General features: G+C 39.9%; 5 protein-coding genes across 12 annotated transcripts; 2 read left to right on the plus strand and 3 right to left on the minus strand.

Annotated features, from left to right (window-relative positions):
* Window positions 1-2,948: 2,948 nt before the first annotated feature.
* nek1 (NIMA-related kinase 1) lies at window positions 2,949-29,024 on the minus strand. 4 transcript variants are annotated; one of them, XM_074636185.1, is made up of 36 exons: window positions 28,908-29,024; window positions 23,319-23,467; window positions 23,117-23,213; window positions 22,882-22,979; window positions 22,621-22,704; window positions 22,467-22,534; window positions 22,276-22,362; window positions 21,038-21,092; window positions 19,914-20,114; window positions 19,752-19,824; window positions 18,508-18,659; window positions 18,259-18,324; window positions 17,872-17,931; window positions 16,796-16,843; window positions 16,569-16,649; window positions 16,247-16,428; window positions 16,024-16,143; window positions 15,822-15,924; window positions 14,324-14,410; window positions 13,137-13,220; window positions 12,947-13,024; window positions 12,259-12,354; window positions 11,970-12,155; window positions 11,827-11,880; window positions 11,500-11,740; window positions 10,828-10,956; window positions 10,562-10,738; window positions 10,264-10,467; window positions 9,754-9,859; window positions 8,975-9,051; window positions 8,664-8,881; window positions 7,661-7,821; window positions 7,116-7,495; window positions 6,016-6,152; window positions 5,809-5,941; window positions 2,949-3,773 (listed from the first exon to the last, which is right to left on the minus strand). In XM_074636185.1, exons 2-36 carry the CDS (start codon window positions 23,433-23,435, stop codon window positions 3,760-3,762), a joined length of 4,254 nt encoding a protein of 1,417 aa, XP_074492286.1. In that variant the 5' UTR covers window positions 23,436-23,467; window positions 28,908-29,024; the 3' UTR covers window positions 2,949-3,759. The 4 variants fall into 4 exon arrangements, with proteins under 4 accessions (XP_074492286.1, XP_074492287.1, XP_074492288.1 ...); XM_074636186.1 differs by lacking the exon at window positions 18,259-18,324; XM_074636187.1 differs by lacking the exon at window positions 14,324-14,410.
* Window positions 29,025-32,226: 3,202 nt separating this feature from the next.
* On the plus strand, window positions 32,227-39,560 carry LOC141768430 (5-hydroxytryptamine receptor 3A). The gene is made up of 9 exons (XM_074636723.1): window positions 32,227-32,243; window positions 34,093-34,240; window positions 34,491-34,535; window positions 34,674-34,783; window positions 34,984-35,153; window positions 35,339-35,499; window positions 35,934-36,144; window positions 36,360-36,650; window positions 39,156-39,560. The coding sequence occupies exons 1-9, from the start codon at window positions 32,227-32,229 to the stop codon at window positions 39,368-39,370; spliced, it is 1,368 nt and encodes a 455-aa protein (XP_074492824.1). The 3' UTR covers window positions 39,371-39,560.
* A 1,851-nt stretch (window positions 39,561-41,411) lies between these two features.
* LOC141768432 (5-hydroxytryptamine receptor 3A-like) lies at window positions 41,412-48,008 on the plus strand. Its single transcript, XM_074636724.1, has 9 exons — window positions 41,412-41,466; window positions 42,569-42,729; window positions 42,857-42,901; window positions 43,352-43,458; window positions 43,812-43,981; window positions 44,529-44,689; window positions 45,379-45,589; window positions 47,182-47,391; window positions 47,692-48,008. Exons 1-9 carry the CDS (start codon window positions 41,412-41,414, stop codon window positions 48,006-48,008), a joined length of 1,437 nt encoding a protein of 478 aa, XP_074492825.1.
* Window positions 48,009-53,385: 5,377 nt separating this feature from the next.
* On the minus strand, window positions 53,386-82,586 carry rubcn (rubicon autophagy regulator). 4 transcript variants are annotated; one of them, XM_074636189.1, is made up of 22 exons: window positions 82,387-82,574; window positions 78,119-78,272; window positions 77,372-77,455; window positions 75,721-75,880; window positions 75,341-75,447; window positions 73,864-74,089; window positions 71,086-71,517; window positions 69,362-69,409; window positions 68,501-68,596; window positions 67,954-68,069; window positions 66,711-66,909; window positions 66,388-66,495; window positions 65,345-65,419; window positions 61,636-61,696; window positions 61,239-61,371; window positions 61,000-61,145; window positions 60,782-60,846; window positions 60,183-60,421; window positions 58,685-58,746; window positions 58,422-58,575; window positions 58,134-58,227; window positions 54,705-54,889 (listed from the first exon to the last, which is right to left on the minus strand). In XM_074636189.1, exons 1-22 carry the CDS (start codon window positions 82,422-82,424, stop codon window positions 54,753-54,755), a joined length of 2,934 nt encoding a protein of 977 aa, XP_074492290.1. In that variant the 5' UTR covers window positions 82,425-82,574; the 3' UTR covers window positions 54,705-54,752. The 4 variants fall into 4 exon arrangements, with proteins under 4 accessions (XP_074492291.1, XP_074492292.1, XP_074492293.1 ...); XM_074636190.1 differs by lacking the exon at window positions 69,362-69,409 and having other exon boundaries at window positions 53,386-54,889; XM_074636191.1 differs by lacking the exon at window positions 65,345-65,419 and having other exon boundaries at window positions 53,386-54,889.
* Window positions 82,587-92,762: 10,176 nt separating this feature from the next.
* On the minus strand, window positions 92,763-131,750 carry tsc22d2 (TSC22 domain family 2). Of its 2 annotated transcripts, XM_074636193.1 has the most exons (4): window positions 129,438-131,750; window positions 109,643-109,714; window positions 95,733-95,784; window positions 92,763-95,181 (listed from the first exon to the last, which is right to left on the minus strand). In XM_074636193.1, exons 1-4 carry the CDS (start codon window positions 131,039-131,041, stop codon window positions 94,861-94,863), a joined length of 2,049 nt encoding a protein of 682 aa, XP_074492294.1. In that variant the 5' UTR covers window positions 131,042-131,750; the 3' UTR covers window positions 92,763-94,860. The 2 variants fall into 2 exon arrangements, with proteins under 2 accessions (XP_074492294.1, XP_074492296.1); XM_074636195.1 differs by lacking the exon at window positions 109,643-109,714 and having other exon boundaries at window positions 129,438-131,747.
* Between the last annotated feature and the right edge of the window lie 12,429 nt (window positions 131,751-144,179).

The following is a 144,179-nucleotide window of genomic DNA, read 5'->3' on the forward strand; positions in this document are numbered from 1 at the left end:
CCTCTGAATGCTCTAGGTCTGTAGTCTGATCCATCCATCCTCTGAATGCTCTAGGTCTCTAGTCTGATCCATCCATCCTCTGAATGCTCTAGGTCTCTAGTCTGATCCATCCATCCTCTGAATGCTCTAGGTCTGTAGTCTGATCCATCCATTCATCCTCTGAATGCTCTAGGTCTCTAGTCTGATCCATCCATTCATCCTCTGAATGCTCTAGGTCTCTAGTCTGATCCATCCATTCATCCTCTGAATGCTCTAGGTCTCTAGTTTGTGGCTGCAAAGTTCCATGAGGCTGTGATTATCCTAGAGGTCACCACAGGTCATTTTATACAGAGGTCTCACTACATTGAAATGTCTCCTATGGGGACTAACATCATCACACATGAATACAGTTGGGCTCATTGGATCCACAAGAGTCTCAGCTTTACAGTGATACCCAGTTTATGTAATTCAAGACTGTTTAGGGACCCCAGTATGCAGAAATATTCAGATACACCATTTTAGTATAGGCGAGACCTAATGACCCACATGTATGGTGCTTATAGCGACCGATAACGTCTATTTAATGGCCTGATAACAGTCGTATCAGGTGGTCCAGAGGTGAGAACACAATAAAAATGTTAGTAATTAAAAAAAGAAGCAAGCAACAGTGGTGCTACAATATAACGTAAATCCAAACGGAGCCTGTAATGTAATTTCTTCATTAAATACTTCCACCTCATGTTTTTATCATTGTATGACAGTCTTCTACCTTCATGTTCTCTGTGTGACTCTTAACAAGTAAAATGCAAATCACCACTGGAGATGAAACTGCCACCCATGCATAATAGAAGCCACATAGCAGGACATAAAACAGGAATCTGAAATGGAACAACAAACGAACACAACGCCACCAACGCAGCATAAATATTGAATGAATTGCTCCGTTGTGTACGACATGTAACGGCTTTAAGTGCTGTTCCTCTCCGTCCTTTCACTCACAACATGAATAAAGTTACAGTGGAGAGCATGGAAGGCACTGCATGTTTACTGTGTGATGTTTATTAAAATATAATGTGAAACTGCCGTTGCATTTGCATATTCAATATGATGTACAGCGTGCAACCTGCAGCTTGAAAATGCATGCTGGGCGCTTACGTTTGACTTTAATGACGCCATAATTTCAGCACAGATGACAAAAAGTTTGCAGTTTAATTTTAATAATGGCAGATTCATGCTGGGGTTGGTGTTTGGTATCTGCCAGCGTCATCCATCAGAGCTAGTAGGCAACATCTAAATGGGTTAGAACAGGGTTGTCTTGTTCTGGGCTTTCATAGAATATAATTATAAATTCTTAAATTACTGCAGCATTAAAAGTCATAAAAGGCTGCAGAGCTCCATTATCAGAGCGGTTTGTTTATCCTTATTGGGGAAAATGCTACAGTCAATTAGTTGGTTGTGCTCCAGCTGAGAGGAAACACACCCTCTCCTCTCCTGTCACACTAAATCAGACATGGTGTCGGAGCACTGGAGGCTCCTGTTATATTATTCCACAGGGATTGAGACTACAAATAAATCCTGCTGGCTGACGGAAAAGGTTAGTGGTGTGTTGGAGGGATGTGGATGAAAATAGTCTCGTGTACGCACCAGTCTGATGATGACGACGTGTGAAAAAGCAGATTCACATTTTCAAACTGAGACTCTTAATAAAACGGCAAATGAGCAGCACTGATCTGTCTACTTTTAGCCATACCTTACTGCCATTGGTGGAGGTCGTATTAAAGTCTTTTACTTTTCACACTTGAAATGATGAAAGAACTTGCAAATGACAAGGTAGTACAAAATGTAGACCGTACTTTGGTGTTTAATTTTTTACCTCTTTACTTAATTTAATTTCTTTTTACAAAATGAACCAAAACACCGACAAAGTGGGAGATCTTGGGTAGATAATCTTGAGACTAAACATGGAACAAAATTTAAATCTCACCCCTCTAAAACCAAAATGAGAAATCAGGTTTGAATTGAAATCAAAAACTATTACGAAGCTTGTTTACCAGACATTTTTAGTCAACGCTGATCTATAGAGGAAAAACACATAAAGTGCATCTTTGGATGTATGTAAATATTATCAGCTAAAAGTAAAAGTATAAATGTGTCAGTAAATGTATTATATAACCAGAAGTGACACGAGAGGGTGGAGCTAAGTACAACCGAACGCAGAATAAGACATTTGTAGGTCACCAAAAATGTTAAAATTAACTTTGATGAAGTGAAAACACACTGTGAAAGGGTTTAAGTTGTAAGATGAAAAAGCGGACCGGACAACGCCATGGTAGCGACCTGTCAATCACAAGGTAGCCCCGCCCTAAAGCATCCCCTGCTTTATGGTCTATTTGACTCTAAATGGGACCATAATTTACTAAATGAACATCATGCTGTATTGAAGAAGACTTGAAACTAGCGATTGAGACCATAAACTCATGTTTACAATGTTTACTGAGGTAATAAATCAAGAGAGAAGTAGGCTCATTTTCTCATAGACTTCTATACAATCAGACTTCTCTTTGCAACCAGAGGAGTCGCCCCCTGCTGGCTGTTAGAAAGAATGCAAATTTAAGGCACTTCAGCATTGGCTTCACTTTTTGCCCACAGGTGCCAAGCGTGTAGGAGAACTATGGTGGCCGATGCAAAAACATGAAAGTCTCTCTTTAGAGTCAGTGTTTGGTTTGTCCGTTCTGGGCTACTGTAGAAACATGGCGACCAGCTCCCTATGTAGATATAAACGGCTCATTCTAAGGCAACAAAAACACAATGATTCTTATTTTCAGGTGATTATACACTAAAGAAAACATACTTATTAATATTATATTCCATTTTTGCCAATAGATCCCCCTAAATGTTACACACTGTTCCTTTAAGTAGGCTATTAGTACTTGAGTATATGTAAAAAAGAAAAGAAAACTCCTCAGGTTCTTAAAAAAAGTGTTTATTTCTTATAAAGATTTACAATATTTAATTTATACTCAAATATGAATTATTATTGTTATTATTATTATCTGTACCATTGCTTACATCATCTGTACAACTCTCTGAACATCAATCTGACCTGGTCCACTACATCACAATCTTGCTACATTACCATGGCAACAAACAGCAAACTCACACACATCTTTTGATTAAATTTGGGAAACAGTAAGAAAGGTGGAAAATGTATTAGATCATATTTAACTTCTTTGTTTGGTAAGAAAAAAAGGAGGTTGAACTGGTTCTGAGTAAACCACGGTACACTTGCTTTGAGGGCGACCTGGTTTTAAGATTTGAAGCTACGGTCGAGTATGTGACAGTTAGAAAGAGAGAGCACCTGAGAGGACCAGATCTTTACCCGCCAAAATAAAACGCCACAGGGGGATTCTAACTGAACCAACAACAAACTGAAACACAACCCAGTTTACATATTAACATGTGTTTCATTCGTTTACATGATAAAGACTTTCATAAACATCTGACAGAACTCTGAAGTTAACTTTGGTTAATAAGAACGTGTATTTGATAATGCACTTTTGAATGAACACTGGTTTAGAAAATAGTGTCTGATAGTCAAACATATGAAATACAGCCTGGAGTGTAACTAGTTATTCATCATGCAAGTGTGCCTGAAACACTGGTAGATGCGCGGCTGCGACCTTTCATGCATAGATCCTTCTGCCAGTGATGTGCGTCATGGGAAGACATCGGATAGCTAGCAGATTGTCGTAGCTGCCAGCGGCTCCACTGCATCGAACATTATTCATCATTATCTACCAGAGAGAGAGGAGAGAGAGAGAGAGAGGAGAGAGAGAGAGAGATAGAGAGAGAGGAGAGAGAGAGAGTCATGTTGGGACAGATCATTAATTAGAGAGGCAGAGGTCATCGGTTAGATCATGTCTCTTAATAAGAAAAGGACCAAAGAGAAGCAGATGACTCCAAATTGGTGCAGATATTCATGACTCCCAGATGATGCGTCCTCATGACTTTGGTGATCCCATTTAAAAGGGATAGTTCAGGTGTTTCTCGTGGGGTTGTGTGAGGAACTTCTCCATAGTCAGTGTATTACCTACAGTAGATGGAGTTAGTAGAAACAGACAGGAGTACCAGCACGGGAGCAAAGCAATGTACTGCTGTGGACGGGGGCCGCAGCTAAACACATTTTATACACCTAAAAAAAAGTCGATATCAGTTTAAGTGTACACTATATTTAGAATATTATCACCGCTTGACCTCGCTGTCAGACAGCCCTTTCTTAGGAGATCAGGCAGGCTAGCTCTGTTTTGTCTTTTAAAAACGCACTTTTTCAGAATTGCTTTATCTTCATTAAATATTCTATTATTCTACGTGTTGTTACTGTGTTTTAGTACTTCATACCTTGCTTGTCATTTTTACTGTATCAACTCTATTTTTATTTATTACTACCTGTTCATTTCTCTTGCTTTTTATGTTTTTGTAAAGCACTTTGTAACTTGTTTTGGAAAAGTGCAATATTAATAAAGTTATCATTACTATTACTACGGGGAACTGAAGCCTTTGTATTCAACTCTACTCTCTTCAAAGTCACCAGACTCCTTTGAAAAAACTTGTAATTTTACCTCTCAGACCACAGGAGTTAATGGTCTACCGCTGCCTCGGTCGGTCGGTTCGTTTGTGTTATTGTGTGACTTTGGTGTTTTAAAGGGTTAGTTCGAATTCACCAAAGACACACAATAACACAAACTAACTAACCAATAGAGGCAGCAGTAGACCAGCAACTCCCGTGTTTTGAGAAGTAAAATTAAAAAAAATTTCAATTTAGTCTGGCGGCTTTGAAGAGAGCATAGATAACCCGTTGGAAAAGGATGTCTCTACCAGCGAGGTAAAGCAGTGAAAATATTCTAAATATAGCGTACACTGATAGTTTTTTTAGGTGTCTAAAATGTGTTTAGCTGCTGCCCCCGTCCACAGCAGTACACTACTTTGCTTTCTGTTTCTCCAAACTCCATCTACTGTAGGTAATACACTGACTATGGAGAAGTACCTCATACAACCACACTGAGAAACACCAGAACTATCCCTTTAATAAGAAAATGACAAAAGAGATGTCTCCAAATTGATGCAGACATTCATGGCTCCCAGATGATGTGTCCTCATGACTTTGGTGAGCCCATTTAAAAGGGAACAACAGGCATCAGAAGTGACCTAAAACTCACAGCAAACAGCGTGGATGTAGTGGATAATTTGTGTGTGGAGCCAACAGATTATACTGCATCACCACAATACACAGATCTGTTCTCTGTTTGGTGCCTAAAAAAATGTTTCAAATATACACCCAGTGTTATTGCTGTATGGATGGGAGCCAGCAGATAACATCTTTCACAGATCTCCAGATAGATCCTCAAGGGAGATATTTGACATTTATCATGCATCCTCCTGTTCTTCTTCTACTGAAGACGGTAAAAATAGAAAAACAAAAGAATCGTCAAATAGAGATGTTCAGTGAGAGAATGCATCTGAAGACTGCTCCCATCCTGAGGGAGAGCTGTCAAACTCGAAAGAAATACTCAACACCCTCCCTCATCTCTGACAACTGACTTGGCACACGGCAAGAAACAGACAGAGTTGAGGGTGTGTTTCACATCTACTTAGTCGCTTCATGACTCTGCAGCAATGGGAGGAAAGAGGAGATGAGATTAAACACTCACTGTACTCTGACACGGCTCTGTGCTGACGGGGGGCGGGGGGTGGGGGGCCACTGAGGACAGTTGTGCTTTTCAGAGACGCAGTGTAAATGATGAAGAGATAAAAATATCTGCAGTCACTAACCTTCTTGGTATGCACCGTCTGCCATCACGAGATGAAGGATGTTGGGATACAGATGCTGGTGCTCAGTTCCCAAAATGCTCAGGACCAAACTGGAGCCCAGGTCAATATTCTCATCCTCGTCTTCATGCATAGCCTTAAATGCCAAAAGAATCTGTTTAATCAATCTTATCCTCCACGGTGTCAACGTTTAGAGAAACATGTTCATACCTTAATCTTATTGTAGGCCTCGATGAACTTCTCAAAGCCCATCTGCTGCTCCAGGTTGAAGCGAAGTTCTTCCAGACGACTGAAGATGCTGTCGTGATGCGCAGTCTCTCCGCCCTGGAGATCCTCGCCGCTGCCATCTACGGTGCAGCAGGATTTTATCAGTTCTCATAACACTGTTATCAATCTGATTTGCAATAACCTTTATATTACACAGCCACTTATTAAAAGGCATGAATCATCTGACATAAACTATTTAAAAGGGATAGTTCAGATGTTTCTCAGTGTGGTTGTATGAGGTACTTCTACATAGTCAGTGTATTACCTACAGTAGATGGAGTTTGGAGAAACAGACAGGCGTACCAGCACGGGAGAAAAGTACTGCTGTCACACGGAGGCAGCAGCTAAACGGATCAGTTTAATAGTATGCTATATGTAGAATATTTTCACCGCTTTACCTCACTGTCAGACAGCCCTTTCTGACGGGGAACTGAAGCTGTTAGATCGCTCTCTTCAAAGCCACCAGACTCCATTGACCAAAATAGTAATTTGAACTCCCTGAAACATGGGAGTTGCTGGTCTACCGCAGCATCAATCACTTAGTTTGTTTGTGCTATTGAGTGACTTTGGTGTTTTAAAGGTTTAGTTCGGATTCACCAAAGTCACACAATAACACAAACAAACTGACCGATTGAGGCAGCGGTGGACCAGCAACTCCTGTGTTCTGTGAGTTAAAATTACTGTTTGTTTTTTTAGGAAATACGCCGACTATGGATAAGTACCACCCCACTTCGAACCATCCCTTTAATTCAAGATGATTTTAAACCAGTAGTTTGCAAGCTTTCTCCACAATATCTGACAACCACGAGTATATGTATCATCATATCTGTCATCATATCATAAATATATAACAATTGTAATGTTGTGTGAATATTCATATTTATATTATTGTGCATTTGTGTTAATTATTTTGATGCTTTGGCAACATTGTTTTTTTAAACCTTTTAATTTAATTGAATATGTCAGCAAAAGTGGTAAATTAATGTTTGTTCTTACACTAGAATAACTAATATTAATAGTTTGATAAGCTTTTATTTTGGTACCTGAATGCCACTCCTCGTTGAGCTGGCTGTCATTACTGTGGTTCTCCTCTCCGACACCGTTGCTAAGCAGCTCCCCTGCTTCCTCATCACCAGGACTCCCGTTAGAGCATTCCTCATCCTCGTCCTCCTCATCCTCATCCTCCTGCTCCTCCTCGCCTTCTTCCTCCTCATCCTCCTCCTCTTCATCATCCTCATCATCATCCTCATCATCTACAGCCATCTGATTGTTGTCCTGGTTGATCTCAGCTGCTATCCTGTTGAAGAGCGTTTGGTCTTCTCCCTCTGGAGGGTTTCCATTAAAGTCTCCTGCACCGACCTCTTCTTGCAGCAGTCTCTCCATGGAGGCCCGGATGTCCCGCAGGTCTTCATCCTCGTATGCACTATTAGGGAACAGGGGATATTGTTATTACACACAGTACGCCATCAACTTGATGTATTTTTAGTTTCTCAGCTAAATGAAACTGAAAATGATTGACAGAATTGGGGTAAGGGAAGGAATCGGTGTATTAAATCTACCAGCCATTTTTCATGTGTGTTTTTCTTACTCTTCAGTCTCTGACTGGTCGTCGTCTTTAGCCGCCTCCTCCTCCAGGTCCTCGATCTCCAGGTTGTTGTCCGGGGCAACATGAGCATCACCCGTTGCTGCAGAGTCCTGCTGGGAGCTGAAGAGACGACTGAGGTCTGGTAGAGAGCAGGTCCGCAGCATCTGACAGCACAAACAGAGCAACATGTTCAACACTTTGATGGGTATCAGACAGGAGATAGATTTGTCTCAATATTATTTGTATGAACAGATCGACAATCCGTGTGTAAATGTGTAATCCGTAAATAAAAAACACCTTCCTCTAATACAAAACAATATTTGCAAACTCTTGATGTAACCACTTAAAAGATGAGTGAGTAGTAATTGCTATCTTCCGACATTTGTACTTTTTAAACACACAACACTGGAAATGAGACACAATATAGCCAACAGGAAGTAGGAAACTTTCAGGCAATCTCCAGCCAGCTGTCACCTTATTTAGGTTTTTGTTGTGAAATGAGGAGGTATCGTATAGATAACTCCTCATTTCAACTTCACCAATCAGCTTCACAATCTGTCCTTCCACTTCAAGCAGTGATTATACCATTTATAATAAGCTAAAGCCAAACCCTAAAAGTCAGCACACTGACAAAACCTACCACGTTCCTATTCTGTGCAGCTCTTTGTGTGACGAATGTTGGGCTGCAGATCCCAAATGTCCCTGATGAAGGTTATGAAAGATATAGGTTGATGGATGCTCTCTCTGTCCTATCAGACCCACTGCAGCTTCAGACTATGTGATTAATGTCTCTGGCTCTATTCCAGACCGCCTCATTAATAAAGAATATCTACCAACCTAAAAATACCGACGCAAGTCTCGACATCACACCAAGCTCAACAACTATTTCCTCAAATATAGATCCCATTCTATCATGTGATAACCTGTCTTCTTGAAGCTGTGTCATTTCCAGTAAAACAAAACAAAACTAAAGTGTGTTTTTAATTCAAGCTCAGCCGGTGATCACCTTGGGGTTGTTGGCGTCAAACATGCCCGTTGAGAGGCCAATGAGGAGGGCGTCGTGGTGTTTGGAGCGCAGAGGTGAGACAGAGCGTGAACGTGAGGCCAGAGAGGAGGAGGACTCGTCCATGGAGGACTGGGCCGAGAGGAGCGCCAGGGCAGCGGTGCGTCGGTGGGCTGGGGAGCACAACTTCATAAACAAGGGCTCCTCGCATGGTGCTAGACCTGGGAGAGGGAGATGGAGAGGGAGAGGGAGGGGAGATTTAATTAAGATTATAATCACACTGAGAAAAAAAACTCATTAAACATTAACCTCACCAGAAGATTCAGCTGGTTTCTCTGAACTCTTCTCAGCCTCCTTAGAGCCTGCAGGTCTTATAACGCCCTCTGGTGGCCTGTAAGGAAAATACACTTTAGCGCCACAAATATGGATGATGTCTTTAAATGTATTAAAGAAATTGTTCGCTCAAAAAAAGAAAAGAAGAATAATTAAATAATGTTAACTTAAATAAATAAGGTACATCAAGTTTTGATTCAGAGTAGTGGACGGAATCTGCCAAAATATAAATAAATAAATAAATTACTCAATAAATAAACATGCTATTAATTAACCAAAAATAATATTACAAAATAAATGCGGGAATTAATTCATTGATAAAATGTGACATAAATTAATATTTATGTTATTCATGAATAATAAATACATAAATAAATATTAACAATTTAATAATAAAAAATTAAATTTAAAAATAAATCTAAAACAAATAAAAAATAAATGCAAATATAAATAAAAAATAAAATAAAAGGGAAAATAAAAAATTAAATAGGAGAGTAGATGGGTGGGGAAGCATTACAAAGATAAATAAATAAAGAGACAAATTATAACAGAAATATGAATTTATATCACATGTTACCAATTAATTAATGCCTACATTCATTTTTAATATTTTTGGTTAATTTAATGGCATATTTGTACATTAATTAAGTTTATTTATTTATTTTTTATTTTGGTGGGTTCCATCCTCCATAATATTGGAGTGGGTAAACAATGGCTGACTTTCTTAGTATAAATAGAAAAAAAAAAGATGAACAGTCACATTGTCTGTCGGGCTTCCTGCTCCCACGCCGGCTGCACACCAGCTGGAGGATGTGAGGCCTGTTTAGGCGTCTCTTCTAAAACCACCAACTCCATGTCTGCTGGATCTGCAAGAATTCAGAAGAGATAGGACTGCATTATAGCCCCGATCCCAACGTCTCCCCCTAAGGCCGTTTTGTCTCTTTGCTTCTATACTCTGCTTCCCTGGTAATCTTGTGTTTAACATCACAAAGCTATGAATTGTGGGTAATTCCCTCAGGCAAAGTCTGCAGAAATATAGACTTATGGAAAGTGTTCATAAAGGGCTCAAATATCTGCAAGAGAGCCCTCAAGGACTTGACAATCTGACAGTGGGAAAGCCCTAAACCCTCACAGAATTTGCAGAAACGCGCCTTGAAGTCTGTGAGTCTGTGAGTCTGTGAGTCTGTGAGTGTGGAAACTGGGATTGGGTCATACTTTAAAATGAGGAGCTGAGATATCACATCAATGTGGGGTTGAGTGTCACACTAACCCTGAATCTCAGTGAGGTCGGGCGGCAGTGTCACTCTCTCTACGGCACCGGCCACAGACGTTTCCTGATGCGAGACCTCTGTTGGGTGTGATCTCTCCTCCTGGACCTCTGGGCTCTGAATCACAGCAGACGCTGTTGGCTTAGAGGGCAACACTTCTTTAGGTGTCTTCACAACTTCAGCTGCAGCTGTCTGTTGAGGCTTATCTGGGGAGAACATGGCCTCATCAGTAACCATTTAACAAGACTCCTTCATGTCCATATAATGACACAAATGAAGAAGACTTCAGCGAAGACTAACCAGGGCTGAAAAAGTCCTCCTCACAGAGGGTGACATTCTCCAGCTGCTGGGTGAGAGGCTGAAGCTCGGCCTCCTGAAGGACTCTCAGCACCAGAGAGTCTGGACTCGATCTCCACACCTTCCTAGGAGCTTCTTCCTGCAGCCCACCCATCTGTATGACTTCACCCGCTGTTTGCTCTGAGACATACATACACATAGAGAGAGAGATTTTATGTGCACACTGCAGACTGTTGTGATTTTTCTCACTCAGGGAGAAGGTGACTCACCAATGGTCCTGAAGATCGTCTCCTCTAGAGTTTGTTGGGCTACAGAGAGGACGAGAGGAACTCCTGCCTCCCACTTCTTCCTGTCTCCAGCAGAAGACGGTCGATCATCTGGAGACACTGAAGCGGGTGCTGAGAGAACGTTGGAAGAAAAGAGCTGAACAAAATTTCTTCCAAAACCTTTAAGTTGAAGCACTAATGTGTTTAAATTCCTTACAAGTTTATCACTAAATTTCCACAGCAGAACTGCTGGCATGTGGCATTATTATTACTTATTGACTATTTAAAACACTTCTACATAAGGAGACTCACGCCTGCTCAGACGCGCTACTCGTCCGCACCAGTCTGAAGTGTTTTAAATAATGAGGTTTTAGTGAAGATGCGTGTGTTTGGGAAGTAGTGAGCATATGAGCGGAAAAATGAGACTTAGATTATTCTGCACGAGTTGTGTGAGAGTTTGTAAACGGATGTTTTGATATAGTTTTGCTGTTATACCCCATTTACTCCGTTTTTTGTTTCTCCGTTCACCGTGGAGGCATGAGAGAAAAACTAAGTTTTCTTCAAGAACTCAAAGTAACACATGGTGAGTAATTGATGTACAAATGGTCATTTTATGGCCGAAGTAGTCCTTTAACTTTTGTTAAAACATGGGGCTCGAGAGTTGGCTCGACTTACAGGCTGTGGTGGTGCAGGTTTCCTCTAAGGTCTGCTGAGCCACAGGAAGTACAGGCAGTTCTGCTGCGTCCCACTTCTTCCGGTCTCCGTTGGAAGGGAGGCGTTTCTCCGTGTCGGACTGGTTCTGTTGCGGGGCAGGACTCGGTTCCGCAGGGGGTGGAAGCGACTCCACCAGCTCCTCCACTGGACTCTGGGCTTTTAGGTTCTGGTTGAGTCTGCGTAGAATCTGCTTTTTCTCACTCTGTTACACGAAAAGCATTAAGAAGTATTATCTCTCTAAATCAGAAACTGAATTCTGCTATTTTAGCACACATCTCATAAACTCACCTGGATGACCATGGCAGTCTCTGGCTCAGAGGACTTTTCTTTTAGTGGAGTAATCTGCCAAACACAAAATGCAATATTGATTTAGGAGAACATACTCAAACAATACTGTGAGGGTGTGATAGATTTTGTAAACGTATACTGACTGCTCCGACGTTCTTCAGGGCAGCGGTCATGGATATCGCTGCAGGCAGAGCTGGAGCTTTGGCAGCTGGTTCTGGCTGAGATGGACTGGGTTGAGGAAGAGGACTGTCAGAGATAGATGATGCTGCTACTGCCGCCTCTACGTTTCCTGGTGCCATGACGCCAACCTTCACCCCCCGAGCTGCAAGCTTCAAAATACACAATACCCAAGATTAGACTAAACTAATGCACTAGTATGTAATGGTATTTAATAAGGAATGTTAGAGTGGAGCAAAGAAAGAAAGAGCTTACATGGTCCTCCCAAACTCTCTTTTCTCTCTCATAAGCTTCTTTCCTCTTCTTCTCTAGTTGCTCTTTCAGTACAGCAGCACGGGCATTTGCTTGGGCCTGGTGAGTACAGATATACATACAAACGAAGAAGAATGAGGCTATGGCAGCACGGTGTGTGAATTCTCTCGGTTTATTTATCTTTAGGCAACTGAATACTGTTTTTTTAAAATGGTACTGCAGTCGTTTTTGAGCTGTATTGAATGTGCCGCCTGTGTTAAGGTGTGTATACTTGTTGTTTTGTTGTTATAGTAGTTTTATTGTTGTTGATTTTAGTGGTTTTTTTTGAGTATTCTTGTTTTTTGTTCCCTTTTTAACTTGTGGTCATTTGTTGTTATTATTGTCATTAGTAGTTTTATTGTTGTTTTGTTTTGGTTGAAGTTTGTTTGTTTTCTTTTTTTGCTTTGGAGTTTAATCACATAATTTTTTTTCATTGTGATGTAGTGTTTTTGTACCGTGGAAGTAACTAATGGGGTTTCCAGAAGGTAAATATATAAATAAAATTAAGCATGAAGGTACTACAACTGCAATAGATGAACCTTGAACCGTCATTTTATTATCTCTTCAATTCTGTCACTGTGTCACCAGTTTGTCTATGTCATCATCTAAATGTTGCATATTGTAAAATGTATTATTTCTGAGGCAGACTCACTTTCAAAGCCTCAATCTTCTTTCTCCTTTGCTCCGCTTCCTCGCTGGACTCCTGGCTGTCAGACCCATCACTGTCATACTGAAGAAAAAACACAGCAACAACAACAAGACGAAATTTCAGAGAAAAGTGAAATCACTCATTAAAGAGCTGCTCTGTGAGAATGTGAGAGAGGAGGAGGACGGTACGGTACCTTCTCTCCTCTGAGTCGGGCTTTGATCTGCTGACGTTCATTGAAGTTCTGCAAGCGAATCTGCCTCAGTCTTGACAAGTACTCCTGAGAACAAACACAGAAATGTTACACACTGTACGCTAGACACACGGAGAGAAGGTGGAATACGGCTTTGATACCTGTGGTCACAATCATACAAAAATTAAATTGCATACACAGAAAGCACTTATAAAAGGCACAACACAGTATGATGATAGCTATGGAGGACGGAACCTGCCAAAATAAAAAATAAATAAATGATGCGATAAATAAATATGCCATTAAATGAACCAAAAATAATATTAAAAATAAATGTAAATAAATTGATATTTGCTTCTTTCTTTCTTTATTTTTGTATTACTTCCCCTATCCATCTATTTCATTTTCTCTTTTATGTATTTATTTATTTATTTATTCACTTATTTATTTTTATCAACTTTTAAATGTATTTGTTTATTTTGGTATTTATGTATAATGTATTTATTCATTATTAAATTGTATGTATTTATTTAAGTGTTTACGCATGATCTTCCCCTTTAAATTTCCCCCTATTTATTTCCCCAAACTTATTTGTTTCTGTATTCTTTTCTTTATAAATTTATTGTAAGATTTTATCAATTAAGTAATGCATTGCATTTTTATTTTTGGTTCATTTAATGGCATATTTATTTGAGTAATTTATTTTTTTATTTTGGCAGGATTTGTCCTCCATAGAAGCTTCTGTACATTTACACGTCAGCCAGAAAAAAAATTACACATTTTTTTCAGTTAACAATAATATACATTATACATTTACGTGCTCCATTCAAAGCAAAAAAAAAAAAAGCTGCAATACACAACTCAAAACTGAGGTGGTTTGGTTATTTGAAATGGGACATTATACACAATAATGAAAAAAATAAAACAATAGTATTTATTGTTGTGAATAGCCATTATTGGGGAGGTAAAATAAATAATATAACAGCTCACTGGACAGTGGAACACCACAGGTTGGCTGTATAAAGGGGCGGGCATGGGTTTGAATTATTGGTTGGAGCTGCTGGGTTGAATTATGGGAGTGTCAAAGGGAGTTTTGTGCAGACAGACATGAATGACGACGAGCCAAGCCAGACGTGCTGTGATGAGTGAGGTGGAGTGTGAGGCTGGGCGTTCGGTTCCTGGGCTCCTACCTCCTCCTCTTTGTTGGCTTTGGGTCTCCTGAAACGAAGCGAACCAGCCCGGCTTCCATAGACGGCTGCCAGGTTTTGCCGAGTTCCCTGTTTACCGTTCAATTTAACCACATTTTTAAAAAAAAGGACATAGCCTCCCTAACACCTAACTGCCACAACAGTCATGAGCTGCTGGGGCCAGGAGGTAACGTTGAATTAAATCACTACATGTAAACTGAAAGGGGTCATTCATTATAATGAAACCACGGATAATTAATAGCACCAAACTCTGCAGCTCTACACATAGTACTTTAGCTTTCCTGCAGCATTTGACAGCTGGTTTCAAGCAATAAATCTGCCCGGCATCATAAAGATAAAGTTAAGATCTAGCTGGTGAAGAACGACAACCATCTGGTGAGCTGAAATCCAAGGAATGTTCCTCAGGGGTTGGTAAAGACTAAACCCGCCCAGTAAATACTGGACTATTGGATTGAATATGTTGCTCTATGTCTGCTGGATGTCAAAGTGACCAACTGTTTGCAACACACATTAGCTACAGCAACTCAATATGGCAAGAACATGTCAGGGATGCCTGTCTGTCAGCCTCCTCTGAGGTTCTTCTCCTCCAAGTTGTTGCTTTTAAATGTACCCCGTTTTTTTTTTTGACAAATCTGGGGAAATCTGCATTTTCCTACTATGCACCCTGGGCATGGAATAATTTACAAAAAAGATCTAAAATTAGAAACATTTATATCCATTGACAAATTCAAAAGCATCAGGGGTGATAAATGTTGTTGTTTTTCTTGAGAGGCCACCGAGTTAAACTACTGTTTTATGTGATTTAATGTATATCATGTTGTTGTATTTTATTGTGTTGTTATTTTGTATGGTTGATCTCAATGAGACTTCCTGGTCAAATAAAGGTAAATAAATAAATACATAAAAACAGAGAGACAGCAACAGAGGCTTTGATATACTCTAACTTTATCAGATTTATCTGATAATGAAGAGTGAAAAAGGATTATTTTTGGCCTCTCATATGTTCAACTTTCTTCACCAGCCACTCCATTACTTTGGCTCAATGCTATTTGTGCTTAACAGGTAACTTACAATAAGCTCTCATGGTTTTACAAACCAAAACAATGAGCTGAAAATCTGACTGATACTTAGTGGGTTTGACAGTACTAGCAACTCTTTCACGATACATGGAGCCATTTGATTTGATTTTGTTGTCTAAGTGACTAATAGGGACAACAATTGTTTGAAACTAGTCCAGTATTGAGGGAGAGCGCTGATGCTTAGTGGCACAAAACACATGGGAAAATAGGGTTCAGATTGAAAAGTTACCCTTTAAGATTCATAATATTCAAATACATCAGTCACTTTTCATCTCTGTGCATAGAAAATCATACCCAGTATGCGAGGGAATAAATAAAGTTGATGATAGAAAAGATTCTGTATTCAACACTCAATAGGTTATCCTTAAAATCACATGAGTCATATGAGTCACACTACGTACCAGCTGTCCCTCAGCACGAACTTTGTTGAGCATGGCTTCTCTCTTCCGCTGTAAAAACTCCTCAACCTGATAAGACCGTCCACCAGCCGCTTGACCACGCGCCCTTTAAACAGAATATGGTAATTAATACTCTGTGAAAAGAGCCAGGATGTGGAGTTTAAATCCAGATGTGTACAGTAGTGTCATTTGCTGCTCGACTGACCTGCTAACATGGACCGGTTTAGAGACGTACTGCAGCCTCTGCAGCTCTCTCTTGATTGCGTCACAGTTTAGGAGTCGGGCCGGGCCGTTGGGCAGCACTGGGCCAGCAGCAGCCGGTACACTTCTCACACACACACACACACACAGACAGAGAGGCGACGCCATTAAAACTATTATTCAACAAAAAACAAATCACCTTAAACACAGAGACAATCTGAACGTACCGAATGGGACTGCCTGGTCCTGCTGAGGATCCCTCTCTGCTGACGGCTTTAAGCTGTGGTTTTGCCATCTGGTCCAGAGCAGCGTGGTAGTGTTCATATGGGGTTTTACTCGGGAGACAGGCTGAAGGGTTAGGACCCTGACCGGAGCTTGGGACGGCCCTCTTTCCACCGCCTACAAAACACTGAGTTAAGGAGACAAAAGGTGGTTGTGAGCCTGGAGGAGGAGCTGTATGACACACGGAGAACTGTTATAACAATGCAATCATGAAATGTAGTTCTAGTAACACTTTGTATGATAAAAAAGGAAATGGTCATCCGGTACCTTCCTCTCTGGGCTGCTTCCTCCACTAGAACTCAAGACGTGCTTCCAGCCTTGTTCTCTGGCCTGGTTTATACGATTGATCTGTTATAGATACAGGTTCATCATTATTTCAGTTATAGATGGAGAAAAACAATACATTTAATGACCCTTTCCACTACTCCAGTAATGACTTGATACATAAAAGAAGAGTAATAACTATACCCACAAGAAACAAATTCAACACCTACCTTTTCCTTTTCATATCTCTTCATTTGCTCCGCTTTCAACAGGAACATCTGAGAGGGAACACAGCTGTTACTCGTTCAGTAGTTTCCTGATCGATCAGAAACTTTACAAATTTAAAAGGGATAGTGTAGAAGTTTCTCAGTGTGGTTGTATGCGGTACGTCTCCATAGTAAGTGTAGTTTTGCTGCTTTACCTTGTTGTCAGACAGCTCTTTCTGATGGGGAACTGAAGCAGTTATCTATGCTCTCTTCAAAGCCACCAGAATCCATTGAGAAAAACAGTATTTTTACCTCACAGAAGACAGGAGTTGCTGGTCTACCGCTGCCTCGATCTGTTGGTTTGTTTGTGTTATTGTGTGACTTTGGTGAATCCGAACTAAGGCTGCATTCACACGAGAACAAGCGGTCCAGCAAAAATTCAAGTTTTTCCATTAATTTTGAATGGGGGTAGTGTGCTTGGGCTGCGGCAGGAGGTACCGAAAATAAACACAGCGGCCTGAGGCAGAAAAGTAGAAACAGAATCAACTTTAGGAGAAAAACGCAACCCAACGTCACGCTGCGGTGGCCAATCACATAACCGGCGATCCAGAACTGTGCAACCCAGTCATGAGGGAACTAAAAGACGTTAATCAACACAGTTAATGGGTCATTAAAGTGACTCGTCCGGACCTCCGCACAACCATACAGTGAATAGCGGCAACGCCTGATCTTGTGTGAATGCAGCCTAACCCTTTAAAACACCAAAGTCACACAATAACACAAACAAACTAACCGATGGAGGCAGCGGTAGACCAGCAACTCCTGTGCTCTGAGAGGTAAAATTACAGTTTTTTTCAATGGAGTCTGGTGGCTTTGAAGACTTCAGTTCCCTGTCAGAAAGGGCTGTCTGACAGCGAGGTAAAGCGGTGAAAATATTCTACTGATATACATTTTTCCACAGCAGTGCTTTTCTCCCGTGCTGGTACTCCTGTCTGTTTCTACTAACTCCATCTACAGTAGTTAATACACTGACTATGGAGAAGTACCTCATACAACCCCACTGAGAAACACATGAACTATCCCTTTAACAATGCACCCACCTGCTCTCTATGGTTCCTTTCTTTCTCAATCAACTCCATCCTTTTCTTTCTCATTCCATCCTGCAGCGTGAAGCAAAGGCATCTCAATCACAAAAAGAGACATGCTAAAGAAACCCGCTTTGAGGCAAGAGGCAGCAGGACTGCTCTGTCACTGGGCAGGTAAAGTAGGTGAGGAGGGAAAGGTTGGTTAACAGAGAAACATCAGGCAGAAACACTCCGAATGGGCCGGGAGCAGAAAACAGGTGAATTATATGGATCAAGCGTAATGAGAGGGAAGAAAAACTAAAAATGCTGGTAGGAAGGGACCTCCATGTGTGAGTAAATGGGGAGAGAAAAAGAAGGGAAATCTAGTAGTAAATTCAAGTTATGAGGGGCTCTCAGCTGTACCTCATGTTTTTTCCTCTCTTGCTCCACTTGACTCACTCTTCTCTGGGGGGCTGCTGGGAGAGGGGCCTAAGCAACATATGACACTGTGGTTCAGAGGTAGCAACACACTATGATGTAAAAACACACACAGATGGGAGAGGCCTCCGACATGCCACACTAGGAGCTCAACATTAAATACACCTGGAGCAAATAAAAAAAGTTGAAAAAAGAATCTCAGCAACTTGTCATCAACATCAACAGTCTACTAACCGGTTTATGCTTGACAGCCGGTTTCCTCTCTGCAGGCTTTTTAGCTGCATCCAACACCTTCCTCGCAGTTAAAGGCACTCCGTATTTAGAAGCTGGTTTGGTAATCTTCTGGGCTGGGGAGAGTGGTGTGGAGCCAGGGGCAGGACGCTTGGCTAGTCACACAGGTAAAAAAAATATAAAAACATTTAGCTATGGAGTCGTAGGAGTGCCATAAAAATTAATAAATCTGTAAAAAAATAAGAAAAAAAGAAAAGAAATGTGGAAAAAAAAGAGGAATAAATAAAACCATAAATAAATGTGGAAATGTGAAGACAGATAACAAAATATAAAAGAATAATTATAAGCATTTTCATTTATTCTCACATTCATTTGTTCATTTATTCCTGTATATATTTATTTATATCATTTAAAGAATATATATATTTATTTATTTTTTGCATATAAAATACTTTAATTGTTTTTTTCTATTCTTTGAAGGGCCAAGCTGTCAATCAACTGGCTTTGGGCAGGCCTTTCTGCCCAGGCTGTGTAGTCAATTCTGCTCACATATACTCTATTTTAAATAAAAAATAAAGTAATTCATATGCAAAAAATAAATAAATATATATTTTTAAAATATATAAATAAATAAATATATATTTAAATATATAAATACATATTTACAGAAATAAAAAAAATAAAAAATGTGAAAATAAATTAACATACTTATTATTATTTTATTATTTGCTTTTTTATTTTCTTATTCTTTTACAGATTTATTCTTATTTATAGCTCACTCCTATGACTCCATATAGCAGTCAGTATTCAACAGCAAATACAATGCGCAAATGTGCAATACAAACAAATAAACAAAATATAAAAATGACTGTTTTCTAGCGGATCTACTCACTGGTCTCCACTGGATAATCATAAGTAAGGCAACATTTTATCGTGAAAGTGCAATTCAAAATGTAATTCAGACTATAGTTGAAATGCACTCGGTCTTTCAAACATCTGGCCTGCATTGCACCAACAAAGCATTAAATTAGGAGCAACAATTGAAGCAAACGACACAGTTTATTTCTCCCTCTAAATGTAGGCCTCAGCAACACTAATAAACTAAACAAGTTTACCTTACTGTGCAGAGGAAAAACACTTAACCTGTGCCAGCGTGGTTCCACTGCTTGGCATGGCTACTTCTACTTCTACTACTACTACTACTACTACTACTACTACTACTACTACCTCCCCCCCTATTAGCTTACCTGGTGGTCCCTGCACCACACCCACTTTAGGCTGCTTGTGAAGAAAAGTATGGCGGAATTCCTGAGCGATGATCTGGAATCAGTAGAGAGTATAAATGTTATTTAACTGAACACAGTGTGGTTTATGTAAATTCAGTCTGTATAACTCAGTGTGTGCTCTACCTGGGGTGTGAGGAACCTCTCTATCCTGCAGGTGAGGAAAGGTTTGTCCAGTATGGTGATGACTGAAGGCCTCTCTCGAGGGCTGCGTTTAAACAGCAGAGCCAAGAGAGAGCGCAGTTCTTGGGAGTAGTGAATGGACACGGGAGGGTACGAGCCGCGGATGATCTTCAGAACCAGGTTCTTCATGTTGCCGGCCTCAAACTGAGGAGAAATACACATTAATAACCACTGAGGGTAATCATACACAATCATATGCAATGATGGAACAAAGCAGGTATGGAGTCTTAGGAGTGCCATAATAAAGAAAATAAAAGGGATTTAAATAAATAAATTACATTATATAAAATATTAAAAAAAAAAAAATTTACAGAACAAATACAGTAATTTATATTTAAATAAATTATACATTTTTAAAATATAGATATAAAATAGGTATACAGAAATAAATGAACTAATAAATGTGAAAATAAATGAAAATGCTTATAATTATTTATTTATATTAGTCAGTATATTAATCAGTTATTTGTCCACAATTATTTATTTCTCTTTATATTTCCACATTTTGTATTTACTTATGTATTCTTTTATTTATTCCTCTTTACATTCCACATGTATTTATTCTTTTATTTCTCTTTATATTTCCACATTTCTTATATTTACTTATAAATTCCTTTATTTATTCCTCTTTATATTTCCACATGTATTTATTCTTTTATTTCTTTCTTTTTATATTTCCACATTTTTTAATTTACTTAAATAATCTTTTATTTATTCCTCTTTATATTTCCACATGTTTAAATGTATTTATATATTCTTTTATTTATTCTTCTTTATATTTCCACATGTATTGTCCTATTCTTTCACAGATTTATTCTTTATGATGCCACTCCTATGACTCCATAAGCAGGGGTTATTAAGGGAGTGGTTGAGAATATGAAGAGCTCCAGATTTGATTATGAGACTCTCAGGACAAAAATCATTCTTTGAAACTTGGTTTGTCAACCATTACACATACAGTACATACATGGAAGAGATCAATGCATGTGAGAGAGCATTGCAACGCTGCGTAAAACACATTACATCTACATAAATTAGTAATTAGCTCACACACACAGAATACTTACAGCATGCTTAAGAGTGCACATTTCATACAGGACACACCCTAGGGCCCAAATATCACTGCAGAGGGAGGGGACGGCAGGGAAAGGGAGAGGAGAGAGCACACAAATGGACAGGCAGGGATAAGTTCTGGGGTAGATTTACATTCATTCAATAAAGTATCAACAGTCATTTCCTTTCTTTATCATTAAGTGGAGAAATCGAAGAGTCTCTTTTAGGGGTGCAACAATTTATCGGCCGATATTCGCCTTGTTGACTGCCATCGACCTATCGGCAAATAAGATGACATTCGCCGATGGCAGTGGCCGATGTTTATCTGTTGTGTTGCATCAATTTTGCCCCGGCTAACTGTTGTGTTAGTTATTTGCGGTCGGTTTCTGACAACAGCTGCTGATTCAGAGAAGAAGCCACTGGCAGGACTTGACTCTGGCATGACGGCGGGTGCTTTGGTTTGTTCACAAATAAAAGTGAAAGAAAAAGTCAACTATGTCTCGGAGAAAGATCAGCAACAAGAACATTGTTCTGTATGAAAAACAACGAGTGAAAGATTGTCCCATTTATGATTCTAATTGCCTTTAAATTTCCATTTAATTACATTTAATTCATGTTTCACAAAACTAATATTTTTGTTGGACAGTGTAAGTACTCAAACATTCTTCTCATTTAATACGTAGTTTTATAGCAGCTAAAAAAGCAAAAATGATCTTTTCCATGTGAAAGAAGGTTAAATTAAAAGGTTGTTTCATAAATTTGTATGATTGAATTTGTGCTCAATCAAAACGGTGTAATGAAACGCTGAATAACTTAAAAAAAACTCAGTTCTTTTTATATATTGAAGATGTCTTTGTTTCCGTGGCACTAAAGGGGAACAAATAACAACAAACACATCGGTATCAGCATTGTAATCGGTGCATCCCGTCGTTTCTTTGTTGAGAAAACTCCACATGTGATGTTGAGATACTGATAAATTTACTTCATCGGTTGTAACTTTAAGTGGATTAGATTACATGCATACTTAAAATAGTTAAAGAGGAAATCAATACTGGCTTCCTGCTACAGCAACAGACAAGCAGGTTCACTCAATAAAGAGGAGACATGATACCTTTACATCGCCCAGAAGCCAACACCTCATCCTGCTTGACTCACTATTTGGTGGGACAGAACTTATCCCCGACAGGGATTACTATTAAATATTAATTTACACCACAAATGAGACAAAATCATCCCAACATGGAGTTAGTACCTTTTGTTGTTGTACGGTTTGTTTTCACAGATCTCTGGTGACAGGTAATATGGAGTGCCTATACAGGTTCTTGCCAGTTCAACAGTGCTGAAAATGAGAAGAGAATGGAAAATTAAATATTGTGCTTTTCTATTCTCAAATCGTGGCTTTATTAGAGTTCTGCAAATCTTTTCAGGTGACATTTCACATACCTGTTCAGCACTCTTGCAATCCCAAAGTCTCCAAGCTGCACCGTCCCATCTTTCGTCAGAAATATGTTCTACGCGGACATCATGAAAAGACACGTAAATAAGGAAATGCATGACAAATAAACAACTTATAATCACTGAGGGAGTGAATCAATACCTGGGATTTGATGTCCCTGTGGAGGATTTTCCGATCGTGCACGTGCTTCAGTGCCAGGCAAATCTGCACAAACCAATTCATGATCTAGGAAAGGGACAAGATGGTTAACACACATTATACAGTATCAACAAGTAATTCTGATGTCTGAACAACACGAGGGGGGGAAAAAAAGAACATTCAAAGAGTCTTCTTACAGTTCAAAGAAGAGGGCAAAGATACGATCAATTCAATCCACATGTTCTCAAAGATTTATTGGCTTACTTGCTCTTCTGAGAACAGCACTCCTTTCTGAGAGTTGATCTTCTTGAAGAGGTCTCCGCCCTCACAGTAATCCATCACAATATACAGGCAGCCCCCCTCTTAAAAAGAATTGTGCGAGACATTCAGAAAAGTCAGAATATAAACCTTATAGTGTGTCCATCAGGATATAATTGCACGAGATGAACTCTGTGGTTCTTTCAACTTAATGGCCAACATCTCTGGATTGAGTGAATACCTTCAAAAGACTCCTTATACTGGACGATGTTGGGATGACTCATGTTGGCCAGAACCGCAACCTCTTTCCGAGATTCCTGCCTCTCTTTACTCGACATCTGTCAACAGAGAATGAGATAGATGGAGTGAGGAAGCACAAGAGAGCTCACATTAATAGTGACATGTGAAGCTTGTGTAACATTACGCATAAGGACGGAGCTTACTGCAGATATGCCGATCTCCTTGATGACGTATTGGTGTCCATCCTCTTTGGATTGGACAAGGATGGCCTTTCCAAATGAACCTTCCCCAATTTTCTTCAACTTTTCGTACTTCTCCATGTTAGTGGAAGGACTGGCTCCTCATGCTGGATCTGCAAAGAGATCAAGGAACAATTTGCAAAGGGTTTAATGTCGGCAGTAGTAGTAGTAGTAGTAGTAGTAATTTATTTCAATCCTTATTAACAATTTTCCAAAAAGAATGCACATAAAAACAAAATAAAAATGGCCTGTTTGCCCCCTCAATAATTCAATTTCAAGGGAAAACAAAAAAATATAGACAGAAAAGGTGTAGGCTGAAGCTTATATTTATTATACCTACCCTTTACAGCATATTCTAATAGGCAACCCTTTCGCTACTAGGTTTAGGCTAAAAAAAACAAAACTAAAAAAAACAAAGATCCCAACATTTCATACACAATAATAATCATACCTAAGTTTTATATATGTTTACCACCTTATTTTCAACTTTTAAAAAAATATTTCCCAGATAAAATAAATCTATTCTTTTTTACTCACACTTGTTTTATTTATTTATTTATTTTAACAAAAAGTTTATTCATACTTATGTACATTTTAATTATACACAGCTGCTTTGTCAAGAAATTAAAAAAGAAAGAAGAACTATTAATTTGACAAACAAACAAAAAAATCTAAAAAATCTACAAACCATGGCATCATGTGCATCCATATAGAGAGTCTCCAAATAAATAAATAGATAAATAAATAAATAACACATGAATGAATGGATGAATGAATGAATAAATAAATAAACACAATAAAATAAAATAAAATAAAAGTACCTTAAAAGAAACAGATGCTAGTTTTGGCCAAATTCACAATTTAATCAGTACAGAATTTTATCACATTGGTAACCTAAAATAAGTAATTACACGAGGAGCCCATCAGTTTAAAAACATGTCTGTCTTTACATGGAGTTTTGCTGTTATAGCTTCCATTGAATACACTTTTATTAACCTGTCTTGCCCATAGAAATAGAATTAATTAATTAATACTCCTATTTTATGTTTATGGTCCTGTCATTGATGTAGGGTGGGTGGTTTGAGAAAAGATAGTTATTATTTTTGCCACAAAATAAAAAGATATGCAGCAAATAAGCCTTTCTCTTTTCCGTAGCTTCATCAGGGATTGTTCATGTTGTATAATACAATGGCTCTAGTGGTAAATTAATGCTCATAAAAATTATATCAGTACTACTCAGGTGTAATTCATACAGTGCAATATAATTTTCCACTCGTGCAATTTTGTTAATAGTCTGTTTATTGTCAATACTGTATATACTGCTCCTTCTTTTATACTTCCTTCTATTTAAATGGTTCATATTTTGTTAAGCTCTTTTTTTTTTTTTTACTGTGTTAGCTGATGCATCTTGTTTTTTGCACTATCCCCTTTGCTGCTGTACACTGCAAATTTCCTCACTGCGGGATTAATAAAGGAATATCTTATCTTAGCTTTGTACATTATTATCTGTGCAGGTTTAAGATCAAATAGATCATACAGTTTCAAAGCATGTAAATGAATAAAATAGTGCTTTGGTTGGTTCTTAATAATCCATTTGATTAACAATTCTTATAGCTCTCTGAAGCATGAACATGAGATTAACATTAGTGTTGATGCTTTGTACATTATTAGCTATGCAGTTCAATAAGATCAACCAGATCACACTAAATAAAATAAAATAGTGCTTTGTTTTTTAATAATCTGATTGAATAACAATTCTCATAGCTCTCCTCTGAAGCATGAACATGAGATTAGTGTTGGTGTTGTATGTGTATCCCTATATACCTCCATACAGTAGATAGTTGTGTACTAGTGTTAACTACAGTAATCCTCATTGTGTGTCCTCTGGTATACACACGGTATTGTTAATGTTAATGTTAGTATTGTTGATGTTAGTAATGAGGGTTCGGCCGATAGTCGAACCTCAGATCGAAGAGGAACAATGCGGATTCCGTCCTGGCCGTGGAACAACGGACCAGCTTTTCACTCTCGCAAGGATCCTGGAGGGGGCCTGGGAGTATGCCCATCCAGTCTACATGTGTTTTGTGGACTTGGAGAAGGCATATGACCGGGTCCCCCGGGAGATACTGTGGGGGGTGCTGCGGGAGTATGGGGTGAGGGGGGCACTTCTCAGGGCCATCCAATCCCTGTACGCCCAAAGCGAGAGCTGTGTTCGGATCCTCGGCAATAAGTCGGACTCGTTTCCGGTGGGGGTTGGCCTCCGCCAGGGCTGCGCTTTGTCACCAATCCTGTTCGTGATATTCATGGACAGGATATCGAGGCGTAGTCGGGTGGAGGAGGGTTTGCAGATCGGTGTGCTGAGGATCTCATCGCTGCTTTTTGCAGATGATGTGGTCCTGTTGGCATCATCGGTCTGCGACCTCCAGCACTCACTGGATCGGTTCGCAGCCGAGTGTGACGCAGTCGGGATGAGAATCAGCACCTCTAAATCTGAGGCCATGGTTCTCAGCAGGAAACCGGTGGTTTGCCTACTCCGGGTAGGGAATGAGTCCTTACCCCAAGTGAAGGAGTTTAAGTATCTCGGGGTCTTGTTCGCGAGTGAGGGGACGATGGAACGTGAGATTGGTCGGAGAATCGGAGCAGCAGGGGCGGTATTGCATTCGCTTTACCGCACCGTTGTGACGAAAAGAGAGCTGAGCCGGAAGGCAAAGCTCTCGATCTACCGTTCAATCTTCGTTCCTACTCTCACCTATGGTCATGAGGGTTGGGTCATGACCGAAAGAACGAGGTCGCGGGTGCAAGCGGCCGAAATGGGTTTCCTCAGGAGGGTGGCTGGCGTCTCCCTTAGAGATAGGGTAAGAAGCTCAGTCATCCGTGAGGGACTCGGAGTAGAGTCCTTGCTCCTTTGCGTCGAAAGGAGCCAGTTGAGGTGGTTCGGGCATCTAGCACGGATGCCTCCTGGGCGCCTCCCTTGGGAGGTGTTCCAGGCACGACCAGCTGGGAGGAGACCACGGGGAAGACCCAGGACTAGATGGAGAGATTATATCTCTACTCTGGCCTGGGAACGCCTCGGGATCCCCCAGTCAGAGCTGGTTAATGTGGCCCGGGAAAGGGAAGTTTGGGGTCCCCTGCTGGAGCTGTTGCCCCCGCGACCCGATCCCGGATAAGCGGTTGAAGATGGATGGATGGATGGATGTTAGTAATGTTAATGTTGATTTTAGTAATGTTAATGTTAGTATTGTTGATGTTAGTAATGTTAATGTTGATTTTAGTAATGTTAATGTTAGTATTGTTAATGTTAGTATTGTTGATGTTAGTAATGTTAATGTTGATTTTAGTAATGTTAATGTTAGTATTGTTGATGTTAGTAATGTTAATGTTGATTTTAGTAATGTTAATGTTAGTATTGTTAATGTTAGTATTGTTGATGTTAGTAATGTTAATGTTGATTTTAGTAATGTTAATGTTAGTAATGTTAATGTTAGTAATGTTAATGTTAGTATTGTTGATATTAGTAATGTTAATGTTAGTATTGTTGATTTTAGTAATGTTAATGTTAGTAATGTTAATGTTATTGTTAGTAATGTTAATGTTAGTAATGTTAATGTTAATGTTAGTATTGTTAATGTTAGTAATGTTAATGTTAGTAATGTTAATGTTGGTATTGTTAATGTTAGTAATGTTAATGTTAATGTTAATGTTAGTAATGTTAATGTTAGTAATGTTAATGTTAGTAATGTTGATGTTAATGTTAGTAATGTTAATGTTAATGTTAATGTTAGTAATGTTAATGTTAATGTTAGTATTGTTAATGTTAGTAATGTTAATGTTAGTATTGTTAATGTTAATGTTAGTAATGTTAATGTTAGTAATGTTAATGTAATGTTAGTTAGTAATGTTAATGTAATGTTAATGTTAATGTTAGTAATGTTAATGTTAATGTTAGTATTGTTAATGTTAGTAATGTTAATGTAGTATTGTTAATGTTAATGTTAGTAATGTTAATGTTAATGTGTTAGTAATGTTGGTAATGGTTATATGTTATGTTAATGTAATGTTAATGTTAATGTTAGTTGATGTTAAAATGTTAATGTTAGTAATGTTAATGTTAGTTATGTATATGTTAGTATTTTAATGTTAATGTTAGTAATGTTAATGTTAGTAATGTTAAATGTTGATGTTAGTAATGTTAATGTTTAATGTTAGTAATGTTAATGTTAATGTTAATGTTAGTTAATGTTAATGTTAGTAATGTTAATGTTATGTAATGTTATGTGTATGTTAGTAATGTTAATGTTAGTAATGTTAATGTTAATGTTAGTATGTTAATGTTGATGTTAGTAATGTAATGTTGATGTTAGTAATGTTAATGTTAGTAATGTTATGTTAGTAATGTTAATGTTAGTAATGTTAATGTTGATGTTGTAATGTTAATGTTGATGTTAGTAATGTTAATGTTGATGTTAGTAATGTTAATGTTAGTATTGTTAATGTTATAATGTTAGTAATGTTAATGTTGATGTTAGTATATGTTAATGTTAGTAATGTTAATGTTAGTAATGTTAATGATGATGTTTAGTAATGTTAATGTTGATGTTAGTAATGTTAATGTTGATGTTAGTAATGTTAATGTTAGTATTGTTCAATGTTATTGTTAGTAATGTTAATGTTGTTTATGTTAGTATGTTATGTCTAATGTTAATGTTAGTAAATGTTAGTAATGTTAATGTTAGTAATGTTAATGTTAGTAATGTTAATGTTAGTACCTGTTAATGTGATGTTAGTAATGTTAGGATTGTTAGTAATGTTAATGTTAGTAATTGTTGATGTTAGTAATGTTAAGATGTTAGTAATGTTACTGTTAGTAATGTTTAATGTTAGTAATGTTAATGTTAGTAATGTTCATGTTAGTAATGTTAATGTTGTAATGTTAATGTTGATGTTAGTAATGTTAATGTTAGTAATGTTAATGTTAGTAATGTTAATGTTGAGTAGATGTTCATTTAGTAATGTTATGTTGTTTGTTGATGTAATGTTGATGTTAGTCATGTTAAATGTAATGTAGTAAGTTAGGTTATGTTAATGTTAGTAATGTTATGTTAGTAATGTAATGTTAGTAATGTTAATGTTAGTAATGTTATGTTAGTAATGTTTAATGTTAATGTTAATGTTAGTAATGTTGATGTTAGTAATGTTAATGTAAGTAATGTTAATGTTAGTAATGTTAATGTTAGTAATGTTAATGTTAGTAATGTTGATGTTAGTAATGTTAATGTAAGTGATGTTATCTCCATCAGGCAGCAGACAGACAGAGCAGCAGGCTGTGATGATGCTGATGCTGATGAGAGAACAGACACAATACATACAGTATGGTAGCCGCTCAGCTAACCTGGTGGCTCCGTTATATATACAGCAGCTAGACGATGATAGCACACCGCCCTACATTAAAACCACACCCTGTCAGTGCTCACAACATAATATCATATAACTAACGTGAGTCACTAGCTAGTTAACTGTATATAAACGCTATCAGGAGGTTAATAATGAGCTTACCATCAGTGTGTTTAGTCGCTGCTGGATCTCAGAGAGCTTCTTCTACAGCCACCCGCGCTCTCTATCTAACTATACCTCTCCTTTTTGCTGCGTTTTCATTGGTCGCCTTTATTTTTCTCGATCGTTGATTGGTTCATACAGCTGTCCGTTATCTTTCACTGTGAATGACGGTCTTAGTTAGTCTCCACCCCCCGACTGTTGCTGTGGACATTCTCCATAGCAACCACGAGCCAATCATGGAAGAGCAGCCACCATGGAAACCTTTGCACCAAATACACACTTTATATACTTTTATTTAAAGTTTTTACACTATATATACTCTTATAAATAATGATAAGTATAAATATAAATATAAATATAAATATAAATATATTTATATTTATACTTATCATTATATATATATTGTATATATATATATACAATATATATATATATAAATGATAAGTATAAATATAAATATATTTATATTTATGCTGGAAAAAATGTCTGAAAAAAAAGTTTGTAACAATCAGAAATGCTTGTTAACAGCGACACCTGTGGCCGTTAAGTCAACGAAAGTCAGCGTCGGGCTCGCGCTTGTGCTCGCTCTACATAGACATGAACGAGCATCGCTCAAAACAGTGAGGCGACACACGTCAGCTAAAACCACAATATCACTCTATATTTCACCTGCTTGGCAGTAATGTTAGCTGACCAGACGAAGGTCTCTCCATGAATCACTGCTGATCCTAGTGTTGGCTTTTCCTGCTTCAGCCTCCCGACCGCGGCCGGAGACGATAACGTTTCTCGCTGCGGAGCCCCGTCACTTCACAAGATACGGGAAACCTCTGTTGGTCTGGAGGAGCTGCAGCAGTTATTTCTGCACAAACATCCACTGTACATTTACTACATATTCTCAGAGCTACGACGTCTTCTGCAGTGTGTAGTGTGCGCGCATGCACGTGAGGTGGAGCGAGCTGAGTGAAGGCAGGCAGGCAGAGGAGCAGAGGAGCAGAGACTCTGGCCCTGGAGACCAAAGCTACGGTCTCCCCCGCGTACTACGACCGCGGCCAACACTGTTTTGCAAGACGGGCTTCACTAGATAGAACTTTGCGGTTTTGGTGCTTCCGTGTAGTTTGTGTTGGAGTCTTGTCTGAACAGCGTAGCCACACGCGAGCGCGCATGGGACACCGACCCGGGTGATTTATACGTGTAAGAAGTTACAAACAGTCCCTTTAAATCTAATACAGCTTAGGATCTTTCTGGCTATGCATAGCCCTGTTTTACACCAAGTAGTAAATATGTTATTGCGTATTTAAAAAACGGATAAACAGTCAATCTCAAAAAAACATGAACTAGAGAATATGCGCATGGCACCGTAGAGTTTTGTTAGCTGTAAACATTTAAATGTCTTTTTAAAAAGCCAGTCAGCATCCTCAGGGGAAAAGAGCAACTAACTGAGATTTCATAGTGATTACAGAGTTTTAAAAACAGCATAAAACCAAAGTGAGCACGTGGTTTGACAGCATAGTAGGCTACACGATGCTGGAGAACAGAACATGTTGTAGCTCCCACAGGTGGAGGTGTTGACAAATAAAATGGATGAGTGGTTACCCGAGGTGTGGAACAACAAGTCCTTTGCTATACGTGTATATGTTTTTTTTCCATTTGTATTTATGTACAGTATTTGTGAGGATCAAATGTTACGGGGCAGGTATGTAACGTAATGTAAAGTTCACGAAGGTGCAGGCGTAAACACATGTTTGCAATATTGCAATTTGAGATATGAGTTTGAGAACTTCCTTCATTTGTTTGAGGTTTGTATTAAAATACGCCAATGGAGGAACTAAATGCACACTGGTCACCTGTTTAAACAATGGTTACAAGGCTCAGCCATTAAAGATTTCCTCTTTTTTTTTTTTAAATGTTTCTGAAATCATTACTGTGTGCTGTGGGTTATAACCTGTATACTAGAAAAAAACTCATCCAGATCATTGTCTACAATGTGTATATTTCATTGTCAAAACATACAGTAATGTTTTTTTTACTGATCAGAAAACAAGGCCACTAGACAAGTTAAAGCAGATAGGCAAACTGTGATTTTCCTGCACTTTACGTTTTTATGATGATATTTAAGCCAACTAATCAGTTCATGATGAATACAAATGTTTGAGTTTGTTCCATTGAAATATTGTCACGTTATATCCACTAGATGGTGCCACCGATTGATTGTTGGAGTTTTGAGGACGTACTTGTACTTCCATTACAGTTCTTTCCATTTTCCGCTACTTAATACTTTTACTCCGCTACAATTCAAAGACAAATATTGTACATTTTAATTCACTACATTTATTTGATAACTTTAGTTACTAGTTACTTTGCAAAATCAGATTAATAATACAGAATATAGTTTAAGATAAGACTTTATTGATACCAGGGGGAGAATTCAAAAGCTAATCAGCAGTATATGAAGTAATTAAAATTAGCTCCAGTCATGTGTGGTCTCCATATTTTGTCCTTCCTTTGAGCCGAGTTGTGACAGCATAGCATAGCATAGCCCAGTTTAACACGGATGCTTCTTGTTTCTGCACTATCCCCTTTGCTGCTGTACACTGCAAATGATCCCACTGTGGGACTTTTTTTCATTCAAAGCCTATCGCTCCTTTTTGTGGAGCATAGGCCGTTGACCACAGTCCGCCAGAGTCTTTTGTCCTGGGCTTTCCTCTCCAGTTGTTTCCATGTCAGCCCGCTCTGTTTGATGTCCGTGTCGAGGTCCCTGCGCCAGGTGTTCTTGGGCCGGCCTCTCCTTCTTTTGCCTTGTGGGTTCCATCTAAGGGCCTGCCTGGTGATGCTGGTACCGGGTTTCCAGAGTGTGTGGCCAATCCATCCCCATCTCCTTCTCATGATCTCTTCTTCAACAGGTGTTTGACCTGTTCTCTGCCAAAGATCATTGTTGCTGATGGTATCTGGCCAGTGGATGTTTAAGATGCTGTGGGACTAATAAAGGAATATCTTATCTTATCTTATCTTATCTTAACACCAAGCAGTAAATACTACTACAGTAAATACAGAGGGAGGAGGACTCAAACGTAGAAGGTCAGATGAAGGCAATGGCAAGGAACAGGCTTACCAGTCGTCAACAGGAGTGCGGTTCAAACAGCAAAACAAATCCAAGAGGGGCATGACAGGTGAGCAGGTCAACAACAGGCAACAGGTCAAAAAGCAGGAACACAATCGGGTACAGGTTCAGGTGGTTAGAAAGCAAAGGCATAAGCAACATTATCAATCTAACAGGGGGTGAGTGGTAATGGGCAAGTTATACAGTACTGAAGGGCTGACGATGGAAACTGGAAACAGGTGAGCAGGTGAAGGAGAGAGTCAGGTGTCTCGGACAGGTGGAAAAGTCTGAGGACATCTGGTGGATGGATGGAGAAAGGCAAGGCAGTGGGCTGGGGAAGGGAGAATGTGGCTGATGGGAGGGGAAGAGGGGCAGAATGGGAAAAGCAGGACTGAGGCAGACTTTGTGACAGTATTGTATGTTGGCCGCTGATCATTGAGTCACAGGTTTCTAAACCAAAATAAGCACTGCAGAACAGAGCAGATTGTAACTCCCATTGGTGGAGGTGTTGAAAAATAAAATGGTTGAGTGCTTACCGGAGGTGTAGAACAACAAGTCCTATGGTGTCCTGTGTGTGTTTATGATCCATCTGCACATACGGCTATTTTGTGTTTCGCATTTCTATTCCTTTATATCTATTCATGAGGATTAAATGTCCGAAAAAAGGATAGAAATATCTATAAAACCTATTGTTTTTACATGAGGTTTGAATTGAAAGAAAATATATCCACAATTTAACAGTTAATGGGGCAACTAAATGCATATACAACCACATGAAAGTCCTGTTTTGTGTTTGTTTGTCGAGGTAATAGTCTGCATGTGAGTGTATGTGTGTGTGAATACTTGTATTACTTGTGTTGTTGTGATAAAACTGGTCACATTGTCACATTATGGGGACTAATTTAACATTTGGGTACAAAAAAGCAGGTTCCTACAAGGTAAACCACCAAATTTGAGTGATTTACCTTGGTTTTTAGTTTTTGTTTAAGATTAGGCTCATGTTATGGGCTGGGGTTAGGCATGCAGTGGTTGTGGTTAAGGTTAGGGTTAAGTCTCAAGAGAATTAATGTTTGTAAATTCAATGTCCTGCGTAGTGGGCAAAAATAAGTGTGTGTGCATTTCCACTGCCAGTAGGAGCTCTCTTTGCTTTACACCTGATTAGATCGTTGGTTGGAGGATATTTAGTCCATCAGAAACATCCAGCATGAGTCCATCTCCGCAGAGTGTCAGCATCATCTCAGGTTTACTCTTAATGTCAGGTAATGACAACCTACTTTTATTCACTACTTGATTGTTTGCAGTTATGTACGCATTTTGTTTTCCAGAATGACGCATGTTTAGCTCTGAAACTGAAAAATGTATCTTTCTCCTCATGCGAATAATAAGCAGTACTGTTATTATTTTAGTAATCATTGTTGTATAGTTTATCCTGTCTGTTTAAAGTTTAAATTATCCTTACAGTGCAATGACATTGATGCCATATGGTCTGTTTTGCCCAGGCAAATTTGAATCGCATGCATATGAGAATGTATAAATGGAGAGAAACATACAATTATAATTTATCTATCCACTATATCTCACATTTTTGATAAATCATGTGAAGTGTTGAATTCAAAATAATGGAATCTTTCCACAAATTTGAGTCGTTACGCTACATTATCTTTGAAGAACATCAAGTAATTTAAGGATGTCATTGTGACCCCATTTGTCCTATGCTATATAATATCATTACTCAAAGTAATGTTTGGATACTGATACGATACAATGATTATTAAAAACTCATTTTCTCCATGTCCAAATAATTCAGATTTTCATTTTTGTTTGTGATATTTGTGTCTGCAATAATATTGTGTTCAGTAACTTTGCAGTTAACAAATATTCTGCCATAGTTTTGATGCATTTGAACCATGTGTGAGCAAATCTGTAAATGCAAAGCACATAAGTTTGTTTTACATGGCTTAGTATAGCTTAGAAAAGAGCTCTTCGTTTCTCAAAATCATTTAAAAGTGGAGTTAATGTGTAATTAAAGCATCAATTAAGTATTTGTATAAACTTCCTCTCTCTCTCGTCAGTGTCTCTATGTTGTAGTAAACTGTCCTGTGGAGAAGGCCACAGTGGTCCAACCCATGAGTCCATGCAGGCAGTGTTTGACCTAAAACCCTTCAGGCCAGTAGTGAACCTCAGCAATCCCACCATATCCAACATCTCCTTCACCCTGTATGCTGTCCTTGGGGTGGTGAGTCAGTTAGCAATCTAAGAAAATACTAAAGGCACCTAAATCCAGATTAAACACGTTCTGAGAAACCTCCACTATAGTAGACAGAGGAAATGTAAGGGAACTTAAATGCAGATGTTGTGTGTAATGTGGAAACATTCATTGCAGCAATTCATATTCAAATGTATATTATTATCATGTATATTGTTACTCTTTCATGGTTTAAGAGGTAGCTTCACGTGATGTTTATCTGTTGTCTACCGTATTTCAGAATGAGAAAACCCAAATACTCACTACTTTCTTATGGCTGAGACAGGTAAGTGCAACACACTATCAAAAAATTTAATGAAATCTGATGTACCACATATAGAAATTATAAAATGACAGGCAAGCAGACATTTAAATTTTATGTTGGAAGTTTAACATTGCATTATTTCTGAATAATTCACTGCAGTACTGGCACCATGAGTTCTTGGTTTGGGACCCTGATGAGTGTGACGGCATCACTAGGATTTCTCTCCCTGCGAAGAAGCTCTGGGCTCCAGACATCATCGTGTATGAGTTGTAAGTGCTGTAAAAGGTTTTCTTTTTTTTCTTTTTGATGAATACAAAACAGCATGCTAAGCTGAGAGAGCAGAACAATTTTATGAATTGTGAAAGTGATTTTATTTTTGTTTCCCTGTGGGACAAATTTAAATGCCTGAGACTTTAACCTGTTTCTGTTTATTTCTTTTACTTCATCCTGACTCCTCCAACCCTCCCAGTGTGGATGATGATGTTTCCCAAGCATGCCCTTACGTCTACGTCAACCATACAGGTCACATCCGCTGGGACAGGATGCTTCGGCTTGTCTCATCCTGCAACCTGGAGATCTTCAGTTTTCCATTTGACGTGCAGAATTGCACATTTACATTTGGCTCCTACATGCACACTAGTAAGAAAAGGCTTCATAACATTTACACTAGTCATCCATGTATTGGCTAAACAAATAGAACGTCAAGCTGGCTCAATAATGGGTCAGAAAATGCAGAAGTTGCACTTTTGGGATCTTTTGCAGGGAATGAAATAGATACATCCAGGTTAGCTTAGGTTGTGCTACTGTGTTTTCCTTTTTCACAGTAAGGGATGTGAGGGTTGGTCCAGCTCTGACCTTTCAGGAGATGTCTGGAAACTCAAAGCGTTATCTGGAAGCCAGTGGAGAGTGGGAGTTGGTGGATATAGTGGGAGAGACCTCCATCCTCCAGTTTGGAATCGACGAGTGGGACATCATCACTTTCTGGGTGAGGGAAACCAGTTACACTGAGTTTATTACTCGTACGTGTATAAATATAACAGCCGTAAAGAAAACGTCTGGCTGTCTGGCCCGCAACTACTGTTGTGGTTCACTCTCACCACTATCATAACATTCTTGCCACAGCAGGCAGGTGTTTCCAGCAAAAAAGGTCTAAAAATGAACTGTCTGTTACCTGTTCAGCCCCAAAGAGAACACAGACACAGTTAGGGACCAAGTGGCAACCTCTGGTGCTGAGAAATGAAGCCAACTCGGAAGCACCAAAAACTGCAGTTCATCAATTGGCCACTTAAGGCTGGCTCTAAAAGCGAGTCAATCCCCATAGACCCCTATGTTAAAATGTTTTTTTTTATTATATAAAGGTTATTGATAGCCTACACAGTAAAGGTGGTGAGACTCTTCAAACTGACTCTTGTTCACTAGGTGGTAATAAAGCGGCGGCCAGTGCTCTACGTGGTTAACCTGCTGATCCCCAGCTCCTTCCTCATGCTCATCGACATCCTGTCCTTCTACCTGCCCCCCCATAGCGTTGACCGCGCCTCCTTCAAGATGACCCTCATTCTGGGCTACACTGTCTTCCTGCTCATCATGAACGACCTGCTGCCCAGCACAGCGAACGGCACACCCATCATAGGTCAGAGACGATGACGGAGACATAACCTGAGCACTGTCAGAATTGTGTTGTATTAGTACATCGATCATCAGGTTTAGAAATCATGCAATCAAGGGGTCCTTTTGATTTAGTTTAGAGGGATAACTGCAGATATATTTTGGCTGTCTTCTGCTACTGAGGATTGAAGATTTACATATGTCTTTAATGTGTATCCTTTGATCTCTCAATCTATCTAGGTATCTATTTCTCAGTGTGTCTGGCCCTCATGGTCATCAGCCTACTGGAAACAGTCATCATTACCAATGTCCTTCACCACAACTCCATGAAATATCAAGAGGTTCCAAACTGGGTGAGGGTGGTTGTCCTCAAATACATCGCCACCGTCATCTGTTACCGATGGCCAAAGGACGTCCAGCCCTCCTCTATACCACAGAAGGATAAACCTGAAAGTTCAAATGGCGGTTCAGGGTTATGGATCATCCAACCAGCCAGCCAAACACCTGCGCAGCACCCAACCAGCAGCGGAGGTAATCAAACTCAGTAAATGACAATTATAAAACGGGAAGCTCAAATCAAGCAATCTGATTGGTTCATAGCCATGATATAATTCCCACAAACCACTTCTATGACGCATCTAACCTTTGAACTTCCAGTATCGCTTTTTTTGCTCGTCTGAGAAAAAAAACTTTAGACTTAGACCCGTTACAACAACAACAACAAAAAGAAATATGAATCTATGTCAGAAAAGGAACTATATCTATAACTAGAAAAATGCATTTCCTGCTGAAAATGCATGGGAATGCTGACAGCTGAAATGTATTGCAAAGCATTGCTGAAAATGCAGAAATGTGAAATGACTTGCCTAAAAATGTTAAAGCTCAAATGCATTGCACTGCACTGCTGAAAACCCTAGAAGATGAAATGTACAACTGGCAGAGTTGGAAGCTGAACTGTAATACTGTCAAAAGTGGTAAACTTGAATTTTCCTGAATAGGCGGAAAGAAGAAATGCTTTGTATGTATATCAGACAGATGAACTGCATTGCTAAACACAAAGAGAGAGAGAGAGAGAGAGAGAGAGAGAGAGAGAGAGAGAGAGAGAGAGTAGTATTTGGGTGAAACAAACCTTTAAAACTATTAGAGCTTGGACAGAAATAATATTTTCACTGAATGTACCTTTAAAATCTATAAGTTGTTACACAGAAAGTGGTATTTGGGTGGAAAGTATCAGTAGTAGTTGTAGTAATAGTAGTAGTAGTAGTAGTAGTAGTAGTAGTAGCAGAAGGAGCAGGAGCCTTAGTAGTAGTAGTAAGAGTAGTAGTAGTAGTAGTAGTAGTAGTAGTAGTAGTAGTAGTTGAGGCAGTAGGAACAGCAGCAGGAGCAGTAGTAATAGTAGCAGTAGTGGTAGCAGTAACATCACTGGTAGTAGTAGTAGCAGTAACAGTAGTAGTAATAGTAGTAGCGGTAGTATTAGTAGTAGTAGTAGTATTAGTAGCAAAGGCAGCAGTAGTAGTAGCAATAGTAGTAGTAGTAGTAGTAGTAGCAGTAGTAGCAGTAGTAGCAGAAGGAGCATTAGCTGTAGTAGTAGTAGTAAAATCAGTAGGAACAGAAGCAGTAGCAGTAGTAGTAGTAGTAGTAGTAGTAGTAGTAGCAGCAGCAGCAGCAACAGTAGTAGTATTAGTAATAGTTGTCTCGCACGTTTTGATGTACTTTTTTTACAGGTGTTGGCAACGCTGCGGGACGAGTAGCACGGCAAAAACTGTAGGAAGACGAATAGTAAGACTTCACTAGAAAATTTCTTAAGAAATTTTGACCAGTGTGCCTGGTGTTGGGGGGGGCCATAGTGAGGTTATAAGAAGGGGGATGATAGGCCCAATAAAGTCCCAGGTCTCGTGACCCGTTTAAACTTTGAATCATTTTCCTACGTTAAAGTATGGCGACTCTGTATGGCCCTAAAGAGGAATGTTTTTGAGCTCTCTTCATGTCAATTTGCCATTCATTCCTATGGAGCAAAAAATTCAAATATTTTCTGGAACCGCTACACCAATCTCTTAGAAAAGTCATAGCACACCATTCCCGATAATTCCGCACTGCGTGCGTGCGTGTCTGTCACTGGTTGCCATGGTGATTGGGGGGCCGAGGAGTGTTTAGTTTCATGTTATCATATAGTAAGAGCTGAGGGCTTTTATTTTGAAAACTAGGTGTATACCTATTTTCCTGTTATCATACAATAAGAGTTGGGACCTTTTAATCACAGGTGTAATTAATAACATTAATTATGGCCCTGATCCATTGAAGCCCTGGTTAGGGCATGCTGGCTCACTGAAAAGGCTGTGATACAGTAAATAGAGTGTGTGTGTGTGTGTGTGTGTGTGTTAGTCAGCCTGCTCTGATTGACTAATGTGAATCAGCTGTCTGTCTATCAGCAATCAAACGTTGCCTTGGTGATTGGCCACTGCTAAGCACCCTCAGTGAGACAGTTTATAATAGGAGTTAACCAGAGACGTACATTTCATAAAAGTGCTCCTCAGGCAAAAATCGTGACTAATATCGCCAAGATTGTTTATGAGACGAGTTTGGACTCTCTGATGAACATATGGTGTGAAATTTGTGTGTGTAGTGTAAAAAATGTGACCTCGGCGGTAGTTTCGAAAAGTAGTAACTTTTTTCTCTGATCCCTAAAATTGTGTGAAATTTAATATGGGCCCCTATGGGAAGGTAGCCGGGAGTTGCTTTCACTTTCAGGCATGTATCGCCAAATGTGTAAGTCCGACTGATTCCATAGCTACATGACTGCGACCAGCACAAGAGATACCTACGTTTTGATGTATGCATTGTGTATGAGGAGTGGAAGTTGTGGGCTAGGGAGCAATTTGTTCGGATACTTTTCATACAGATGGATACAGAGGGAGAAGCGGCAGTCAAGCGACGCCAGCAGTGCTCGCCCACCGGCACAAACATAAACAAACACACTCACGTACGGAGGCCGTCCAACTTTTTTATTATTCTGTGATCCCTCCTATTGCTATCCAGGTGCAGCTGCTGTGCCTGAACTGCAACAGATCTGTCAATATCTGGGAGACCTTCATACCCACCTCACTTCACTGCAGAAGGAGAGCGAGCTGCAGGAACAATGGTGCCACGTAGGATATGTCCTCGACTTCCTGCTCTTCCGCACCTATCTGCTGCTCATTACATGTTACGCACTGGTCATCATATGCATGTGGTGTGTCTGGATCAATTCATAGGCTGTCTAAGTAACAAATTAAAAAGCATTCTGTATAACTAGAAGGCAAAGCAAAGCATCGGCCAACATTTAGCAGTTATTGTTTCTGTAATGTTGGTTTTCTGTATTTCATTTTGCAGTACGGCTAGTTCTGTGTCCTGCAGTTGAACGACCTGCAGTTATTTAGCCCCTTCTAAAGAGGTGCATCCTGAACTTTATTAAATAATCATTTTATTGGGAAAATTATCAAGGGCGTTTTCACATTAGGTACGATTGATTCGTACCATGCCTGTACGATTGCCCCCCCTCTCCACTCCCACGCCGCTCAGCTTTCACATTAGTAATGTTGTTCCGTATCGGAGTACACTTGCGACATCATCCATGTGTATTTGTTTATGTTGAGATCAGCTGTTCTAGTGCATCGTAAAACACTTCATTCAAACTTGACAGAAACAAAACAAAACATCGGTTGTCTTTCCAACAATCACCAACTCTGGTTTGGTCGAAATAAACTCTTATTTCACAGAGTAAGATGTGAAAATATAACGGCTCTACACTCTTTTTCCCCCGCTGCCTCTCTCTCTCTCTACCTGCTGCACGGCTCCCGTTCTTTGGAGGCAGACCAATAAATTAGCTAAATAAAATAACAAACATCGCTCAACCCCAATGTCTACTATTGTTTATATTTTAAGGAACCTCTCGCCTGCCTTCCTGCTTTATCACCCATGGCTGTGCAGTTCGGAGGATGAGATTGGTGCATGCTACACACATATTCAGATTTCGGAGAAGACCACGTCGTTGAAAAAAGCATGCCCTTTCAAAACTACTCACTGACTGCTAAAGTTACTCGCATTAAATAGCAGTCCACTTCCGTGTTTTGGTACAGTTGGCTTTCACACCTGATGCGAACCATACCCGAGCACACATGAACCGTATTCCAGACCACCTTTTCAAGTGGACTCGAGTACGGATCGGCAAACGCGATCACACTAATCAAACAAACTGGACTTTGAGGTCAAGTATACTCGGATCCGGGACCCTGATGTGAAAGCCTCTTGAGACCTCTTGAATGACCTCTTTGGCCTGTCAGACAAAGTCCAATCTGGCATCCAACCACAACACAGCATCCAGACCGTACTGATAAAGATATAAAATATCACATTTGAATATTGGCTCAGGTAAAACATTAGTTCTGGCCCTGCTACTGGTAGTAAAGTCTTTGATACGTCTGTCTAGGTATATTTCTAAAGTAGGATTATCTTCTACCACTCCTATCACACAATCCTACAGTACCTCTTCTAGAGTGGTAGGATTATCTGGTGATCATGAATAGAGTGGAGTCCCCCAGGGTTCAATTCTCGGACCTCTATTATTCAACCTGTATGCTCCATGCCAAATAATGTTGATATGACAGTACTATATTATTCTAATATGTGAAAATATGACATACCTTCTCTGTTATTTCTGTTATCCTACAATTAAAGGCTGCAAGTCAATCAGTGTGCTCAAGTCCCTTTTTTTCCTTTTTTTCTTTGACAGGCAACAATAACCTCATGAGATTGGTGATGCTGGGTAACAATTATCACCACAAAACAACGAAGAAGTATTTCTGTAATAAAAAACCTGCAAAACTCTGAGCTGTACTTTGAGTTTAGTGCTAAATAACAAATGCGTGCATGCTAACACGCTAAACCATTCAATGATTATACAAAAAGTGTATAATGTCACGAATATGGGTTGTTGACACATCTAATACAAATCCACATTAAGGTGATTCAAAAACCTGTGGTACAACCAAACATTCATTATCCAAACACAGTCATAGGATGAGTGGCTCTCTCCAAGCTAATGGGAACACCCTTAAGGCTTACAGTAAGTCATGCTGCAGTCTACCATAATCTACAGTCAATATTAGCCTCTGTAAGAGGTTACACATTTCATCCATTTATTGATAAATTCATTGTTGCTCCAGCAGTCTGCTCAATCTGGTGGAGCAGACTGCTGACTTTTTTGTTTTGTCATCTGAGGCTCTTGTCATGATAAAGGCTTAACTGAGACTGAAAATGGCAGATGTAAAGCCCGCTGTGCTCATCTTCATCTGTTTCATGCTGCTTCACGGTAAGACGGGAAGACATTTTGACTATCCACAAAATAAGCAAAGAAGATGATCTGTTAAAAGCTGAACAGCTGCAAGTTGGTAGTTAAAGGGGCACTTCAATTAGTTCTGGTCCTGTACAGTACCGTGGGAACCTCTTTCAAATAATAATGATACAAATTTATGTTAAATTTACCATCAGGTTTGTTATCAGAAAATACTATATACTGTATATATATATATATATATATAGTTACGAAACACAAGAAAACAAACAGATTAATATATGTCATCAGTTTACTTAAATTATGTAATACAAGTTTGACAGCAACATGGCACATTGATAAATAATATTTCAGTCCTTGTTTCTATGAAATAGTTATTCAATATTTCTTTAATTTCCCCCCAAAAAATCAGGGAATTAACCTGTTTATTTTAGTTATTGAAAGATTATCAGGCAAAAAGTATTACAAAAAGTACTACCTATACTCTAATAAAGCAACCTTTATAAATTAAATTTAAATTTAAAATAAATGTATTTTCTTAACTATTTGTTTACGTCTTTGTTATTGACAGTAGACAGATGAAAGGAAATGAGGGATAGTGAGATGCAGCAAAGGTATTTCATACTTAATGTGTCATTTACTAATAGTTTATAGACCAGTTATAAACCATTAATAAGAACAACTTTTGGGTTGTCAGGCTGTGGAAAAAACTCTCTTGTTGGTGTTTATTAACCATTAATAAAGCCTTTAGTTACAACTTATAAACCCTTTTTAGTGTCTGACAGACATATAAATGTGACTAAAGGTATATCAGTTTTCCAATGTGTTCAGAGGCAATTTAGTGAATGAAGCCCTTGAATTAGGGGTGTCGAGATATACAGGTATTGAAGATAACCGTGATATATAAAAAATAAATATTGATATCATGTTAATAAAACACATATGATAATATTGTGTAAATAATCCAGTGCCTCTGAAATCACGCTTTTGTACAGCTATGGTTACAGACTCTCTCTCCACCTCCCTACACTTGTATTTTCAGTGTAATTCATTCAAAAAAATAGACGATGTGGGTTTATATGAGCAATCTCACAATTTTGTTTTCTACTTTCTCACTCAGTTTTTGCAGCAGCATTGAACTGCACCAACCCAACTCCTGAATCTTTGTTCGGTGCACTTGAGAAGAATTTATTCCCTAAAAATCTACTGCGACCTGTAAAAAGCTTTTCAATTCCAATTAACATAACCATCGGTATCACTGTGGGGGCAATTATAGGAGTGGTGAGTCTACAGAGACACCTATTCATGCCTGCACATGAGCATGCACAACTTTTTGATAATTGATCCAAATCCATCACTAATTTGCATTACTGGCTCTAATTCATTTAAACATACGTTTCATCCACAGGATGAAAAATCCCAGACCATAACAACATTCATATGGCAAGCTCTGGTAAGTTCTCTGGGCAATTAAATCCACTATGTGCAGATTTTTATGTGATTATATCATCTATCATATTGTTATAATTGCATTGGTTTTTGTTGGCAAAAATAAGCAAATCTAAGGTTAGGAGGTGTGTCTTTGTCGGTATTACCACTGGGGATAATTTGCTCAAAATGATATGTGCATGCCAACTTGTTTAAAAGTACTAGACTGGAATAAACTTCAATTAATGTTAATTAACTTGTTATTGTTCATTAACTTGTAACTAAATAGATGTTTATGCAAAATGTTAAAATGTTAAAATGTTTTGTATTTTTTTTTTTTCGCTAAAATAATGGTGACAGATGGTGTTTTGGATGAAACGTCATATTATTCTCTATTAATTTAAGTAGTGGCACAGCTGAAATGAATGGCATTTCTTTGCTGTACATCACACTTGTGTTGCTCTGTTTAATGTAGGAGTGGGATATCGAAGGCCTGAGCTGGGATGAGGAGGAATGTGGAACTAAAAGAGTCTCTGTCCCACGAGAACAGCTTTGGGTCCCAGACGTCCAAATAGCAGAGTTGTAAGTTAAAAGGATGTACAGTAGTCCCTGAGCTTTTTAGAGTAAAAACCTGAAATATCAGGAGTTGGAAAGCAAACTTAAATGCTGTAAACCTGAGAGGAGAGAGGTAAACCTCCATATAGGTATACAGTATTACAGTTGTTTGGTACAATGGAGCTTAAAAGAATATACTTTTTTCCTCATTTCATGCTAAAATTATGACCTTTTTTTAAGTATTAAAGACCAACTCACTTTAGTTAATCATATAATACAAATTTGAATAAACAATGAAAAGAGCTAGCTGAGATGAACTCATTTGTCTTTGTTTTTCTCTCTCCTTTTAAAATCAAAATGTTTTTTGTTTTCTATTCCAGCATGGAAGAGGACGAGTCTCCCAAAGCTCCCTATGTCTACTTATACAACACAGGTCATGTTTTTGATAATAAGCCGATCAGAGTGGTCAGCTCCTGCCGATTAGTAATCTATACTTTCCCCTTTGATGTCCAAAACTGCTCTCTGACCTTTGGATCATATCTACACTTTGGTAAGCCTGCTTAAATATAAAATGCAGTTCTTTAAGGTACTAAAACACGGAGAAGTTCGGAGTACAACACACACAGAGGGAGAGTGACTTCATTCTCTGCTCAGGTAGAACATTATTTCTCTATATCTTTACATAACTAATAGTTGTTTGATGCTATATTAATGCTCTGGATATCATACAGAGCACCTTTAAAAAGTCTGTTTTGAACTGCATGATAAAACGCAGCTTTGCATACTACGAAATGTCTGATGTAAGCAGTGTTGTGTTTAAATAGGTCCGGAGGGGTTGAAGTGTTGAATGGAGATTAAGTCTTTTCTTTTTTTTTAACTTGGCGTGTACTTTAAGTGTTGGCAAGAAATGTGTGCGTGACACAAGGTTACACAAGTATTTCTGTTGTCACACATTCAGATCATTTGACAAATTGAAATGTGAAAAGTCCTTTAAAGTGTTAAAATATTCCTACGTGTTTGGATGGATATCAACACAAAACTTCACTTGTGGCATCTAATAACTCAAAATAAAACTGTGTAATTAAATGTTATTCAAGCTACAGATATAAGGATGATTGCAGGCACCACATCTGAAGAGATCCTGGAAGAGTCCCAAAATGTGTTGGACACCAACGGGGAGTGGGAGCTCACGAGTATCAGTGTAGTTCCTTCTACCCTGGAGTTAGAGGAGGAGAGCTACTCGGAGATCAAATACTATGTAAGTATTATATTTATTGTTTTTCAGTTTGCAAATCACATCAAATTGTGCAGTGAATAACAGTTATATAAAACACAGCAAATATTTTTCGACTCATTCTCCCTCCCATCACCACATTCCTACAGTATAACTAATCATATTATACTGTTTTTGCTGTGAGACATCAATCAAACTGCAACTGAAAAATGACACTGCCAATTCGATTTAACAAAGAGAAAGCAAAATGTTTTTTCCAAAAAATTAATCATAATAATTTTTTCCTGGAGTGGATTTCCTAGAGCAGTTTCAATCATCATCCACAATTAGTTTTAAGTTTTTCCAGCTGTGAGAAACATTATCTCTGTGCACTGTTGAGAGAATGGTGTCTATAAACAGCATAAATAAAAAAGTGCTTTTAAGTATGCACACTGTTTTGAGTACTTTATTTTGTCACTTATTAGTGATGCTAGAGAGTATCATGCAATAAACTAGAAGTGCACTTGGAGAGCGCAGACCTCCGCCAAGGCAGGTTTCATGTACGACACTAAAAATGTGAAAATGCCGTACACATTACTCAGCATTTATAGGATAACACACTTCCAAGGTGACAAGAAACTTTAAGTGAATCATTTTGCATACAAATTCAGAAGGAAATGAACTGTTCAAAGTGTGGCTAAAATGTCGAGGCATTGTACCTCTCTCTTCCCAAGATCATTCTGAGACGTAGGCCACTCCTCTACGTGGTGAACCTCCTGCTCCCCAGCTGCTTCCTCGTCACAGTGGACCTCTTCAGCTTCCTGCTGCCCCCCCAGAGTGTGGACCGTTCCTCCTTCAAGATGACCCTCATCCTGGGCTACACCGTCTTCCTGCTCACCATGAACGACGTGCTGCCTATCACTGGGGAGACGACACCTCTCATCAGTGAGTGACACCTGTGAGGGTGTTACTTATTTTATTCCAGAGAAGGTTGAACACAGAGATATGATATATTTTTTAGATTCTGTGTGACTTAGGCTTCACTCAGCGTGGATATCATTATATCCCTTCTGTGATGTGATCTTTAAAAAAAAATCACATTTTTAAGTTTTCTTCAGTATCAAAACAATTCTGTGATAGTTTACTGTACATCCATGGGTACATCACAACTGCTTATAGCTAATTCATTTTTTGTTGTAGCCCACAGGTAACTCACTGCTTATACTTCCTGTTTACATCCCTCAAAGCCCCCAGTTAATGGGAACTGTAGTTACAAAATGTAAAGCATTGAGATGATTTATCCCCAATGGAAGTAAGACAATTACTGAGGCTGAGAATGTCCTATTAACATGTTTCTTATTTCCCTAGAACACTGACACTGATATGTACCCTGTGCTGAAAATGTAAATGTACATAATAGATTAAAACTAATACTAATTAGTATCCTGGGGCCGGTTGTATACACTTAGTTTAAGACTAGTCTTCTTGGCTTTAGACTGGTCTTAGATCATCAGGTTAGACTAGTCTAATTAAGCCTATGTGTTGCATAAATATTAAGACTGACACTTTGAGGTAGAACAGTTAACCACCTCCCCCCCTGGCTAAGCCTGAGGTGTTGCTTAGCTAACTATTTACACTGTTTATCCATCCGTGGTATTGCTGTTGCATCGTTCTTTTAATACATCCATTCATTTGACCCATGGTTTGACCTCGAATGGGATAGGTCGTCGTGCAGCAAGTCTCGCGAGAGTTTTGGTACGTTTTCGCAACTTGGGGGTTACCTTCTAGACGTTCTAGACACGACCCACGAGCATGCCCACGACCTCTATGAAGTGTCTTATTTATCCCACAATGCATTGCATGCATCTGTCACTGCAGTCCCATGCATAGACATACAGTATACAGTATGTCTATGGTCCCATGCTGCAGTCACTCACTGGGAAGCTTTATGCAACCGATAAATTGAAGTGTCAGATTTAACAGTAGATCTGACTTAAAGTTATATTTAAGACAAGGTCTATTTTTTTGCAACAGGTCCTGGTTATGGTATATTTCTTACAGTATTTACAAGAAGATGAATAAGAGGATTCTCAAGTTTTAACCTGTGATCACTGATTATTGATTGGGAACATACAGTAGCCTACATATGTAAATTGATTGTAATGTACCATGTTGTATTATTGTATTTTAGGTAAGATGTGCTATTCTGTGTTTTTTTTAAATGTATTTTCTTTTTCTTAAACGCCTAACCAGGGACAAGGTCTGCAAATTAGCTATGGCTAGAAGTCCTATATACCTTGCATCGGTTGCACTTTAATTAAGTGTAACAATGCCTATGTATTGTCCCTGTCAAATAAACTAATAACAAATAAAAAAAACTAAAAACAAATAAAGCATTTGCTAAATAAGATCATAACCAGGATAGGACTGAAGACGTTTTAAAAGGTTACTAGCATGCATGAAAAACATACAGTACAGCCGACTTTAAGAAAAGTGTACTGAATCCTCCCTGTTATTGTTGTTTTTGTTTCCTGCAGACGTTTTCCTCTTCATCAGTCTCGCTCTGATGGTGGCCAGCCTGTTGGAGACAGTGTTTATCACTAATATCCAGTACAGCTCCAGCCAGCACAGTGCGGTGCCCAACTGGCTCAGTGTCCTCGTGCTACGATATCTAGCTGTTGTTGTTTGTCTCCCTCGAAAGACAAAGAGCAACCGAAAAACTGTCTTCCTCAACCCATCTGCTACAGGTATATCACAATCCTTCCAGGTAACCCCTGGTAACTGTAGAAGTATCCCTTAATTGGGAATGTATTGAAAGTATTGCTGCCACGGTTACCAACCATTTAATCTTTTATTCTGAACTATGTCTGAGGTGTCCTGATGATAATTATAATGGACACCTACCAGCTGATGAGAAATAACTATTTTCCATGACCATTGGATAACCTAATGCAATTTAGATTTGCCATTTTCAGCAAGTTTTATATTAGTATTTAGCTATTTTACATATATTAGAATTCAAACAAGCTGTTTTTTGTTTTTGACAGAACCAGCAAAGAATTTGAGCATCACCAACATCTCAGCGATTCATCTTCAACATGTCTCTGGTGATACACCTCCAGAGAAACTCCCTCCGACCCCTCCGGAGCCGGCCCTGGATGAACTGAGGAAACTGAGCAGAGATCTCATAGCCATCCGCCTCCAGATGGACGAACATTTCCAGGGGGGCAAAACCTTGCAGGAATGGCAAATGATCGGGATAGTCATCGACCGTCTGCTGTTTGGCTTGTACATTGCCTTGATTGTTGTCAGCTTCATCACCATCATATGTATCTGGATCTGGAGCAACTCGAATGCCGCATGATTTAACTAAAAGGTTAAAAGCCTGATTGAGAAAATGTTCACACATATCAGCAACTTACATGCTATAAAGTATAGTATAATGTACAGCGAGCCGGTCATTGTTGTGAAATAAACCCTGACAGGTTAATGCGGCGTGGACCCTGACGCAAAGCGAAGGGATTTATTTCACAACAATGACCCGCTAGCTGTACATTATCCAGCTTATTACACGGCTACTCACTTAAGAAATCAATAATTTGACACAAAAAAACGGTCCGCCAGAGTCCGACATCAGAACTGTGTCCATAGCAACGGTCTGTTATAGATGGCAATGGTCTGCTATAAAGAAATAACGAACCGTAGAATGCAGCGTTTGACCAATCAGAATCGAGTATTCAACACAGCCGTGTATTAAGTGGAGAATAGAGTCATGTCAGCTGTAAACATTTAAATATCTTTTTAAAAAGCCAGTCAGCATCCTGAGAGAAAAAAAGAACAATTAAATGAGATTTCACTACTGATTACGGAGATTTAAAAACTAAAAATAAGCACATGGTTCGACGGCAAAGTCTTCGCGGCGCTAGAGAACAGAACATGTTGTAGCTCCCACAGGTGGAGGTGTGGAAAATAAGATGGGTGAGTGGTTACCGGAGGTGTGGAACAACAAGTCCTGTGCTGTCCTCTAGGTGTGTTTAGAATCTAGATCCAACTGCATGAATCTATACATTAGTATTTATTTATAGTATTTGTGAGGATCAAATGTTACAGGACAGGTATGCAATGTAATGTTCTTGAAGGTATAACAATAAGAGTAGTAAAAAAGCAGGTGTCAAAATGTTTACAATATTAAGATAAGATAAGATAAGATATACTTTTATTGTCCCCGTGGGGACATTTTTCCTGGACTTCCGTCCAACTGCAGTTACAAACACTAAATTAAAACAGCATCAACAACAATAATAAACAATTCCACATCAGACAGGGAAACAGTTTCACAGAAACAGATGTTTCAACACATACACAGTCCACGTACATAATGGTACATACTATCACACACACCATGGCAGGTATTGCACCGGTAGTGCATTGCACCGTCTACCGTCTTGCCCATATTGCACAGACAATAGTCCAATATTACACATATGCAACATATTGCACAGTCATTATGATAGCTTCATGTTACGAGTTGTTGAGGAGTTTAATAGACATCGGCAGGAATGAATGTTTGTAACAGTTCAATCTGCATCATGGGACTCTATATCTCCTGCCGGAAGGTAAAAGCTGGTACTCCTGATGTAAGATGTGAGTTGGGTCTGACACAATTTTCTGTCCCTGTCTGATGACAGACTGCTCATAAAGCATCTGGAGGGTAGGGTGGTTTTTGACCCCCATAATCTTCATGGCAGTCTGCACCAGGCGAGAAATCTGTGACCTCAACTGCACAGTCAGGTTACCGTACCCGGCCGTGATGCCATATCTTACGATACTTTCCAAGACAGCCCGGTAGAAAAGTAACATGATCTTCTGCTCCACTCCATAGAACCTGAGTCTGTGTAAAAAGTACATCCGCTGTTGAAGTTTAGAGCAGAGGTTTCCAACATGCACTATATTATAATACACAATATTCATTCTTTACTAATTTTTCAAACATCTTGTGGTTCCGAGTTGTCAAATGTGAGAATCTGCTGCTTTTCCTTGTTTTACATTAGTAATGTTCTGTTCGACTGTTTGTTTTTTAATTATTATTTGCAACAAAGATACAGGATACAGGAGTGACATACAGATAGGAAGGTAGGATTGGATACAGGTTAACAACATATACAATACTGAAATAGAGAGATTAACTGTAGATGTGCATGGGAAGAGGAAGATGTGTGACAGTGATTATATTCTTCTAATATAGCCCTTCTATCTTAATAGCAGTTTCAGTGATGTGTGTTTGTATCTGTGACTGTATTTCCACTTGAATGTCTGCGTTGTGTTTGCAAAAGTGTGTTTGTGCACGTATTTAAAAGTATGTAGATGTTATTTATTTGAGTGTGTAGTGGCATAAACTTAGTGACTGTGTGGTAGAGCACATTTTTAGTCACTATAGCTTATTGATAAATGTGTTGAATGTAACTCAACACTAGATGTTGCTGTGTCTTTAAATAGCTTACAGGTAGTTAGAAACAAATAGTCACTCCAGACATGCGGATTCTGTTTGGTGTCATTTTCAAACATAGGCATATTCTTTTGACAAATCATAGTTTCAGAGATCTTACTGAACATCATTATGTAACTTGATACAAACATAAAAAGTCTAATGAGGGGGAAATCATTTTCAAAAACATGCTGCTCAGTTCTTTTATGGAAAAGGTAGTAAAGCTTATAATTTAATTAAAATGTACTATTTGCTACGAAATAAAACACATCTGATCATTCATTGTTGTTAATATGATACATTTAATGTTATTCCATTATATATATATGCTGTAATAATGTAATAAGCATGATTTTTACTGTCTAAAAACATGCTCTACCAAATGGTTGAATTGTCCTTTACTAGTAAAAGTAGTGATGCTAACATAATAAATTTATAATCTTTATGAAATAAAAACAAGTTATGAAAAATCACCGTTAACATCTTTCAACTCTCCTCTTGTCTTCCTGTCGACAATTCAACTTTTATTGTTTGGATTGACTGCTTATGAAGCATATAGTATAAATTATCAGCATTATACCTTTTTAGCCAACTTCAAACTCATTACTACACTTTTTACACTTCTGTTAGGAATTAATGGTCAATAAACCTAATTTCTGTGAAATTACACCTATTTGTTTTAGTAAAAAAAAAGCAGAAATTATGAATTGTTTTGACAATCATTATCAGAGGAATATATGTTGATGAATTATCACGGACTGTTAATGTCAAAATTTAGCCAGGTCACTTTTTTGAAAGCATTTCAATTTATTTTTTTTATGGCAGCACATAATGACACCGGTTGACCACAGATGCTATAAATTTGAATAATTCACCCACAATTCAACAAAAGTTTTATGTTTTTCAAAGAGCTAGTATGGAACCATCCATGTAATTTTGGGGCAATTACATGAAAGAAACACATATTTTTTATATAAAAACATTTGAAAACAGGTCAAATTTGACCCACAGAAAGGTTAATATCATATATTTAATGTTATTCAATTATATATTTCATAAAAACCAATGAATATGATTTTCACCATTTCTGAGATGTTTTCAAAGTAGCCTACTGTAAATATTGTAAATATCTAGAATAAATACATGGAAATAATACTAGAACTGGTAATACCATGAATTTCATGGTAAGAAATTGACATATGTTGGTATATTAACCAGTTAGTAGCATTAAGACACTACATGGTTCGTCTTTTTCTTTAACCATGAAGCGACATCTCAACCGTTTGGTAAAGGCCTATATTAAAACTGATTATTGATTGTTGTTATTATTGCTCTAAGGACTGTTACAGTCAGTACATTAGGCTCGGAATAAAAATAATTGTAAATCGCTGCTCTTCTTCGGTTTAGCACTAATTAGCTTTTTCTTTTTGACCCAAACTTTTCCCTCAGCACAAACAAACATAATAACCCTCATCAACAGTCTGGCCAGTCTTTTATTGTCAACATACTTCCAGAACAAAAGACAAATGAACACAAATAATAATTACAATAACAATAATTAACAGTTTTAATAATAGACACTTTAATCTGTAGTGCACTTTAAACCTCCACACGCCTCCATGTTAAAGGCAGTCCAAGGACAAACCATCTGCTGAGTTGAGGAGTCGAGCGGTCACTTCGTTCAGGAGCCGTGAGCTGAAGAGTTCAGCGTTTCCTTTAAAAGCAGCCGGGTTAAAACTGGAAACACGGGTGCAGTTTATCTCTTAATACTTGTCTGCGGGGCCTTTGGGACGAGAATATCACATTTATTGCTTTTAAGTAATGTCTCATGGGAGTGTGTTCACCTCGTGAGGATCGTACACATAAAGCAAAGCCTGTTGAGGACGGTATGTACTCTGGAGGTTAATCCATTCAGAAGTCTGTACACATAAAATTGTACTAGGGGCTGAAATCCCTCCAGGGTAAAGGGTTTGATTAAATCAGTGGGTTGCATATCTGTTTTCCCACAACTGTCTTCCTAGCATTAACTATGGCATGAAATTCATATATAACATCTTCCCCGACATACTCTAGTGGTTGATCTAACTCACTGCAGAGCCACTAACTGGACAATGATTAAGCCCTAGAAGCAGTTAAACCAATTTAAAAAAAAAAAAGTCCAGGCAAGCCGTCTCTAAAATGTATACTAGGCCAGTGGTTCCAAACTTAAGAGTCCCAAGATATATCTGAGGGGTCACCAGATTATTAAAAGTGCAAGTAAGAAAGAAAGAAAAGCATTTGTTATGTACAATTTTCAATTTTTTTTCTAACTTTTCTTAAATTTCTACTTCATTCCTGTGAAATACTGGATATTTTTTACTTTTTGGGGACTCTACAAATCCTTCAAATAAAACAATCAGATTTTTTTCACAGAGCCAGGCTATCTGTTTCCCTGTGTTTCTTTTAAGGGCCAATAAGATTGGGAACCACTGTACTAGACTAAACATCTGTTGGAGGAGAAAACACACTTAAATGTGAACAATTTCAGTCCAAGAGGTGATTAATGCATTTTTAATAATGATTTTGTTGCATGTAAGAGTATGACTACCGTGGCTCTCTTATTGTGGACTGAAACCCTTCACAACGTAATGCAACCCAGGTGACAGGAGCTCGATGAAAGAAACAGTGACATGTTCTTACAACGAACATCAAAAAAAAATCCCCAAAAAGTGACGTCCCAACAACAGACAGGATCAGTGCAATTAACTCGACTCTCTCCATTATTTCAAAACCTACGACGTTAGAAAACAAGTGCTGATTAGGCTGGTGCAAACCATTTGTGCATGTACAGCAGGTAGACATGTGTGCACATACACACACACAAGCACTCTTATTCACACAGCTTTTTTCTATTAACCGCACGCACACACACGCACACAAAGCAGCACTAAAATGGAGCATTTGCAGTTTCATTAAAAATATCTGACTCTGAAACTCTGAAGTCCAGTCCTTCTATAAAGTCAACTCTCCAATGTAACTCTACTAGCTCTACCAGTCTAAGTTCATTGGTCCCAGAGGCACATAAGCGCAGCTAAAAGAGCTTAAAACAGGACAGTAAGGAGCGGGGGAAAGAAAAGGATTTGTTAAATATCTTCAATGTTTTCAAATCAAAATAAAAACGTCAACATAAAGGGCAGGATGCTCAAATACAGTATCTGCACTGGAAAATCAGTCAAAACTTAAAAGAGATCTAAACTTTTTACTTGCTATTTGATTATTTATTTTTTTAAATAGATCTTGCCATTTTTAGGTCACAAAAACAAACTTCAGCTAAGCCAGTAGCCAATAAAATTACCAGAGTTTAAGCAGTTGCCAGAAGCTGCATTTGAAGGAAGGAGTAAATATCAATCCTGGGTGCTATAATCTGAGCAAATACTTGTTTTTCTGATCTACTTAAATCCCAAATATATTAGTTTTACCAGAGGAAGAAAGTGCCAAAACGTTTAGTGAATCTCAGGCCCTTTTCACACACGGAACTGCAACATGGCCAACCTATAATATATTCCTGTAAGGCAGAGGATTTTGTCATTTACACATTTGTCATACAACTTTTTCACACAACTGCCACAATGTCTTTTTTGATACCGCCACCAGGGGTCACCAACATCAGAACTTTTCAAATCCTATACAGTGGAAACCACTTACAGTGATCGCTATAAGCGGATGATTATTATAACTGTTTTTTTGTTATTGTGCATCATTTCTCATGCAGATTACCATCTAATTGATATTTGTATATTTATTACATGAATACAAAGTAATGAAACGGAGTGCTTTGCTATTTACTGGCTTCTTCTGCCTTTTCTAGCCGGAAAAACAGTCGGTCTGCGAAGCAAAGTATCAAGGAAGTAGAGTTTTTATAAAAAAAAAAAAAAAAAAAAAAAAAATTCAATTAACGTTAGTCTACCGTAGTTTTAAAATGTTTTTCCACATGTTGTCATCTATGAAAATACCCCAAATGAACACTGTAAACGGACTACTTGATTACTATAAGCGACTGATTTAAACAGCATTTGTATAGAAATGATTCTGTCCCAAGCTTTTTGATCCATATGAAGCGATGGATCACTGTAACTGTGATCACTAGAAGCTGTTTCCACTGTATTATTAATTATTATGTGCAAGGAAATGTGATTAAAATATATATTGTGGGAGTTAATTATTTGGAATGTTGGGATTATTTTTAAAGTCATGTGTTTTTTTCCAAGAAATCCCAATTAGAAAATTGCAAAGCCTGAGCAATTTCTCTGTTAAAGTCACAAAATTGTGATGGAAAAATCGACTCAAGTCTCCTATTCGTAAATTACGCTTAGACTAAAAACTACCACTATTCCCAAAGTAAAGTGCATGTGTGAGAGGGGCTTAGCTTACACTAAATGCATCTGCAAATCAACAGTCATACTAACAAAACTGATGCACTGATGCAGTAAAACCTGTACATCTGGCAATCTCTTGAGATCAAAGCATTTGCAGTATTGTCACCCAGGTCTGAGAGGACTGGAACGGAAAGAGAGGTGGTCAGTCACTACAATCATGGTCGCGTTGTGCTCTTCTTTTGTCTCAGAGTTTCCTCTGTTACCAGCACTAGGGCCCACCTCCCTCGTCTTCTTGTTCCTCCATGTTTTTGCGCGCCATCCTCTCTCTCCGCTCTGCCAGCCGCTGACATCGAGGGCAGTCTTTGACTGTCCGGAAGCAGCTGCGATGGTAACACGCATGGCACTCTGTGAAAGAGATGAACATCACAAAAACAGGAGTCAGAGATGTAACACTTCAGAGCATGTACAGCACAAATGGGTGATCTATTCTTCCCTTAGGAAGAGAAGAGTATTCAGAGAGAGTTGCTAAACCAAACAATGCTGCAGCGTCCACAAACCAGCTAACCAGTTAAACCAGTTTGGCATCAATGAGATGGGATGTTTCAACAGAACAGCCAATCACAATCGGACAAGACGGGGGAAGGGTGAGGAGAGGAGTATAAAAGTCGAGAAGTGAGAGGCAGCGCGTCAGAAGGCAGAAGGAAGCAGGTAGGTGAGATGGCTGTTATCCTGGGAGACACGTACCACACCCTAAACCTGTTCAGACACATCCCGTTCTCCCTAAAGAGGCTACCAGAGTGCTTTAAAACTCCTACCAGATAATTATGAATGCAATGATTCGACTGAAATGTAATGAAAGATGAGATAAAATGACAGGCAACTCAACTTCAAAAAATGGCATTTATTTCATGTTCACATGAAGATGAAGCTTAAATAATAGCTACTAAAAGAATAAATTATACATTCGTTCTGACACACGTAGTCACCTCATATTAATGAGACATTCTTCCTTCAACAACAATCTAAATAAAACAAACAACAAGCAGTTTCCTCTAAACTGGAGGAGTCTGATGAGTCTACATTTAAAAGAAACACTACTTCTGCTGATTTCATCAGTGAAATTAGCTGAAGTTCCGACCAAAGCAAACTAAAATGACAACGTTAAACTACTTTGGTATCGTTTGCCATCCCTGTGGCCAAGACAAAAGCAGCACAGAGCTCAGAGCCAAAGACAGGAAACTAAACCACCAGTATCAGTAATCAAGCTTTACGCACCCGCACATCTGGAATCGAAGCCAAAGACATACACCACCAAATAGCTGCCAAATATCTACCCTCCACCAGTTGCGCAACTGTGCAAACATCAGAACCAAAGCCAAGAAATACCAACACCACTGTAGTGCAAAAGAAACGCCAAATGAGAACAGTAGAAGAAAAAGTGCACAACGTTTTAAACCATAAGACGGTTGAACGGTGGCGAAAAATCTGATTAAAGAGAGAGGAAGAAGTATAGAGGTAAGACGGCACAATTCATTTGAGTTTAATATTCTTACCAGAGTAAAACACTTAAAGGAATAGTCTGATATTTTTGGAAGAAGCCATTTAGGAAATATGCAAATTCACTTAGTTTGCAGAGAGCAAGACCAGAGGAACAATACCACTCTCATATCTGTGTGCTAGATATGAAGGAAGTCCCTGCACCAAGCCAAGACATAGTGCAGCGCACAACGTTTTTATACATTGGTTCTTGTGATGATAAAAATAGCAAGATATAACATGTGAACAAAAAAGTCAGATCTGCCAAAATGTTCAGGAGTGTCAATGTAGTTGCAGTTGTGCAGCACTGCAAGAAATTATTTGACATCTACAGACTATAAATGGTGACAAAAACATGTGAAACAAAAGTGGACTCTGACAAAATAAAACCTCTTTAAACTTAAAAACTCTATAGACCTTTACTTGATATTATTAAAAGCTCCGTCTGCTCTGATTGGTCAGCTGGCTCACTCTGATGTGATTGGTTTACCCGAACCAAACTGTTTGGATTCCACTCCAGCTCCGCTCTAACTAGCTTTGTTTGAGGGCGTGCTAAACTAGCCGCTAGGCAGCTATTACACAAGTGTGTTACTTGGTGACATCACTACGTTACAGAAGAAAAGGCGGGACTTGAAGCGAGGCGTTTCAGGCAGTTCAGGAGCAGTGTTTCTGTGGGGGGGGAATAACTCCCTTTGGCGTGGACTTTAAGCTTTGTAACTTTGCAGACCTTTTACAAGCACAAATAAATATATAACACACTAAAGGGAAGGGAAAAAGCATAATAAGTCCTCCTTAACTAAACCTGAAGCCCTCACTTAACAAGTTGTCATTAATATCTGGACAAATACAAGCTACTGTTTTGTCCAGCAGATCCATCAACTTGGTGTGCTCCAACTTGGCTGATTATATAATTGGACTTAAGTAACGTCTGATCATTCAAGGAGACAGCAGTCGTTGCCATTTGGAGCTTCTTACTCTTGTACACCACCGCTCTCAGTACAATTCTCTACGTCACTTATCTCTGCACTCTCTCCACCTTCTGTCTCGCTCTCTTTTTCTGTCCCTTTCCTACCCTTCCTTCCTCTGGTTTCTCTCTTGGCTATGCGAGTTTTACGACCTCTCCAGTTAGTACGGGTTATGACGGGTGGCTCTTGTTGGCCTTCCTCCTCAGTATCCACCTCTTTTTTCCCATCACGCTCCCCACTCCTATCCTCCTCTCCTTTGCTCCTCCTTCTGGAGAAAACAGCTGACAGCCGATTCGGTTTTAACAATTTCAGAAGTGGAAATTTCTCCACGTTTTCTGCACCAGATTTTTCTCTTTCGGCTGCCTCCGTTTGGTCTCCGTCTGTAATTTCATCATTCTCCTCCACGGTCTCCCTGCCGGCTTTTCCGTCCTCCTCAGATCCTGTTTCTTTCTCCAAAAAACTGTTTTCAGACTCTTCCTCTTTCACTTCTGTTTTCCCTTCATCGTCTATCTCGCTTTTTGAGAAACCCTTGGTAAGACTCGCTAACCCCGACACCTTCCGACGTCCTTTCCTCTCTTGCCCTACTTCATCTAGACTTTCCATGCTGCTGCATGTTTCGCTGGCACTGTCTCTTCTGTCTCCTTTTGAAATGTTCTTCTTTAGTCTGTCTATGTGAAAAACCTTTAATAAGTTGATTTTTTCCTTTCTTGCATGACCTTCTTCCTTTTCCTTACTCTTTTCCTTCGCTTTGCTATATTCCTCCCCATGTTGACCATTTCCTCCCTCTTCCCCTTCCTCCCTCTCTGAGTCTGTCTCTTCTGTCATCTCTTGCTCTTCCTCGTCGCCTTTACTCCTGGAGAAAGCTTTCACCAATTTTCCAGGAGCAAAAGCTTGAAATATTCCCCCTCTTCCCTGTCTCTCTCCTCCTGTGTCACCCTTTCCCTCTTGCAGTCCACTCTTCACCCTCTGATCCCCACCTAGCTCTAACCCTTCCTCCCCTCCCTCCCCCTCTCTCCTGTCTTTAGAGAGGGCCTTCGCCAGCCTACGAGGGCTGGAGATCTTCCAGTCTCTCCAGCTAAATGGAATGAAGGGGCGGGGGGAGGGGGCTCTTGAGCCGCCCAGGCCTGCCACCAGCAGAGAGGGCTCACCTTCGCAGCGCTGGCACTTGTTCAGCTGGAAAGGGAAGATGATGTCTTTTTCGTTGCCGCAGATCTCGCACACAAAGCCCTTCGCCTGGCACAGCTGGGGTAGATTGAAGAAACAGTGTCAGAAAAGAAACAGATTAAGCTGTGAATCTCTGGTTATTTGCTGACATTATAACAGTTCCTCATACTATATGATAGCCCACTTCACTGTAATTAACTATCCACTATCACTGCAATAAATTAACTGGATAAACTCTCCATGTTAAAAGAGAAGGCACATGGTTATCTTACCACACAGCCAGCTACGTGCAGGGTACCAAGTTTAAGCAGCTCTTTCATTCGGGTAGCCAGTTCCCCGTTGCGCACAGCAGTGAGGTCATTGAGGGAGAAGAGGTGAAGGTCCTCCGTCAGGTGACCTGACAGGCTGTCGAACTGGTCCAGCACCCTGAGCGACACACACACACAGACACACACTGATGATTATGTCCTTCTTTGCAGGGAGAATGATTTTGTTTGGAAATGATTGTGAAAACATGTACAAGCAGAAAGCTTACTCTTTAGCAAAGCGACAGGTCTTGAAGAGATTTTTCATGTGAAACAGCTGCACCCTCAAAACCTAAACAATAACAAAGTGGAGAAAACTTCATTGTGTTACTTATATACATACATATACATATACTGACAGACATTGTCAAAAAATGTTTGATACATGGAGGAAGGAACGGGAAGGCCACGTTCCGTTTCCAATTACAGCCTCTGTTCTGTTAAAGTTTTAATATTCAGTGTCCCTGCCAGATGACTGAGGTGAGCAAGCATCAAATTTCTCCTCTGTCTATTTTCCAGTAGGTATAAGCTGCCTTGACACACATTTAAAAAAAAATTCTGTGCCATTTTATCTATCCCTGAAAAGGTTTTAATGCTTATTCTTGCTCTTTTAGCCAAAACCTGCCTAATAACACACATAAGGATGTGACTTCTTCAGTATCACCTTACTGTTTGTTGTAAAGGACATAAATGGCTCTATTCATTCTGGTGTATTTTAAACGGCGGGTCCATCTGCGTTCTTTTCTGGTTTTATTAAATGGAAACGCCCACTCAGCCATTTGCAAAGAGCAGTGACGTAGGTTACCAAAGCAAGTTAATCAATAAGGTTTGAATAATGTGAATGTTGGCAGGACCTGAGTTCAAAGTTAACTGTGCCTGGTGGCTTTGAAGAGAGCGACATTACGGCTTCAGTTCCCCGTTGGAAAGGGCTGTCTAACGGCGAGGTAAAGCGGCTGTGGACGGGAGCAGCAAAAAAACGCATTTTAGCCACCAAAAAAAAGATCTATATTAGTTTAAGTGCACTCTATATTTAAAATAATTTCCCCACTTTACCTTGCTGTTAGACAGCCCTTTTCAACAGGGAACTGAAGCTTATCTATGCTCTCTTCAAAGCCACCAAACCGTAATTTTACCTTGCAGAACATGGAGTTGCTGGTCTACCGTTTGTTTGTGTTATTGTGTGACTTTCGGATCCGAGCTAACGTGGCGGGCACACAGCAGTGCACTGCTTAGCTTCAGTAGTCCTGTCTGCTTCTCCAAACTGGAGCATGCCGACCGCCATCTAAGTTACTGTACTGTATGTGTCGTCAATACACTGACCATAAGGATGTATATATACTGTACATGTAGCAGCATTGTCATGCAGAATCCTACGTCAGGTCACGTGTGAAAAGGTTTTTAGAAGGGCTTGGGAAAATAGCATTTTGATGATAAAACATACATACTTTGACCAAAATTTGCTTGCTTTAAGCAGCAAAATCAGTCTCAAGTGAGCTATTTTACAATAACAATCAGGACAATTAGGATTCATGCTCAGCAAACAACAGTAACATTTTGGCCCACAGTGGCTTTTCAGCTTTTTTTTTTTTTTAAATGGAGTTGAAACTGGTTATTATGGTGTAATTCCCACTAGTTAATGGTAAAAAAATATCAAAGAGAGAACATTTAAAAAAAAAAAAAATGTGCCCAATGCTTTATTTCCCATCCTGCTGCTGCGTCTGTGCTCACCCTGACGGCCTCCAGAGCTTTGATCTTCTTGTACAGGCCGCTGTTGATGTCATTGGGGTTGAAAAGCGGGTCTCCGGCAATCTTGCTCAGCAGGTCCCGGGCAAAGTTGCTGACATAGTACTTGCTGAAGTCCCACTTCATCAGCACTCGGCCGGGAACCACCGCCTGGGCGTTCTCATGGCAGCACTGGCAGAAGTAACGGCCGAGGTATTCACAGTAACGCAGTCGCTTGATATAATCTGAAGTGTAGAGACAGACAGCAGAGACACAAGTGAGCTAGAGGTAAGAACATGGAATGCTCCCGAGTCTGAGAATGAAAAGTAAAACTATCTCTGCATAGCATTTCTATATATAAAAGGGAAATGCCATAGGAAACACCAAGTTTTAGGCCAGCCGATCACATTGGAAAAACAGTCTTATCGTTGCAATTGTGAATTTAATTTAACATTTAATTTTTAATTTAAAAACAAGGACTGAAACTGTGAATGTAAATAGACCTTTTGTGTTTGATACTGTTTGATTGATGGAAACATGTCCAAATGTCTGTTAAAACAACATTTTCAAGGACAACAAGTATTTCTGGGGTTTGCTGGTCATACCTGGGTCGATGCGGGTGCCACAGCCAGCGCAGCGATGGTTCTGTTTAGTCACAACTATCTTCCTCCTGACAGGGAGAGAAAATGTTTAAGTAACGTAAATTCTGTAGGACAAAGCGCGAGGACAGCGGTATAACCTACACATTTAGAAATGGCGAGCAGGGTGTGAAAAAGAAAGTGAGAAAGTTAGTGAGGGCAGGTACAACCTGGTGTGGACTCACTTGGGGGCGGAATGAATGTTGAAGATGATCTGCGGTCGGGGCGGCGCCCACTCCAGGTTGCCTCGGACCCGAATCCTCAGCTTGTAGATGTCTGCGTGTTCGCCATCATCAGGTGAGATCGGTAGAGAGTCGGGGATGGGCAGCAGCTAGGAGAGAATTATATTAATTATTGCATGTTGAGTGCCAAGTGTGGAGAACTGCTATTCCGCGGAGTACTATACACGAGCAGGACGTTGTACCTTCTGTGGAGCGTCTTGTTCTGGGACCAGCCAGTCGAGCTCTGAGGCTGCAGGAAGCTGCATGCCCTCAAATTGCCTGAGTAAACCCATGGCTACTGACTCAGCCGAGTTCGACTGGAGGAAGGATGGAGAGCTGAAAATACACAAAGGAGAACAGAATATGCAAAAAAATGTGTTTTCAGTTTGCCGCTAATCCACAGAGCTGACAGAAATTGGTTAACCTTTTCGATGAAAGTCCACGGTGAGGACCTTGGAGTTTTTTTATGTGTACTGTGTATTTTTTTCTGAGTAATTCAAGTAACATTTAACAGCTTCTAATTATTAACATCCTGACAATTTACATTATTATCTATTATCCAGAGGAAGAAGGGAAACAGGAAGTGGTTGTGTTACTTACATGGACTCTGAGCTGAGAAAAGACCTGCCGCTGGAGCTGACGCTTCGCTTAATGTCTGCATCTGGAAGACAATAAGGCCAGTGATATAAAAGAGGAGCAGTGTACCAGTTATACACGTTTTTATCCACCAGCCATAGATACCAAAAGATTTGTAATACTTGTATAATAAAATCTAAATTTTAAGATTTGCAGAATTGGAAATAATAACTATCAGATGATGGATGGATTTCTCTGGGGAAAGAAAGCAAAATGTACCAGCTGGTGGATGGTGTCTATTTTTCTCACCATGGCACCATTTGCTACAGCTAAGCAGCGTTTAATGTTTTGAGGAGAAATGATTTAAGAGAGATGTGATCAGGGACACAATAAGAGAAATTTAAGAAGACGTGAAAAGTGAAAGTCCCCAATAACATCACATCTCTGATTAAATTCAAGCACATTTTAAATGTAATTTCACAGGTAGCATGCAGGAAAGCCAGACAGATTCAAAGGTAGAGCATTGCTGCCATATTTACTCATAACACTTGAGTAACAACATGTAAGCAAACGGTTTGGTAGAACAGGAGGCCGCCTGCATGGATTCTTATGAGACGAGCTTCTTTCTATCAGAAGAGCAACATTCTTGTTTATTCAAATGGTTAAAGTCAGAACCCTTCTGAGTTACAGAAGAGAGCTGAATAAGCTAGTTAGTCATCTGCAGGATGCAACTAATCCAACTGTCTGATAAATATCTGGCTTCTTTTGTGCTTACAGTTTGACTACTGCAAAGTGATACTACAGGCACAGGATGATCATCAGCAAAAAGCACACGAGAGCAGACCGGGCATGGTGATTGACTTTTAGTGATTTTGTGTCCAGAAGAGGGAGATGCAATTAACTGAAGTGTGAAGGATTAGGAGGAGTATTTCATCACTGGCTTTAGGCAAGAATGTTTTCCTTATTTTGCTTAAAGGGTAACTTTGGTAATTTTCTTTTAGTGGACGTAAATGACGGTGTCAGCTTGCCCCAATAGCACCATATTGCTGCCTGTGAGCATCTCCCGTGAGCATCTCCCGTGAGCAACTCCCGTCTACAGCGTTATCACTCAATACTGGACCAATGCCAGAAATTCTTGTCGCTATTAGCTATCAGTTAGACACAAAAACATGGGAAAATACGGTCCAAGTTTAAAAAATACCAAAGTTACCCTTTAAGAGAAAATGACACTGTGGTCCTTGATTACACCTCTCCCCCTGCCTTTGGTTCAGGGCATAAAGAGTGCTCACTAAATATGATAATTTTGACCCTCGATGTCAATATTGTGACACCACTGGAGGATATTCACACACAAGAACATTTTTTAAGAAAAATCGTTAATAATGTGTGTGTTATGATAACCAAACAGGTAGAGCATGTTCTCATGAAAATGTGTGGTTTTCTATTAACTACACTTTTAAAGACTTTTATAGGACTCATACAATGACAGAATCATTTCTGTTACACTACTATCAATTTGCAATCACACATATGATTTCAGTGTTAGTTCAGTTCTTTTCGATTCCGATTAAGTTTAAGGATTTTGGTAAAAATGTAAGTATTAAGTATAAATCATTTGAGAATATTAGGATAAGTAGAAGCATTCAATGTTCATTTCACTAAGTTGAAACATTCTAATATTAAGAGAAATGTACTACTTAATGCAGACCAGGAAAACATAACATTATTAGCAATATCACAACATCACCATAGCCCAAATCTAAAGCATATATATATGATATTCTTTTGATATATTGTCCAACAATAGACAGGTACAGTCATGTTCATACAGACAAAACAGCCTTTGTGCCCTTGATAATATCATCACTTTGCCGGAGCTTAAATCTGCCGTCACAAAAGAAACAATTAATATTGGGCTGAGTTCAAACATTAAGGAACGACAGGGTGGAACGATGTGTACGTGACAAGCAATCACACCTCATTCTCACTGGAGTTGCATCATCAGATGATGAATAATTAGGTGGATGGATAGATGAATGAATAAGTGAATAATCCCTGTAGTTAGAGTCGCCACAGAATGCCAGTTGTTAACCCGCTCGTCTCCTCCCATGAGCCTCCCTAAACACTAACAGGTACAGGTACACTAAAACCCTGGAGCACTGAACAACAAGCACCAACACAAACAGCCAAGCAAACTATTCAGTTGAGGTGAGGAGGCAGGTGGCTCGACTCCAAACTGAAAACTTGCAGTACTCCGCCGTTCTGCTTAGAAAGATTTATTGTAGGATAGTGGAGAACCATAGAAAAATTATCTTTTTTCATCTGAAAAACACGACCACCGAAGTACAACAACAAAAGGATAAAAACGTATTGACAGCTGTTTGCCTGCCTGTAACGGAGTAAACATTGTGTAAAATTGGATTTCCAACTTCCAGAAATTTGGTCATCAGATGAATACAGCAACTAAACATTGCTCTACATCAGACCAGCACATACGGGAACGTCGCAAAACGTCAAAGCAGCACCCCCTTTTCGGGGATAGAAAACTGAAGATCCACTGCAATCAATGCAATTTGACGTGTGTTTGGATTGTAATTTTGACAAGTTTGTACGCATTTATCTCTTGTTAAACAAACATATTTTGCGATCTTGCCAGAACCGGAGTGTTCGCCATACATTAAGAAATTAAGGTTGATCGCTGCCATGTCCCTTCAGTCTTCCCCCATCCAACAGTGACCGGAAATTGCTTATCTATTACACGACGTTAGACTAAGTGTTGTTTGTACATAGCCAACTGTTTGATCTATAGGCTGAGAATTAGTTGGAGACGACAGTCTGATGCTGCTATAACGTTAATGACTGTATCACTGCAGCAGCCTCCCACTCAAGCTAACGTTAGCTAGCCATCAGTAGTAACATAACTGTCACCAGCATCATATAGCGATTTACCAGACTGGCTCAAATCTCAGTGTGAAAGCCTCGATTAACCCGCTACACAACAGCTTTTTGGCATTTTCCTGTTTCTCTCCTAATGTGACAGCGCCTTTCTATCCCCCAAAAAGGGAGCACAGCCTCGGTGAAGACGCCAGGCTGGTCTGGTCTATAACTTGTAGCCATGAAGCCCCTCTATTATATCGTTTTTAGAACATGGCAGAGGAACAATTGGCGTTTTTGAATTTATTGCTGGTACAACCAACTACACAGAAACTCTTCGGCATAGTGTTATTAATGTAAACCGGGTTGTTTAAAGTAGACATGTTTACACTGTTGCTGTCTACGAGAGATACGGGATTGTTTTCCCCCTCCATTTAGTACTTTTCCTTTCCTCAGGCTGCATGACCTCAGAGGTGAGTGCATGCAGAATCAAAAGTGAAAGCTGTCAGTCCATGGATTTACTACAAAATAAGAATCTATATCCATCTTATTACAAAGTGAACGTCAGTATGTTGAAAAATACAAACTTAAGGTATTTAAGGTTGATTCTGAAAGTGTTTTTAACTTACTGAGAGCTCACTGGAAGACTGAACAGAATCAATCAGTAAAGACAAAAACATAAGCTAAAAACTGTAATTGGTTATAGTTGAAGTGCCATCCAGTTTAACAGGAAGGATTAAAGGCGTTATATTCTCAGTTTGGAGTGGAGCCATCGGCTTCCTCTCAGAGGAGCCCCGCAACAGTAAACTGTCTGTATTGTAGCTGTGCAGCCTCGCCCACCCGTTCAACCTGCAGATACCTGAGAAGAGGGAGGCGAGTGACAGGGAGAGGCCGTTCTGAGACACCGCCAGCAGGGACTGACCCTCACAGCCATCTGAGAGACAGAAACTAACACTCAGCACAACCGTCACCACAAGCACAAACATTTTTTTTCAACACTCAGCAGAGCTGTTTGTCAGTGTCACAGGCAAACATACAGTATACTGCACTGATACTGTACATGTGGAAGTCATGCAGTTATACAGCTCCCAAGATACAATAAACTTTGTTGTGCTCAAACCGCAGTACTGAGAAGTGTAGTTATACACAAACACAGTCAAACAATACATAAAGTACATGCACATATGAAATCCCACAACCCATGTTAACACTATTAAAGCAATACACATTCTGATATTTATATATGTTAGTGGTTAGTCTCTTGCGGATACTATTTGTCACACAAAACAGCAACTGAAATCTAATCAGTTAATTCAGAGGAAAATGTTTAAGCGTCGTGAACACTGACTGGAATACACCAGAAGCTTTTCCAGGCCAAACACACCCTATCAAAGGATCATGACCGTATAAATCTGGCACCTCACATGACTGTAACGTCTGTCTAAATAGCAACACTAGTAAAAACATTTTACAGGCTACCATTCTGTGACTTTTGTACTTAGACTTCCGTGGTAAAACGTGACATGCAGGGTTAGCGACATTAAGCGAGTGTGGTGATGAGCTTATGAATTATGACCAGAACAGAAACAAACTCATTCACACAGAAAAATTATGAAGTCTTCAGAGGCGTCCTACATATTTACATTTTTTTTTTTTAAATCAATACTTTGGTCAAAGTTCAAATTTCTGACTATCAACAGCAGCTGGAAGGTAACACTGTTAACTGCATCATATCACTCTGTAGCTTGTTCATCATCCGGTAAAAAGATGCGAGCTGAACTGACAAATATACAAAATGTGCAGTTAAATGCCTGGATGGAAGAAGTTGCTGTTTAGCAATTGTGACACTCAAAAGCAAAGACTGTTAATGTTTCCTGGTGCTCCCTCATTCCCTCTCTCTACCTCTTAGTTCGCACTCCTCCACCTCCTCTGCTGAGCCGGAGTCAGACAGGCCCTGGCAGGAGTCCTGAGAGCTCCTCCTGGAGCCTCCGCTGTCAGTGGAGTGGAAAACTGCAGGAGAGGAAGGAGATGATACGGAAATAAAGGACAGAAATCAACAGTAGCAAATGAAGTATATTTGTGAAAGTTACTGAGATGCAATGCCTAGTAACTGAAAGCATTGTTAAAAGAACATAAAATGGTAAATAATCAACTAATAATTTCTTAGTCAATGAAGAATCGTATGAAGAAAACTATCTGTACAGATGACTATAATGTTGCCTTACGTTGCTGGGAGTTTGCGCAGGGTGGCACACGGCTGCGTCGGATCACCTGCCTTCGCAGGCGGATCTTCTGTTTGAGCTGCTGAATCTCAACGTCGCTGTCTCCCTCCTCCTCGCCCTCCTCCTCCCGACGCCGCAGGTTGTACTTCATCAGCTCAATGGCAGCAATAAGAGACTCTGAGATGCTGAAATGAGCGTTCTCCTACAGAACAAAAAGAATATTATGAATCAATCAGAGGAGACAAGACTTTTAAGTCGTGCAACATAATTAAGTTCAACAACGTACTTTTTGTAAACTTTAATTTAACACTGGTTTGGCAGAAGTTTAGCACTGAGTTGCAATTGTTAAGCACTTTGAACTGCATTGATTTGTATAAAAAGTTTAAATTATCAGAGTTTGACCAAGTTAGTGATGGACTAACTTATCAATCAGCACAGACAGTAGTCTACATTCACACTAATACGTTTTCATTTTAAAACTTTTCTACGTTTATGCCAAGTCCACACTATTCTGGCGTTTTAAAACCCCTAAAACAGAGACGTTTAAAAACGCTGCTGACGCCGTTTTAGTTTGAAAACTCCCGCGTTGTGTTTTAGTCCAGGTGGGCAGAAACAGAGACCTTAGAAAAACAATTACATGGACACCCACATTCACTTCTTGATTGGGTCTCATCAGTCAAGATGTGTCTCTCCCTGATTGGTCACGCCCTTATCATGTAACATTTTTCCGGAAGAAAACAAGCGACATCAGCCGTGATTACCGTTCCCCTACCAGTGGTTAGTTCAACATGGATAACAAGTTACAGGCGTTGCTGACCTTGTTGTCAATGGTAACAGCTGTTGTGCAGTTAAATTCAGCATTTTATAATGACACTACTGCCTGCATGCACAGGAGGCAATTTATTTTTTGAGCGATTTGTGAGCACTTTGTGAGTGGCGTGTCCAGCGGCGTTATCAGCCCTACGGAGCGACCTTTTGAAGGAGGGCGATGGACATAAAATGTCGGACTTTCCTTTTGTTCTGCACAACTATTGTAAAGTTCACAAAGAAGCAGTAAACGAACAAAGCATAAAGGCTCAGCAGAGTAGACAAATCCACTTCCTGTTTCCACAGCACGCGCATGCCCAGTGTACGTGAATGGTTGTGTGATTTTCAGGCGTGTTAATATGGACATGGATTATTTCTAAAACGCGAAATTGTTTTAAAACACGATGAGTTACACTTATGAGGTAAAACGAACCCTGACCTTCTCGAGGTCAGCACAGCTGCCAAAGTCCTGCTCTGACAGGTAGCTGATGAGGCTCTGACCCTCTGACGGCTTCCTGAACATCCCATCTGGAATGCTGTTGTACTGGGACCCATCTGAAGAGACCAACACATGTACACAGAAAATACATGACAATAATACACAAAGAAAATGAAATCCTCTGAGCTTGTCAAAAGCTCAGAGGCCAACTGCATGCTATCAGACTATCTTAAATCCCAATAGCACATATACACATACACACACCTGATCAACCTTTCTATGACCTTCCTGCTCAGGTCCAGAGTGCCACGTTTATGGACCAGCTGACTCACTTGTTGCTACATTCACATTCAGGAACTGAAAACTTAATTTTTCTTCAACATGTCATGTCAGCTTTCCTGTCCAACTTCCTCCCATATTTAAGTTTGCTGTGGACTTTCTAACAATCACAGCACAAGTGCAACGTTTTTTTTTCTACTACTGCATTATCATTTTTAAGTGCAACAATGAATGCCCATTTTTAAAGTACTGCAAACAGAAAACTCACGAGACTCCATGTAGAGGGAGCTAGGAGAGCTGACATCCTTGCCCTGAGGTGAGAAAGGGCTGTAGTTCTTTATGCAGCAGTCGTCCTCTGTCGATTCTAAGAGACAAAGAGTCCACGTTAAGGGCCTTTTATCACCTAAATGCCACTAAAGTCACTAAAATAAACACAGGATTCTTTAAAATTGATGGGAACATGCGTCACCATTCATACACAAAGCGCATTATCGTCAAACAATCAATAAAATCTAGGGAGATGGCTCACTTTATTGCATGCAGAAACAAAAGCATGACTGCTGACCTTTGTCAGTGTAATGGCTTGAATTAGGGATGTACAGATTCAGAAAAAAAAAGTCTGAGTGACACAGAAATTATACATTTATATGTATAAGCTGGTAGAGAAGAGTGGTCCACTTCTTACTTTTACTTGAGAAAATCAGCATATATTATACTGCAATACACAGCTGTTTACTTTATTAAACAGCTGCTTTGCTTCATCTTTGACATTTACATTAAAGTATTAATCCTAAATACCAGGACATCACTAGCATAACTGTAATGAAATGAATATGTTTACACAGTTTCTATATAACTTCCATGATACTTTCAACACAACACTGATCAGTTATGAAAAATGTGTGCATGAATAAAAACACAACACTGAAATGGTTCATTCATGGCCTCCTCACATCAATTTGACCTGAGTAACACAAACCAAAACAGAGTAAAAAGACCAAAAGCACATATTAGGAGGTGAAGACTTGAAATGAGAGGGATATAAAGAGTTCATCAGCATGCAGAGGGAAAAAGAAAAGAGGCGTGGGAGGGGTAAAGTCATGGAGCACAGTGGAACTGCACTGCCAACCTGCTACCGGATCTTCTATTATTATGGTGATTTTTCGGTGGCCCCCTCCTTCGCACACACAGTAAAAAAAGAGAGATAGAGCAGAAGGAGAGACAGTTACCTCAAGCCAAGAAGAGGAAACAGTGAGCAAAGAGAACAGAGGTGTTAATTCAGAAACATTTAAAAACCCCAGAGAGGAAGTGTGCACCTTCAGAGAAAGAGTGTGGCCTCGCCACATCTTACAGAGCTACAAATAAACACAGACTATGCAGGTAAACCCCCATCGGAATCTCACCTTCATTTTATGCAAACAGAAAAAGGGAATAGTTAATCAGGCATGTTTCCACGTCTTCTTACTGAAGCCTCACTCTATAATAGGGTTGTGATGATAGACGACGATCTCGGGGATCGACAGTGTTCAGAGTGATCGCCAATAGCCGATTCCTTTGCCAATATCAACACCATATTTAGCTTGTTTTGCCATTAATGTATTCAATTATTATTATCATTAGTAGTAGTAGTAGTAGCAGCAGTAGAAATAGTAGTAGTAAATTAATATTCAATTTGATTTGCCCCGTCAGTTTCACGTTGGCAAACCTTGCATATAACTGACACTAATACACATGCGCTCACACACACTCCAACCAACTGACCTGTGCCATTAAATAGACTTTGTGTCAAACATTGTTAGGAAATATAGGCCTAATATAATTGGTAGAAAATGAAAATAAATGATGTCTTCCTTTATTGGAATGTGCAGCATGAATGACTGCAGATTGAGCCACGGCTAAAACAGGTCCATCGACATTTTGTTTTCTTTCATAGCACATAAACACGGACCCGGCGCCACGAGGGGGCAAGACAAGAAGGGGCTCAGCTAGTTACCTCAAGCCAAGGAGGGGAAACAGTGAGCAAAGAGAATAGAGGTGTTAATTCAGAAACATTTAAAAAACCCAGACAGGAAGTGTGCACCTTGTGAGAAAGAGGGTGGCCTCGCCACATCTTACAGAGCTACAAATAAACTATGCAGGTAAACCCCCATCTGAATCTCACCTTCCTTTTATGCAAACATTGTGTAAAAAAAAAAGGAATAGTTAATCAGGTATGCTTCCATCACCTGCAGGAAACTGAAGCCTCACTCTATAATAGGGTTGTTGAGTCCTGACATGTGACATTAAATAGACTTTGCATCTTCCTTCACTGGAATGACTTTAGTTTGAGCCAAGGCTAAAACAGGATCGTCAACATTTTGTTTTTTCTTTGCATAGCACATTAACACGGACCCGAGACCCAAGTTTTATGTGCTCTATAGAAAATATCAAAAACAACAAAAATACAGATAGGGTACGTTTAGTCCATTGGCATAGGGTGGTGTGGCGCTGTAAGGAATGGAGCAGAGGAGAGGTACAGAATACATCACTTCGGTTCAGCCTAGCTTTCTTTTTGTGGATAAAAGACTGTATTTGCAGCTTTAATGCACAAATGCCTTTTAAGATTTTTATGCTAAAATGGTGGCAGACTTTTTGAGGATATCCAAAGACCGTTCATAGAAAATACTAAGTCTGCAATGAATTAAAAAAAAAAAAAAAAATTACAGTTGCTCGCCAACTACACTTCTTTTTTTTTGTTTTTAATTTTCAATTTCGATTCAACCTTTATTACTCAATACAACATAGTGAACATACAAATAGATGGAGGGTATCCCAGCTATTGTCACATGAGTTATGGGAGTTAAGTTCACTCACCGTTCCTGAGTTTCTGATTGACCCCTGTGTCAGAAAACGAGCGGGTGTGTCCTCGGGTCCCCCGGCCCGGCCCCCTCTGGCCCTCTGAGAAAGAGGAGCGTCTGGGTGGGGGTGGGGCTAGAGCTAGGGAACTCCGTTGCAGGGACTGGTCTGGGGGGGCACCCGGCTCACTGCTGTGGGTGGAGTTTCGGGAGTCACAGCGGCTGCGTTGCCCCAGGTTACCAATAGCCAGGTACTCCGGACCATCATCGTAATCGCCGTCACCAGAGTCCCCGGCCTCAGGCTGAAGGGAGTTGGGCGAGGGGGACTCTGTGAGGGAGATGCACGGGACAGGGACCAGACCAGGAGGAGGTGTCACACCCCGCTCGCTCTCCTCTGGCCTGGACGCACACACCCAGGGAGCTCCCGGGCTGCTGGCTGAAGAGGTAGTGTCTGCAACACAACAGGTAGATACAGTGAGATGGATTGAGACACAAGGTCACAGGTCTCCTTCTCAGTTTCTTCCCTCTCACATGCTCAAGCTTCGCTGATGTGGAATAGATACAGTTTATCTTACAGATTGTTTTTTTTATCAAAAAAAGTAACAATAATGTGAAAATACTTTTTAGGAAAGCCACTCTGAAACTGTTTATCCACTTTAGTGAGCACAGCCAGATCAGGACATTTTGTGTCTGTATCAACACATTCTTCAATAACTGATCTTGTCCACAAACAATCAGGCCTCTGTATGGTTAACTCAGTCAGTCTATTCACATACAAACTGTAGTGCATTCATAGTGCCATCCCCCCATCTCACCCCCTACACCCTGTATGTACCGATAACAGAATAGCGATCATTCGCTCTTCATTTGCTTCATTCAATGTACGACTACAAAATCTGTCTCTTAAATCGAGACAAATACAAGAAGACTGGTCCAAGGTGACACTGTTTGCTGGGAACTGAAATAATTTTGTGGAATGACCTTAAATTTCTGTTCCTAAAATTGGACACAAACTCAGATGTGGTTCCAGATGTGAACTCCCATGACCCAAAGTGTGCAACACAAAACAATGACAAATATTGTCCAGAAACCCTCACAGGTACTGCATTTAGCATAAATATGCTCAAATCATAACATGGCTGCTAAATGTCTGCCTACCTTGAGAGTTATTATAAAAGCACATTAAAGGTCACATATTATGCTCATTTCCAGGTTCATAGATGTATTTTAATGTTGCACTAGAACATGTTTACATGCTGCAATGTTCAAAAAACCCTTTATTCTTCTCATACTGCAGCCTGAGTCTGCCTGCCTCAGAGCCTAATTCAGCCTCTGTCTGAAAACCACTGATTCACAGCCTGTCTCCTCCCACTCTGCTCTGATTGGTCAGCGTTTTCTGTCAATCAAACTTCCTCAACAACAACAACAGCGTCACCCTCCCCCTCCCTCCCGGAGAAGCTCTGGAGAGAGGAGTGGAGGGAGAGGAGTGGAGGGAGAGGCAGCTAGAATAGAGCTTATAAACCACTTTAAAGTTTATAAACCAGAAACTTCACCCAGCGCACGTTACCGGAGGAATCTGATCAGAAATCGGCGACACATGATGAACATCTGCGGTCCAGATTCCAGGTTTTCCTGACGGTTTCTCTCAGGTAAATAATACTATTTATAGCTCTGTTAGTTAGCTCAGTGTTTACCTCATGCATCAACTCTGTAAACCGTAAACATACACTCTGTTTTACGTCTGTCTTTACAGATCCATCTGTGAGAAATGACCGACAGAATCATCCCAGAGGAGAGCAGACAGCTGAAAGCAGATGGGAGATACAGAGCTAACCCCATTAGCTACATGCTACCGCTATGAGACGGTGTATAAACACAGCGACCATCAGGGTGGAAAATAGAAGATGTGAAACAGTAGTCAGTTCATTATTTCTGCTAAAAGATAAATGTATGGAAGATCAGAGTAATGGTATATTATTTACAGTAGTAGCCGTCTCTGTGTTACCATGACTACAGACCACCGGAGCTTAGCTTACCATAGTTTACCAGAGCTGAAGACTTTCTCCTGTACCATGTTAACATAACTAACTAACAGGTGAGATGATTACAAATGCTGTGAATAATTAATATTGTCATCTGTCAACTCAAATAAAGTTTGACTGTGAAACAGAAATGTGTTGTGTTGCTTACAAGTCACTATTTACTACCTGTACTCTGCTACATGCATGACATCAAATATATATAATATATAAATATCATCTGTTTAAACAGTGTAATTACATAAAGCCTTTGTGAAAGAACATGTTATATTTAGATGATGGGAGTACATGAAGCCTGTTCTGCTGGTTCTTGCAGACTTTGCTCAAGTTAGGTTGAGGAGGAGAGACAGTGACGCGCTGTGGGGCGGGGTCAGCTACTGAAGGTTCTCTCTGGTTCGACCAGGAAACCCTTACATGGCTTGCATTTCTCTAATGACGTCAGAAGAGAAGGAAAAAAAGCGATTTTTTTTTCTGCACCCATTTCCGGACAAACGGAGGAGGAGAAAAAGAGAGAGGATGGTCTTTTATGATACTATGGTGGCCTGTAGACACACTGGGGACAGATATTGATGTTTAAAAGACATGGAAAAGTGCATTTTGCATAATAGGTGACCTTTAAGTTGAGCCTTATGAGAACTGTCAACATGCATCTTTAAGCATTCAGCTGAATCAGAGTACTCTGCATTTTAAAAGCATAATATGAACAAAACAAAACCCCCTTTAAAAACTACACCCGTCACCCTTCGACGTTTCCTCACTTGTGCTGTTGCTGCTTTGGGATCCAACTCCCGTAGTGTTCCCAGAGGTATGGCTGGTGGCGACTGCTTCTCGGAGGGAGCAGTTGGAGGTGGTAAGTCTGCGATTTAGAGATTCTCTTCCGGGAGCTGAGTCAGCGTTCCTCCAAACCCCACCAGCTCCTGTCAGCACACACAAGCTCTGGCTCTTCAACAGGCCCAGACATGGTGGGCTCTTCAGAGGGGACAGCTAACGGGAGAAAAGATACAAAATGTAAGGCCTTGTCCCAAAAAAAAGTTTCCTTCATTTTAAAGTCACCCTCAGTTTTGACTGACCCTCTAAATAAGACGCTACAACAGGTGGTGTAAAATAACACCACTCATCAAAGATAATATAGGGTAATGAGGGTGTGAAGCACCACCATCTTTTCCTTATGTTCAACAGCAGATTCTTATAGATTTTAAATCTGTTTCTAGCATTACAGAAAAAACAGAAACACAAGTAATTAATACACATTTGTGCAAACAAAAATAAATGTCATGAACCAAAAAAAAATCATTAACAGATGATGAACAAAAGATTAACAAAATGATAATGGATGAGATATAAATGCAGCATAGTAGACAGACTTTAAAGGGTAACATCAGTATTTTTTAACTTGGACCCTATTTTCCCATGTTGTTTGTGTCTAAGTGATGAATGGGAACAACAATTTCTGAAATCAGTCCAGTATTGAGAAAGCGAAACGAGCTGCGAGGGCAAGTGAGCAGCATCAATGTAACGTTACGTTCACAATAAGTGCTTGTTTTTGCCACTAACAGGCTCAAATTGTTATTATAAGTGTCTGATAACATTATGGAAAGGACCCCTACAGACAAAATATAACGTTTTCTTACCTTTCGCTTAATCCCGTCTGTTTGTTGTTGTGTCCCACTCAAGGAGAACTCTCGATGTAAAATTTGAATACTGTATACTGTTGCTCAAATAAATACGGGCGGTCATCGAATTCAAAGACCTCATCTGCCTTGTGGAAATCGTCTTAATATTCAGCCATGACATCGAAAATCTTTTAGATAACACTAAGCTACGCTTTCTGTAGTCCAACACAACAAACTCTGCCCGGCTAACACTTGCATTTCCGCCATGGATGTATTCCTCTATTCCTCCGTTGTCTACCGGCAACACGTCACCTCGCCAGATTTCAGAACGAGACTTCTCCTTGAGCGAGACTCTTTCCATAATGTCAGACACTTATAATAACAATCAGAGTCAATCTGTCATTGCAAAAACAAGCACTTTTAGTGGGCGTAAATAACGGTGCCATATTGCCCCGATAGCACCATATTGCAGCCCGTGAGCAGCTGATATCTACAGCACTCTCCCTCAATACTGGACTAATGTCAGAAATGTTGTCTGCCAGTTGGACATAAAAACATGGGATAACAGGGTCTAGGTTGAAAAATACCGATGTTACCCTTTATGTAATTTTACAAGACCCACCCCGACAGTGTCTACTTGGGCCAGCAGTTTGGGGTTATTCTGCTCCACAGCTTCCAGACACTGGAACATGGCGGTCACGTGGGGCTCGCTCAGCAGAAAGGCAGCATCTGAAAGGAAGAGACAGACAGAAGGAGAAACAGAGAGGGTGACAAAGAGAGGAAAGGAGATAAGATAATGAGAAAGATAATATTAATAATATTAGTGGGGCATAAGTGAAGAAACGGAAAGTAAAAGAGAGAAGAGAAAGTCATTCAGAAGGACAAGAACAAACAATTGGGGAAGAGGAACAATTATCATTTTAGCTGCTTCTTACTTTAGTCTACATTTCAAATTAAACTGGACCATTAATGTGACTCATCGTCGTGACCATTATAACTCACCGTTAAAGTATTTACGTGTATGCCCCAGATGCCGGAGCAGAGGTCGGAGCTGAGGCGACAGCAAGTGAACCTGTAAGCTGTGAAGGAGCCAGCGCTCGGCCTTGTAGCTCTCACCAGCATTCTGCATCCCGCTGGTCAGCACCGGCTCCAGGTTACTGAACTGTGGACGGAGAGAGGAAAGAAAGAAATGTGATACAGGAGCTTATTGTGAGGGGAGAGCTAGAAGGGAAAGAGGTTGGCAACAACAACACATTTTAATTGTTATTTTTAATGTCCTCATTTGTTATTTCATCCACACTGTTTGTTATATAAAAAAGAACGACAACCGGTATTGTGGGATCTTGTTCCAAATCTTACTCTATTTACTCCAAACATACTGCTGTTTGTGTGCAGCCCAGTTTGTATGATACTCCATCTATTTGTCTAAAAAAAAGCCATGGGGGAGTGGTGAAGAAACGGGTCTGACATGGCGTGATGCCGATGATAGGACTGGCAGTCTAAACAGAGTGAGCAATGAGTGGAATGAGGAGTGAGAAAAAACATCTCAGCACAAAACTAAGAGATGGTAGACAAGATATCAACAACCAATCGTCACATGATGATTTAATCTCGGCCGGGTGTGCTATAAGTCCTGCTGGTCAGAAACAGAGGACATAATTAGAATCCAGCTACTCCACGTCTCTTCACTGCTGCACACTTGACAGAGGGGACTGTTCTCCACAACACACCGCAACACAATAACTTAGCGCTACAGGTAATCCAGAAAGTGTAGTGACTCTGTTGAAGGCATCTGACAGTGTGGACTATGTCAGGTATTTACTTTGCATGTAACTAAAAACTTTACAAAAGAAGGAACTATTGTTTTTGTCTGGCAAGCAGACTGTCTCTCAAATTCACTACCTATTTTCACTGCCCAACAAGCTAAGTCAAGCACAATTCATCTGCTTACATTCCAGTCACAGTTGCCAGTGGAGCAAACAAACAAATGTGCAGATGCCAAAATACAAAACTCATCAGAATGTGGTCTGGACGTGGAGCCTGGCTACAAAGCAGCAGGTTATTCTCTCCTAAAAGTAAAAGAATGAATACAATGCATAGGCTCATCATCATTTCTTGAGTATGAATATGAAATACAGAACTGAAACATACCCCTCTTACAGTAAATGTGGAAAGTTCTCAAAAATTCAAACACTGTTTTTAGCTTTTGAAACACAAACCAAGCAACAAGGTGACTCATGATTAGGAGATAAATAAAACTATTGTGCAAAAAACAGGGTAGAAGTATCTGTGTAACTAAGAAGCCTGTGTAGAAACATTTTTTAAATAAATCATCGGCTCAGCTTTGCAAGTTTTGTCAGTGATTTATTTTCCCTTTATGTTCAAGCGTGACACTTGTGATCCTACAATACTGATTATATAGTTGTAATTCCATTTTCCCATGCGCACTCTCCTCCTGAACATTAACGTCTTATCAGCAAAGCCCTAATCGCTGATACAGTGACTTTTATTTCTTCAGTTGGCGGGAACCTGCTTAACATTATGGGTAAAATCAGTATAAGACAAAAACCTCTTTCATGTTTAGAGATTTGTATACCGACTAAACTTGAAAATATTTACATACAACCCTGCAGGTTGCTGGCATGATTCATACCTGTTCAACGTGCGAGGCGAGGTGGGGGCTGATGTAGCGAACACACCACACAAATGGCCAATAGTCTCTCTGCTTGTAGTACACCTGCAACACAAAACCAGCATGACCCAGTTACAGAGAAAACCAGCTTCAATAAACACAATAAGCCATTATGAAGAGGAAGTGCAGCCCATAGTGAACCATTTTCCCCTGTATTTCAGGAAGTGAACGGATAATACTGGTAATACCTTTCTAATAATGTAAATATGTGGCAAAATGTAATAACAATTATCAGCTACATTGGTAAAGCATGTGATAAAACCTATGAAACCCATTCCTGACAACCTGTGGGTGAGTGATAATCTTACTCTCTGATGAAGAGAAAGGTTACATTTACTAATGTAACTGTAGTTTTTATTACTTTTGTAGGTTGTCAGTGGCATTTGTCTGTAGCACCTGCAGCTGCAATCAGATTCCCACCAATGCAGAATGTGATATCGCAGGTGTAACGTGGGTAATCTGGAAATATTGAGCCAACCGATACTGCAGTTTGTTGTCTGATGGTGTGGTATTGTGGGGTTATGGGACAAACCTACAATCAATTACTCCTCCGTGTTCAAACACAAGACTTCAGTGCAGATTTGCGAGCTAAAGCTAACTTTGACCTGCAAATCTGTCAGAGCTGGCTGGAGGTCACACAGAAAGTGATCAGTAAGCTGTTCGCAACAAATAAATACAAAAGGGGGAATGGCATCAGTCGGTTTTGACCTGCTCATTCTTCAATCCATGGCTCAGGATGTTGTTCATGTCCTTGTGGAGCCGTTCCAGGCCGCCGTAACGTGACCACACGTTGGGGTTGTTGGTGGACAGAAGACCCTCCACTGTGGTCTTCAGACTGGACAGCAGCTTCCAGTGCTCCTTCCTGTGAGGAAAACAGAGCAGCAGTAAAGAGGAGATGGACAGGGTGAGGGAGGAAGTTTAGGAATGAGGAAGGAGGTAAAGAAGTGCTGGTGTTAGCAGTGTTGTGGCTTTAAATCATTACTCACGTGAACACAAATACTTTTCCCGAAATTAAAAATCAAGTCTTCAGCAGTTTAGTTACGATAACATTGTTTTACTCTGAACTGAGTGACTAACCGGGAATGCTGACCATCAATAAAATGTGTCAGCAGTATCACCACATCCTTGCCTAAATAGATGGATACATAAATAGACACCTACTCCCGCCAAATAAACAAAATGTTTACAATAATCCAGGTGCCTGTTAGCACAGCATAAGCAAAACTATTTGGCCTATTAGTGACATTTATGATGCAACCATTATCCCATATGATCGTGTATGTGTATTAGAAGCTTTAAAGTTGATATTTTCTGCAAGCAGCCAGGGACCTTCCTTAAGTCTCAATGTTGATATCCTATATTACAAACCACAACTACTGGTTGATATGGAGCCACCTTATCTGTAGGATACAGCTATGGAAAAGCTATTGCTCCAAAAGTGTCAGACACAACACAATATTATCAGGCCACATTCCCTCAGAGCCATAAAGTGCTGGCTCATATCCAGGACTTCCTCTTTTTCCCCTGAAGTCAGCAGTCAAACTGAATAGTCAAACTATTGAGAACTAGTCACATAACTGCTGCAACGGGACAAACTGCCAACACTTGAGGACTTTCTTTGAGTATAGATCATTTAACTGGTCATCTGCTACTTATATACTATACACTTTAGTGCGTGGTGTGTGCTTAAATGCATTAGATATAAGAATCAGCCCCCCACATAATTCATGAATCAAAATATATCAACTTTAATGGTCCAAAAATAAAGGCAGTGCAGTCATGTAGCCTTACTGACTAACCCACAATTGAGGATTATTTTGTTTTCTTTCTCTAATAAACTCACAATCATCGGGTCAGACAGAGAAGTGGATGAAAATGGGTCCTATGGGTACCCCAGAGTCTCCCCTTTACAGACATGCCCACTTTATGCTACTCCCATGCAGTTTGGGGCAAAAACCATGCCGTTTTTGAATGCAGTATAAGTGTGTTATTTTGTCTATTCTAAAATGGTGTATTTCTGGTGTGTTCTTTATACTATGACAGTTTTCCTAAAATTAAATTTCAAAGACTGCAATATATTGACTTGCTTACAGTAATGCAATAAATCACAATATACTGAATCGTTACCCCTGTATCATGATACGAATCGCATCGCCAGATTCTTGCCAATACACAGCCATAATATACTATACACATTATATACTGGAATTTTAATTCCTGTTTAAGTTAACATTTTGTGGTACAAAGTTAGGAAAGTAATGTTTAAGTCAAGCTTGATGTTGCCTTACATTTAAAGGAATGATCCCAGTCACTTCCAAACAGTGAGGCATACAGCTTATTAGATAAACACTGGTATTGGATCAGTACTCGGAATCAGCTGATACCCAAAGCCCAGGTATCAGTATCTGTATCTGGACTGAAAAGGTCAGATAAGTGCATCCCTACTATGAATAGCACATTTATGAACACAAGTCTTTCATTATATATAAAAAAAAAAAAAAAACACTATCACGAGTTCAGGTTCCTATCTAATTAATCAAATCACATCATGTAACATGGAAAGGTGGAGGCTGAATAGAGAGCATTCTCCAGAGCATAATGTATTTATGCAACATGAGTGTGTGTATGTGTAAGTGTGTGTGTGTTGGACATCATGGGGTGAAATTCTACAAGGCTCAGAGAGGTTGTTGAGGTTAGGATCAACTCTGTTATGTTGGGTGCATCCCGCATTACACTCTACAGCCATCAAATGTCTCATAACAAACAAAAGTAAGAGTCATCATCGTACACAATGGATGGACAACGCAAATGACAAAGGGAGGAGAAGGTTTGCGTGCTCTATTTGAGAAGCCTCAAGACAGATTTGTTTATACAATCTGATTTGCAAATCCTAAACAAACAAAGATAATCTCAAAGTGATAATGGCCCTGCTCTGGCCCTGATTCAGCCCCCTGCTGCTAGAGTCCTCACTAAGACCAAGAAAGTGGATCATATCAGTCCAGCTCTGAGGTCTCTACTCTGGCTCCCTGTCTCTCAGAGAACTGATTTCAAAATACTTCTGCTGGTTTACAAAGCACTAAATGGTTCAGGGCCAAAATACATTTCTGATCTTCTGCTATGTTATGAACCATCCAGACCTCTCAGGTCATCTGGATCAGGTCTGCTTAGTGTCCCCAGAGTCACAACTAAACATGCAGAAGCAATGTTCAGTTTTTATGCACAAAATATCTGGAACAAGCTCCCAGAAACCTGCAGGACCACTACAACTCTGAGTGCTTTTAAAGGGACTATTTGTAACTTTGTAAGCGTATAAATTTAGCGGGTCGTCACACATGCGCGCTCGCATATGCGCGTTCGCGTGTAGCCGCTGTACCCTCCTCCTCTGCCTGCTCGCCTTCACTCAGACAGCTCAGCTCGCTCCACCTCTAGACGTGAACGCGCGCTCACTCCACACTGCAGAAGAGTTAGTTTAGCTCTGAGAATATCTAGTGAGAACATTTGTGCAGAAATAAATGCTGCAGCTCCTCCAGACCAACAGAGCTTTCCCGTGTCTTGTGAAGTGACGGAGCTCTACAGAGATTTACGTTGTCTTCTCGTTACCGACCGGGTGCCGGTGTCTCCTCTGCTCTCTCCGGCTGCGGGCGGAGAGAGCAGGGAGACAAGCTGCAGAGCCCCGCTGCCTCAGCCTGCACTTAGGCAGGAAAAGCCAACACTAGGATCAGATCTAAATCATGTTCATGGAGAGACCTTCGTCTGGTCAGCTAACATTACTGCCAAGCAGCTGAAATATAGAGTGATATTGTGGTTTTAGCTGACGTGTGTCGCCTCACTGTTTTGAGTGATGCTCGTTCAGGTATATTTAGAGCGAGCAAGCGCGAGCCCGACGCTGACTTTCGTTGATTTCACGGCCACAGGTGTCGCTGTTAAGAAGCATTTCTGAAAGTTACAAATAGTCCCTTTAAATCAAAGCTTAAAACTTTCCTGTTTGCTGCTGCCTTTTATTAAACCAGATAATGATCTTATATACTACACTAGAGCTTTTACTGTTGTGTGTTATACTCTATTTTAGCTTCTATCCTAGCTTTTATTTTTATCTTGTTTTTATTTTCTAATCTTTAATGTTTTTATTACTGTTTTAATTATGTCTCAATGTTCTTGAATGTTTATGTAAAGCACTTTGAATTGCCCTGTTGCAGAAATGTGCTCTACAAATAAAGCTGCCTTGCTCATCATCATCATGTGTACCTAATAATGCCCTAACAAGGTAGGAAATCCTACACTACTGAAACAACACTCACAATACTGATGTCAAAAAGCATATATATGTGCATTGTTCGGACTGAAAGGTCATTTCAGCACACACGGTAGAAACTGCGTGAACTTGTGCAGCAGTTCCTCTTTAACAAGCTCTTCCTGTAATGTTTATGTTATTTTAATGTTATTCATGTCAGCTTGTGTACAAATAATAAAAGTATGGAGCCTTGCTAAATTTGCTAATACTTTTAAACCCAATGTGGATATTTAAATTCCTTTAATAGTGTGTTATAATGTCTTGCACAATGCAAACAGCAACTTCTCTCTCTGATGTCAGCTTCATCTGACAGCTAGCTGTTAGCTGTTAGCACAACCAAGCTAGCAGAGAGCTAACAGCTAGCACTATTTACGCTAGGTAGTAAATGTTAACGCTTAAAAGCAACCAAACGCTCATTAATTACTCACATTAGATGTCTTTTTATATCATACAGGCTGACAAACCACGCAGCCAGCCTGTATTGTTTGCTCCAAGCTGTCAAACACTGACATGTCAGGTTAGCTTAGCTTCACAGCTAGCTTAGCTTAGCTTAGCTTTACAGCTAGCTTAGCACTCCAGCGTCAGTTATCCACCAGCGTTGCTAGCTAGCTAGTGTTGCTAGCTAGCTAGTGTTGCTAGGTAGCTAGGTTGCTAGGTAGCTAGCCCAGTCCAGGCTGTCACTCACCGTCGCTCCTCCGCCTCTCCCTCCGCCGGTACCTCCATGTCCTCCGGGAGGAACCGAGTACCGTACAGAGCTGCCAGCTTCCCCGGTATGTTATCTCACACAGCGGGCTGTTACCGCAGTAGTAGAGCAGCTTGAAGTAGTTACTTCCAGTCTTCCTCCATGTCTCCGCCCCGCCCGTCTGTGTGTCTGTCTGAGCTGAGGATCACAACAGAGGAGGCCGCCTGACCTGCTGTCATCACCAGCTCGTGGGCGGTGATGTTCTCTGCTCTGCCCACTTTATAACATAATCATGTTTTTACTCCACAGTAAGACCCTAGTTCTTTGTTTCTTAGTTGTTTTGGCAGTATGTTGGCGGGTTAGTAGGTGAGTTTGCAGTTTGCAGGACTTGCTGTATGTAAAGTTAACAAGTAAACGCTCTGATATTTACTGTCTGGTGTTGAACTGTCTGGTGTTGAACTGTCTGGTGTTGAACTGTCTGGTGTTGCCATCTAGTGGCTCAAACAGAGAGTTGCACCAGGGCCTGTCTGGACCCAGTGACTGGATCTGTCTGGAGGGAGTTTCTTCAAATTTGGCACAAACATCCACTTGGACTTAAAGGGACTATTTGTAACTTTCAGAAATGCTTCTTAACAGCGACACCTGTGGCCGTGAAATCAACGAAAGTCAGCGTCGGGCTCGCGCTTGCTCGCTCTCAATATACCTGAACGAGCATCACTCAAAACAGTGAGGCGACACAAGTCAGCTAAAACCACAATATCACTCTATATTTCAGCTGCTTGGCAGTAATGTTAGCTGACCAGACGAAGGTCTCTCCATGAACATGATTTAGATCTGATCCTAGTGTTGGCTTTTCCTGCCTAAGTGCAGGCTGAAGCAGCGGGGCTCTCCAGCGTGTCTCCCTGCTCTCTCCGCCCGCAGCCGGAGAGAGCAGGGAGACACCGGCACCCGGTCGGTAACGAGAAGACAACGTAAATCTCTGTAGAGCTCGGTCACTTCACAAGACACGGGAAACCTCTGTTGGTCTGGAGGAGCTGCAGCATTTATTTCTGCACAAACGTCCCCTGTACATTCACTAGATATTCTCAGAGCTAAACTAACTCTTCTGCAGTGTGTAGTGAGCGTGCGTTCACGTCTAGAGGTGAAGCGAGCTGAGCTGTCTGAGTGAAGGCGAGCAGGCAGAGGAGGAGGGTACAGCGGCTACACGCGAACGCGCATATGCGAGCGCGCATGTGTGACGACCTGCTACATTTATACGCTTATAAAGTTACAAATAGTCCCTTTAAGGTTGAACTGATGAGAATTTTGTGGTCAAAGGTCAAGGTCACTGTGACCTCACAAAAACGTTTTTGGACATAACTCAAGAATCCATAAGCTTATCCTATTAATTTCACACAAATGTCTAATAGGATAAAATGATGAAGTGGTGACATTTTGGACAGATATGGATCCAAACTGCAACTTGACTGATTGGCGGAGGTATACCCCAAATGAAAACACACTCTGCTATCATGGAGGATCTTCCAGAGAAAGAGCTCTCTGAAGACACATGACTGCTCAACAGGATTAACTCTAGTCATCACTGACACCTGCTGTTAGTTAATACTATTGCACTCATGTCTGCTGCCCCCTGTTTGAACTCACACACCTTTGAATCTACAGTATAACCCAAAGATGACGCATTGATTACATTCATTCATCTACCTGCTGATCCCAGACTTTATATTTAACATAGTCAGACATTACAACTCATGTTGTTCAGCCAAAAATTAGGATCCTGAATTTTCCAAAGTAACCAAATAAGTCTTTAATTTTGAAGAAAGGTGTATAAAATTATTCTTAAATAATTAGGTGGAAAACAGACATTAACTACAGATAAATAAAGAAATTACAAAATAAATAATAAGAGGTGTATAAAACTAAAATAAGAAAAAATAAACTATACAAAAGCAATTAAAGACAAAATTATAGCAGCAGAGTCAGTAAGTCTAGTACAGTGTGCACCGGTCCAATATATAATATGATTACGTAATGACACTTATTGTTTGTCTGGAATTATAATAGAAATATAATACAGCATATCATTTATTAAAACACTATAACATATCAAAATAATATTGTATAATATACTATCGTGTGATATAGTATGGGAAGACATCTACAACATTTCCATCTGATGTCTAGAATTATAATACCTCGCCCTGTGAAAACATTGTATACTTTCAATGAAGAGCTGGAACGAGGTGATCCACAATGTATATGTTATAAATTATTTTCCCAGCTCTAAAACTATAGGAGAAATGTACTTTAAGGCAAATGTTTGGCTTTAGGCATTAACATTTACCCAAACTTCAAATTCAAGTTGAAAAAAACTCTACAGAGAACAAAGACTCTTTCTTTATGTTTTCTTTCTCATGGACGACATTTTGACTTGTCATGGCAGGTTAAGTACAGGTGTAACTGATAACATTAATGATGTAATGATATAATCATGTCATCCATCTGAGAACATTATCACTTTAATTCATATAATCTCAGATTATTAGTAGGATTTGGTGTTACAATCCCTGAAGTTTCTGCACTACAGTTTTCTTGAGTGGGGTTGTTCTTGGAGATGACTCCTAGATGATGTCGCCACCATTCAGACGTATGTTTAGTTGTGTACCTCAACGTCATCGAGTGTTTCATCCTTTTATCACACACTTGCCCAGACGGTATGTCTTCTTTTCAGCCACAGCCGGTGACTGTTCCTATCGGCGGCATTTATTACCAACAGTGAGAAATGTAAACCTTTTGATCAGAATACATTTATGTTCTCTCAATGTTCATTTTATCTATGATGTATTTAGCCTGAGGATGCTATAATAAAACACTCCTGGCTGTGTTCCCTCCACCTTAGCAAACACTTTCATATCACATCCACATGATGGCACCACAGTCTTGAATTGTCTGTTAAATCCATGCACTCAAGTTTACATGAGTCAGTTTTATCACTGGATGTTAGTGGTGGCGAGGGTGGGGCTGTAGATGACTGAATGGTGAGTAATCATCATTGCAGCTGCAAAGCACACACACACACACACACACACACACACACACACGCACACACACACACACACACACACACACACACAAAGCATAAATCACTGCTTCCTTCCCCCATGCTGTGCGACATTATATGTCACTTGAGATTCTTTGGTACTATTAGGTGACGCTGAGACAAGACAATAATCGCTAGTGACTATTTTGCTGAGAGGACATATTATCTCTGAACATAATTACTCTCTGAGAATATGTTAAAACCCCTCTGAGTGCAGATCTACTACATACATAAGTGCAATTGTATCAACTAGTGATGAGTTTCTAAAGGACAATGCTAAAATCCTTATGGCGAGTTTCTTTATCTAGATGGTTTTGCTAATTCCAATCTCATAATACCTGTGCAAGAAGTATTCAGAGCCTTTTCCTTAAAGGTACAGTGTGTAGAATTTGGTGGCATCTAGTGGTGTGGTTGCAGATTGCTACCAACTGAGTACCACTCCGCTTACTCCTCCCTTTCCAAGACTGTGGTAACGTGAGCCGCCGTGTGCAAAACCGTGGTAACGCTTGTTCACCTCGCTCAGATACCATCCTTACCATGATAACACTACTTTAGGAGTTACGGAAGTCAGATGGCGGCTGGCGGTACCACGGTTTTGCCCTCTGCGGATCACGTTACTGCATGGAAGTCAGACGGTGGCTAACGAAGCTAACGAAGACACAATGATTCTTAGTTTCAGGTGATTATACACCAATTAAAACATAGTTATGAATATTATATTCCATTTCTGCTGATAGAACCCCCGAAATGTTACACACTGTCCCTTTAAGTAAAAGTAGTAATATCAAAATGTACAAATACTTGTTACAAATAAAAGTCCTGCATTTAAAATTTGATTCAAGTAAAAGTACAGAAATATTGTCCTCAAAATATGCTTTAAGTATCAAAAGTAGAAGTACGGATTATGCAGATTGGTGTTATTTTATAATATTGTTATATGATTATTGTTATTGATGCATTAGCATGTAAACAGCATTTTGGTCTTTGGGCAGGTGGATGTTTGTACATGTACTTCAATATAAAGCACATGAACTTTTCTTGTAATGAAATGTGATATTTAAAGGAACATTGTGTAACATTTAGGAGGATCTATTGGCAGAAATGGAATATAAAATTAATAAGTATGTTTTCTTTTGTGTATAATTACCTGAAAATATGAATTGTTATGTTTTTGTTACCTTAGAATGAGTCGTTTATGTCTACACAGGGAGCGGGTCCTCTTCATGGAGCCGGCCGCCATGTCAGTAGCTCAGAACGGACAAACCAAACACTGGGCCTTTCACGTTTTCACGTTTTCAAGTTGGCCACCGTAGTTCTTCTACACGCTTGGCACACGAGGGAAGCTTCATTTGGTTGCAACCTGCAACCTCACCACTAGATGTTGCCGAATCCTACACACTGCACCTTTAAGTTAAAATGTCTTGCTTCGCCCATTTATGTTAACTTTATTGACACGATTGTAGATTTTGTCGACAAAATTTAAATCTGGAAAAGTACCTAGTAATTGTATCTATAGTCTTGAAGTACTCAAAACTTCAAAATTATACTTAATAATTGTGCATAATATGCACATATATATATTCTGCTGACCGTATTTGATACGTGTCAGGAGTCAGGGCATGTCAGGATAAGTTAGTAATCAAGTCACAGGGAGAGGAAATTCAACTTCAACCCTTCAGTCATGGTCATGAATTTACTGAACTGTATTTGCTCAGAGTGACGTGGAAAACACACCCCATTCTTACCACAGCGCTGTGTAAGCAGCTGTGACTCAGAGCTGCAACACGCTACGGCATGACCACACATGATGTGAGTTCAAGGTTGGTGGTGAGTAGGAAGAGTTGTCACGGTGACGCAGAGCCCGGTTGATCCAGTTTGTTTTTTTTATCTGGAACAATGTGCCAGTTGTTGCTCTTTAATGTTATATCTTCTTGGATGAGTCAGAAAATGGATGATGTGTAAAACTGCACATTCAGATGGCTTAGCAGACATGTAACACGTAGCATATTCAACACAGAGAAGGAAGTGTGGTGTACTCTATTTTGCTTATGTTATACAACACAATGCTTCATCATTCCCAAGTAGGGAGTTAGATAAAAAGCTTTATAACAAGATTTTTGACATGATTAAACAAAAATCTAAGGCCCTGCAGAAGTCAATACAGACACTGTGGGATAAATTAGCCAGAAGGGCCATTCCACCTTTCTTTGTACCTAAATGATCAGATTACATTTAACTTTGTAAAACTCTAAAGGGGAAATTGGATTCACATGGTGTCATGTGCAAACAAAAAAACAGCGTTTCATGGAACTGTTTTCTTCTGCAGAGTGCAAATAAGTGCAACACCCTGCTGGCCGATTCTTCTCATTTTATTCCCATTTTGTATTTTACAACAATTTGTAACTTTTAAAGGTAAAGTGTGTAGGATTTGGCGAAATCTAGTGGTGTGTTTGCAGATTGCAAACAACTGAGTACCCCTCCGCTCACTCCTCCCTTAATGTGAGCGGCCGAGCGCAAAACCGTGGTAACGCCATTCGCCTCTCTCAGAGGCCATCCTTCCCACAATAAGACTACTTTAGGAGCAACGGTAGTCAGCCGGCCGCTGGCGGTACCACGGTTTTGCACTCTGCTTCTCATGTTACCGCAGTTTCACAAGCGTGTCAGAGAACTACGGGGGAGAGAGAGAGAGAGAGAGAGAGAGAGAGAGACACCGTGTGGTTTTTCCGTTCTGGGCTACTGTAGAAACATGGAGGCGCAACATGGCAGACTCCATGAAGAGGACCCGTTCCCCATGAAGATATGAAGAGCTCACTCTAAAGGCCCTGACACACCAAGCCAACAGTCGGCCGTCGGACAGTTTGGTGCCGTCGGTGAGCGTCCGTCGGCCTAGTGTGTGCGGCGTGTCCTACACCGTTGGCTCTAGTCTGCCCTTGTCGGAGTTTTTCCGGCCGATTCCGCATGTTGAATCAGCAGCGGAGCCCGTCGGAGAGAAATCACTTAAACAAATCAGTGCACGAGAACAGACACGGATGTGAGGAAAGCAAGCCAACGAGTAAAGTCAAGAGGGCACACACAGAAGGCTCTTCTCACTTTTCATCTTCATCTCATCTGATCATTCCAACACACGGATATTTTCACAACGACATGGCCGTCTGGAATGAAGCTAAGAGAAGAGTGAGAGTGGTGTGAAAATGGTCGCTAGACGCCGCTTTGTTTCATGTACGTATCATAACAACAGCTTGTATATCTGCAGTCCACGGTCTTCGGGTTTCCCTTTTTGAATGACAAATACAGACTACCGCCACCTGCTGGTGTGGAGAGTTATTTCATTTCACGCAGGCGCAGAATGTACGTGCTAACTGGCCGTCAGCTGTAGTCTTTGCGGTGTCCGAGTGCAACTTTTTGGCCAAGACAAAGGCGACATGAGGCAACTGGTGGCCTTCGTCTCCGCTAGTTCTCTGATTTTGGCTTGGTGTGTCCCCAGCTTTACCTATAACGAAAACACAATGGTTCTTAGTTTCAGGTGATTATACACTAATGACAACATATTATATTCCATTTCTGCTAACAGATCCCCCAAATGTAACACACCGCTTCTTTAAGATTACAGGTAAAATGTCAAGGTATTCATGAGGAGTATGAAACTGATGCAGGTTATCAAGATATAGGATCCGTTAGAGAGAAAGCAAGAGGAAGCATATTTTAAAGGGTCAGAAAGTCAGCCTTATTTCCAAGAAGGTGATGGATTGTGACTCAATTACTTACTTCCTCTTAAAAACTCATTATTTGGCACGCTTTGTTTCAAAACAGACAGTTTTGAAACAAAGCGTGCAAAGCTCCCCTCCCACTCGCGTCAACAGGCCAAGTTAATTCAAAGGAACAAAAGGTGTGAATGAATAAGGTCATCAATATTGCTGCATTTTCTTCTGGTCACTGGTAAAGATTAATAAAGACTGGAGATTATTTAATGCTTTTCGCTGAAGCTACAACATTTTATTTCTTATGATCATTACCCGATCTAAGACACACTGGATGAGCCGACTTTGAAGGATTATATTCATGCGGCACATCTGTGATGAACAGATGAGTTATTATAGAGCAACCCATTTTCTCTCTGTTGAAAAGCGAGTATGACAGTTTACAGTTTGATTTAGGACGTGACAAACGTGTCAGAGTCTTTGACGAACACGCTGAGTCATCACCTGGCAAGAGAAAAGAACAGAAACGTTAAATTTGATTTATTGACCCTGGCATGTATAACTTATTATTCTTTGCTCGGTTTAGAAAGTAGAACAACTTACAATTAAAACAATATTTTGAATTGAGATCTTTCAGTTGTGGAATTGACGTCAGCTTGGTGGCGATGGAGGACATCAAGTTACATGCCAGAGTTGCTTTGGAATCACCACCTTTCTGAACAAGTGATAATTTACGTCTGAAATAACAGGCAGGTGGTGATCGACTCAGGATGCGTCATTTAGGATATCACACCTGTCTCTGTACCAGGTGTCAGCTTTCCTTCCTTCCTCAGAAAGGTTTTGCGTCTCCTTCAAGCGAACACAGAGAGATTATTTACTTCCCTCTCGGAAAAATAAGAGGAAGGAGTCTCCTGTTGTTCCCAGGAACTGTTGGCTTTACTGATTAAGTCATTAAAATGGAAAAATAGAACTAGAGATGTTCACATCATAGACATATTTAGACACATTTGTGGTCAGATTTTTGTTGCCATTTTGAACATTATAGACACATTTTAAAGATTTCTGCTAAAGATGTCATACAAAGTAGTGAATGTAAAGACCACCAAATTATTTTTTTATTTTAATTTTCTTAAACCTTCAGTAGGCAGAATATTTTTGGTATCATCAGTCAAAAATTCCATAATAACCTTGCAGCATATTGTAATTCAAGTGTTCTGAGAGAAAACTAGACTTCTGCACTCCCTCATGGCTCTGTTTTCAGTCTTTCAAAAACCTAGTCCGTGACAGAAGTCTTTGGCCAATCACAGGTCATTTCAGAGAGAGAGAGCGTTCCTATTGGCTGTGCTCCAGCTGGTGGGCGGTGCTTGGTATTTCCTTGACTGATCTCAACATGGCTAATAGGCATTACAGTAACAGAATATTGATTCATATTTGATCAGCGCTGCCTAGTTTGACCGTTTGATTGGAGTTCAAGAGCGATTGACAGCTGCTTAGAGACGGCAGACTCCAGATCAGCTCTGATTGGTTGTTTTCCTCCAGTCTGTGAAATCTTGCAGATGCCATTAGGAGCACTGGAGGACACAGAGGCGCATGGTTTTTATCAGATTACCTGTCTCATGCACTACTGTCAGGATATAGTGACCGTTTTATAAAAATAACTTTTTTTACTATTTTTTTTTCCGTTTCTACCTCACCGCTGCTCTAATTCAAAAATGCCATTTTTCTAAAAGAATACCATGTTTACGCTTTTTCCTTCAACATCTTACATATTTGACAAAACTCGCTAAAATAGGCCCTTTTCACAGAAGGCATTTTGACATGTCATAACAGGGTAAACACAGGTGTAATTGATAAAAATGAATTATGGACATAATTAATGTTATTAATTACACCTGTGTTTACCCTGCAATGACATGTCAAAATGTCTGCTGTGAAAAGAGCCTATTACAGAAAGGACTATACGCACAATTAAATGCTATAATTAAATTTTTTTTTAAACATTTAGAATTTAAACTGGCTTTATGTTATTTTATTGTATCATTTTATATATCAATCATTTGTCTTTATTTTTTCTTCTTTACTTTTCATGTCCTGTCTGTTTTATTTTTCCTGAAAATGGGTCATGATTAGTTTTATGTCACTTTATATCTTCAGATGTTCTCCAGGAAATGAAAACATACTTGACCCAGTTGCCTGTATCCTGGGGATTTCCCCTTTTTCGCTTTCTCTCAATTCTTCAAGCGTTCAGTTGCTTAGAATTCTTTTGTCCTCTGATAGACAATGTGCGCTATTACAATGGATATTAATGAACATCTTCCTGTTTTAACACAATGGATCAAATCTACACTGGACTTCAGTCACATGGAGACCTTTTAGGCTTTTTATTTTGAAGGACAAGCCAATTCAACTCTACTAAATCAGGGACCCTTTTCTTTCTCTACTGGTAGAAGTGTGGAAGTAGTCCAGACTCCAAAACGAGGACTTTGTGGACTTGTAAGGGAACGAGAGGTTTCACTGAAGACATTTTGACCCGTCACAGTAGGAAAAACACAGATGTAAATAATAAAAAAAATAATGACGGCTGAATTCAATTTAGCTGCTACAGTTTCAGGGTGTGCATGGTAGGCCTACCTCTCATTATTACATACTAATTTACAATCCTGTTTACACCCCTGTGTACATATATTACTTCTCATCATGCATATACATACTACATCCTATTTTCATTCATTTTCCCATCTGAAAAACTGTCATCAACTAAATTACAAATTTACATTTACATTACTATTTTATACCTGTGTTTATATGTATTTTAACTGAACTATTTTATGCCTTAGATTATTATTTCCCCCATCCCCTTTAATATTATTCATATATTATGGGCATTGTTGAAGGAACCTGAGACCAAAGATTTTCATTGCCAATTACTGCTTTGCTGGGAATGACAAATGACAAATAAAGAACCTTGAACCTCATTGATGTTTGTATTTTCATTTAAAAACAAAAAACTGCCTCAAATTTGCACACTTTGCTAAAGTATATAGCATGTTAAATGTAGTAGCATGGAATATTTAGTGTATGTTGCTATATTCTTTATATTGTGTATTCTATAGATATACTGCATATCTCTAATGTTGATATGTATATTTACCTATATTAACCTACTGCTGTAACACAAGAATTTCCCAATTAGGGATCAATAAGGTACATCTATCTACAGTATATGATCGCAACGCGTTTATGGTTTAAATATGTATATATATATATATACATATATATATATATAAATATTTATATAAATATTTATATATATATAAATATATATATATATTTATATATATATATTCATATATATATATAAATATATATTTATATATATATATTTATATATTTATATATATATATATGTATATATATATATTCTGATCTAATTAAAAATGGGTTCATGCTAAATAAAGAGAAATTATCTGTGAAAATGGTCAGTATTTTGTAGACAGATGTTTGTAATATTTCAAAATGTAATAGAAATTAGTTTTATGAGTGGTTTTCCTGGTGGGGGAATAAAAAAAAGCATGAAGACATTCTCTTAATAAAACAGTAATTTATTTTTGACTGAAAACTAAAATTGTCTGAACAGCACATTACAAGGGCATTGTTAAGATATTTTCTCCAAGGCTCAGTGATCACTTTCATACAGTACACTTGGCATGTACACGGCATCTCCTTCAAATGAAAGAAAAAAAAAATACTCTAAGAGAGATTAGAAATAAGCCTGTTTGCAAAAGAAAAGAAGAAGGTAAATCAAAGAGTCCATCCTGTAGAAAGATGACTGATTGTACAATTACCAAGCATTTTGGTTTGGTTCTAAGCCACAGAGAAAGAAACCGAATCGCCTGACGACAGCAGACGACGGCACAGGAGGCACAAAAGACACGTACAGGACATCCCATAATATGCTCGCACACAAATCGACTGGGTTCCAGCTTCTAAGTGTGAAATGTTTTGTTTTTTTGCAGATATTGTTATTTTTTTCTTTGTAAGCAAAGTGTGGGTACACTACAATCGAAATCGAAATGCTGCATTCATTAAATACATTAAAATCTGCAATGTAACAAAACCTTTTCTCTGCGTATGAAATTCAACACAGCATTTACAAAAAAAAGATGGCTCCTTTTCTGACTGTTTTTGTGCACGAGGCCCTTCACCTTGCCACTCTTTTTGCTATTATTCTTACCCTCAACTACTTCCTCCACCCTCTCTGCCCATTGTTCCCTTTCTCTTTCATTAACCCTTTCACAATCATTCACAGACTGACAACTTGACAAAAAAATAAGAGTGCTGGATAAAAACATGAGGTAAGAAAGTGGTTTGATTATAGATCATGCAGAACATGCAAAACAGCAACGAAAAATATAGGGAAGGAGAGAGTAGGAAAAAAAGATGTGTGCATTTAAAAATGAAAAAAAAAAGAAGACTTACACAGCTTTGCGTCTTTGGTTATAAAGTAGGTCGAACAATTTTCACAGCTTTTCATCCCCCCGACCAAACCACCTAATTCATTTTTGTTTTGTTTTGACAAAGAAAGTCTAGAAAAATTCTTTATCCAAACATCCCATCACATCTTAACAACAGGTGTACAAACCCTCCTTTGCTCTTAATACTTTACACTTTACAAAATATACATTCAACCTGGATTTCACCTAATGTAAGCTCGGCTTTAGTGTTAGCACTATTTCATGAGAAGAAGATTTTTCTATGATGGATCTTATTGCCTACTTATTGAGATCTACTTGTTGCAAGAAGAAGACTACCAAATTTAATACCTGACAGGTTTCTAAAATACCAAAAAGACCAAAGAGAAAGGTTTTTTTTTTTGTTAATAAGTATCTCCATGACATTGTTCATTTACATTATGAAAATAGCAGCCCTGAAATAAATAAATGCAAATACTAAAACTGAACTAATGAAAAAAAAAAAAAGTATGATGATTCATGTCAAAGTACGGTGGCTCTGAGAAAACAACACAAGCTTTATGTTGCAGCATATAACAAGCCGAGGCTCTCGACTCGCTCCGCTCAAGCCGAGGCGCCCGCTGGCTTCCTCCTCCGCTCAGGGAGGACGAATCCTCTCCCCCACTTCTTCTCCCTCGGCTCTCTGGCCTCCTCCAGCCCTGGAGTGATGTGAGGTCGGGGATACTTGGAGGACAGTCCCTGCTGGATGTCACAAGGACACTCGTCACCTCGCTGGCCCCCTCTCACAGGGTTGCGCCGCCCTCTTCCACACCTTGTTGCCCCAACAAATCTAGCTCTCTGTGCCCTTTGACCCCCCTTCTCCTGCACAAGAACAGCATGCAGTTTGATGGTGTGCACCGGCCAACTCGCCGCTCCTGCTTTTTCAGCTTTCTTGCAGCCAACCGCGGGGACAGAATAAGACTTTTCGAGGGGTGGTAAATGTCTTAATAACGTGAAGCCCGGTGACGTGCACACATTGAAGCTTTTGGTGGCAAACACAGATGTCGCTGTTGTTGATTTTTCCTCAAATGGAGCATATTAAACGCAGAGCCGAGCCTTTTTGCTTTATGAAGCTAAGGGGACGGTAGCAGTTGTTCTTTTTTTACTAAACAGGATCTTCCACTCCTGTCCATGTGTGTTTGAGCGTGTGTAATTGGGGTAACTGGGATCACGCCGAGGTGATGTTGGGCTGATGAGGGACGTTCTGATTCCCCTCGTGGTGAGCCAAGGGGTTGATGGGGTTGTTGTTGTTGTTGTTTGTGACCAGCGGGTGTTGCTGCTGTTGCAGCAGCGGCGGCGACGACGTGTTGCTGCCGCCCTGGTTGAGCTGACTGGTCAGCTGGCCGAGCTGATCCGTGTTGGCCAGCGACTTCAGCACGGCGTTCTCGCGCTCCAGCACCGAGTTCCTCTCGTACAGCTCCTTGATCTGCTCCTTCAGCACCTCCACTTCCTCGCGAACAGCATACATCAGGTGGCTCTTCACCAAGTCCTGAAACAGAGAGAAGAAGGGGGGGGGAATAAAATTAGCATACAAATTAAGCAGATTGCATCTTCAAACAAAGAACACGTCACATTTCTTAATTTAAAGTGGTAAAGCGTTAAAAAAAAATTAATGTCATTAAATGTACCCAAATAATATTATAAATAAATGTAGACATTCATTAATTGATAAATTAATGATTTTTTAATAGATTTTTCTGTTTTAATTGGCTTCTTTACTTATTTACCTTTGTATTAATTCCCCTATTTATCTACTCTTCTATTCAATTTTCCCTTTTATTTATGTATTTTATTTGAAAATAAAATACATGTATTTTTTTCTAACTTCAGTTTATTTATTTTTTTATTTTTATTTTTTTATTATTTAAAAATGTATTTTTAAATACATTTATTCATTATTGATTTGATTTATTTATTTCTGTTGTGTCAAGAGTCTGCAGTGGGAAAAACTCTTTGTGAAACAAGTCACTGTACAGGCCAGGCGAGAAACTGGGTCACCTGATCACATTCGTTGGAACTTTAAACATGTCGAAAACTCACCATTGCTTGCTCAATCTTGTTATCGATGGCGACGATGCTGGCACCGGATGCACTGTGGAGACAGAAGAGCAACATTTAGCACAAGATACCCATCTCGTGTCTACCGCGCACTTTAGATTAATATCAGCTCTTCCACGTTCCAAGTGACAACGAGGACCTCGGCTGATTTCACTGGTAATTCAGAAGTAAACACATTCTCTGTTTCCAGAGAATGAGATGAACAGATATGAGATTTAACCACAAATTTAAAAAAACTCGTACTATTTTTAGTGCACTTGATAGAAGGTGTCACAGATGAACACTTTCAAAACCTACAAAGAGCCGCCGTTCAAAGTTATCACAGGTCAGACTATATACTAATCAGCACACCAGATGTTTACATTAATAAAGCATTAGAGCGAGGAGGCGGTTAAGAAGTCCCAGATGAGTAGCTGCTCAACAGTCAACCCCTGACCCAAACATCCTTAAAAATGGCTCCAATGATCTCCAGCAAATGGAAAATATACATTTAAATACTGCTTCACAAACTGGAACCGTACACCCATATTTACGGTTCAGACATGTCTGCGAGAGAGTCTAATACAGCGAGGTGTCTTTGGCCTTCATCCCTGACACTATATACACTAACAAAGTGGAGGGATACATTCATCATACACACTGTTGTTGACAACAAAGATCCCCCCTGATATTTGATTGCCAAGGTTTTGTTTTTTACTTTGGAGGTGATTTTGTGACATAAACTTCACCAGGTGTAAATTGCCATGAAGACACGCCTCACAAGAAGTCTTTCATCAGTAAAACCACGTGGTCAACTCTGGATAAAAAAACAACGAGGACTGTGTCATGCATGAATCACGGTCTGCTCACATACACATGGATAGAGAAAGAAAACTCATATATTAAAGATGATTTTTAAACATTTAAACCAAGTAAAAATGCACAAATAAGTGCCTTTCATCAACACATTTTCACTCAAATCTCTCCGTGCAGAAACAGCAGCAGGACCCCGATAACATGAATGCTTAATGCTTTTCTCCATGCATGAGTCCACCTCAGTGAGAACAGACAGACAGACAGACAGTGATCATGGATGGATGATCTGATCTCCTGCACGAGTTCCGGGTGCGGCTCGTGTCGCCAGCAGCGCTCCGTTTACATGATCACTGAAATATCACTCTTCTCCATCCTCTGTATACAAAAAACACATTTTCAAATGTGAAGCTTCTTCTTTGTGCATCCCGCTTCATCAACACATTTGCCTCCAGAGCAGCGCAACATTTCGGTTTCCACCCCCTCCCCCTTTACAAAGGAAGGAAAGAAAGAAAGAAACGTGTCACACTTTACGCATAAAAGACGATCCACTTACTAAGCCAAGTCACAGATCCTCGTACAACAAAAAAAGATGCCAAGTTTCAGGGTTTTTCCTCACGGAGAGAGAAAGAAAACAACAACAACAGAGTCTCTTTATCCGTCTCCACAGATCTCGCTCACCGCCCTGCTGGGATGCAAAAACAAAAAAAGCACCGAGGCGTTTGGGCGCCGCTAGTCGGAGCTCTCCTCTCACCGAGGATCTGGGACTCTTGACAGGGAACATAATGTGCAGACAGCATCTTTATAATGTTTGGAAGGAGTTTTAAAGTTGTTGAAAGTGAGAAAACACTTGTTAATTAAGAGATATAAACCGGGTTAAACTAGTCCAATATGGAGACAACATGTTTTCCTGGATCGAGCTATCTTAAAATCCACAGTGGAAAAATACAAATTTCAAATCACAAATCAAAACTAACCTTTTTAGAACTGCTTTTAATGTGTAATTAATACTGTGTTTTCTTTATATCTTTTTCATGATGTCCTTGTTTTATGATCTTTTTATCTATGTAAAGTGTCTGAGTTTTTAGAAAAGCGCTATACAAACTAAATGTATTATTATTATTATACTTCAAACGCATGAACTAACTTCAGTAATCACATTTTAAAAATAGTATAAAATAAAAAAAAAAGGTTCGAGCATTACGAATCACAACACAGTGACCAACAACATCACATGGAGCTCCAGTAGTCTCTCCAGCATGTGCGTCCTGCGTGAAGGAGCGCACGTATACAGAGGCACGTACTACAGACACCAAACAGATGCCACACCACCACCAGCGAGAGAGAGAGAGAAATGTGTTGCTGTGCCACAACCAGAAAGAAGAGACAAGTGGTCTGCATACCAAACAGCTGATGGCATCAAACACGATGAGCGAGAGCAAACGTGCCATTTGGATTTGTCTGATAACACCAAACACTTTAGCTGCACATGACTGACAGTTAAATGCCTAAAGTCCAAAATAAAGAGTGTGGTATAGTAGAGTGGGAGTCTGACACAACGTTTTCAGATTTGTTAAAAGGTATAATAATGCATAGAATCACATGGATCCTAATGTAAATGTTTTTTATTTTTATTTATTTAACCTTTATTTAACCAGGTAGTACTCACTGAGATTAAGAATCTCTTTTGCAAGAGACACCTGGCCAAGATGGCAGCATTTAAACATATATTAAAGTTTCAGACGCCACAACATAAAACAAATGCAAAATAAATACATAGCATAATATCATACAAAACACATTAAAATCAAGTGTTTGAAGTCAACGTTAAAGTAAAAACTAAAACCAATAAAAAGTCCATAAAGAGATCTAAAAGTCCATTACCTGGAGCATCTCCCCCTGTAACACATCACACGCCCTGGAGGTGAAGTCCCAGGTGAGCAGGGCAAACTGTAGCTCATTTTGCAGCGCATGTTTGTTTTCGGTCCCTCCAAAAGTTTCTCCAAAAAGTGTAGGACTCCACTCACTGAGTGTTAACACACAAGTGCTTCTTGTTTGTATGGGAGCTGAGGGTGTGTGTGTTAAAGAGCCAGCCGGCCCAGTCACATGGTGAGAAAACAAGGAGGGCGGAGTTCAGCCTCTCTGTCCTCTCTCTACACTTCATTATTCACTGCCACTGTCTGCCAACAAATTACACAGTGCAACCCCCAGAGGCACAGCACGCCTTATTCAAAAGGATAAACGTTTAATTAAAAAAAGGAGACAGTGTTTTTTTGCATGTGGCATTAAATAGGTCCGTTTGTCCCTGTTACTTTGTGTTACAGGAGAAAATGTCAAACTTAAGAGTTGGCAGCGTCGTTTTGCAACCAAATTAGCTGTTTAGTTTAAGGCTGGGCGATATGGAGAAAATCAAATATCACGATACTTTGACCAAATACCTCGATGACGATATTGTAGGGTTGACTATTGGTGCTTTCACAAAACATTTACGCAATGAGCTGATTGATAAATAATCCATCAGTCATGTGGATATAATGACTAAGTGGGGAAAGATAAATAATACAACAGTCTGGGAAGTTCAGAAAATTGCATCACTTCACTGTAATGTAGCCTTTAAAAACCAGGAAAACACAACACTTATGCAATATTGTGATATTACGATATCCAAAATCTAGAACTATCTAGTGTCATTAAGCTAATATCAGTAAACACCATAGTAGATCATGCTGAATCCACGGGGGGAATTTACTTGCTTAGCATGTAAATTCATTTGTAATGCAGAGCAGCTTTTCGGATTTATATGTTTTTTTCCAACAGCAATGCAAAGAATGAAACATGTAAGGCAAATAAGACTTGTGTACTGTATCTGTCTCTGAATTCTTGTTGAATTTAGCATCTAAACTGGTATGGAGGTGGCGTATATATAGCAGGACAGATCCACACCGATGTGATGACAGCGAGGTAAATGAGTTGCATTCCACAACGACCAACTCGCTATGTCGTGTGGTCTGAAAGGCTGACAGACAACGTGAGGAGAAGTCATAACCTCCCTTTGAACCCATTTACACATCTGGGACAACGAGAAAGAAGAATGTCCACGGGCTTCTTCGGCTGGAATGTGTTTTTAAAACTAACAAAAAGACGAGGAACATACAGGTTGGATCATAGCTTGTCGAGTGACTGGCAGATCTGACCTGAACGAGTTAGAAAAAACGCATGTTTCCGTTCGGCGTCCAAGGAAAACAAAGCACACTGTACATTTGATTCAAGGACGAAAGACATGTGGCGGTTTATACAAGGACCGCTTGCAGTGTTAACCTCAACATGGGCCTTCCCCGCAGACTGCAGCGGCGCACACATGCACTCGTCCGCCCCAAAACAAAGTCTCCGGGACCACAAGGCAGCGCATTCCAACTCTGGACACCTTCGGCCCCGAGGCCAGCGCCTCTAAACATCTGTGTCAGAGCCGCCATCGCTCTGTGACAGTCAAGTTCTTCACTGAGGAGGACGAGTTATCCAAACAGTCCAGTTTTTGGTTGATACAGACTAAAGAGCAGCTTGTTTCCTGTTTGACACCGAGCTCCTACACCTGCTCACACACAATACAAGCAGCTCTGGAGAAAACTGAATGCCTTCGTCGTGAAGTAGGGCTGTCAATCATTTGAATTGGTCCTACAGTCGATTCAATTTAATAGATTAAATTGGTCCTATAGTCATTATGTGACTCGTTCAAGTGATTGGCTAAAGCTTGAAGTCCTGCATGCAAACGAAAAACTTGGAACAGTTTACAAAATACAATTGTACCTATAGGATTTTGCATTGACAGCCCAAATGTAAATATTATTGACTTTATGTTCTCTACATCATAGGAGACACGTGCAGGAGCAAAGTGGGGTCACCTCCATCACTCCATCACATGATGTCTTGTAGCATCACAAATCCAAAGTGTTCCTCGTTAAGGCACAGATGCGCCGGCACACGTCCCTGTCGCTAAGCATACCAACACTCACCGTAGGGGGGAGGCAGCTGAATAAATTAGACCTCAGCGTCTTCAGTGATAACCCCCCCTCCCTCCCTTGGTCAGTGTAATTCAAAACACTAGCTGGAGGGTGGGGGCTGTAACAACAGAGGAGTGCCCTCACTGACAAACTCACTTTCAGATGCAGAGACCTGCTTTACAGCTCACGTCGTTGGTTTTGAAAGATGCAGTTCAGCCGCTACGCCAGAGGAGGTCGGCAGAGGCTCCACAAAACTTCAGTGAAAAACTGCACAAAGCAGCTTCAGGCAGGAGCGGTTTAGTCATGTCTTTGCTATAAATGATCACAACGAATTCATTGTCATGGCAGAAATCAACTAGAAGCTTCTTTTTTGTACCAGGACATTTTACAAGCTGTCGTTTCTAAATACGAGCTCATTAAATGGTAACAGGACTACTGTCATCACAGCTCTGACCCTTGAGTTCATGACCATTTGTGGTTGCAAGTGAGACTTTCGGTACCGTCGCTCTGCAGTGTTAGCCACATGCTATAAATGAACATGGAAATGTAACATGTTCTGTGAAAAGGTTCAGAGAACTGAAAGTGGTTTCTTTATTAGACTTACTGAAAAGGTCAAAACAACCACACAACTATTGGTCACCCTTCTCTGATAACAAAGGGACCAGTATTTTTGCAGGAGGGTGTTCTTTACAGGGGGGAGCCCATCATGTTTACCTAGCTAGTTAGATCAATTAGATCATGGCAGCACTCACATCTGGTTTTCTATAGAAACCGTCACTGCAAAAAACAAAACACAAAACAAAAAAACAGAGATAGATGTCAATTAGAGGAGTGATTAAAAACATTTGTGGTGCAGTTTAGGGCTGCAACTAATCATTATTTTCATTGTTGTTTAATCTGTCAATTATTTTCTCCTTTAATAAATTAGTTGTTTGGTCTATAAAATGACAGAAAATGTCGATCAGTGTTTCCCAAAGCCCTAGATGACGTCCTCAAATGTCTTGTTTTGTACACAACTCAAAGATAGTCAGTTTACCGTCATATAGTAATAAAGAAACGATAAAATCATTTAATCAATTCACATTTAAGGAGCTGGAATCAGAGAATTTTATCTTTTTTCTTTTAAAGAAATTACTCAAACTGATTAATTGATCATCAAAAATAGTTGGCCATTAATCCAATAGTTGACAAGTAATCGATTAATCGTTTATTTTTCAGCTCTAGGGCAGTTGAACTTATTTTTAGAAATGTCTCTGTTGTTAGTAGAAGTGTGTTTGGTTTATTTTTGAGGCATCTCCTCTCCTCCTACATTTCTTAAACTCGCGAGTTAAAAATGTACCATGAAAACTGGGCAAACTGAGGAAGATTGTGCGATACCCAAACTGCTCTTAAATGGACTTTGTGGATGACACTACTTTGTCACTTTTTCACACTGTTACAGACAGGTATAATTTCGTCATACCATTAACTTCTTTTTTCCCCTTTTGTTGTTAAAAATACTTAAAACAGGAGACAAGAATCAGCGTGTACATTTTTTACAGTGTAATCTTTCCTTGTTTACTTGCTGAGATTTTATCTTTGACTTCTACAGTAGGTGAGTAAAATTTGTATTGCGAGATGTGTGAAACTCGGTGAAACTGGCACCAACATGCTCATCATGACGCAAACGGATGACCCAGCACCTGAGTATCACAACAAAGAGACAAGTTACACAATACATGAGGAATACTTGAAATTCCCCATAAAGACTTAAATTTGCATATTGCACTGAAAGAGTCATGAAACAAAGAACTCTTGCCTCTAACCACGTCCGACCTTATTACTCTGGAAAGCTTCAAACAATGGCGACAATTGCAGGATGCTGGAAGTATGTTAATATGTGCCTCTGAACATTTCTCAGATGATGTATTGTTGGGAACGTGTCGTCTACATAAAAGGGTGGTCCAGACTGACACAATGGAGACTAAACAAAATAAGACAGACCTCAGAGGACCTCTCGTCTGGAGATGGAGGTTTTATTTTTCCAGCACTAACTCAGAGTCATGAGTAGGTGTGTCTGCTGCCACCGAGCTTCCTTGTAAACAGTCCGAAGGAACTGTCCCACGCGGACCCTCGCCTGTTACATAACCGCCAGACTTGTGCACAAATATCTTGTTCCGCGTATGTCCTTCTGTGACGTACTCCTGTCTTCCCTGAAGACATGGACACCTCCAGCAGACCACTTGGTGGATGAACCGGACGTCAGGGAGCATGAGAAGGAATCAAGGCCCTCAGGGGACTTAATACAAATAAGATCTGAATTCACAAGACAGCGGATAATCATTGTTAATTTAAACGGCTTATGGAAGGCCTCGTTATTTTAGCCTCTATAGAAAGGCTAAAATAACTGCTAGCAGGGGATGTTTGTTAATGGTTGCCGAGCCACCCTTACAGCTCCTGAGGAAACGGTGAACGGTGTAATGTGACCATCAAACTCCATATGCAAACAGTGGGGGATCCAGGGCATGGGGTCCCCAAACCTTAAATGATCACTGCCCAAAACCAGATCTTCAGCATACACCATGTGACCTGATATCACATTTCACTACTTTTTCCTTCAGCCTCCCCCTGAGTGATTTGAGCCTGCTCCACTTGTTTGGCTCAATGTGGATTAAGACCCCACTGGAATGTGTTAAAAGTAATGGTGTCACTCCTGAGGCTTTAATGGGAAAATCCTGGCACCTCGCCGTTAACGAGCCTCTGTATTCAGCAGAGCATTTATCACGGGATCAAGGACTTAGCCTCATTCGGGCCTCCTCTCTGAACTGCAAGGTTTGGGTCAGACTAATGTCATTAGGCACTACGCTGCAAAAACACTGGGCCTGATGAACGTCTCAGCCGCTGTCTTTCACTCTGGCTTCTGTCTTTGCTTTTGCACAGCTTGAGCTTCAAACATGACCTGACATTACACAGTAGAGATACAGCTTAAACGTTATCTTAAAGATTAGAATGGAGTTTGTGGCCAACTATTTGAAATTGAGTTAGAAGGTTAAATGCGAAACTCGTTCCCCTTCTTCATCAATCATTCAGGTGCAGCGTTTGACCATGTGCTGGTCCAGAGGGGATGTTGAAAGCCTCATTCGGTAACTTATATGGTAAAAAGGTACTTTTATAAAAATGTCAAAAATGTTCCTCTGTGTCCTCGTAGTGCTCCTAATGGCATTTGCAATATTACACCGCGCTGAAAACAACCAGTCACAGCCGAGCAGTCTCTAAAGCAGCTGTCAATCACTGCTCGTGAAACTAACAAACTCCGATAATACGTGCGTAAACGCGAGGTTGATGGCCAATGAACACTACTACTTTATAACATTACTACAATTTACTACATATTTTAGTTTTTTTTCATTATTTCATCATTGTTATTATTAAACTTTTCTCATATTATCTTTTATTTTCTCATTATCTTACCTTGTTCTTTGATTGTATTTTTTCGATGACATGTTTTGTCATTTATTGATTCCATTTGAAAAGTGCTATACAAATTAAGTTTTCTTTAAAGTTTTTTTTCTTTAAACACTCAAACTTTATCAGCTGCGGGAGAACATTAATTGTTTAGAGTGAGATCATCATCTACTGGTGAAAATAATTAGTGCAGGCCGGGCTCGGGCTCAGAGAAAGCTGTAACCTGTTGCAAATTAATCCTATGCATCAGTGTTGATGGCAAAAATAGATCAGGAATACTCATGCATGTCACAGTGAAGCTGCAAAGTTTGGCGTGACATGAGCGTGATGCTGACACTGGGTTTGGGAACCGCCGGCATGTTGAACACAGTCAAGCCAAAACCAAGCGCCGCCCACCGACCGGAGCAAATGTTCTCAGCAAATGCCATTAGGAGCACTAGAAACACAGAGGAACATCTTTTCACAGATTACCCGTCTCATGTCCAACTGTCAATTTATAGTGACCATTTTATAAAAATAACTTTTCATCATATTTGCTCAAAGTGACCGACTGCAGCTGTAATGGCGAACAGTAGACGCCTATGGTTATATTAAGTATCTCCCAGGTATGAATGCCTTTAACTGATTAAGTGTGAAGCAAGACGATGCTAAAAAAGAGCCATGTGTGCTCAGTAAACCTTTCCTGGATAAATAAAGGTCAAATGTCACCAAAGTTTCCAAAGATAAAGTTGACAAGATGGAAAACGTTGCCTTCGTACAGTGCCGTCTTTGAGACCGTGAGGTCTGTTAAGTAAGCGGTAAAAATCTTTGATGCTTATGATCGCCATCCATCAATTCCTCCCTGCATTTAAAAATAAAGTCTCCTGAAGTTTTGGGATCAGAGCTCTGCACAATGTCAAGTCACGTCATGTCCGTCAAGGCTCTGCGGTTAGTGATTTCGCTGGAGGGGGGGGGACCTCCTGTACAACCGCCGAGTAATCCGTTCAAAATGATGTGCTTACTTTGTGTGCTTTTAAGAAAGACCCTGAAATTGAATTGGGCTAGGTTCTCTGTGGATATGCCCCACGGCCTGTTAGCAATTACAAAGCGTGTTCTTGGGTGTGTGTGTGTGTGTGTTTCATTTGTATGGAGGGAAGGTGATTCACAGAAAAAAGGCCCGTTCGGTGAAAATCCATTAACAGATGTTGAATAAACCAGTGATGTTTTCTAAAAAAGCACCAAGTTCTTTCCTATCAGCACATCAAGAGTGAAACTGCAGCTTTCCCACGTTCAACTTCCCTCCACCTTGTCCCAATAATGCAATGTTTGTTTCTGTGTCATAAACAGTGGCCGCATACCTGGTTTGGATCAAATAAGTCTCTGTGGCTGAGCGTGGGGCCGCTGATCAAGTGTGCTCAGTCGGAATATAAATCTGTCTTTTCTTTATTGTCCGTAATCATAAAGTTGATCATTGTGGACCGAGGGCAGTAAAAAGGCTGCTGCTGCGTTAGCGGGGACCAATCACGGCCTCACAGTGATTCCATTCAGCCGACCAACAAATTGCTTTCCTGGAATGTTTACAAACGCAGAGCGTAATTTATAATTCAGTAAGGCTAAAATAAATTAATCTCTCGCTTGTCGAGCTGTTAACAAGAGGAGGTTTCAGCAGAGCTGTATGGGATCTAATAAGATCAGATATCATTTCAAAACCCATGGTTTAGGGCTGGGCGATATGGCCAACAATTTCTATCACGATATAGGGTAATTTCATATCTCGCTAACGATATTTATCACGATATATAACATGTTTTCTGGTAATTCAATAATTGAATAGTCTATATGAAATAGCCACATGGTAAAGCCTATTTTTGTATACTCCTGTGTGAATTAAATACTTGAGAAATGAATTTGAATGAAGTACTGAGTATTTTCTCATTTTAAGAACCTGATGCAAAATGAACATAACAGTTTTAAGTGAAATTATAGAGACATAAAGGCCTATATATATATATCACTATATCACGATAGAAACAATACGGAAAAATGTATATTGGGAAAAGGGAACATTTGTTTCAACAACTACAAATCTTTTCTACACTTTCACAAACTTGAGTCTCGTCACAGGTTTAAAAAGGGTGATATACAACCCCTGCTTGTGAAATTCATTCTGAACATCATGTAGCAGAAACCTTGCACAAGACACCACAACTGATTGTGATGAGAAGGCACGCTGCCCAGCTGAGGTTTTACATTTTTCACAGAGGAATCATTTCCAGGAATGCTGCTATATGCCCTCAAACTGTTTATGTACGATCCCCCTTCACTTTCAACAAGTCCAACCTTGCAGGAAAAGTAGCTCAGGACAAAGGGAGGTGGAATGAGGCGACTCCACACGGTTTACCTGCGGTTCATTGAAACATTTTGAATAAAAGCGACACTGTTAGTCACAGAGCCCACAGGCAAACATGAGCTGGATGGGGAACAAACACAAGCGTTGAATCTTCTGCCAGCCGCGACACCACACTTGCCCAACTGGTACTGTTGTACATCAACAGCCACGTCTCATCTGGATCGGCTCGCTTTGAAGAGGAATATGGTCATATGGACGTTGGTACATCACATGCTAACTGCAGCGCATGACTCTACACACCCAACTCATGATAGTTACATCTCTTTTATTCCACTAATAGTCTTTGTTTGCAGCCGTAATAAATCATGGATAGTCAAATGCCTTTTATCATGCAGTTATCCATGTTAATTAAATAAAATAATCAATCTTTCTTCGATTACAACTGTGAAACAACAATTCCGGGCAGGGTTTCTTTTATTTCAAGCACCGCCAAATATAAAATTTGATCAAAGAATTAATTTAGATGAGACCAGTTTTGTCCCACAAACAACCACGGGCTGAAAAGGTATTTGTTTATTATGGAAAAATGTAGCTGAGTGCATCCTCTAGCTAGAACACACGTCACACACACATTTTGGCTTATTAAGTAAAAGTCTAAATTAAAATGACTCTAATTTTCCTGTGAATGCCACAAAGAATCCCAGCGTCCTTGGATCCAAATTGTTGCCTTGGAGTTATTTAATCGGGCAGTATCATATAATAATAGTTTCATGACTTGACATGGCGAACCGCACGTTTACAACATAAATATGCTATCACCTTGACTCCAAAGTTTGTTTGCCGCTGTTTGTTGGGAACCAATAAATTAAGTCAAGACCTCAAACTGCCTCCATGAGATAGCATGTGGGAACAATATGACTAATGTAAACCATGGACATATTTACTCCCAAGCCAAAACCAACTGGTATTCATTTGCCGATAGTACTGAGGTTACTCGACAGGTACTCGCATGTTTTAGAATACTCAACAATCCATTGATAACGAATTTTCACCTCAGTGAGATTGAGAAACGTTCCTTTAAACCACAACTAAACAGTATGTTCTGAGAAATATCCAAATATTACTGCACTCCATCTGATAGCAAAAGGATGTGAAGTCCACAAAGACTAACAGTGGATTTAAAAAATGAAACAATTAAAGAAATGAACAATAAAGCTGTGCAGGAGAGTCCTAAAACCCAGAAATGAGTTGGCACTTCCTCGTCTGGAAGTCAATGGGTTTTTAATTAGATGCCTGAATTAAGGTCTGTTGTTAACACAAGCTGAAGAGATTTTAACGTTTTATTCTACAACATAAAATACAATAAATAGCCCCCTTATGACTTTTGAAGCTTTTATACGTCTTCAAAAAAGGTAGTTGCTAATTATTCTGTTTTCATTGTTGGATCTGCTCATGATGTCTGAAATCCGTGCAGCAACACAAACAGACACCTTGGAGACCGTGGTCAATGTTGGCTATTAAATAAGATATCATTTTGCAGCAGTATTTTCTCAGTATTGTTGTCTTTACACAGCAGGGGATGACAGTCCCTGTCTGGATAACAACTTTAAATTATATATCAAAAGGTGATAAATATGGGATTGGGAGAATTTCTATATCCTCTCAACGGCGAGCCGGGCGGCTCACAGCGAACGGTGCTAACAGCGCCAACAGTGACAAACAAAGTTGAAAGTGTTGACAAAGCTAACAGTGTTTACCTGGGGGGGAATCGGAGGGTTGGTGCTACGCTTCCACGACGAGTCGGGACGGCATTATCAGCTGTAACTGCCATATGAGAGCGATGCAGAGCGGAGGCCGTGAGCTAACCAGGGGGTGAAGCTCACATGCACTAAAATGCAAGCAAGGACGGCCCGACTATGTCTACAAAGCACGGAGAAGCTCGGATCACAACACACACAGAGGGAAAGTGACTTCATTCTCTGCTCAGGTAGACTTTACTCCTCTATATCTTTACATAGCAAATAGTTGTTTGCTGCTATATTAATGCTCTGGATATCGAATTTAGCACCTTTAAAGAGGAGTTAGGAATTTTTTCATTACTGATTAATATGACAAGTTTTTTTCTCAATTATTTAAGTCTATAAAAACAGTGAAAATACCCACCATAATTTCCTAAAGCCATCTTTAAATTGTTTGTTAATCGTTTCTCCACTGATAGTTTTCCACTTCCCTGGGTCAATGAATCCATGTCAGTAATGACCAGCTTCTCATCTCAGAATACAAAACAGACTTCAGAGAATGTGACGTAATACAAGGCAACCGCTGTCATGTTATCTCACCGTCATATGTTATTTACAGTGCTGAAACCCCCTGGCACTGTGCAATAACAAGTCGTAGGGGCAAGAGAAACCCGAGCACCGGATCCTCGTGACGGGCAGAATGTAGACGCGCAAAGTGTCACAAAATGCACCCGGACGCTTCCTACAGTGCCATGCTTTCACCATGCATTACACACTCTGCAGCTACTGAAATGTCCAGCTTGACAAGTCATTTAATTCAGTAGTTGGTCTCAAAATGCCATTTTTTTCTTTCAACAGGGAGGAAAGTAGAGATAGAGAGAAATAATTGTTTTTGAATGCAACACTAAAGCTGCTGATAGAATGTTTTTGCCAATCTGACAATCTTCATGTGATTATTTTTTCAGATCATATAGTTTTTTCCTCTGGCACTACAGCAGAAATGTGTATGACACAGCATTTAAAATATAATGAGAGATGTATTCTTTGATTTGTCTCCCTGTTTGAAATTTTGCTATCTAAATATTATTTACTTACTAAATCTCTCCACTTAAACCAAGTACAAAGAAATGATTTTAAATGTGGTGGTCCTTTAACCCAGGCCTATCCACCACACGGGGAAATCCTAATCTTTAAAACTATAAATTGTACTTTTTGAAATGTTCTTAATCAAATAAAACATGCAAAGTGAGTGTAAAAAAATGCGTATTGTGGGTCTAAACACTTAATGCGGCTGCGGTCAGATGGGAACCGCAATGACATCCGAGTTTAACTTGCAAACAGTGCAAGTCGAATGACAATGTCCTCTGGAAATTGATGACAGTGTCTCACCCTGATGACAGTTATTGATGTGTTTTCAGAAAAAATGACACTTCAAGACTCCATAAACGACAGCTAAACTACAGCTAAACGACGAGCCAAAATGGACATTTTCTTGCAAGGTGTGCTGGGTTGATGGGGTGCAGGGTCTGGTTTAGTCAGCCAGTCCAGGCCACACACACACACACGAAGTAAACACACCCGAGCTCATACCTATCGTTGACAGGCTTTGACCCTCGTAATCTGCTAGGCCGGAAAGCCTGGTAGAAAGCTGTGGACGGGTTCCTGCATTTTAATGGGGGAGGAAACAGAGACAAGAGAAACATGAGTAAAGGAAGGGAAACATGTACGCTGGGAGAGTGAGAAAGAGAGAGAGAGAGAGAGAGAAATGAGGGAGAGATTGTGAATGAGAGTAGAGGAGGATCCTGAACCACACTGAGAGGTCAGGTCAGAGGAAATGATGATACAATCCAGATTGATAGCCCAGACCCTTTGCAGAAATGGCACGATGAAGCAAGACCAAGCGCATTATGGGGCATATCTTTCCAAGGCCTACATTCATATCCAACCTGCATCAATTTCTCACATCTTCTTGTTCATTGTCATTTGAAATATCAAAATCAAATCAAATAATAACCTTTTAGTGGCAATCTCCAAGATTTTCATTTAACACAATGGTGATTGAGCCTATGGCCCAATGATGAAAGTACTGCAATGCTAATGCAAACCAAACATTTCCTACTGCTGCAACTTCACATTAAAAGCATTTAACTGGCAAAACACAAGTTGACTTTTATTATGAAGTAGTCACAAGAAATGCAACGGGTTTGTTAGTCAGTGAGCTTGACTCTGACCGCTATCGTTCATTGAAAATGCGTCTACAAAACGAGACAACAGCCATTTCCGGGAAGTAATGGAACAAGAAGGAGCTGCCACAGAGAGCTGATAGATGAAGAGCAGAGCGAGGTAACCAACTACTTTTGCTGTTCGCAGACTCAATACCATGTGCAGCATAAAATCAGAACACGGTTGCTCACCGACTGATGGGAAAAGGCTAATTATTGCCTGACTTCTTCGTTAAAACAACAATAGTTTGTTTTGCTACCCTCAGTATTCTGGGACCTGAAGTATTAAACCAAATTTTTGCTGTTGCCACCAGTAAACAGGGTGTCGCCAAATCAACCAAGACTGAAATCTCAAGGATTTAACTTAAACATTTCAGAACTAAACCAACATCTGGTTTCATCAACAGGTTCTGCTGTAAGATGTGGCAACAACATTCTTCAAGTATATTAACGTGTTTAAAAATGTTTTAAACCAAAAAAAACTAATGCAAAATGTTTGTTTGGTACTATAAACATCTGTGTGCATCTGTAAAACCCAGAAAATGAATACCGGCAAACAGACAGGTGTCCATTTATTTCTAAACTAGAACCCCAAAAATGCTTAAATAGATTTAAAATTCGACAAATTATGTAGCCATGTAGTCTGAAGTGTAATGACATGATGCTTTAAGTTTAATACATGACTGTTTGTTTTGGATAGATGTGAAACTAATGTTTTTTTGACTCTACGACACATTTTTAATCATGGGATATTGTGTCCAGTAAACAATGTCAAAGGTCACCACCGATCAGGGAGGATCTGGACAGGAAGTGAACTGTTCCTGTCATCTATTAACGCTTAAGAATTTAATAATACTACTAATCTAATAAATCTATTTGGTCAGACTGATTTGTAGAATAGAAAGTGAACTCCAAACAGGGGTGGTTTTCCTGAGGGGAGATGAAATTACCAACCTCGTAAAATATTAATCAGCATTCAGGTAACTGCTAGCACAGGATGTTAATGATAGAACCTGGCAACAAATCTCAGTCCTGGATGTCTGAATATAAAAACAGTCCAATAAGCTTGACTACAAAAATACAGACCCATTTATTTGAAGTGAAAATGTTCGTATAGTATTAGACGGATGACATTTTCTCTTCTTTTGGTTTGTTAAGGTTACACTTTGGCTGACATTTCAACTCCTTTCAGCACTTTTATTTCAACTTCACTCAGCTTACACTTAAACTTCAACTGAAACATCAATTTCTTTCAATTGCAATTTCAACTTCTTTTAGTAATTGTTGTCGACTGCCTCTTCAACTATAACTACAGCAGCGAGCATATGGACGTATACTTAATTGAGCCTCTTCTAGTTTGATTCTATTGTTTTTATCAGTCATATAAAGTCTGTATTTTATGTCTTGGTCTTTTATTGGGAAGCACTTTGTGAAATCGGATCTAGAAAAGCACTATATGTTGTAAATTAACTTTAGATACTTGAATTTGGTGAACTATTTTAGTCAAAGTGCCTTTAAGTACCATGGCTGCATACATCTTCTTCAGCGTGCATGGTCGCGAGCACTTTGAGGCCATAAAAATAAATTGTTCCGATCTGCATTTAATTCTTTGACAGGCAAATTCAATTCAATTTAAAGCTTTTCACTAAACTGAAAAAGAGAGGATGAATTTCAAACCAAAATAACTTTCAGCGAACCCCAGTGGCTACAAACAACAAACAAACAACGAAACTAGGTGAGGCATCATGTAACAGCTCAAAAATCGGACAAGCGCATGCTCCTGCTGGGTTCAAGTTTCGTGTCAGTTACCCTTCTGTTTGCAGTAACTGTAAAACTTTGTGTGAAAGGTGTGTCCTACAATAAGAGCAGGGGTGGTCTACAAAATCGTAAAGTGGAGAGTTCCACTAAATACAAGACCCTGGAGGACTGAAACACAAAAACAGGCGGGATAAAAGAAATTTGTTAGGAAACTACAAAAAGCAGGTCTAACCATCCACTACTAAATTGGCATCACTGTTGAGAGTGATTTACGGCCCGAGTTTCCATATCTGAGCACATGACAGATTTATCTGCGCCACACCCCACAAACAGCAGCTCAGGACCTTCGAGTTTCCTCGTGCACTGGTGAGGTATTTAGACACCGCTGCAAGTTTAAAGAGCTCACAAACAACACAGCTCAACACGGCAGCTGTGAGCTCGGCTCTCTGAACGAGCTAAAATTCCTGATGTTATTGAGACAGGGGCAGAATTTTGTATGCATGACGAGCTCATCAGTCAGAGAGGAGACAATCAGAGATACATGAAGAGAAGCTGAGAGAAAAGCAGCAATTCAAAATAATGGAAGAGGGAAAATGGTTAGGGGAAATAGGGAGATGTGGCGCGTCGCCTCACATGAACGCCCTTCAGCAACCTCACCCTCTGCAGCAGGAATTGTAGGACTGAACTAGAAAAGTGTGTTTTCCAGTCCTTTATGTAGCATGCAGTACACAGCACTGTAAAGGCCACTTTTAAAAGGCACGTTTGTTTGGCCTTTCTCTTTATAATGTGTACTGTTCACAGGCCAGTATAGAATAGACAACTAGGTAGACTTATGTTTTAGAGCAGGTTTTAAGACCACCTCACAAGTAGGCATCACTTAATTTAAAGAGATTACAAGACAAACACGTTTTCTACACCAACAACGCAGCAAAATCACAACAGCAGCAGCAGCCCTTCGTCGGTGTCGACACTTCAGTCACAGTACTACCGTACATTAAGAATCATCTGACAGAGCTTAAAAAGCATACATTAAATTTAAAAAACGGGTCACAGTCATGCATGTAAAGTATGAATGAAGTTGAGAAAGGTTGCAACTGTACCAACACTGATTAAATAATGCAACTCAAATATGTCTGGTGTAGTCGGAATGAAAAAAATTTGAGAAAAGTCTGAGTTTGACAACACAAATACTGATCCAACCCAATAAATCAATACATTAATAAAACATGAATAGCCCACAGACCTGTCATATTTCATACAGCTGATGAATAATGCAGTCATTAAATCTAATCAGATACAGAGCTGAAACAATAAATCGATCGACAGAAAAGGAATCAGCAACTATTTTGATCATTGACTGATCGTTTAAGGTTTTTGTTTTTTTCAAGCAAATATGCCAAACTTTTGCTGGTTCCAGCTTTTCAAATGTGAGGATTTGGTGCTTTTCTTTGCCGTATATGATAGTAAACTGAACAGATTTGGGTTTTGGAGTGTTGGTTGGATAAAACAAGATATTTGTGTGATGTTAGTCACCTTGAGCTTTGGCAATATAATGGCAAAATTTCTCTATTTTTCTGACACAACACATATCGACTCAGCACTCTACTCTGCATATTACAAATACTCGTTAGTTGCAGCCGTCATCACACAGAGTTAATCAGATCCTCAATTACGATCATATAAAAGTCGTCGCCTTACACAGCACAGTTCATGCTCCGTCACGTTAAGACATCAGAACAATTTGGCCTAGTTGATCTGTCGTAACTTGTCGTTGGGTATATGCAAATCGAACCTTCTCGTTGACCTACAGCCCCAAGTAAAACTCATGTGCACCCCTCAGGCATTAATATATGGTGCACTTATCTTGCCATTTGACTGATGTGCGTAACTGCCAATGACAATAAAGTGAGTTTCTTCTCTAGCTCAGGCCACAGCTTGTTCACTATTTGCATGACTCCATCCAATGTTAGGTGAGTGATTGAAGTCATCCTCATCCCACCCATCTCGTCTGGGTCTCTTTACCCGACAAGATATGTAGAAAGTATCAGGTTGTTGATGCAAAGGTCGCAGAAACAATGCAGTTCGGTAATGAACATTATGATACTTCTCTCTTCCTGCCTATTAATCATTTTAAACAAATAAAGATCAGTGAAATGTATGTCATAATCAAGCTAGGACATGGTCATAGACAGGTCTCACTCTCATGTTGGGCGAGTTGCCTGAAGCAACGTCACACTATCCTGTCAGATCTGACAGGCCGTTCCCCAGTCTCATGATGCGTGCTTGACAAGGGATTTAGCAGCCAGAACTTCTGTCAATAGAGAAGCTTTGTTCGTGTCACGACTCTTTATCGCACATAAAGAGCCTGTCAAGTCAAACATGAGGAACTATTTGCAGCAGTATGCAAAGTTTAGGATACAGAAATTCTGATTCGTGATGACAAATGTTTTCAGAATAGAAAATGGTCATTCAAAAACTATTCTATTACATGTGATATAACAACAATGACATAATGGTTTGATGATGTTCCAGCTCCCTGCTGTGGAACAGGAACTTATAAAAAAAACAAGTATGTCCATAAAAATCCCCTGAGCTCTGACAGGTTAACAATCACGGCACAGAATACACAAGATGAAGAATAGAGTTGCGAGCAGGATTTTGCCTGTAAACCCCCTCCCATTCAATCCTTAAGCTGCTGCATGGGCCTGAATGAAAACACGCCCCCCCCGGGTCACTTGAGGAAAGCTTCTGTTTCCAATGGAAGCACACAAATTAAATTCCCTCCCTTTAAATTAACTTAAAAACAAGTCCATAGAGACAAAAATCCTCAGGACAGGCAGCACGACACAATTTAAACTGTGGGTTGTTTCGCTGAAATTGTTTTTCCTGCAGCCAACTCTTTGATGAGTGCACACACAGACTTTATCCCTCCACATGTGACTATAGAGAGGCGAAGTCCCGTCCCTTCCGGTGGACCAGCATGGGACCTTATTTCAGAAAAAAATATGAACGGTAGTAAACGGCAAGAGACAATAATTTTTTTGAGCCTGTTTGAATTGCGCCACGAATTAGTGGAGGGACTTCGCCTCTCTATATATCTTTATCTTCATGTCCTGCATACAAAACTCTCCTTGTTCATATCATACACATTTTTGTGGATAAAGCCTGATGCAGGAGGGAGGTTGCAGTTGGAGGATTTCCTCTCATAATGTAGTGATTAGGAGATGCCGTGGGAGAGAGAGGAAGAGCAAACAGGGACGTGACCCTCTGCATGTGGCCAAGCCTGCAGCCATACATACGCGAGTCAGGCAGAGTCCCAGCTGTGCAGCTTACCACTCCTGCCCACACTCCTATGGGAGGCTACAGCACGTTGGACAGAGAAGAGAGGTCTGTTGGGGTATTTATGACTCAACTTCAAAAACCTCAGTCAATAAGCTCACAGCTCACGCTTCAGCAATGTTAAAGGCAGGCTCGAACACCTCAGCAAAGACCAGCAAGCATGTAAAGTCAGTGAAAGATGAGTGAAAATATGTCACACTGATATGAGCATTCTCGTAAACTGAGGGTGTTAATTTCTGTTCTGGTTACACATAATTGTTACCATGAGTGCAGATGAGTCAGATGTGGGGTGGCTCATTCAGCTGGATCGCAGCTGATAGCGTCGGGCCTGGAGCTACAAAGCCGCCCCTATCTGCTCAATTTCACTTAGCAGGGCTCAAGTTCATCGACTCCGCCGGTTAAATAAAGTGTAGAATTGGTTCCTGAAGCGTGACGCTGGCCAAGTGAACTTTGCCACACTGGCCCTCGGGTCTGTTTCTGTCTCGGCTTGTCAGCTGCTGTGTAATAACACTGGTCTATCTCTACAAGAATTAGTTTGCCTTTAAGTTTACAATCTCACTCTGGCATGGTCTCCTTTTATCATTTTCTATCCAACAAACATTGTAATAATTATCTTACACTCCTTCAGTTTATCATACATGGTCCCAGAAGGAGCCATACTTCTAACCGTGGAAGTGTTATTGCAACTGTTCCAATACCATACTACTGTTGTATTGCTAGCTGCCTGGACATTCATAACTCCGTGCAAATAAAGCACTAGCAGATTCCTCAGACAAATTACAACCAACTCCTTTTACATACCGTACTCTGGGTGTGTCTTGCGGGCATTACAATCACGGCACACTGTGACAAATGCCCCACAGGCCAATAGGAGCGAGGCAGGCAGCCAGGCATGGAAGTAAAATTGGATAAAAAGTTAATTTTTGGAAGCTTCAGAATTCCCTGAATTATATGACACCAGTGTCCGCCTATATCGTGACATCAGGAGGAAAAGCCTATCTTGGAAAATGGTTTTCAACCTAGTTGGAAACCACTTTAACAGATCAGAACTTTATAGTCATTGCACACTGTGAAGACCCCTCTGCTCGACAAGATGTCCCGGTGTCCTTTGTTGCAGGATCTGGGTCGTCATTAGCTTAATGAGTCACACTTGGGCCTGGTGTGGTTGCTGAATTAAGCTGCTGTTTTGGATTTTGTTTGCTGCAGACACATCCATACATGCTTACATGACTGATCTACCGAATTCCACAATTGTTCTGTACCTTGTTATTATTTTGTAAATAAATATGCTTATTAATCACGTCGAAACTCGCCTGGTCTCCCATCTTTGTCCCAGCTTTTGAATTGGGCTGTGACAAAAGTGACAACGAAATGCAGCTAGCATCTAACCAGACGTGCAAAAGAAGCAGTAAAGGGCAGCGTGCACACTTTTTAGCATGACACAGATGCACCACCATTGCTAGCAACAACGAAATGACGAGCTTAGTCTGGTATGGGTGCTAGAATTTTTTAAAACCCTGCCTGCTTTGCGCACTCCTCTACGACTTCCCAGAACATCTGGTCAGATCTGCGCTGAACCAAGCAGCGTGCACAGCGCACACCACGTCCAATGTGGAAGCCGCATTAGAAACATCTTCGACAGGTTTGACGTTTATATTAAAAAAAAAAAAAAAAAAAAAAAAAAAGCAGTTCTGCTGCTTTGTTGGTCGTTCTTTGAGCCAAGTAAATCCTCTTATTCATTTATCACACTTCACCTCTCCTGTGTTTCTCTGCTTTCTCTAGTCTCTTTAGTTTAAAAAAAACAAAAAAACATTACCATTTCACATTTAATTTCTCTGCACTTCTCTAAGGTACAGTGTATGAATACAAAAATCTTAATGCCATGTTAATCATTACACACATTCATGTGTTAATTAGTCATGAACAGTATTGTTAAAGCTTTAGCTTTATTAGCAATACTAAAATAGGAAAACTGTATTGGGAAAAAGTAAAGATTTTGCATACGAATGTAAATTATGTGTAAGTATAGAAAGTAAAAGTATTCATTATTCATCATGACTTCCGCGAAACCTACTTTTTGGTGTCTTTGGTGGCCTCAGCAGGGACTGTCACACTGTCAAATATGTTTTGTTGTAATCTTACTTCAATGACAAAATGCCAAAGCACTGCCCTTCCTGGTTTCAGCTGCTGAGGTGCATTCACTGACAGCACAGGAATATTTTCCATTGTTTGGTGTGGACTCTTTTTGGCTGACCTCGATCCGAGCCGGCGCCGAGGGTAACAAAGTGGCAGAGCAGAGTACTGAATGTAGAAATCAAAAACATAGTTTATAGATAGAACTACTTAATTCATATTTATGGTGAGAAACCATAAATATTAATTGAAACATGTTTTTTTTTCTTACAAAAGATTACTCCAAAGGGTTTTAAGTGCACTTCTTCAGTTAACACGTGATGTTACTTTTCAGCTGTGTTCCTGTTTCACTGTTGTAAGATAGATAGAGAACGTGGTTGAAATGTTTTAACATGTTAAAGTTAGAGGCTGACTCAGATGAAGAATACCGAGGCATGAAGGTGTGAAAGCTCAGAATGAACCAGTCATCATCACACCTCACCGTAGTGCTAACCAGGAGGTCAACATGCCTCTTGAGGGTTCTTAAAAGGCCAAAAAAGACTGACAGTGTTAAAATAGCAAATTAAAAAGCCTCTGATTATCACAATAACTATGTGAGTTTTTATAGATGTCAGCATTTTTGCTAAAGAAATCAAGTGAACAGAGTCTGATTCACAACTGCATGACGCAATAAGTTCAACGAGGAGTTATGAAAAGAATTTCCTAAGTGGCAGCAGTTACACAATACACAATAAAACCTAATCTCATAATTACAGGAAGTTATTTGTTGGAAGCTAGGAGATAAATGATATAATCTGGATGGCCTAAAAAGAGGACGAGTTCAGGCACTTCTGACAAGTGAAACTTCAGATTCAGTGATAAGTTCAGGTGCCATCTGCTCGGCACCGTGATTTCAAATGAGGGAATAAACCGTTATCAGTCTACGCAGCCACAATGACTCACGTCCGTTTCCCTGCAATAACCTGCTCATTGTAAGACACTGGAGGAGGTGGGGGGGCAGAGAGTGGTTGGCTGCTGACGAGGGGAGACACTCGAGATGACTTGAGAAGGAGAAGAGGAAGACGACAACAGAGGAAGTGTTTGACAGAATACGAAAGCGGAGTTCAAAGTACAGCAGGAAACGTGGGTTCTTGTAAAAACCAGCGCCTTTCTCAGTTGAAGACAGAAAAAAAAAAAAGTACCCTAAAGAATTTGCATCGTCTGAAAGGATGTTTGACTCAACTTGCAGAGCAGATGTGACCTTAGTTGGCTTTCAGAGCAGTTTGTGCTCATGTCAACTTGATGAGAACTTGTGGGAAAAAGAAAATCTCTGAGTGACTCCACCACTGAACCTACACAACTGACAGGATTGATAGATATAGTATGAATACGAATCTATAAGAATATAGATATTGATAGCAAATGTGTTATCAATTCATTGTTTAAGTCACTTTTCTAGCAGAAATAGCTGCTCCGACAGTGGGGAAAAACAGTGCGTAGAGTCGGCACATTTTTAAATCTAACTTAATGAATTAAAGGTTTATTTTGATCAAATTGTTGGAACAGTGGTAAGACGGTTTTGGTGAGTCTTATTTTGTTTCTGTCGTATTTGAGTGAAATGTATTTTACGATGCTCCGCCGCTCCAACACATCTCCCAGCTGAAATTACACACCTGCGCTGAAGGAAAAGCGACAAACTGAAAGTGCCACACGTTTTACCGGTGCCTAGTAGTAACATTACTACCAGGCGGCGCCTGCGACAGTTCAAACAAGGGGAAAATATATTTTTTAAGACAAGACGAAAAACTATACGATTTTTTATAATTTAATTACAAATAATCGATTTATCAAAATAATAATTGCAAGATTAATCAGTAATTAAAACTATCGTTCATTGCAGTTCTTATAACAACTGTTCATTTCACATCTTAGACCAATATATTGGCTATTTTCTCGCAATTCTTTCAATAATCACATTAAAGGGATATTTATTTAAAAATGTTTGTTTATGCTATGTGTTTATGTTAAAAAAGAATATTTCCCTATAGAATTTAAACCTCTCAAATGTAGATAATGATATCAGCTAGGGGTGGGGGAAAAGAATAAATACAGCATCGCAATATTTTGCGTTGTAATATTGCGTCAATACATGGACGTCAAGTATTGATTTTTTATTATAAAAACTATAAACCCCTTAACAATCTTAACGACTCACAACTGAAATCATCTTATTAGATAAAACAGATGTTGACAAACTGCATAATTTGCAGTTGAAAAAGGTAATAAATCGCAACATCTCTTTTCGCAATACTCAGCTGATCGCAAAATGTTTAAAATCTCGGTAAGATTGTATCGTGATTTAAGTATCGTGATAATATCGCATCGTGGGGCCACTGGTGTCTCCCACCCGTGATATCAGCCTCAAATCAGTATGACAATCTACTAGTCCTCACTTCTCAGTTGCGGGAAATGTGGCATCCATAAATTCAAAACAGTAAAAACTGAATTCAAGGATTATCTTCTATCCTAGATAGAGATGTTCCGATAACATTTTTTCCTTCCCTATACCAATTCCGATACCTGAACTTGCCGTATTTGCCGATACTGAGTACCGATCTGATACCAGCTTGATAAGAAAATACATAGTTATTATTATTATTATGTCACAAATTATCTGCAATCAGTTCTTCTTTGTTGCTCTAAAACAGTAGTTGCCAGTGGCAGCCATGATACATCCAGGGTGACAGCACAGTGAAGGCTAACCAATCCCGAATTTTGAGCAGTATCGGAAACATTTCCGATACTGATATTGGTATCGGAACAACTCTAATCCTAGAAGTGATTTGTCTCACTGTGTGTGAACTTAAGTTCCCAGAGACAACCAGTTGGGAAGAAGTTTGGGACAGACTGGAAAAAAAAACAATGCAGGCAGTGAATGGTGATTGAAAAAGACACTGGAGAAAAAGAAAAAAAGGCTCCCAGAGCCTGGAGACGCCGAGAAGAAGCCAAACATGAGCAGCCCCAAAATACTCTTATTCAGTCTTTCTTTAAACTTGGAGCCTCTCTTCAACTCTCTCAGCCAATCCCACACTGTCATACCACCACAAACACACACACAGGACTAGAGAACAGATGAACAGTCACCAGCGAGGCAGATCAGTAGACGACACCCATTGAAAGTGAGCGAGAGCACAGAGAGAGAGGATGGATGACTCAAATGCAGCTGCCTGCCATGCTTTCCACACATCCTCATTACTCACTATTCAGTCATCTCGGGGCTCCGGGGGGGCCGCAGGCACTGAAACCCTGTTGTTCAGCCCTCGCTTCCCCACTCTGGGAGACTGAATGGCTGAGACACACGGCTCCACATTTTCTCCAGCAACAGGTTAGCTTATTTAGAGCCATTTATATCCCACAGACTTACAGTCAAATCGTCTCCCCCATGGCTAAAGACTAAGCTCTGATCTGTGGTCAGCCTTAAAAGCCCTCCTCAACAAAAAAGGCATTGTCCTAGAACTGCTGAATCACCTAACCACTCCATTTACCCCAACCGATTTGCATTTTCTTCCTTCTACCTCTTCCCTATTGTGTTTTACTTGCTCTGAAAATGTTTCACCCCTGCACTTCATTATTGGCATCAGACACACTCTGAGATGAGGCCAGTTTCTGCCCAGTGGTTGTTTCCTCTCTTTCACTTCCTCAATTTTGTATCAGAATATCTGAATTTACTGTAAACCAACAGGGTCAGAGGCAGCAAAATCGGAAATACGTGAGATGACTTCTGAGGAAGCACCACAGATGTCAGGAACTTTTAGAAGCACTAAAATATCTCATTGACAGAAAGTTCAAACACATTTCAGTCCTTTAACATACCACCCTCCACGGTGTGCTCCATGCTGCAGTTTTAGTACAGCAGCACCCGTATATCAATGTCACAAGACACAGCCAGAGTGAGCTTGTTGGAGGGAGAGCTACAGGCTACAGGTGCTTAGTTTGGATGAACTTCAACACTGACATGCTGCTGTTGTTGAAGTATGAAAACAACTTGCATCACTGTTTCTCATGGTGATTATTTTTTAACAGAGATGCACCGAAACAGATAGCGGTCCGATGCTGAATCAAAGAGCTGGATTGGATACTGGTGACAATGGGCCGATCTGTTATCGGATACCATTATTTTAATAAAGAACAATTCAGTACATTTATACCTATGTATTTATTTGTAATATTTACAAAGTTAGGAAAGCAATGTTTAAGTCAGGCCGGATGTTGCCTTACACATACACGAGAATGATCCAAGTCACTTCCACACAGTGAGGCATACAGCTTGTTAAATAAACACTGGTATCGGATTAGTATTGGCCGATATTCAAAGCCCAGGTATCTGGACAGAAAAAGTCGGAGCGGTGCATCCCTAATTTCTGTTATTGTTTTGTCTATAATACGTCAGAAAACAAAAAAGGCAACAAAATGATGTCTTCAGATTGCTTGTTTTTTTGTGACCGTTCAAAACCCCGAAGATATTGAGTTTACTGTCACATATGACAGGGAAAAGCAGAAAAAACGTACATCTGAGAAGCTGGAACTGGGGAATGTTTGACGTTTTTGCTTGAAAAAGGGCAATAACCCGATTATACATTTTTGATAATATTTTCAATCAACGAGTCGGCCCGGTTTCACAAAGATAAAGAAACTCATCTGCTGCTCAAAGCTGTCTAGTTCTTGACTATCTTAAAGTGGGACTACTTTTTCACGAAGTCTGGGTAAAATAAGACTTTATCAATTTAAAAAAACATCACTGACCGATGAAACACATCAAACCAAATCAAACGACTTGAACTGAGATGCTGTGGCTCAGGATGATTTCCTTGGACAAACAAAACAACTAACAATGTCTTCACTGCTGTATATTTCCAAAAGGTAGCTACAGCCTCTAAAAGCTCTAAACTCTACAACATTGTTAGCCAACCACAAATTATGAGCTATACTTTTCTCTTTTTCACTGATTGTTACCATGGAGACATGGCTCTTAGTCCTGGGGCTAGCGTGACTAACTTTTTAGGCTTTAAATAAGTCTGTCTTTATTTTTGTGAAACTGTCTAAACTAATCTAAGAGCAACATACGGCTGTCCCGAATACCCTTTTTTTGGGCTTCAAAGCTTCGGTGAGAAATATTCGAAGCTTCGGGAGAGTGCCGTTGCCACACTACTTTACACTCACGCACCTCTACACACAACAAACAGCAACATCGGTCTGAGAATAACTATTAATAGTTAATGTTGGATATGAATAATTAATGTTGTGGGATTATTCCTTATTTCATGGGATATTTTGGGATTTATACATTATTATTACATACTTGTATATAAAAACATAAAGACTGACTTAACCCCTCAGACCAGTCCAAAATGTATTAAATTCTCAAACTGTTAAACGTACAAATTTACAACACATACACTGGAACATTACACAAATATCCCTCAGCTCAACATAGCCCACTCTGCCATGTCCAAAGTACAGACTGGTAACAAGGCCAAATGACTCGGTGCATACTTAACATGCTGCAACCACTCGAAAGAGGCGTCTAACCTGTTTTGTACTGAGACCATTTTGGAAAAGGCAACAAACACCAACAGTTTGCACACTGTACTCATTCCAGGAACAGCCTGCAACATACTCTGCGGCCGATTCAATGGCCTTGCTTCCAGCACAAACTGAGCTGGTTATGGTAGGCCGCCAGGAGCGTGGTTGTTTACTTGCTTTGGCAGGTCCACTCTAATTGGAAGTGATCCGCTGACCACATCTTGCTGAGATAACAGGGTGGGTCCTGCTATGCTAACTTATTCAACCACTTTGCCTCACACCGCTGGCCTCTTCAGATCTATGAACATTAATAAACGTAGAACAAGCTTCACATGTTTTAAAATCAAACACAATTCACTGTACCATCACAAAATGAGGACATTATTTTTGCTCTGCCTCTGTGCAGGAGAGGAGCGTTGGAAACAGGACCAAGTTAATGAGCACTCTGAGGGTAGTTCCAGGAGACATCATTAAAAGCCAACACCAACACTGGTGATTGCTCAACACTAAAACTTTCGCCCATATTTAAAAGCAAAAATAAGAGAGCTTTGTGTATAAACTAATGCTTCTCCCTTGATTAATTAAACTAGAAAAGACAATGATGTGAATAGGAAGCGAAACATTTAGGGCTGTCAGAGCTAACGGGATAATAATGCGTTAGCGCAAATTAATTTTAACGCCACTAATTTCTTTAACGCATTAACGCAACTTGCTGTTTTTAGGTTGTAGCGGGCTCAGTTTTAAAGCTAGAGTGAAGATGCTGACATCATATGAAACTAGAAAACCTAAGGAATCCATACTAGCTTGTCGCGAAAGAGGATAAATAACGCTCCAAACTTGTGCTACATTTTGGCAAGGAAAAACTGGCATGGACATTTTCAAAGGGGTCCTTTGACCTCTGATCTCAAGATATATGAATGTAAATGTGTTCTATGGGTACCCACGATTCTCCTCTTTACAGACATGCCCACTTTATGATAATCACATGCAGTTTGGGGCAAGTCATAGTCAAGTCAGCACACTGACACACTGACAGCTGTTGTTGCCTGTTGGGCTGCAGTTTGCCATGTTATGATTTGAGAATATTTCTTTATACTAAATGCAGTACCTGTGAGGGTTTCTGGACAATATTTGTCATTGTTTTGTGTTGTTAATTGATTTCCAATAATAAATATATCCATACATTTGCATAAAACAAGCATATTTGCCCACTTTCATGTTGATAAGAGTATCAAATACTTGAAAAATCTCTCTTTAAGGTACATTTTGAATAGATAAAAAATATGCAATTAATTTGTGATTAATCGCAATTAACTGTGTTAATCAATTGACAGCCCTAGAAAAATTGCATCAGCAGTTTAGAAGCAGAGAGGGAGAGTGTTAACAGCTCAGTTAGGGATAGACAAAAAACATGAGCCAGAGAGACAGAACAGACACATTAGAGGGAGACAGACAGACAGGAGGCAGGGCCAGTGGTCCAGTCCCAAAAACAGAGCTGGTGCAGACCCGTCGGCTCGGCTCAGCCCGGGGCATCCCACAATCACAGCCATTCAGGGCTCCTGGAATGTGTCCCCTGGAAGTTCAGGCAGGTCAGCTATCTGTGGAAAATAAGCTGCTCCCTTGTTTCCAGGCACTGCGGCAACCAAACTACAACCCCCAACACACACACACACGCCCCATCCCAAACTTGACTCTCCATCCCACCCTGTCCTCACTCCCTCCCCCTTTGTGTTAAACTGTCAAACTGCCAAGAGGTAAAATGGACGGACGCGCTACAGTACAAGCACTGAAAACACACGTATTCAGACAATTTGCTGTTAAAACTCTGCTCATCTCCCCAACATTCAACACTAATGCTTGTCCAACTGAACAAACTCCAAGTGTTTCTTCACCAGTCAAACCATTGTTTTCCAAACTGCAGGAGCCACTACACTCACCCCAGTCGGAGCTGGGACGACTCACAATTTCCACCAAGTTGAACTCCCACACACTTTGCAGCTGACCTTTTAGAAAAGCTTCCAATCAGATTGCAACGTTATGTGACATTCAATGTGTGTGAGGAGGAGAAATTAATCTCGTTGGTATTTGAGTTTCCACAACGGCACGGTGACATCATATAAGTCGGCTATCAGACATGTCGAGGAGGTTTGTAAATTTGGCAGGTGGTTTACTTTCCTTTTGTCGGACCAAGTTCATCAGCTTGTTTGCTGATATGAGAGTCGGTCTTTTAATCTGGCGGAAACAAATTTAAAGGAACAGTGTGTAGGATCTGGTGGTGTAAAGCTTTGAGGTTGCAGATTACAATTTCTCCCGTGTGCCAAGCATGTAGGATCGCTACGGTGGACGGCGCAAAATCGCGAATGGTCCTCTAGAGCCAGTTGTTGTAAGAGTAGAGTGGTGAAGCAAGAGAGAGAGAAAGCGGCGGCGACGGCAGTGAGTAACGTTATCGACTCCGGCCCAAGTAGGAAAAGTTAACAGAGTTCGGTTTGTCTGTTCTGGGCTACTATAGAAACATGGCGGTGCAATATGGTGGACTCCGTGTAGAGGACCCGCTCCCTATGTAGATATAAACGGCTCATTCTAAGGTAATAAAAACACAACGATTCATATTTTCAGGTGATTATACACTAAAGAAAACATACTTATTAATATCATATTCCATTTCTGCCAATAGATCCCCCTAATTGTTGCACATTGGTCTTTCAAGTTTATAAAACCATGCTTGTGACTAGATGGTGGTAAGTTTGAATCCCCACACTGACTAGGAACAATAACCTTCACCCACGCCCTTGTATTTCATACTCTTCAATAGCCAACAACAGACTGTGGCTGAACTGGGTTGCTCTCAAGTGTGAATAAGTATATATGCGCAAAGGTGAGACAGTAATGTTTAAAAAGCCTGCAGGGGCAATCCTACTTATAGTCATTCAAACGATCTTCTCATCACATATGCAAAATATTCACTTCCTTCAACAATACTACAATTTTTAGCCCTGGGAAAAAAGTCTAACAGTTTTCCGGTAAGACTGGAACAGCCTCAAGAAAAACAGCAACCAACAGTGTGAGGCTGTTGTGTGAGGGAGGGTAAAGTGTGTGCAGGCCTCTAGCACACAGGGCTGCACAGGGGTATTCTTATAAATTAAGTCAGGAAAAGGTAAATATTTGGGATGTACACAATTCATCAATGATATATTGTTCATTCACATAATCAGTTAGATTCCAGCTCCATTATTGTGCTCCTCTCCTGGGTAAAATGTAATGATATACAGTAAATTCTATACCAGAACCTGCTTCAGACAGCATTTGTCTTCACTGTACAATTAAAATATCGCTGTTCTTCAGCTTCAGAAATATAATCTATGGATGAATAATTGACATTCCTAATTGAGACAATACAAGGGGATTGGAGGGTGGGCTGTCCTGGGAGAAGTAATTGAGTTAAAGGCCAAGTGCTCCCATCGAAGGAAACCGATTTGTCCCGGGGCGGCTTCATCACTGTATTTGGCAGAGATGCAGAGATGCTAACCATTCCAAGCTGAGGGGAAATTATTCTATTCTCACGTCTCTCCACACCCACAATGCTTTGTTCCACTATTGTGATGGACTCTAACTCAAAACAGAACCAAACAATGAAACTTGGAGCAGATTCCTCGACGAGGCTGAGCTTTTTCACAGAACAATACGAGTTTGAAAATCTGTGTCCATGTGTTCCATGAAATATGTTTTTTTTTTTGGTCCTCGCTGAGATTTACAAGAAAGTTATAAGTTAACAAGGCATTTTAATTATAACTGATAATAGTTAAATTTATGCCTATGACTGCCAACTTGTCTTTGGGCCCCACAACCTCACTCAATACTGCACCAGTTTCGAGGTTAACCAAAATATATATATGTGTGTGCATGTATGCAGCAGCAAGAATCTATATAGAAAAGCAACAAAACAGTTCACTAATCTCATTATTTAGGCAAAGAGTATACGAGATACAGGGGCTTATCCAGTCTTAACATAAAACTTTTCATATCTACTTTGCATTATAGATTAAATGACCATTCAAAGTTTTGTTAAAACTAGGGCTGTCAAAGTTACATGCGTTTTGGGGCAAATCATAGTCAAGTCAGCACGGTGACACACTGACAGCTGTTGTTGCCTGTTGGGCTGCAGTTTGCCATGTTATGATTTTAGCATATTTTTTATGCTAAATGCAGTACCTGTGAGGGTTAATGGACAATATTTTTCATTGTTTTGTGTTGTTAAATATTTTAATCGATTGACAGCCATAGTTAAAACTAAATAAAGGGTCAACAACTTATGTACATGTCTGTGATGTCTCTGGTTCACTGTCCCCTATGTTACTGTCCAACGTGGTCGGTTTACCAAGCATGCTGATGTGTTGCACAAACATTTGGTGCAAAGTGATCAACAAGCAAAACCCTCAGGAAAGTTTTAGCAATATTCAGTCTGGTGTCAACTCGAATTGCACCCATACTGTTTATGTTAATTTGCTGAAAATTGGTTACAACGTGTGGCTGAGGCACCAGAGGCTATGCAGCAATTTAGTTGCAAATTGGACAACACCTGGGGGAAAAAAATTGTTTTGAAATTATGGAAATTAGCTCCAAAACATGTATGCAGACTAACCAACTGGACTGAGGATGTCATGTGGGAATTAAATCTGATTTAAAAAGGCGCAACATTTTACACTTTAATTATAGCAGCCATATGTGGGACCCTATTTCACAAAGCTTTAATTTATGCGTGCAGTTTCAAGTCTCTACAATTTACAATCTTGTGGGAAAATGAGGAAGTGTGTAGAGAAGAAGAAGATGGAGCTTAATCCTAACAGGTCAGCAACAAGTCAACACTTTGTTAAGCTGATGTGTCAACATGGACATGGACAGGCCTAACAGGGACTCGTCTGAGAGCCAGAGCACAAGGCAGACGTCGTCCTGCTGATTCAGTCTGGCCATGTCATCACTGCCACAGACGCAGGTGGATTACGTGCCTGCTATCATTGCCACAGGTGTGTGTGTGTGTGCGCCCGTCTGTCTGTCTGTCCTCTCCATGCCCCTGACACGTCCTGTCCTGTCCTGCTGCCAGCATCACCATAGCTACACAGACAGCCACTGATGTCACTCCTCTCTCACACACACGGGAATGACTAGGAAACGGGCACTGGCTGTTCCTCTCATGAAATCAGTGACAACACACAATGTTTCGGCCCTCAGCCCATAATCAACTGATATGTGAATGCTGCTGGGATAAAGTCTCTCGATAAACAATGATTAGCTTCAGGAATATCTAGACTATGAGCGATAAAAATCAACCTCCTAAAGCACACACACACAAAAACAAACACCTCCTCCTCTGGTTGCACCATTCATAAGAAGCCCTGAAGAGCAGAACCGAGTACACTGATAAACAGTGAGGTATAAATAAAATAAATACACAACATACAATGCGTGTGTGTGTGTGTGTGTGTGTGTGTGTGTGTGCGCTCCAGATCTCATCTAGGTCATTCTTGGCTCAAACATCCCCTCTCAAACTCTGCTTGCTTGTAATGGCAAAGAGTGGCAACACTTCAGGTCAAGCTGTGCGAAGGCCATCCAACAGACCCTAAAAATAGCTACAGTGTGTACATGTAGTAGAAGAGTACTGTAGGCAAGTGAAGAGTCTGTATTTACAAGTTATAAAGTTGGGAGGCTGGGATCGCTGCCCAGGGCCAATATGCTAACCGTCTCTCCTAGACAGACAGGAGAATAAAAACAGACCGCCTACGTTTGGGGATATATTCCCTTCTCGGCTACAAAACACAGCTACTGCATGTGTTGTAACTTATGCAAGTGCTTGTTAATGCCCCCTGAACCCAATCAGCCTGTATGGTTGAATGGAGGCTTGAGGGAGGGGGGCTGTGGGTGTGTAAAAGAGGTAAGTTACTATCCAACATTTTGTGAGTTGCCTATTAATGACAAAGACAGAATATTTCTCCTGTCTCTGCCAGTTTACATTGGCTCACTACCCCTCTAACCCAGAATTGAGAAATGTGTTTTGTTTCGCTGTTCCTTAAGTACAAACACTTATAGTGTGCCTAATTTTGGCACTGGTGAAGGGAGAGGCGTTCTCCACAGTGTGGCGTATGACCACAATGCATCAGAATGCAACAAGAATGTTTAATATGAGGGCAAACTTCCAGATACACACTTACTTCCTCCAACAATTTATCAGTGCTGCTCCAGGTATCTTTTTTTGCTCAGGCAAACTGATATCAATGCTATAATATTGCTTGATTTCCCACAGTTGAACAAAAAAAAGCAGTAAACAACATTTATGGACTCATTTCACATAGGCCTTCATATGTATTATACCCTCTTACCTGTCCTCATCCACATCCATGGTGATATGGATGCCAAACAGGCTGTTGACAGAAGGAGTGGGCAGGTGGAGGCCATCGCCGATGAAAGGCTTCACACCATATTTCCCGGGCACCACAAGGGCACTGGGCTGAGGTAGGGCATCAGACTTCTGCCTGCCATCTTCTGCCTGGTTGCTGAAGATGAAGGGAAGGCCTATTGTTGCTCCTCCGTGGGCTCCTTGGGGCTTGACAAGTCCTCCTGTGCCAGGCAGTGCCTGACTTGGCACTCCCGGAGGGGTATTGGTGGTACTGGGCACTGTGGCAGATGCGTTCTGGACGCCGCTGTGGGAGGTGGTGGTGGTGAGGGAAGGTGCAGGGGCAAAGCTTAAATCTCCTGAAGGCTGAGTCTGGTTAACATGCTGATGTTGGCCACTTCCTGGAAGGATGGGTGCCATGGCTGATGTGTTGCCCACTTGCAGCAGGAGGCTCTGGGCTGAGGCTGCCTCTCCGCCCAGCCCCTGGGCTCCTGGACCAGCAGGGGTGATTAGAGGCGATGGTACCTGGCTAGTTGGAGGCCCCACAGGGAGGGCAGACATGGGAAGGTTCTGAGTGCTTGAGACAAAGTGCTGCTGGCGATAGTCCGGCTGGCCAGCTGAGAGGCCAGTAGGATGAGTAGAATAGGCAAACTGCTGGGCCTGCGTGGCAGGAGGCATAATGGGAGACTTCTGATGCATGGCACTGTGGTGCACACCATTGAGGCTGTTAGAGAGGAAGGTCTGGGGCGCAACAGGCTGCACATTGACCTGAGCCTGATTTTGCTGTGATGCTGTAGTTGTATACCCTGTGGGCTGGAAGGCACTTGCCCCACTCCCTATGTGAGGAGCCAAGCTGTAGCCTTGCTGCAGAGGCTCTGAAGGGTGAGGGTGGGCAGGGTGCGCAATGGAGTAGCCACTGTCCGCAGTGGTCTCCAAAGCCTGTGCAGAAAAAGCACTGCTAGTGACCACAGAGTTACCGGTGGCCCCTAGACCACTGTCCCTGTCTATACTGTGATCGAGGGTCACAGCCGGCTTTATGCTGTCCACAGTTCGATTAACATTTGAATCTGAGTCTCTCTCATAGAACTCAGTGCATGTCCACCTGCCCCGTCTGAAGGGCTCTCCAGTGCCATGGTCAAGTTTAATGACCCTGAAGCGGGAAATACAGCTGGTGTTCACAGGAGCTGTGTGAGCCACAGCAGGGGCTGGATGGGTGACTGGCTGATGGGTGGCTGAGCTTGGAACAAAAGGTTGAGTTGTAGCTGGTACAGGCACACTTCCTCCTACATTATGTGGGGTGACACGACCAGTGCCTGTACTCTTATAAGAGAGACCCCCGTTGACAGGACCTGTGGTGGGCTCCTGAGGCTCTCCCACGTTGTTTAAGGTCTCCTCTGATGAACTCCTCTCACACACCCCGAGATCAGCCCGAGACACGTCAAATATCTCCGACGACACGTCCTCTGTGCGGGACTCGTCCGGGTCGTCCAGGCTCTCGGTGTCGTCCGTGATGCTGCTGGCCGCCACCTGAGCCTGCGTTACACTCGTGATCTGGAAACAACTCTTCTTCTTCGCAGGCATTTTCGACATGTTGACTGCCTCAAAGTCTGTCTGCTCCCACAGATGAAAACAAAGTGCTGTGGACTAATATGTCTAGTAATTTCACAGCTGAGGGATATGACACAGACACGTACCGTCACAGGGCATTTCCATACCTCTTCCTCCTCCTCTTAGTCGGAGAAAAGTGTCACAACCCTGGAGCCAGAGTCTGAGAAACTCCCCAAACCTCCCTGCGGTGTTTGGTCACAGAAACACGGGGTGACTGCTGCTCCTCCTCCGGCCTCTCTCTCTCTCTCTGACACCCCGGTCCTGGTCCGGCCTTTCCTTGTGTGTCCCGGCAGCGGAGTTGCAACCAGGCCCTTGTCAAAGTTCTTGTTGAGCAGCTGCCACCGGTACTTTAGTCTCCGGTCTTCTTCTTCTCTCTCACCGACTAGCTTCAGTTAGCTGCTGTTAGCTCGTTCTCCCTTCCTCAGCACCAGCATGTGCGACATCATGATGTAAACAAGTCCACTGGCTTTACCATAAAGAAGAGAGTATATAATCCAGCAGGTGGACAGAGAGAAAACGTGTCAAAGTGGGTGAAGTTGTGTCCTCTCGCCGTGTGGACAGCTCACTGTTTGGCAGCTGCTCCTCTACCAGCAGCTAGCTGACAGATAACCACTCTACCTCAGTGAGCTAACTGCTGCTAGCTGCTAACACAGCCACTCCGCAAGATGGCAAGAGCGCAGTGCATCCTGGGTAGTGAGGTCAAACTAGTTTTCTCTGTTATCTAAAGAAAAATATATTTAAAATTCAACAACACCACAGATTGTTATTTTGTGTACTGCTTTTGTAGAGTTGTTGAGGCTGTTTATAATTTTAAAATAGCTAAAATAGTTTTGCGAGGCTAAAAAAAAAATCTCTGTCGCCGTCGTCACTTCCGGTTCATGTCCCAACCGGAAGAAGCAGAAAATAGTTTTTGAAGAAGAAAAAGAAGAAGAAAATTAATTTACAAACATTAAAGGTTCCATATGATGCTCATTTACAGGTTCATGCTTGTATTTTGGGTTTCTACTAGAACATGTTTACATGTTTTAATGTTCAAAAAACACATTATTTTTCTCATACTGTGTGTCTGAATATACCTGTATTTACCCTCTATCTGAAACGCTCCGTTTTAGCGCATTTCAACGAAATGGCAACAGAATTGCGTTGCTAGGCAACAGCTTTGGTCCATGTTTACATCCTGTCAGCTGATGTCATTCACATACACTGCAACAGGAAATAAACTGATTTATGATTAGTAGATTTGTGACATCACAAATGGACAGAAATCCTAACGGCTTGTTTCAAACGCACAATTTCTGAATACAGGCTGTGTGTATTTCTCCGTATATTAAGCCCTTTGATACTTTCACAGTATTTATATATCACTTAAACCTGCTTTATAATATAAAAGACATAAAAATCTCACTTTTTACAATATGGGACCTTTAAGGCATTGTAATCTAAACTCAATACTTCTAACATAAAAGGCACAATTGGATAGGAAAGATAACTTAAGTTATAAAATAATATAATAACAAAAATAAAAGAGGGGGTAGAAAATAATTAAAGGAACAAAAAAAGAAATGCATAAATAAATAATAATAATGAGTTTGCTAGCAGTCGACAGATGTTAGTTTTTGGGTGATGTAGGATTTATAATTTGGAGATTATACATTCGGATAACCTTACGAATTACAAATACAGTTTATCAATTGTGCATTTTTATTTACCGTTGCTTATACTACAGCCGTCACATGAAACAATGCCCTTTTAAATGGACCTAATTCGTTTGACTCTGATCTCGCCTGACAGAAGCAACTGTCCGTTTTTAGAAACAAATATTTTAACTTATCTTTGTTGCCCAGGATTAAAGTCTTTTTTTAATTTTATTTAACCTTTATTTAACCAGGAGTAAAAACTCACTGAGATTAAAAATCTCTTTTCCAAGAGTGTCCTGGCCAAGATAGGCAGCACCACAGTTACACGGTTGCAAGTCTGAATCATTCATTCAGTGATTTCAATCAACTGAGTCATGACAAGAGTTTTCATGTTTTTCAATGAGTCACTTATCTCCAGGAAATCAGACACATGTTGCTTAACAAAGATGACAGTCATGAATGCAGTCTTTATGAATGCAGCCTACAGGTTTGTGTGTGTGTGACTGTAAAATTAATAATAGTGTGCATGTTATCAGTCACTGTGCACATGTGAAGGTCATCAAGTTAAATAGATAGATTCCTACTTTATTTATAAGAGATTGTGCTGTTACACAAAACAAACAACGTAAGGACACTCAAGAAGGTAGATAAGAAAACATTAATTATTCTAAACTAAACTGAGAAAGAAACTGAACTAAATCTAAAATCACAAGCCAAATCATATAAAATAAAGGAAATCCTCTCACATTGCTGTTTCTGGAAGAAAATCTGAGAAAAACAGACTGAAGTCAACTTTCAACTGATTGTTAGTCAGCACACCTCGCCCTTTCAGAAACTTTTGATCACATGTAAACCCAGGATTTCAGCTGCCGAAGTAATCCTCTTTAAACAGTAATATCATTACAGAAAAACCTGGTTCAGCACAATGCCATCTACCGAACCGGGTTGTAATATGGACACAATTTCCAGTACAACATACAAGTATTTTTCTGGTGGCCAGTGTTCATATCATGTCCAGGAAGCAGGAAACGCCTCATACATATGGCCCATGACTATGATGACCCCTAAGGGTAAAGCACAAAACAAAACACAATCAGTCATTAAGAAAAAATCACTTCTGTGTATGTTTTGCAGCATTTATTAATATATTTGACTGCATTTTCCACCAGTTTTAACTGAGATTCTTGCATGTGTTTTGTCATTAGCGGCCAATGTAAATGACATAAATATTAAATATGTTCCTAAGAAACAAATTTATTCTTGAGAAACAGATATGATCTCCAGTTTCCTCCTAGGTACATCCCCATATGTCTTATTTCACTTGCTCCAAAGGCTGAAGCTGTATGATTACTGTACCTTCCTTCAATTGAATTTGTACAGTTGACATTTGACCTCTAGTGCTGCTTTTAGAAGTAGTTCCCACCACAATATAATTGTGTTGTTCCTTCTCCTGTTATTCTCAAATTTACTAACATCTTTTATCCTTGGGGTCAATTTGATGTCAGCAATTTAAACCTCCAGAAATTATTGTAATTATTACCCAACTTTATGTGTCAGGTACTTCATTTCTCTTTGTTGGCCATCTAAATACCCCTTTAGATAATGTGGGATATATCAGGGGTTCTTGCACTATACAAGTATGTATATGGCAGGTTAGGGCCCTAACAGTTATAAGATTGCATGTGATAGTGACCTCAATAACAGTCAAAATAACCTAAACAAACATGTGTAAAATGTTCATATGTCTTCTATGTTTTATACAGTCTAAAACAACCTGGGGTCAAATTGAACACTGAAGCATACAAAGTGCATACAGGACATTGAAAAAACATTATCATGTTAATTTTATGTTTACCCAGTTATCCCCATTAAATTAGGAAAAGTCATTAAGTTTAAAAAAAAAAGGATATCAAGCACTTATTTAGAGACGTTAAACATTTAATGGGGTCAACTTGACCCCAACGATAATGGGAGGGTTAAGGGGCAGTTATTGAGTAGTAATACTGTTGCTGTGACACACCTCTTATCAGGAGATTTTGTAATGCCTCCTCAATACACTGCCCAAGTGATTTCACAATTCACACCTTTATTTATACTGTATATGACCACGATGACTCATGTGTGACTTCGGCAGCTCTCGTATAACCTGTTTGATGTGAATGACCCACAGAGGTTTAAATGATTTGGAATCCGCATAAGCAAGACTGATGAAACCTTTTGGATAAGACGACATTTGTTCATAAATAAACCACATTTGAGCACTTTTAGACACTAAAGTAACTTGTTTACCTTAGGTCACCCACACTGCATTAATGACTTTATTCACTGATGGTGACTCATTAGCAATGAACTGATGAGAGGTTATTGCTCCACTAAAGGCGTGTGTGCTTGACAGAAGGACAGTTTGTCATAAGACCAACACATGACACAAAGAAAAATAAATTGGTCATGATGTTGGCCTATGTCTGAGTGACGTCAGTTCTGATCACGGTCAAGAAGTTGTTCTTTTTTAACCCTAAGACACCAACATAGAACCGTTTTTGTCTTTTTTTATAGGGGTACAGGGAATCTTTAGGGGGAGTCAGCTGGTCAACAGTAGATGTCACATAGAAGTGGTGTACATCATCTGAAAGCTGGGAACCTGAAGATTAATTTGAAATGCAGCTCAGCACTGTGTGACAAGTTGTTCTACTCATAAATCAGAAATGAACATTAAAATAAATTGTGAAAGTGTATAAGGGCTTAGAACATTATGATAGAAGTATGTGATGGCCATTCCCATGCTCTGGTATGTCTCATGCAGCAATTTTTGGGTCGATACCATTTGTTACACAGATGTGGTGCTAAATTTAATCATTTTTACCACTCCAGAATTGATAAAAAATTATCAAGAATCCCTCGAAAATACCACATTGATACACTAAGACCTTGGGGAACACCATAGAAGAAGCCATGCTGTGATTTGGTATCAAAAACTTTTGACATTTCGAGATTTCTGCAAGAATTGCATTTTTTGGCAATTAGATGACGAGCACTTCTGTTCTGGAAACTGCTCAGAAACCCCCTTATTGTCAATCTAGCTAGGAAAGCCACCCTTCCTCTGAATGCTCTAGGTCAAATGATTAGATTTTGGGGCAGATCTTGGTTCAACCACGGATCAGGACTTTTAAAACAGTTTGACTGTGGGGCATCCTGATGGCCTTGGCGGTTTTGTAATCTGAAAGTCCCTTGTTAAAGTTCAGCTGGGCTACTTTGTTGCATCTCTCTCCCCCCTTTTCCTGTCAGCTCTCATGCATCACTTATAAAGGCAAAAAATAAAATAAAACATTTTCTTATTTCTCATTTTTGTTGTATGCATATTCATGCAGATTAAGTTAACATGCAACACCCTCCATGGCACTATACAGAACTGCAGTTGTGGACAATATGGAGGAGAAAGTGGTAATATTAGGTTTAGTGTATTGCTCAAGGACAGACTCAAACCTGTGACCTCTGTGCCTCATCTCTTTAACCAACAGATCACCTTTCCATTCTGTCTGTCTTTAATTTATTGCAGTTTTATTGATCTTGTGAGAAAGGGCAACACAACTAACCATAGTGTTTTCATAAAGTTTATTAAACGGCTGATGGACTGTGAGGTTGTAAATAGCTTTGCCGTATTATTCCCCTGACACGACCGACTAATCATTGAATTACACAGTTACATAATGTCCGGTTGCCGACTCACAAGGTCTGTCTGGCGAAAACAATTACATGCAGTCCTCAGATAAGACAGAGGAGATGGAAAACAACTCAATGTGGACGTGGGTTGACACAGTAATAAAATACACAATTAGATTTTTATTCCTGCTGCATTTCATAAGGGGTGGAAAAACAGATAAAATGCCAAAAGATAATGACTTAATTAAGTAGAAGTAAGATTACTTGTGGGGCTAAAGTGGCTCTTTTGAAGGCTTTGGCTTTATGATTGAAAGCATTTATTTATCAGCTTCTGTGTGTACTCCAAAAAATGTGAAAAAAATACTGAATTACAGCAATTTTAGATATTTTTTATTAGCCAAACTTTACTTCTTACTTCTCTCTAATGGACCTGATACAGCTCCGTCCGAAAACAATGTTGCAACATCATCTCCAACCAGCCCTCTATACTTAGACGCCCTCCTTTAGTAGCGGGCTGTGCGTGGGCTTTCCCAACCCCCGCCAACGTGTTTGTGTAGCTGGTCGTGTTTATTTGCTCTGGTCTGAGGGCGAAGACTACCAGGCTGTGCTGCGGCGCGTCACAGTCCAGCATGCTGGGTCCACTTTCAGTGTACCACCGCAGCAACAAGCTGGCCGTTGTACCGCTGTATTTCGGGGCGCGGGGTCCTGGCCAGCGGTCACTCTCAACAGCCCAACCTGGGAGACCTCTGGCCTTTGGCAAAGCACTGAGGGGTCTGAGAGTGCACGGTCAACAAACAGACTGACCAAACATCACTCAGCACTTGCTAAAAAAAGGGGTTCCCCGGAGAAAAGGGTACAAAGGGTTGGTTCAGGGCGACTTGACCAGCCTGAAGCTGAAATAATGAAATATGCACGTGAACCATGTGCATGCTTTCAGGTTTATTGGGCTCCTTTTTTCAGAAACAAACATTTTCTGTTAGTTTTGACCCGCACCATTTATTTCCCTGTGTCTGACTGCTAATAAAAGTAAGTGTTAAATAAATGTGTGTGCATTTTTTTCAGTCCACATAAGTCTCCTTTTAGCTCCAAATATACACGATTCACAAAACAAGCTCCGAGCTAAAGTCTGGTGTGGTTTTGGATATCATTGGGTGTATTTTTTCTGTCGCTCCTCCTGTTATTTTTCACTACCTCACGAATTCCTTCAGAGTTAGCCTATTGGGGTTTTCATGGTTCAGTTATTGCACAATATCCTGACATTATATAATACCATATGTGAGTAATGTACAGTAATGTACAGTAATGTATAGAGCGTCAGCCTGTATGGTAGAACGGGGAGAAAAGGAGGAGGAGCCCCCAAAGACTGTTGCAACACAGAAAATATGTTGACTCTTAGCAACTTCTTGTTACACTCTCAGTTCGTATGATATTGCAATTATACAGCATGTGTGTATATTAACTGAGAGAAACTCACAGAGGAACGTAATAGGATGAGACATTATGATTGTGCCGTCAAGATGTGATAAACCTGCTTGTATAGCATGTATTCCCTCCAACTGACCTCACTGGCAAGGACACGCTCAGACACTTTACATCATTACACTACATGTTGGGGATGTCCAGGGGTTTATAAATGAATTAAAATGAATTCATTGAAGTGAATAGGTGCCACATGCACATTTAAAGAGGTTACTTCTCAAAACAAAAGACACAAAGGAGGATAGAAGAGTAAATCATGTCAAAATCATGTGTGTCGACTCAGCAGGGATAACATTAAATGAGAAAAGTTGATCTACAGGAGAATAAATATTTGAAAACAATAGAATACCCGAGAGCCTTTCTGCATTATATTTTATTATATATTGGCACATTTGTGTTTTCCTTTACATAAATGAAGACATTTCCAACACAAATTGATGCAGAAGTATTCACCAGAATGCAGGAAATTAACTGTTTGACGCTGAAAATGTCCTGCCCCCAGACCCCCCTGCTTAATATGTGTCCCCACCAAAATTGAAATGAAATCTACATGCTGGGTCGGAGCGGCTGTGGCTCAGTGGGTAGAGCGTCCTTTGACAAAAAGGTTAGCAGTTCGATCCCTAGCTCCTCCTGTCCACATGTTGAAGAGTCCTTAAGCGAGACACTGAACCCCCCCAGTTGCTCCCCGGGCGCTTTGCAGCAGCTCAATGCTTAGAATGGGTTAAATGTAAAGGTCAAAGCTCATGTATGTACCTGTATATGATGATTGAAGTGTTTTTTTATGTTGGCATTTTCCAGGCAAAGTGACAAGAAGGAAAAAGAGAGGAGCGGCTGAATGTAGAAAAGCGCAGAAATGTATTTAATATGGTCAATATATGCATAATTGCAGGCCTTTAATGGCACAAAGAAAACAAAAGGAGGCTTGTCTGAAGTCAGACACTCTTCCTCAGACAGAGGGTTTTAAGTTGATACAGAACAATGTACACTGAAGGCTGTAAATGGCCAACAATACAGGCCCACCATTTTATAATGAGAGCAATATTAGAATATATTCAAATTCCCTAATCACCAAAAATCACAAGCTACCAACAACACAAGGAGTACAAAGTTCAGGGCCTTGGAGTCTTAAAACCCTTACAACACAAGAAATGAATGCCAATTACCGTGAAAATAAGCACAGAGGAGGTGAAACAACATTCCTGGTGAGACCGATTTTTGAGCTGTAATCCCGAATGAGACATAGTTCTGATTCATGGTTTAAAACTGCTGCAACAACAGACGAAAACAATGGAAATCTCACCAAACAATAATGTATGCTTACTCGCCCACATATGACTGAAAGTGTATATTTACACAGGAATATATGAGCCAGAGTGAAACAATAACAAAGGAATCCTAAAATCCCCTTCAACTGTTTCCTCTTTGAATTTCTGCCATGCTTTATTGCAACTACTGCATGACGTGATGCAGGTGCCTGGACAGGGAGATAAAGGGTATGAAGAGGCGTTTCTGAGGAAGAGGAAACATTTTTTCATTGGAAAAAGTGCAGTGATTTACTCCCACTCTACCTCCATGCTCATGGTCAGATGCCTATCATGTTGATCATTCAGCAGAACCATTTCTGCTCGACTTGTTTTGATAGATGTTTAGATATCTTGTTCCCAGGAAATAATTTGCATCACTGTCTCATACACTGGAGTCTTTGTGTCTTTATTTGCAATTCTAAAAAAAAAAAAAATTGTAAAATGAATATATTTACGTGTGTTTGCAATGACTTTAATTGCCTGTTTTCACCCAATATTTGTTTATCATGTTTTCAATTTTCATACTTCTTTGTCTTCAGTAAACAGGTAGGTTTAAGTGGCTCAAGTCAACTTACTGTTAAAGGTTAAAAGGTGAACTTTATAACTATACTGACAGTAAAAAAAAACTGTGAAAAATCCTCTCTTTTCCCTGTAGATTTCAAACAACTCAGCAATTGAACTCATATGATGTACATACTTCAGGGCTGTAGCTAGAGGTGACACCAGGTCACTGATGAGGATGAAATGAGACATGTAGGCTACTAAAAAAGACTAAGAAATCAAAGCAAGTGCCACAGATCCGTTAAACATCTACAGTATGCACTGGAATGTATATATTTCCTCTCAAGTTATATCATCACACACTTTAATAGGCTTCTCTATCAAAAAAGTAAGCCAAGTATACCTTTCAAGAATACTTAAGTATAGTTTTCTTAAATATATCTTGATCAAAAGATTAAGTACAAGTGGGCCTATAAGACAAGTATACTTAGACCTTCTGTTTACTTGTCAGTATAAACCAAGTATACTTAGACTTTTCTGTATACTTGTCAGTATGAACCAAGTATACGTATGTATACTTTTGTTAAGTATATCTCTGATAAGTACATAAAAAGTAAACTGAAAGTATACTGTCTTATTTTAAGTTTAAAAGAAGAATACTAATAGCATACTTGAATAAACTTCTTTTTGGTAAGTGAAGCTACTCATTTAAGCTCTGATCTCACTGTAACCCATCTCTGTCTCCAGCACTGTCCTGAAGTTACAATCATTCATTCAGAAGCACCCAAGATTCATTCAAGACTTATTTCTTGTTTTCTCATAATATTGGAATATGTAGAATTGAATGTGCATTTGATATCAATTTACCATCTAAATATTTGAAATAAATCAGCAGTAATTCAACATGAAAGTCATGACAGAAGTATCTGGGGACCTGTTGTACATGTTGTGTTTTAGTAAAGACACAAGAGCAACACACAAGGCAGAGGCCGGACCAGAATTAAACAAGTCTTTACTAAGCCAAATGGACAGGTCAAAACCAGGTCATCCCAAAGCCAGCTAAGTACAGAATCAGAGAGTTTGCCTTGTGTGTTGCTCTTGTGTCATGCAACAGGTCCCCAGATACTCCTGTCATGACTTTCATGTTGTCTTGAAGGAATCTTGAGTTTTCTGTTTTGTGACAAGCCTTGATACATGGGGCGCCTGCTCTACCAGGTAAGCTAACTGAGCTTCCCACCCTCATGTTGATCGATTATGTTGCTCATGCTTATGCTGCTGAAATAAATAAATAGATAGATAAATAAATAAATAAATAAGAAAAGAAAATTGCATAAATAAATGTATAAATAAATACAAGAATATATATATATATATATATAACATTATATATTAAATTATTATTTATTTATATAAATTAATGTATATACGAAAATTAAAGAAAATTGCATAAATAAATAAATACAATATTAAATGAATGAATACAGAAATAAATACATGGGAAAATAAATAAATATAAGAATAAATAAATTGTATTTTGTTATATATTTCTCAGTCTCTGTACTAATGAGGTAACATATGGACACAGAAATAAATAACTGAAGGTGAACAAAAATGTAGAAATAGATTTAAGACTTATATGTATTTATGTCCTGTGTACTTATCAACATCTATTTATTTCAGCATTTATTTATTTATTTTTATTTTTATTTATTTCTGTATTTAATAACTAAACGGTATGGAGGACCACAAGAGTCAGCTAGCTATAGCCACTAGCCTATAGCTGTCCAAGCCTAACACTAACATAGTAGGCTAACTGTTGAATGAGCTAACTGTTCATATGTATTTTGCTCTTTTTACTTTTACTCTTATGGACTCTATGTGTATGTTGGTGCATGAAGAATGGAGCTAATTTGACTGACAAATAGTTTTGTGAATCTGTGTTGTGTGTGAAACTAATTTTTACAATAAATTTGGTCTAGCTCTTGTTTATGATATCTCAACTTTTACTGATTTGTTATCACTATCATTGGATTTGTTGTCTAGCACTGCTTTCAGTTTCACAATTGCCTCCACTAAAAACGATAGCTGTGCAATATGTAAATGTATGTGTAGTGATGGCAAAAGTAGAGACAAAAAAATCAACATATCTCATCCTCTGATGCTTCAATTTTGACCGTTCTTTCTTTAAAGCTGTCTCTTGTGTGCCCCCCAACTTTAAATGTAATCACTTGAGAGCCCCTTTAAGGAGAAAATGCATCCCATGGCATCAGTAAAATGCAGTGTTTGAAGCCATATTCATAAGACTAAATTTAAAATCACATCATTTATTCTTCCATTCTTGCATCCACATGAAGCTTAAATGTTTAACATGTAAACATGTTAAATGTCATTTTCAAGATCATCTACATTATTGTGGAAGTAGCAGTTGCTGTTTGATGATAAAAAGTTAGTAGATGTGATTTTTTTGGCAAATTTATAAATATATGGGGGGGGGGTTCAGTTGTAATTTAGATATTTCAGTGATATTTCTGTTCATGCAGGAAACTCCTGAGAAAGAAGCAACTCCTAAATCTTTTGGGTAGCTTAGTGAAATGTGATAATGGTGTCAGTTTATAAAGTATACCGTCTTTTAATGTCCCTTAATAGACTTTGGATGCCAGTATTGAGACCAGAGCAGTCATCTCGTAGAAAATAATGTGTTCTCACATTGTGACTGCAGCCAGTGTTATTCCACTGGTTTGCGGCCTCATAACACTGGTTGTTGAATGATCAGTATCAGTTTTAGTGCAGCCAAATGCCTTAACATGTTGGAATTGTTCATGGTTGCCGTGTAATTGAGTTGTTTATAGGAGTTTATACAGACTAAATGTTTATAAAATTAGGATGCATGTACTAATTTAGACAACTTGTTAATGTCAGAGGCTATGTTGGTTGTAAAGTAAACTTCCTTTACAGAGTTGCCATATGCTGCACAAGTACAAGTCAATTCATGTCTTTTTAGATGCACAGGTAGCTTATAAGTAAATGAGAGAGGAGTGGCAGCATGTGTGTCATTTAATAACTGCTCTTCATGTGAATTACTCAACAGTTTCTTGGAAAAATTACAGTTTTAAATGGTAAATGGTAAATGGACTTGGACTTATATAGCGCTTTTCTAGTCTTCCGACCACTCAAAGCGCTTTACACTACATGTCAGTATTCACCCATTCACACATACACTGATGGCAGAGGCTACTAAGGTGCCAACTTTGCCCATCAGGATTTAATCTAAATACTCATTCACACACCGATGGCTATGCCTCCGGGAGCAATTTGGGGTTAAGTGTCTTGCTCAAGGACACACCGACATGTGACCCGGAGCAGCCGGGGATCGAACCACCGACCTTCCGATTGGTGGACAACCTGCTCTACCCTCTGAACCCATCCAACACTTATTTATTATTGGCTCCTGAAGAATCCTTTGATATCATCTGACATAAATTATCTTCCTCTTTCTTTCTTTCTTTCTTTCTTTCTTTTTAGCCTGAGGAGGATTTTTTTGTGTTGACCTGCCAAGTGTTTCCTAACCAGTGGCTCTAGTGCACCATCTGTGTCACACTGCGCTCATGACTCCACTCAGTTCATCTCCAGCACATAAATCAAAGCTGCAGTAAACAGTCGTGGCCACAAGGTGTCGTCACTGAGCGGCAAAATAGTACTGTACTATACTGTACTTAATCGTACTGACTGATCTATCTATCTATCTATCTATCTATCTATCTATCTATCTATCTATCTATCTATCTATCTATCTATCTATCTATCCGTCTATCTATCTATCTATCTATCTATCTAAAAGAAAAGTATACATATATATTGACAACATGACATATAGTTTAGCAGTTCAATAAATTAGTGGTCAGAACCATAGAGAAGCCAAATGTCAGATGAAATCATATTAATTTACTCATGTTTGCATCATTATGGCATCATGAAAAACTATTATTATTATTATGATTATTATTATTATTATTATTATAGGATATAATGATTATTATAAGAAAATACACAAACACACATAGTGCTGTACATTGCAGTGGGACTTTCCATTTATAGTTCATTTGACTTGTAAATGACAGCCAGGAAGACTTTCGTGGCGGCATTGAAGCATGCGTGCAGATGTGTGAGTGCATGTTTAACTGTGGGTGCTTCATATATGACCTGTTAACACGTGTCCCTATCAGTGGGTGTGGTGGTCAAAGGACAAACCAGCTGTTGAACTGCTGACTCTCACCTTTCAAGAGGATTTTTCTTCATAGACGCATGGAAAAAACAACTTGTCGCATTCAGAGTCATGCACGCCTGACTGGAGGCATTTGGACATATGTTTACTGCGGGGGTACTCAAATGAGCTGTAAAATAAACAAAACAAACACAATTCAGTGGCGCCTCTCAGTTTTGGTTTCCAGGATTTTTTCCCCCATAAACGAACAGGTTGTTTGTTTCCCATCTTCCAGAAAACCCACTTAAAAGTTGCTCTAAAGTCCACTGAATGAAATG

This window comes from Sebastes fasciatus, chromosome 5 (genome assembly GCF_043250625.1).
Source record: "Sebastes fasciatus isolate fSebFas1 chromosome 5, fSebFas1.pri, whole genome shotgun sequence".
Classification (NCBI taxonomy): domain Eukaryota; kingdom Metazoa; phylum Chordata; class Actinopteri; order Perciformes; family Sebastidae; genus Sebastes; species Sebastes fasciatus.

Coding starts and splice junctions, on each gene's coding strand:
- LOC141768432 (XM_074636724.1), top strand. CDS start 41,412: ATGGCAGATGTAAAGCCCGCTGTGCTCATCTTCATCTGTTTCATGCTG. Junction 42,730..42,856: donor TGGGGGCAATTATAGGAGTG/GTGAGTCTACAG, acceptor TTTCATCCACAG/GATGAAAAATCCCAGACCAT. Junction 43,982..44,528: donor TGGATCATATCTACACTTTG/GTAAGCCTGCTT, acceptor ATGTTATTCAAG/CTACAGATATAAGGATGATT.
- tsc22d2 (XM_074636193.1), bottom strand. CDS start 131,041: ATGTCGAAAATGCCTGCGAAGAAGAAGAGTTGTTTCCAGATCACGAGT. Junction 109,715..129,437: donor ATGGATGTGGATGAGGACAG/GTAAGAGGGTAT, acceptor ATTAAAATGCAG/GAACCCGTCCACAGCTTTCT. Junction 95,785..109,642: donor TCAAAGCCTGTCAACGATAG/GTATGAGCTCGG, acceptor CTGTCTCCACAG/TGCATCCGGTGCCAGCATCG.
- rubcn (XM_074636189.1), bottom strand. CDS start 82,424: ATGGAGGTACCGGCGGAGGGAGAGGCGGAGGAGCGACG. Junction 66,910..67,953: donor GCTGTGCTGACCTCGAGAAG/GTCAGGGTTCGT, acceptor TTTGTTCTGTAG/GAGAACGCTCATTTCAGCAT. Junction 66,496..66,710: donor CTGCGCAAACTCCCAGCAAC/GTAAGGCAACAT, acceptor CCTCTCCTGCAG/TTTTCCACTCCACTGACAGC.
- nek1 (XM_074636185.1), bottom strand. CDS start 23,435: ATGGAGAAGTACGAAAAGTTGAAGAAAATTGGGGAAGGTTCATTTGGA. Junction 22,363..22,466: donor ATTGCAAGAGTGCTGAACAG/GTATGTGAAATG, acceptor TCTCATTTTCAG/CACTGTTGAACTGGCAAGAA. Junction 9,860..10,263: donor CGACCTCACTGAGATTCAGG/GTTAGTGTGACA, acceptor GAATTCTTGCAG/ATCCAGCAGACATGGAGTTG.
- LOC141768430 (XM_074636723.1), top strand. Junction 34,241..34,490: donor TGTATGCTGTCCTTGGGGTG/GTGAGTCAGTTA, acceptor ACCGTATTTCAG/AATGAGAAAACCCAAATACT. Junction 35,500..35,933: donor GGGACATCATCACTTTCTGG/GTGAGGGAAACC, acceptor CTTGTTCACTAG/GTGGTAATAAAGCGGCGGCC.